This window comes from Macaca fascicularis, chromosome 1, assembly GCF_037993035.2.
Source record: "Macaca fascicularis isolate 582-1 chromosome 1, T2T-MFA8v1.1".
NCBI lineage: Eukaryota > Metazoa > Chordata > Mammalia > Primates > Cercopithecidae > Macaca > Macaca fascicularis.
The window spans coordinates 121,930,269-122,074,447 of NC_088375.1; the positions used below are offsets into that span (position 1 = coordinate 121,930,269).

At 41.8% G+C, this 144,179-nt stretch overlaps 1 protein-coding gene, 1 non-coding gene and 1 pseudogene across 3 annotated transcripts; all 3 read right to left on the bottom strand.

The window, feature by feature from the left end:
• Window positions 1-581: 581 nt before the first annotated feature.
• On the bottom strand, window positions 582-66,374 carry CTTNBP2NL (CTTNBP2 N-terminal like). Of its 2 annotated transcripts, none has more exons than XM_005542338.5 (6): window positions 66,317-66,374; window positions 50,674-50,799; window positions 46,765-46,872; window positions 12,628-12,858; window positions 7,169-7,276; window positions 582-5,803 (listed from the first exon to the last, which is right to left on the bottom strand). In XM_005542338.5, exons 3-6 carry the CDS (start codon window positions 46,861-46,863, stop codon window positions 4,322-4,324), a joined length of 1,920 nt encoding a protein of 639 aa, XP_005542395.3. In that variant the 5' UTR covers window positions 46,864-46,872; window positions 50,674-50,799; window positions 66,317-66,374; the 3' UTR covers window positions 582-4,321. The 2 variants fall into 2 exon arrangements, with proteins under 2 accessions (XP_005542395.3, XP_005542396.3); XM_005542339.5 differs by having other exon boundaries at window positions 66,004-66,374.
• Window positions 66,375-92,125: 25,751 nt separating this feature from the next.
• On the bottom strand, window positions 92,126-92,229 carry LOC123571195 (small nucleolar RNA U13). The gene has a single exon (XR_006695374.2). It is a non-coding gene; the product is annotated as a small nucleolar RNA U13 (small nucleolar RNA).
• Window positions 92,230-99,642: 7,413 nt separating this feature from the next.
• On the bottom strand, window positions 99,643-100,217 carry LOC141407407 (thioredoxin pseudogene; annotated as a pseudogene).
• Window positions 100,218-144,179: the final 43,962 nt, after the last annotated feature.

A 144,179-nucleotide genomic window follows, 5' to 3' on the forward strand; every position in this document is an offset into this window, starting at 1 on the left:
AGGATATTCTAAACTTGCTCTATCTGAAGAATCACCAAGGCATTTATCTAGAGCTCCACCTTAGCCTGCTGAAATCAGAATCGCCAGGGGAGGAGCCTGGGAATCTGTATGTTTAACAAGAGCTCCAGGAGACTCTCATTTGGGAAATACCGGTAGTGAAAGAACAAAGCACTAGGATTTAAATCCTGGCTGTCATATGCTGAGGGTGCTTGTACAGATCCCTACCCTCAACTACCTCATCACTACACTAGAGATAATAACACCACACAGCACCCGTGTGAGGATTAATAAGGTAATATGTATGTGAAATCATTAGCATGGTGCTTGGTACTCATATGTAGGCACCCTTGACTCTGAATATCACTGACATTCTGCCAAACCAGTTTCAGGAGCTTAAGACATTTCCTTGGGTCAGAGGCAAATAGCAAGTTGTTGTGAAAGAACAGGTAAGGGCTACGAAGGACTGTTGCTCAAAACAGACTAGCTGCATCAGCTAGTCAGAGGATCCAATCTCCAGAAATCTTTATTTTACCTGGCTTCCCAGGTTATAGTAACACACAGTAAAGTTTGAGAACCACTACTCCAGTCTCCTTTCTCCTCCTTTATTTTTACTAATGAATTGGCCATTGATATACAAATAGTGGGTAGACAGGCTCTCATTTCTCAACTAGTTTGATAGAAATTAAATTAAAAATTATTCCTGTGGAACAATGCTCACTGCCTACTTCTGATTCATTAGGAAAACACATCCTATTTTGAAGCCAGCGTTTCGAAAGACATTTGAAGTTCCATTTCAAGGACTACGCATCAGAAGCACTCCTTATGAATTCACACACACAGACACACACACACGCACACAAACTGACAAGGCAGCACTGCTGACAGGCTATTAAGGGAAACTGGCTATAGCTAGTATTTGTTGAAATGATCATTAATTGGCTTAAATGCTGGCAACATCAGATATGTAAACATCCACACTGTTTGAACATTTTTTGTACATCAAAGGATTTTCAAGTGCTTCTGTCTGGCTTGCATTTGCTAACATTGCAGCAGCAACAGCACTGGAGTAGTTGAAAAGGGTTGCATTAATCATTTGTAAAATGAGAGGGCAGAACAAGACTATGCTTTCTTAAGCAGGAATACATGAGCCATGGATGGCTTCAGGGTCTCTGGATCCTATGAAGCCATCAAACAAATTTTGCATATAGGCATATTCATTTTTCTAGGGATAAACTTTACATCTTTTCTAAGATTCTCAAAAAGGTCCAGAACCACCAAATGGTTTAAAAAATCACAGACTGGATTATTGTAAAGGCTTTTTCCAGCTCTAAGACTCTAAAGAAAATCAATGTTTTAGTTCCTTAGGGAGTCTAACCTGGATGGGTCATTGACTTCATTTGGTTTGTCAAAGCCACAGTCAAGTGCTCCCTCTATACCACCCCCTCTTCCCAACAAAATATGCCCAAATTGTGCCATTTTTCACTTTGTACAAACAAGACTATTTTCCCCCCAAACAGCATGATTTAACTTGTTTTAATGTAGTCTGTTATAAAAATGAAGACTTCTGCATGGTGTATTTGGCTTTACAAACGTTAATGCCTAGTTAATGCTTGTGTTATATGGTACACATCATTACAATCTGTTGGCCGGTAACAGCTTTTGCAACATGGGTTAATACTAAAATTGTGAATCATGGAACTTTTACTTAGCACACACACACAATCTACAGCAAACTTAAATACTAATCTATAATACCTAACTGGGTTATTGGATCCATTGCAAGATTGTGCTTATTTATCTCAGAAGATAGGCAACTAGCAAAAATACACATTTCTTTTGCATATCCCCACCCCCATATTACACTGTAAAAGAAATGCATTATTCAGTGCACTTCCTAAGAAATAAACTTCCTTATAGTATCTCTCTCTATATATATCTATCCCCAAACAAAGGAAGAGCACAATGCAACTTTTAAGATTACCATTTAAAGCAAAAGAGACAATAACTCTCTGGCACTGTAGCCTCCTCTCCAGTTTAGAAAGTTTAACTATTTTATCAACACTATTGGCTCTGCATAGGAATAAAGTTCAATGCATGATTGTTTTGGACAGTTTAAGATACCCCCTACATCATTTTGATAGACACCTTGGGGCATTAGTAGCATTTTCATTTTTCACGTATTTGCCTTTATCAAACTATAAGCTGTGGAGTCGCCAATATACTCCATTGTGATTTATACACTGATTTCCATCACCTGCCTTTTTACTATCAACTCTTATTAGACTAAAAGGAAATAGACTTAAATTATAGCAGGAGGTCAGGGCTGCTGGATAGATGTTGGCTAGGAGAATGTATGTGAGGACACCAAGGCCTCCCCTGTATGGACACAAAATCCATATAACTACTGTGTCTGAGCTGGGTTGTGGATAGTCTTATTTGGCAGAGGGGGATAGTCATTATATTCTATGAACCTTGCCAGCTGTACTGGCCTACACAGTTGGAAAATTTGGAGGCTTTTGTCCACATAGATTTGCTATGATGAAAATGACAGAAGTTTCTAGAATGAAAGAGGTTGCAACTTGGCAGCTTGCAACCTAAATCCAGCTGCAGAAGTGTTTGTTTAACCAGCACTATTTAAACATTTTAAAATCAGTTCTTGATATTTAAAAATGAGAATATTTCTCATGAAAATCTGGATTTCAAAAAATGTGAAGAACTGGTTATCCTGGTTTAGCATTCTTGCATGGCAGCAAGCAGATGGAGCTGAACAGATGCCTTTTTTAAATGGGGCTTGGGCACTTCAGTTTGCCACAGCTCCCACTACTCCCAGCTGTTTTACACCACTTGAGAGGCCTGTTTCACTCATTTATATGACCAGTTGAGTTTTGTGACACTGGGGCTAGTTTAGTTCTGCCTATTTATTTTTTTTAATAGAGATGGGGTCTCGCTATGTTGATGAGGCTGGTCTTGAACACCTGGTCTCAAGCGATCCTCCCATCTCAGCCTCCCAAAGTGATAGGATTACAGGCATGAGCCACTGTGCCTGGCCAGCTCTGCCTTTTTATGATACTGAAGATCTGGGCTTCATTTGGATTTTCCCCACCATCCTGTGGACAAAACTCCTCCTTTGATTGCGTCCCAGCCACATCTAGTTGCTTTGGTAGGTAATCTTAATGTGCAGTTCTACTTGTCCTTTATGCTATATTGCAAACTCCAAAGATATAATCACACTAATATTTATGTGTTTAAGTGTGTGTATGTTAAACATGTAAAGGGGTAATGTTTCTGTACAGATCTATGTATACTTCCCATTTAAGCAAAAGTTAATTTGGTTTTAGAGATACAGATACCAGGTTGTGGCAGCTTGGAGAATAAGTGTAACAATTTGGTAAAACTTGTATAATTCTGACTTATAATATTACAAAGAGTGAATTTCAAGTTATTGCTTTTTGATTACAGAATAAAAATTTCATTCTGTTGCAAAACTTTTATACAGAATGAGTAACCATTTCCTATTCAAGTAACAGCAATCAGAATCAGAAGTTCCTTACACAACAGTAGATGTCTGAGACATTTTTTGAATGGAGATGTGATTTCATTCTGTTCAAGAACTTATGCAAGAAACTGGGGGTGACTCAATTTTTCAAAAGTACAAGAAAATCAGCACCCCAACTGATTTTCTCAGGAGGGTTTCTCAAGGGCTCTATAAAGCTCAGCTTGTGGTGAGTTCACACCCACCTTTAGAAGGATTCCCATTCTACGTATGCAGCCTTGTTTCAGAACACAAAGCTTGTATTAAAACATTAAAAGAGAATCAAAAGCAGTGTTGGTTTTTAACATTCAAAATTCGCAGAGGATGTCATTTTCTGCAATTAAATGATCCATTTTGTGTTTTTTGCTGCAGAATCACATTCATATGGCAGTCATATTTCAGGCACTTTTAAAACATGTTCATCTGGAATAAAAATCTGCATGAACCACTTCTGCATAATTCAAAATGAGTGTTGAGTGATTTTAGTTCCCAAATAGATACCAAATCACCACCTGGTGATTTGCTTTCTTCATCACAACATGACGGTGACTGCTGAGCTTGAGACATCTTTGAGGTGCCTTTCTGGCTTCAGTAAAAAGATGTGAGCCATAAAAATCCAAACTACTCAGTTTCTACTTAAAAAATACAAAATGGTGAAATACACTAAATGTATTATACAGATGGTTTCAGTTACTATCAAAATAAATAACGTAATCTGACTCAAAAGTCTGACTGAGCTCTTGGACGAAATCTGATGGAATGTCAAACGTGGAGACTCCCTCCTAGGGACTAGCTGCTGGTAGGCAAAAGTAACTCAACATCCTTACCATTTGCTACAACAGTATTGGAAGAGCAGCTGCTGGCAAGGTCTTCTGTGGTGGTCAAAGAGGCTGCCTGGGAATGAGTTTTGGTCAGTGGAGTGGTAGCAGATGGAGAAGGGGTGAGGCCAGGTTTTTTGGGTGGGATGGGTGGAGGGTTTCCTCTCTCAGCTCTGGGGATGGTTGGGGACTTGATTCCTGGAGACAGGGGGCTCAGGGGACTGGACACTTTCCCTGGAGTAGGTGAATGGCTTGTGTCACCTCTTGCATTGGCAGTATTGGCCAGATTTCGATAGTCTGTGCCAAAGGGAGAGCTGTTGGGAGAGACTGGCTTGATTGGCCCTTGTTGGCTAGTGAATCTGGAGAGCACCTGAGTGACTGTGTTTCGGGCCAGCTGCTTGGCGGCAGAGTTGTCTATGAGGGTGGGGGATAAATCCCTGGACGGAGGGCTTTGTAGGCCACTGGCTTGTTGCTCCTGATCTGCTTGGGACTGAAATTTGTGCCGAGCTGCATGGAACCGTTGGTTGATCCCTACTTGGTAGGATGATTGGTAGCCAGGGCTGCTAGCTGATGACCCCAATAAACGCTTAGTGAGTACCGGTGAAGAGCAAGGAGAGGATGTTAGAGAGGAGGAGGCAGTGCTGCTGGGAGACAGTGAGCTCCCACTGGAAGGGAGTGGACTGGGTATTGGGACTGGAGTCTCAATCCCCACAGGACACCCACCATTCTCCACTGGTTTCTCTTGGGCCAGTGCCACAGATTTTTCCCGTGGAGGCACTTGGTTTTCTACATTGTTGCCTGTAGTCAGCTCCCTGGTAGTTTGTATCTCTGGGTCACAATGGCCATTGGTTTTTGCATATGAGTAAGCAGGAGTGGCAGGACCAGGCAGCCCAGTGTTTGTCATCTTGGCTATGTTGCTCCCATGGGTTCTTTCTGCTGGAAAACTCTCTGTTTGGCAAAACACAGACATTAGCATGAGAGGCTCAGTTGCTGTGCCTTTGGACACAGTTACTGGTTTCTTCAATTGCTCATTAGGGCTACTGTGCTGGTGGGAAGCCTCTAGGTCCTTCACTATCTTCTTTAAGCTTTCCATTTCTTCTTTCAGAGTTTTGGTCCGGTTCTCTTCTCGGTTCAGTTTTGCTCTCAGTTGTTCCCTTTCGATGTCAAACTCTGACAACTGCTTCTCTACCTGGGCCTCAGTCTGCAAGCCTCTCTTTCTCTCAGCTGCCAACTCTTCTTCCAGCTTACTCACCCGGCTCTTCTCCTTCTCCAATTTCAGGCTCAGCTCTCCTGCCTTCTGTCCTTCCTCGGCTGCCTTGTTGGTGGCTTTCTTGCACTCAAGCACAAGCATGGATGAGAGCTGCTTGTGGCGGGAGCGCTCCTCTTCCAGCTGACTAGAGAGCTTCTTCTGTTCTTTTTCAAACTTTTTCACTTGGGATTTTTCAAATTCCAACTAGAAAAAAAGAAAAGAGAGATATACTGAAAAACTATGATCAAGGAGAGTGTCTTTGTTAGCTGTTCTCTGGTATACAGGATTAACATGCATATCACAGTGCTTAGATCAAGTATTTCTGAAGTTTTAGAACACCTAACAAAAAATGCACACACTATGATTTAATCTTTCTTTGATGATTTGGGAGGCACTTCTAGTTCCTGTACTGTCTTGGAGTGATTAGTGGGAATATGATGTATCTTTGCGTTTCATGTATGTGCAGAGCATCAGAACCAATCAAAACAAGATAACAGAAAGCTGTATCAACCACATTTTGTGATGAATGTTGCTGAAAACAAACCTTTTAAAGTTTCAGCAATAATTTTCTTGGGTCTTAGAAACAAACAAACACAAACAGTTGCATTTGAATCATACTTTTTTTTTGAGACTGAGTTTTGCTCTTGTCTCCCAGGCTGGAGTGCAATGGCGCAATATTGACTCACCGCAACCTCCGCCCGTGGGTTCAAGCGATTCTCCTGCCTCAGCCTCCCAAGTAGCTGGGATCAGTCACGCGCCACCACACCCGGCTAATTTGGTATCTTTAGTAGAGATGGGGTTTTTCCATGTTGGTCAGGCTGGTCTCAAACTCCTGACCTCAGGTGATCCGCCCTCCTCGGCCTCCAAAAGTGCTGGGATTACAGGCGTGAACCACTGTGCCCAGCCTGAATCATATTTTTTACACAAATATAGTCTGTTTTAATTGTCTTCCCAACCCTATTTGAGGCAGAGATTCTCTGTGAGAAGGTAAGGGTTGAAGAAACTCAGTGTTTTTCAAACTCTGAGATCCATTAACAGATGGGGAAACAAATTGAGCCATGACTAGAATTTTAAAAAAATATATAAATAGAAAACATCAATGTGTACTGAAGCAGTAGGGGTTATATATCATTTCATGAGATTTTTGTTTCACGCATAACTGTGTGTGTCTATATATACTGGGTTGTGAATAAAATATCATTTCTTACTGGGGGTTTTAAGTCAAAAGATTGAGAGCTACAAGCCGTAAGTTACCATTCCCCAAAGAGTGTTCTATGGAACAATAGTCCCACAGTGAGGGATCTATGCCAATAAAAGATTTTCTAAAACCATGGATTTTCTAAACACAGAATACCCTATCTTGTTCTTCAAGACTCACAATGTGCTTCTGCATACTAAAGATCCTAACTAAGTTAGAAACCTGTTTAACTTTGGTTAATCCAGTAGTTCCTAAACTTATTTGACCACAAAGCCCCTTTTTTGAACAATACCAATTGGCATCCTGCAAAATAATCTTTGGGAAATGCGATTCCAGGCAAATGCTACTGTGAATCCCTCTACCTTAATTACCTGTTGAGTCAGCCTCTCTCTTTCCTTCTCTAGCATGTAGGTGACATCATCTCCTTCAGCTGTATCCTGTGCATGCCGCTGCCTTTCTTCCTCAAGGTCTAGGATCACCTTTAAAGAATTTTAAAAATTTCATTTCCAAATATCAAGGAGTCACATTTATTAATACAACCAATACTAAGTGCCAAATCAGGCACCTAAGATAGTTCCAGAGATCAAACAAATGAATAAATGAAACCCAGCAAGGGCTATCAAGGAGCACACTGACTTACAGTGAAAGACATGAAAGCTCTGCGTTTAACAGTAAGATATTTACTTTACTTGAAGTATGCAGAGAATGATATGCAAACAGAGAGAAGAGAGCAACTAATTAGCTAGAGGGGTTGAGGAGGTTTCGAGAAATAACGGCAATTCCAAGAAACTGCAGGCAGTTTGGTGTTACTGGGGGCCAGGTGCAGGTGATGGAGCAAGACAGGATCACAGAAACCTGAAAGCTGAGATTTTCCTCTCAATGCTCAAATCACCGGAGGCACCAAAGAAGGAGCCTGAAATTCAACATTTCAAATAGGTGACATTCTAAGTGTGCCTTGTTTAACTAATAATATACCTTTTTATATAGTTAGGTAAGAGGTGAAAAGACTCTCTTGACTTCCTACTGCATGAAAAAAGGCTCAATTATACAGATCTTAAATGGAGATTTTTCATAAGGCCTTTTATTTAACCTGCCTACCCCTATTCCACTTATCCTGGTGCCAAAGGATTAAGCCCAATTTTAAGGAGAAGACAAATATATTTATTTTTCGAGACAGGGTTTTTGCTCTGTCACCCAGGCTGGACTGCAGTCGTGCAATCACGGCTCACTGCTGCCTCAGCCTCCTAAGCTCAAGCAATTCTCTCACCTCTCAGCCTCCCGAGTAGCTGGGACTACAGGTGTGCACCACCACGCCCAGCTAATTTTAGTATTTTTTGTAGAGATGGGGTTTTCCCATCTTGCCCAGGCTGGTCTTGAACTCCCGGGCTCAAGTGATCCACCCGCCTCAGCCTCCCAAAATGCTGGGATTACAGGTGTGAGCCATCACACATGGCCGAGAATATCAATTTAAGGCGACATTTTTCACATAATCCCATCTACAACTGCAAATACTCTGATTGCTTAGTAGCTTCTGCTCATGCTTCAGAAGTGCCGTGGCCCAGACCTCCAGGGTAGAGCACTCTTGTCCCAAAGGCCATTTCTTAGTCTTCTCACTAAAAATTTTTATGAGTGAAGACAGAAAATTTTCTGGGACATGAAACCGCCCTATAAAAATACAAATGAGCTCATGCCTGTAATCCCAGTACTTTTGGGAGGCAGAGGTAGGAGGATCGCTTGAGCCCAGGAGTTGAAGACCAGCCATTTCTTTCTCCCCTTTCCCCTTTCTCTCTCCTTCCTTCTCTTCTCTTCTCTTTTCTTTTTGGGGAGACAGGGTCTTACTCTCACCGAAGCTGGAATGCATTGGCGTCATGTCGGCTCACTGCAACCTTTGCCTCCTAGGCTCAAGTGATCCTCCCACCTCAGCCTCCCGAGCAGCTGGGACTACAGGCATACACCACTATGGCCTGCTGATTTTTTGTAGATAGGGTGTCGCCATGTTGCCCAGGCTGGTCTCAAACACCTGGACTCAAGTGCTTCTTCTGCCTCAGCTTCCCAAAGTGATGGGATTACAGATGTGACCCACTGTGCCCAACCCAAAACCCTATTTCTACAAAAAAATAAAAAATTAGTTAGGCATGGTGAGGTGTGCATGTAGTCCCAGTTACTCAGGAGGCTGAGGTGGGAGGATCACCTCAGCCCAGGGAGGTCGAGGTTAGTAAGTTATGATTATGCCGTTGCACTCCAGCCCAGGCAACAGGGCAACAGAGTGAGACTTTGTCTCAAAAAAAAAAAAAAAAAAAAAAAAAAAAAAAAAAAAAAGGCTGGGCACAGTGGCTCATGCCTGTAATCCCAGCACTTTGGGAGGCCAAAGCGGGTGGATCACCTGAGGTTGGGAGTTTGGGACCAGCCTGACTAACATGGATAAACCCCATCTCTACTAAAAATATAAAATTAGCCAGGCGTGGTGGCACATGCCTGTAATCCCAGCTACTCAGGAGGCTGAGGCAGGAGAATCGCTTGAACCCAGTAGGCCGAGGTTGCGGTGAGCCAAGATTGTGCCATTGCACTCTAGCCTGGATAACAAGAGTGAAACTCTATCTCAAAAAAAAAAAAAAAAAAGAGTGACTGGTGCTGTGGTATGTGCTTGTAGTCCCAGATACTTGGGACCTGAGGTGGATCACTTGAGCCCAAGAGTTCCAGGATATAGGGTGCTATGATCGCACCTGTTAATAGCCACTGTACTCCAGCCCAAGCAAGATAGCAAGACCCTGTCTCTCAAAATAAAAGAAAGAAAAAAAATTTGGCACATTTCCTTTTTTAATCTAATTTTTCAATTTAATAGAAAGACATGCTTTTGGCCAAAAGTGGTAAGTCATATCTTCTCCCGTTTGAGAGTCCTCTAAAATTACAGAAATGGAATAAAAACACTAAAACCCCACAAAGACAAAGGAGAGAGCCTCTAGCAGAGAAGGAATTTTAATAATATTTTGAAGAAGAAAAGAGGCTGGAGGAGTGGTAACTACTTTAATTTGAAGGAGGGAAGCTGTTTTGCCTTGCAGAGCCCCAACGAGATGGAACCTGGAGGTGGCAGGTACTACAGAGGAGAAGTGAAATGTAGAACAGAAAACAGGAGAACTGGCTCAAAGCCTGTTTTTGTTTTGTTTTGTTTTTTGTTTTTGTTTTTGAGACAGAGTCTCGCTCTGTCACCCAAGCTGGATTACAGTGGTGTGATCTCAGCTCATTACAACCTCCACCTCCCGGGCTCAAGCTAATCTCCTGCCTCAGCCTCCCGAGTAGCTGGGATTACAGGCCCGCCACCATGCCTGGCTAATTTTTGTATTTTTAGCAGAGATAGGGTTTCACATGTTGGCTGGCCTGGCCTTGAACTCCTGACCTCAAGTGATCTGCCTGTCTTGGCCTCCCAAAGTGCTGGGATTACAGGCATGAGTCACCATGTCTGGCCTTTAAAGCCTGTATTTTCAGAATTATTTGTCCCTTCACACTGATTCCTGCACACAGACCATCAGCATCTGGCATCTGTCACATTTAGTATTCCCAAATCCTGAGCCTGTCACACTCAAGAAATAGTGTGACAGAGAATGGTGGTGGGAAAAGAGGATTAAATTTGTTCTGGGCAAGGGTTAAGGAAAGGGAGGTAGGGTGTTAAGATAACTAAATATGCACCTATACAAAAGAAAGTAATATAAAAGTCTAAAATTGATAAAGCAAGAGAGAACAGTGCAGTATTTAGAAATATGGAGGTTAGCTACCAAAGTGAATGGCTAAAAGAAAAAAGTGGTTGCCTGTGAATACTAGGGAGGATGGGGAATAAGAGGTGGAATAGGAAACACTGTTTTTCATTGTAAGCACAATGACCATGTAATTTATTATTCAAATCAGAACATTTCTGACAGTCAAAGGGAATATGGTTAATAACTAAGCCAAGGTGACAGGCATAAGCTGAGACTATGAGCACTCTAATTATAAGCCTCTAGGTACTCTTTGATTTCTAACAAAGTCAGCATTCTACTTTGATAAACCACTTAAACTTGAACTGGGAGGCAGAGGTTGCAGGGAGCCGAGACTGCACCACTGCATTCCAGCCTAGGTGACAGAGTAAGACTTCATCTCAAAAAAAGAAAAAAAAAACGTTGGTACTTCGTTTCAAAAATTTAGTACTTAAAACATTTAGCACTGCAATATAGTATTAAGAAATTTTGAATTATTTTTAACTTCTTCCTCTCTCCAATCACCTAGAGCCACAAACTGTCCATAGTACACCTTCCATGGGCATGAAAGCTAGCCCAACTAGCTTCAACACAACTCAGTCACCTCATGGATGAAGTGGAAATAAAGCCTGCCTATTAAACAAGAATGTTGTGAAGATTTTTTAGAGGATTATGTAAAAGCTGCCCCCCGCCCCAAATTTAGGCAACTAACTCCCACCCATTGATAACCTTTTAAATTGGAGTGTAAATGTTTTCAGATTACTTCATTCTAATCAGAGGTTAAAACTTTTTTGGGTCTTGGGTAACTGGTAACTTGGAGAATCTAATTAAAGCTATGGAAAAAATACATTTCCTACAAAAATACATAAACTCTGAACATTCTATTTTCTGGGGGATTGTGGAACATCTGAGGCCTATCCACATGGTTAAGAAGTTCCACTCTGGCCTTTCATTTGGCGTCTGTGAAGGGAAAGAAAAGATCACGTGCGAGACCCAGAGCCTAGAAAATTTATCAGATGCAATTTAAGCAGATGGCTCTAATACTGGTAACCAGAAAAGTAAGGTCCACCAAATTTTGCAGCTGCTAACCCAGTTTTTCAGATGAAAATGTTTCCTACCAAATGCACTGATAACTGCCTTGTTGGCATAAATCTAAACTGATAGTGTTTTAAAAATGAAGATTGTAGCCAAGCATCTTTTACAGGCCAAATTTGAGCAGTAAATGACAAGATGACAAGTTGGTGAATAAATTCACAAGCACTAGAATTCCAGTAAGATGAAGCAGAGGAAAGCACTGGTTTGCCTTCTTAGGGCTTGTAAGAAATGGAAACACACACACACACTCTTTACTGATAGGGTAGAACAGCTTTAAGGTAAGTAATGTAAATAACTGTAAGGTTTGTCTTCCTAATGTAGGGCTTGTTAAATATGGAAACACACACACTCTTTTCTAATAGGGTAGAACAGCTTTAAGGTAAATAAGGTAAATAACTGTAAGGTTTGTCTTCCTAATTTAGGGCTCGTTAAATATGGAAACACACACACAACACTTCACTAATAGAGTAGAACACCTTTAAGGTAAATAAACCTAGGGACTATTTATGGTTTCATGAGCAACAAAATGCAATGAAACTCAAAACTAGGAATAACAGGAATAAATGAAAATAATCTATTGGCTTCTGTGTTTATCCTCAGGTAAATTCTTTCTCTCCCTTGGATATAGCATGCCTCAAATACCTGTCAATCTTTTTATTTATCTCTTAAGTAAGCAAATAGAGAACACTCCCTTCAGCTACAAGCTTGGCCAAACCCCAAAGTTTGAATGATCAAGAACTGAAAAAACATACAAAGTGTTTTGGAGTGATATATCAAGAAGGAATGCCGTCTTAAATAATGTGTCTGGCACATTCTCTAAACTTAACACTTGGAATAAGCTGTGTTTTCTTTTCTATCTCCTGACTCTTACATAAACTAAGGGGTTTTTTGATACCCGCGAGATGCCCAATTGAATTACTGTGAAAAACTGGCAGCTGACAAGAAAGTATCAGGCATAATTTATCAAGACTTCACAAAGATTTACACATCAACTGAGGGGAACCTACCTTTCGGTGCCTGCTCTCAGCGGCAGCCAGCTGGGACAGCATGCGCTCCTGCATGTTCTTGCACTGCTTCATCACCACCTTAAGAATAGAGAGTGGGTTTGTGCAGACTGGCTGCTTTTCGCCATCATTTTTCTCCTTCAGTGTTTCAAAATCTCTCTGTAGAGCCATTAAAGGATCACTGATGTTATATTTTCCATAGCGTTCTTCAATGAAAGTATCTCTGTGTTGGGCCTGGGAAAGAGGAAAAAAAAAATAAGCATCTTGTTTTTTAAAACTACTGAGAAGGGGGTATTTGCTATCCAGTGGTTATACATTAAAGGTTGTGGTATTAGTATAAATGTAACCTGCTAATTACAAGTCAGATTGAGCCATCTAAAGAAACAGCATTAGAAAGGTGGCATGGTATATTAACAAGAACAAATACTTATAAAGCACTGGGTATTAGACATTGTTCTAAATATTTATAGTCATATTAACTCGTTTAAAATGTACAACCCTGTAAGGTAGTGCTATCATCTCGATTTTGCTGATGAGAAAACTATTCCTGGTTACTCATCTAGCAAGTTGTCTGAATTGGCATTTAAACCCAGGCAGCCCGGCTCCAAAATCTGTGTCCTTAACCTCTGTGCTTACTGCCTCTGCTTGTATCTGCTTATGAATGCTTATATTACCAGCAGATACATGTTATTTTTTTCCCATGTTATGGCACTAGCATTCCTAAAATATGTTAAGCACGACAATTTTATGAGTTTATATATTTAGAGACCTAACAAAATGCCAGCAGATATATAAAGTGTGCAAAATATAAGTAGGATCACATGACAATCTAGGATGACTTGTGATCTGTACATATGAACCATTACTCAGTTGTTGATGGGTCAAGGAGGATGGAGGCACCTCACAACCAGAAATGCACACAAAATCTCTTCCACCTGCTGCCAAATTCCACCCCCTCTTCTTGTCTCTGTTTGGTTGTTACTTTCCATTCTCTTTTCTGTCTCTTTCAAGGCTTGATGAGCCTTGGGGATGTGCATGTAAGAAGGGGATGCAAGGTGGTGCTTGGAGTCTGGTTAAGGGCTTTAGCCCTGGGTACCCAGTTGGAAGTATAAGGATCAGGAGGTGGGTGGAAAGATATTCCTAGGCTTCCTTCCCTCTTTCCTTATCTCTGTAGCAAGACCTTGAAGAACTTCATATGAGCATCACATATTACACGCACATTACTTTTTACTTATTACACAGATATTTAAAAGTTTCTTGAGATATTTTGCAATGAAAAATGAAGTGTTAACAGGGTTGAAGAAACTAAAAAATTACAGCAAAGTACTATGTAATTTAAGCTTTCAAATTAAATCTATTCATGAAAACTACTATTATTTATCCATTTTTAAAAACTGTTTAATCAGTAGTTATGTTAGCACCGCCATCCACAAATAGGAGCCTGTTTAAAAAGAAACGGAAGGTTGCAATTCAATGGCTATGCTTTAATTTAAAAGAATCTTTAAGAAAATAAAGCAAACATGGGGTTTCTTTAACACAGAAGTATTTCAGTGCTGAAAATCTGAAGACTTCTTCATTGACTGTTCAATTTAGGCCCCAGGAATCACTTAGCCTTATGGTAAAATTTTATGTTGTTATTAGCTGGCAAATATTCAAAGCAGTTAGAAGTTCGGGGTTTTACTTCTGGCTCGACTACAGCCATCTTACTTTATGACATTACTGGAGTATTTGGATGGTATTTGTATACTGGAAACATGAATAGAGAAATCCATTTCTTTAAGTTACTAATAACCATCTTTCTAGCCTTATTGTGTGTATATGTGTGTGTGTGTGAATTAAAGTGGGGGAGGTATAAAAAACAGAGTCTAAGACGAAACCTGACTTTTTTCAGCTCCAAGTTAAAAAGGAAATTCACAGTAAAATTTCAAAATAACCTCTAGTCCATTTAGGATGCAGAAAGAAAAGATCAACTCCTGAACCAGTCATTCTTTTTCTTATTTTAAAACATGGCGAATGGCCAGGTGCAGTGGCTCACATCTGTAATCCCAGCACTTTGGGAGGCAGAGGCAGGAGAATCACTTGAGCCCAGGAGTTTAAGACCAAACTTGGCAAAATAGGGAGACCTTGTCTCTACAAAAAACAAAAAATTAGCTGCGCATGATGGTATGTGCCTGTAGCCCCAGCTACTTGGGAGGCTGAGGCAGGAGGATTGGTTGAGCCCAGGATCTAGGCTGCTATGAGCTCTGATTATACCACTGCATTCCAGCCTGGTTAACAGAAGGAGAACCTGTTTCAATCAGTCAATCAATAAAACATAGTGAAAATAAAACGAAAAAGCTAGTTATATTTTAAAAGCAACAGTGCCAAACAACATGGGACTCATCAATGTTTCCCTTTTACCATGTTTCTTTTAATGTCTTTAAATTCAGATAAAAAACCTGAAATTGATTACCTATAACTCACTGAAAGCAAATTTTTTTTTTTTTTTTTTTTAAAGACAGGGTCTGGCTCTGTCAACCAGGCTGCAGTGTAGTGGTGCAAGCTCACTGCAGCCTTGACCTCCTGGGCTCAAGTGATCCTCCCAACTCAGCCTCTTGAGTAGCTGGGACTAAAGGCACATACCACCTCACCCAGCTATGTTTTTTTTTTTCCCCCCACTTTTTTATGCCATGTTTAGAAAAATAGAAAAGTTTAGAAAAAGAAGCAAAAGAAAAAATAATCTCTTTATGCAGCTGAAATACTACTTTTCTGTCACATTTCTTACTCATGATAGCCATTTCAGTATGGTTAGTGATGGTAAAGGAATAATTATTGGCATTGTTGGTTTAGTAGGGCAAAAAGGAAATAGAAAAAGCACACCCAAATATTTTTAATAACCTTTTCCTTTTCAGAGCACCATGAAGAAAGTGGGATGGAAGAGTAGGAGCTAGACTACAATTCATGACCTTGACATCAGATCTGCTGAGAAGCTGTCTCTCTGGTCTGAGTAGTATATAGTTAACTAATCCCCAAAATACGACTTTTAAAACCCACACTGTGATTACCCTGTATAATTAATAAGCACCACAGAGTTATGAGTAATAGACAAAGAGCTTCTTTGGTGAGGTCTCAGCCTGAGAACAGTTGTTTGGCTGTCTGCTTTCTCTTGCAGTACTTCATAGTAATTCCATAATCACTTACATAGTAATTACAAGTTGTATAATACAGACAGCTTTGCCTGTAAAGGAAAAGGATCTGTGGAATAACCTAAAAAAGACTCCTTGTCAGAGAGCGATTCTCTTAAGTACATTCTAATATGGGATCAAATATAGGAAAGGTGAATTCAAAGTCTATATTTATTATATCAAAACATGGAAGACAGAACATGGTATTTTTCAATCAACTTAATGATTCAATCAGGTGAACTATATGGATTACAGGTTTAATAGTATAAATAATAATAAAACCTCAAAACAGACATTAAGATTTGAAGAATGAAGAAATTTAATGGGGGTGTGTAATGATCTATTCCTGCATACCAATCACCCCCAAAGTAGGCAGCCTAAATAATAAACATAAAAAAAAAATCTCACAGTTTTGGAGGGTCAGGAATCTGGGAGGGGCTTAGCTGGGTGGTTCTGGTTCACGATCTCATGAGGTTGCAATCAAACTGTTGGTCAGGGCTGTAGTCATCTGAAACCATGACTGTGACTGGTGGACCCACTTCCATGCTTACTTACTCACATGACTGTTGGCATAGGCCTTGGCTCCTTACAAGTGCCAGCTTCCCACAGAGCAAGTGACCCCCAGACCCCTAAAAGAGACAGAGACCAAGATGCAAGTCCCAATGTCTTTTATAATCTAATCTTGGAAGTGACACACCATCATTTCTGATGTATTCTATCAGTCACACAGACCAACTCTGGTAAATTTAGGGGCAGACTACCCAAGGGTGTGAATATCAGGAGGTAGAGATCATCGGGAGCCATCTTGGAGGCTGGCTACAAGGTCAATGACTAGATGTGCTACTACTGTCATTTATATCTCATGTCAAAATTTGAAGACCAAACACCTATATTCAAAACTATCAAAGCTGGGTTTTAATATATTAATGATATTTCAGTTATTTTATAAGAAATTTTAAATGATCTTAGATTTATGTTTTGGGGGGGTTTAGTAATAAAGTAAATTCAATTTTATTATTTTTAATCCAGTAACAACATACACTTTAACTGAACAGAAATTCCTACATTGTCAGAAAACATGATGGTCTTTAATTGCAGACAACAGAAAAATAAATGGCTGGTTAGACAGATTCAATAACAGAGGGTATTATCACAGCAGCCAGAGCACACTAGTCATCTATTACTCATTCATTTTTACTGTCACAGGCTGAATGAAACACACCACTACTGAAAGCTTAAAATCAAATCACATAATATTCTTAGAGTCGGCCATACTTGCTCTCCAGAAGTTTCAGTTGTGTTATTCCTAACTTCAAAACGAAATACGAAGTAGTCATCTCCACCCCACTTCCCAGGATAGTGTGTGTGTATATTCCAATCTTAAAGTAGGAAATCAATTTCTTTTTATTCTTTGGCACCAACATGAAAAATGGTTCAAAATTCAATAGTGAAGAATTAAGGCCCATTTAATTGGAAGTTTATATTCGACTATAAGGTTTTATTTTCAAGACTAAGGCTGGTACCATAACTGGATTAGGATGCATTTTTGCCACTAATGAGACAATTCTGAAGTGATATTTTAAAAAGTAATCAGCAATATGAACATCATAGGTCTTCAAAGAAATCTGAATACTTCATGTCAGGGACCAGAACAAGAATATGATTCCAAGCATTTGGTTAATGCTACCAAAAGCACGTTAAAAGGAATCATTTTCACATGCACATTGAACCTATTTATTGTCAAGTAATTCACACTATAGATAAGCTATAAATAGTTTATAGCAACCTGAGCAACTGGAAATAAAGCAAACATTCTGGATAAAGATGATAACAATATTGTAAGAAAATCTGGTTCTGGAAATTCCTTTACAATTGCTGAACAAGAACTAGATTTTAATGTTTGATACCTATAAGAGAGCTGATTTAGCCTCATTTAAATTAAACTTTAATTTTTGGAAAATAGTATAAAAATTTAACATGACAGTAAAGGGAGAAAATTTTCATGATTTAAAAATATTTCAGGTCAGGTTCAGTGGCTCACACCTATAATACCAGCACTTTGGGAGGCCAAGGCAGGCAGATCACTTGAGGTCAGGAGTTCAAGAACAGCCTGGCCAATGTGGGGAAACCCCGTTGCTACTGAAAATACAAAAAATAGCCAGGTGTAGTGATTCACACCTGTAATCCCAGCACTTTGGGAGGCCAAGGTGGGCAGATCACTTGAGGTGAGGAGTTCAAGACCAGTCTGGCCAACATGGTGAAACCCCGTTTCTACTAAAAATACAAAAATTAGCTGGGCATGGTGGCGCACGCCTGTAATCCCAGCTACTTAGGAGGCTGAGGCATGAGAATCGCTTGAACCTGGGAGGGGAAGGTTGCAGTGAGCCAAGATCGCACCACTGCACTCCAGCCTGAGTGACAGAGTGAGACTCTGTCTCAAAAATATTTTAACTAACTGTGAAATAGAATGAACTTCAAATATTCCCTTTGGAGTCAACCTGCAACCATAAATATTTATAAGAGCAATTATTTACATAAGGACTGATGACCATTTATTATTATTTGACTGAAGTGTACTAAATTCAAGACTAAAAATAGTTTTGTATAAATAGGTACAAGTGTGGCACTTCTAGCCCCTAGGCTGCTTGTTGACAGCATGAGAATATGAGTAAACAGGCTGGGCACGATGGCTCACGCCTGTCTGTAATCCTAGCACTTTGGGAGGCCGAGGCAGGTGATCACCTGAGGTAAGAAGTTCGAGAGCAGCCTGGCCAACATGGCGAAACCCCGTCTCTACTAAAAATACAAAAATTAGCTGGGCGTCATGGCGGGTGCCTGTAATCCCAGCTACTTAGGAGGCTGAGGCAGGAGAATTGCTTGAACCTGGGAGGCGGAGGTTGCAGTGAGCTGAGACTGCTCCACTGCACTCTGACCTGGGTGACAGAGCGAGACTCTGTCTCTTAAAAAAAAAAAGAAAGAAAAAAAAAAAGGAATATGAGTAAACAGCATAATGTAGCTGCTTCAACATTCAATTTCCAGAGTCCTGTGAAATGTTCTAATGAAACTGAAATCAAACGTGTTGAGATTTTTTTTTTCTTTTTTGTCTTACTTGTTCAGTGTAGGTAGGTGGTTGAAAGAAATTATATGTACATTCTGAACTGAGTCCATAATAATAACCTTTTGAGGTGGGGAAGAAAATGAGTTTAGGAATTCAACAAGTACCGAACAGATTAATGAACTAATAAAGGGAGAATGCTCTGAATATAAATTAAGAATTTTGAAGTATAATTTAAAAATAATGTATTTTTCGCCGAGGTGGGCAGATCACCGGAAGTTAAGAGTTTGAGATCAGTCTCGCCAACATGGTGAAACTCTGTCTCTACTAAAAATATAAAAATTTGTATGGCAGCACATGCCTGTAGTCCCCACTCAGGAGGCTGAGGCAGGAGAACTGCTTGAACCTGGGAGGCAGAGGCTGCAGTGAGCTAAGATCACACCACTATACTCCAGCCTGGGCTACAGAGTGAGACACTATCTCAAAACAAAACAAAACAAAACAAAACAAAAACCAAACAACTTTATTTTTTAGAGCACTTTTGGGTTCACCGCACAATGCAGTAGAAGATACAGAGATCTCCCATATATCCTCTGCCCCACACAGGCACAGCCGCCCCCATTATCAGTATCATCACCAAAGTGGTACATTTGTTCCAACTGAAAAAAGTATTATTTCAAATGATACATTAGATCCTAATGTCTTTTTTCAGGAGACTGTACATTTCTGAAAATACAATGAGAAGATGCATACCTTACACCATATACAAAAATAGAAATGCATCACATACCTAAAGAGAAAATTGCAATAGGCAAAAGCATATGAAAAAGTGCTCAAGTCATTAGGGATCAGGGAGGTATAAGTTAAAAAATAAGAAGATACCACTATGCAGCCACTAGAATGGCTAATATTACAGACTGACAACATCAAATGTTGGAAAGAATATAGAGTAACTAGAACACTCACACATTGCTAGTGAGAGTATAAAATAGTACAGTTACTTTGGAAACTGATCTGGAAATGTCTCATAAAGTTAGACAAATCCTACCTGTAATTCTACTTCTAAGTATTAAATATTAATCCAAAAGATATAAAAAGACATATCTACAAAAGAGTTTTATACAATTACCTATAGCAGCTCTATTCATAACAGCCCCAAACTAGAAACAATCAGATATCAATCAACAGGAGAATAAACAGAATGTGGTGCATTCATAAAATGGAATACTAGACAGCAATAAAAAGGAACAAAGTGCCAGGCGCAGTGGCTCAAGCCTGTAATCCCAGCACTTTGGGAGGCTGAGACGGGCGGATCACGAGGTCAGGAGATTTAGACCATCCTGGCTAACACGGTAAAAACCCCGTCTCTACTAAAAAATACAAAAAACTAGCCAGGCGTGGTGGCAGGCGCCTGTAGTCCCAGCTACTTGGGAGGCTGAGGCAGGAGAATGGCGTAAACCCGAGAGGCAGAGCTTGCAGTGAGCTGAGATCCGACCACTGCACTCCAGCCTGGGCGACAGAGCGAGACTCCATTTCAAAAAAAAAAAAAAAAAAAAAAGGGAACAAAGTGCTGATACATACAGTGACACTGATGAACCTGAACATCATACTGAACAAAAAAAAAGAGGCCAGGCATAAAAGAGTATGTTCCACGTGACTCCGTTTAGATGAAGTTGTGGAATAAACAAAACTGAACTATGGTGAACAAAAAATCAGAACACTGGTTTCCTCTGGGGACAGGGGGATGACTGACTGGGAACGGGCACAAGCTCCTGGTGTGATAAGAATGTTCTGAGTGTTGATAGGAGTGTGGGTTATGTGGATGTGTGCATCTGTAAAAACACACTGAATTGAAATGTTTAAGATCTGTGCATTTCACTATATCCAAATTATACCTCCACCTAAACAATGTAAAATGTAAATATATGTAATAAAAGTTAAAAGGAAACAAGTTATATGTAGTATATGTTTTACATACAGTATTTCCAAAACAGATAGGAAGGTCAAATCAAAGTAATTTTAACAATAATGAGAGCAAAAACAACAGAGACGTTAACACTTGAGCGTTTATTGTGAGTGCTGAGTATTTTACATATCTAATCTATTCCTAACAACATTCCTTATGAAGTTAACATCACTATTATCTTCATTTTGTAGAAAAACTGAACATTAAACATGTGACTTTCCCAAGGTCACAAAACTAATTAAGTAGTGAAGAACAATAAGTGGTATATATAGTTAAGTGCTGACTATGTTAGCTGATTGAGTAATACAGAAACACATCCCCAGGACTTTGAAGGAATGAATTTCAACTTAGTAGGTCTTGATCAGTAACTTAAAAATGAAACAAAACAGAATAAAAAACACTGCAGAGCACTGAATGTTACAAGATGCATTTTGAGGAACTTTTCTTCTAGCATAAGAATACAGATGTGTGCCCTGTATTCTTATGCTAGAAGTACCCTGCAAAGTCTACTTTTTAATGTGTTACTGTCCAAAAACTTTGAGAAACACTAAAATGGAATGAAGAATGCAAGAAATCTGAATCCTGAATCTATCATTTTAAACAATTTAAGCTATGATAAACGTGGAAATTCTAACAGAAATGATAAGTAATCAGTATTATTGTTTTATTTTAAACTAACAAATGTTATAAAGTCTATAAACCAGGAGAGGTTTGGTCTAACATCAAATATACACAATGTAACAAAAAACAAACAACACAACACATTTCTGTGTTATCAGGGTTAAACAACCAAAATATTATTGGAGAAATCTGGGAAAGTTTTCTGGACTTGTGTGTGATTTGCAGAGCCTAGGCTTTGAATGGTTTGATTGAATACTTAATGTTTGCTGAGTACTGTGTATTATAAGTGACATGAGTAATGACATGGGAATAGAGAGGTGACTATGTAAGATGTAGTCCACTGCCCTCAAGGAGCTTAAAATTTGCTAGACAAGTATAAGGCCTAACATCAGCAATGAACAAATAGCCTCTCTGTTTAAATGTTTTCTAAACGGTATCATTAATGTTTAGAAGAACACCAAGTACAATTTATTTGAGATCGGAATTTTCTAAGACTTCGACTTTACATTCACAAGGAATAGGAAGGAAAAGGCCAACCCTGGAAGTGGGTGGGTTCTGGCAGATAAATGGAGCAATCGGCAATTTAATGAATTACAGGAAACACCATGAGGTTGGCGGGGTTCGGGTAGGGGGCCCACACAACCCAAAACTCTCTCTGAAGTATTACACAATGAAGCCCAGCCTACAGACTATAGCTGTGTGTGACACTTTAAATTAACCCTATGAACTTGAAAAACCTTTGTTGGAGATGTGCTGGGCTCTTTCATTCACTATTAACAGAGAGTGAAGAAAACTTCAAGGTTAATATATTTTAAAAGAGCTCAGTAAACAAGATGTTAAAGGATATCTTCATTTCCTCTCGTTACAAGTACTCTATGGGAGAGAGATCTGAAGCTGCATAACTGTGAGACGGGTCTTAACTCTAAAAATTTATTTGAAGCAAGTTTCTTAAATTATGAACAGACTGATATCACACAGAAACATGCCAAGAAACAAGCTGCTCAAAAATAAGGTCTGGGAAGAGGGCCTTATCGTGGTTAAGAAGTAGAAACTATTCATATTTAGAAGTAATCAAGTAACAGGAATAAGAAATTTGTGGGGGAAGTGGAGGTGGAGGTGTGAAAAGAGACAGGGCAGAATGAAAAAGGGGAGAGTAATACTTTAAGATCCCCAGCATGGTGAGAGCAGGATGCCAGGGCAGGCAAACAGAAGCAAGGACAGTGTATTCATACATCCTAATGACAGAAGACGGAATAGAGTATCCAAGTAACATATTAAGAGAAAGAACAAGCCCTATGTCACAAGTCAGCAGATGGAAAGGGAGCAATTTCGGCTGTCACTGTAGCCTTACGTAGAGAGAAGTAGCTAGCTAGCTATTTGGTTTCAACCAGCAGTCAAACAGATAGATTGGGACTCAAATTAAGGAAGGATCATTCTTCTTTAGAGAACAAAATGGGGAAAGAGTAAAAAGGTCAAAACTAAAAAGTAAAAGGTGGGCTATCATTGCATTGCAGGGTGTTTAGTGATAATTTTGAATATGACCTGGCAATGGTCATCACTGCAATAAGGTGAAATCGTGCATGCTAAAGTTGACCACTGCAACTATTAAGTTCAAGTAATCCCAACCTAAGACTGCCTTTATCTTCTGTTCATAACAGAAGTATACAACAAACCCACAACCAACATCATACTGAATATGCAAAAGTGGGAAGCATTCCCCTTGAAAGCTGGCAAAAGACAAGGATGCCCTCTCTCACCACTCCTATTGGAAGTCCTGGCCAGGGCAATCAGGCATGATAAATAAATAAAGGGCATCCAAATAAGAAGAGAGGAAGTCAAACTATTCCGGTTTGCAGATGACATGATTCTATATCTAGAATAGACACAGAAATATAGACTACAGAAAATCCCATAGTCTCAGTCCAAAAACTCCTTCAGCTGATAAACAACTTTAGCAAAGTCTAGGATACAAAATCAACATACAAAAATCACCAGCATTCCTACACACCAACAACAGCCAGGCTGAGAGCCAAATCAGGAACGTAATCCCATTCACAGTTGCCACACTCAGAATAAAATAGCTAGGAATACAACTAATCAGGGAGGTGAAAGAGCTCTACGATGAGAATTACAAAACAATGCTCAAAAAAATCAGAGACGACACAAACAAATGGAAAAACACTCCATGCTCATGAACTATAGAATCAATATCATTAAAATGGCCATAATGACCAAAGCAATTTACAGGTGCAATGTATTCCCATCAAACCACCAATGACATTCTTCACAGAACTAGAATAAACTATTTAAAAATTCATACAGAACCAAAAAAGAGCCTGAACAGCCAAGGCAATCCTAAGCAAAAGAACAAAGCTGGAGGTATCATGCTACCCAACTTTGGACTATACTACAGGGCTACAGTAACCAAAACAGCATGGTACTGGTACAAAAACAAACACATAGACCAATGCAACAGAATAGAGAGCCCAGAAATAAGGCAACACACCTACAACCAATTGCTCTTCAACAAAGCTGACAAAAACAATAGGGGAAAGGACTCCTTATTCAATAAGTGTTGCTGGGATAACTGGCTAACCATATGCAGAAAATTAAAACTGGACCCTTTCCTTACACCATATACAAAAATTAACTCAAGATGGATTACAGACTTAAATGTAAACCCAAAACTACAAAAACCCTGGAAGACAACCTAGACAATACCATTCTGGACATGGGAACTGGCAAAGATTTCACGACAAAGACAACAAATCCAATTGCAACGGAAGCAAAAATTGATAAATGGGATCTAATTACTTAAGTGCTTCTGCACAGCCAAAGAAACTATCAACAGAGTAAACAGACAACCTACAGAATGGGAGAAAATGTTTGCAAACTATGCATCTGACAAACGTCTAATATCCAGCATCTACAAGGAAGGAACTTGGCCAGGTGCGGTGGCTCACGCCTGTAATCCCAGTACTTTGGGAGGCTGAGGCAGGTGGATCACGAGTTCAGGAGATCGAGACCATCCTGGCTAACACGGTGAAACCCCGTCTCTACTAAAAATACAAAAAATTAGCTGTGTGTGGTGGCGCATGCCTGTAGTCCCAGCTACTTGGGAGGCTGGGGCAGGAGAATCGCTTGAACCCAGGCGGTGGAGGTTGCAGTGAGCCAAGATCACGCCACTGCACTCCAGCCTGGGCAACAGAGTGAGACTCCGTCTCACAACAAAAACAAACAAAGAAACCCTGAAGGAACTCAAACAACTTTACAAGAAAAAAAACCAAGCAATTCTATTAAAAAGTGGGCAAAGGACATGAATAGACACTGTTCAAAAGAAAACATACATGTGGCCAACAAGCATGTTTTAAAATGCTCAATATCACCGATCATTAGAGAAATGCAAATCAAAACCACAATGAGATACCATCTCATACCAGTCAGAATGGCTATTATTAAAAAGTCAAAAAATAACAAATGGTGAGGTTGCTATTAGTGGGAGTGTAAACTGGTTCAACCATTGTGGAAAGTAGTATGGCAATTCCTCAAAGACCTAAAAACAGAACTACCAGTACTCCCATTACTCAATATACACCCAAAGGAATATAAGTCATTCTACCACAAAGACATGCACATGAATGTTCACTGCAGACTATTCACAATAGCAAAGACACAGAATCAACCTAAGTGCCTATAGTGGTAGAATGAATAAAGAAAATGTGGTACATATACACCACGGAATACCACACAGCCATAAAAAAAAATGAGATCATGTCCTTTGCAGAAACATGGATGGAGCTAGAAGCCATCATCCTTACCAAACGCAGGAACCAAATACCACATGTTCTCACTTATAAGCGGGAGCTAAACGATGAGAACACATGGACATAAAGAGAGGAACAACAGACACTGGGGCCTACTTGACAGTGGAGGGTAGGATGAGGGAGAAGACCAGAAAAAATAACTACTGGGTACTAGGGGTGATAAAATAATCTGTACAACAACCTCCCATGACATTAGTTTACCTATATAATAAACCTGCATATGTACCCCTGAACTTAAAATAAAAGTTAAAAAAAAAAGTATACTAAAGGGAGCTAGGCACAGTGGCTCATGCCTATAATTCCAGCTACTTGGCAGGTTGAAGGAGGAAGATCACTTGAGGCCAGACATGTGAGACCAGCCTGGGCAACATAGTGAGATCTATCTCTAAGAAAAAAAAGAAGTGTGCTAAAGAGGATTGGGATACAGATGGATAAGAAGAACAGGAGTGACCTTTGGTGGCATGAGCTCTTCTTTTCATTCTGAAGGGTGGCAACACCATATGGAAACTTCAAATGTCACCAGATAAGAATAGAATAACCAAGACCCCCTTTTCCATTTTAATCCTATAATAGGAAAACTGGCTCTAGTCTAGGCCTCTTAGACTCTGTTTTGGCACCTTCTTCCTTTAATAATTTCTAGGTCTGTTGTGAAGATGTCAGTCATTTGTCCTATGACAGATATTCATAGAAAAGGATGGACAAGAGCCTGAAAAAGACATTTTAAAGGTTAAAGAACTAAAAGTTATCAATTTGGAAAGCAAACAGACAAAGGGGGATGATAAAGATTTTGTGAAAGCCAAAGAAACAAACAAACAACAACAGTAAAACGGGACAAAAAATAAATAAAAAAGCAAATCTCAAAAAAAAAAAAAAAAAAAAATCACAGCGAAATGGAGGATCAGTCGATACATTCTGAAAGATAGAGAACCTGCATAATTTAGACAGATGACCACAAAAGCCCTTAGCTAAAAAGTCTGGGAAATAATATTTTTGTATGTATCCAGATGAAGAAAGACAAGCAACACCGTACTCTTTTTTGTCATACTGAACTATTTTATCTGATAAAATAACCAGTCAGGGAATGCAGATGATCACATCGCAGTTTGATAGGAAAGGACACCAAGATTAAATGTCAGTTGAAAATTAACAAATAATAGGAAATAATTTCCAAACGATTTTTTCTTTAGATGAATACAAAATAGTGAGCAAAAGTACATATTCCAATTATGTGGTATCCTTCACTACCAATAAAGAAACAAACACAACGCAATGATTTCCTGTCTGAAGAACAAATTGTTCCTTCTTAGTACAGGGTAAGATGTAAATAATGTCACTAAATGGAAATTATCAACAACAGTAAAAGTTATAAAACTGTGTTACTAAAGTTAAGCTTCTTTTCTGAGAAATATGAATTAATAATTAGCAATCTATTTTGGGCCTTGAATACATTCAAAGTAGACTTACAGGGCCTGAACTCATTCTCTTGTATGACAAATACTTATGAAGTACTTACTTGGGTCGAGATACCTGGGATATAGTGGCAAATAAGATTAAGGACCTGCCCCCCCCCCCCAACAAGGAGCTTACATTTAGTGAAAAAAAAAAAAGTAAACATAAAGTAGACAAATCCCTATAATCTGTGATGCTTATCAGCACAAATATATAAATTTTCCTAATATCACTAATTCAGTGTAGACAACAGAAAAAGAGAGACCATGTTACGTATGATTCAATTTTATGAACATTTATTGGGTACACTTTTTTTTTTTTTTGAGACAGAATCTTCCTCTGTTGCCCAGGCTGGAGTGCAATGGCATGCATCTCGGTTCAGTGCAACCTCTGCCTCCCGGGTTCAAGTGATTCTCGTGCCTCAGCCTCCCGAGTAGCTGGGATTACAGGTGTGTGCCACCACGCGTGGCTAATTTTTATATTTTTAGTAGAGATGGGGTTTCACCATGTTGGCCAGGCTAGTCTTGAACTCCTGACCTCAGATGATCCACCTGCCTTGGCCTCCCAAAGTGCTGGGATTACCAGCGTGAGCCACCACACCCAGCTGGATACACTTTTTATATGAAAAGTTCTAGGTGTGAAGAAGAAGGAAAGGAAAATGGTATTCCAAGCAAGGGAACAGTTCAAGCAAGGTTATGGAAGAATGAAAATGCATAATTTGGCTACAGAGGTCAGATTTATAGCTAGTAGACTGGCAGGAAATGAGACTAGGTTCCAGCCAGTCTGTAAATATCTTGAATGTAATGTCTTTAAAGCTTAATTTTCTAGGCAGCAAGGAGTCACGAGAAGTTTTCAAAGAGAAAAATGACAAGATCAACTTGATACTAACGATGGTTAGGCTACAAATCTAGGATATAAGATGAGTAGCCAAGTGTCACATAGGAGGCTGGATCCAGACACCATTTGGATCTAAAGTCAAAATATAAGAGGGAAAGAGATACCACATTTAAGGGGTATTCTGGAGGAAGAGCCTACAGGTTTTGGCACCTGGTTAGACATGAAAAGGGAAGACACACAGATACTTTGAAGTATTTAGGTTGGGTGAGTAGATGGTTGGTGATACCCTTAACCAAAACAGAGAACAAAGGCAGAACACACAGGCTTTTAGGGAAGGATGCAGAGACTGTGATATGGGATATTTAGGTTCATATGTCAAAAAGGCACTTGGATATATAGGTCTAGGTATAAGAAAATAACAAATCTGGGTGTTAACAACCCATAGAAACCAATAAAACAGATGAAATCATCCACTGAGGAAAGGAGCAAATAGGTTACGATGTGACAGGGCTAAGAACAAAGTATCAGGAAATATCTGTTTATGTATTATTCATTCAGCTAACATATTCTACATACCACTGTGCTATGCTAGGTGTAGACCTGAAGTCACACAGGAGGCCAGGTATGGTGGCTCATGCCTGCAACACCAGCATTTTGGGGGGCCAAGACGGAAGGATTGCCTGAGCTCAGGAGTTCAGGACTAGCCTGGGCAACATGGCAAGACCCTGTCTCTTTAAAAAAAAAAAAAAAAAAGCCACATAGGAGACTCAGTAAAATAAGTGTATACTATGGAGTATGACACAGCAGATAGAAGCAACAGATCGTGTGAAGACATGGCAACATGATGGACTGCAAAGGCACAGTAATTATAAAAAGTAAGAAACAGAATGAGCTAGATAACACAATACCATTTATGCAAATTGATACACACAAGGCAATACATTTCACAAGAATATATACAAATAAAAAATGTATAAGAATAGTTGCTTATGGAGACCAAGAAGGGCATGGGAGTAGAAACTGAGGATACAGGGAATTTTATTATTATTATGTTTTCCTTTTTTGAGATGGAGTCTTGCTCTGTTCCCCGGGCTACAGTGCAGGGGCACAAATCTTGCCTCACTGCAACCTCTGCCTCCCGGGTTTAAGCCATTCTCCCGCCTCAGCCTCCTGAGTAGTGGGATTACAGGCATGCACCACTGTGCCTGGCTAATTTTTGTATTTTAGTAGAGACAGGGTTTTGCCATTTTGGCCAGGCTGGTTTCGAACTCCTGACCTCAAGTGATCCACCCGCCTTGGCCTCCCCAAGTGCTGGGATTACAGGTGTGAGCCACTGCGCCCAGCCATGGGGAATTTTAAAACAAAACAAACACACACTCAACCACAGAAAAATGAGTAACATTTCGGCTTCTACCCTTTAGGATCTTAAAAGTCTATAGGGCAAGAGACAATGCTATTTCAATATAGTTATGAAAAGTGCTATAGTAGATTTTGAACAGTATGCGATGAGAACTACAGGAAAGGACATTTTATCTAGTCACAGAAGATATCAAATTTAAGAGGAATATGGAAGAAAAAAACACAAAGGAGTCTGAGAAGGACCAAGACAAGAATATCACAGAAGCCAAGGAAAGAAGTTTAACAAGGAGAATGGTCAATGCCGTTGAATGCTGAGTTAGGTAACTGTAATCTAATTAAAAGAGGCCATCAGAGGTTACTTTTAACTTCAAAATGTAAAATTCATTAGAGTAGTAGAAACAAAAGGCAAATGAGTAATGAGGAATGAGAAACTAGAAGCAGGAGTACAAATTACATTTAAATATTTCAGTGTAAAGAGAGAAAGAGAAATAGGGTGATAACTCAGAAGGACGGCAAGATTGAGAAGGTGTCTTCTTTTTTTTTTTTTTAATATAGAATGGAAAGTTTCAAACAGGCTTTAGCCAAAGATAAGTAGTAGTATTAAAAGAAGAAACTGGGTCACTAAGCGAGAAGGCAAGGTGTAACTGATGGAGTAAGGTCATGAAGAAACAGGGTAAAGATAAGATCAAGAGGACAGGTGGCATTACTCTTAGAATAGGGTGGTGTAAGAAAAGAAGAATGTATTATTAAATGGATGAAAAAAATCTCTAGACATTTCCAATCAGTAAGAACAGAGACTTAAAAATAATACAATCATATACTCATTTCTACCAATGAATCCAGTCTCCTTGACATCCCATTGTGCATACTGTATTTCTTAAAAATTTTTATTTTAGGCCGGGCGCGGTGGCTCAAGCCTGTAATCCCAGCACTTTGGGAGGCTGAGGTGGGCGGATCACGAGGTCAGGAGATCAAGACCATCCTGGCTAACACGGTGAAACCCCATCTCTACAAAAAAATACAAAAAACCTAGCCGGGCGAGGTGGATGGCGCCTGTAGTCCCAGCTACTCAGGAGGCTGAGGCAGGAGAATGGCGTGAACCCGGGAGGCGGAGCTTGCAGTAAGCTGAGATCCGGCCACTGCACTCCAGCCTGGGTGACAGAGCCAGACTCTGTCTCACAAAAAAAAAAAAAAAAAATTTTTTGTAATTCCATCATCAGTAAATATTTTCTCATAAAAATTCAAACTATAGGCCAGGTGCGGTGGCTCACACCTGTAATCCCAGCACTTTGGGAGGCCAAGGTGGGCGGATCACGAGGTCAGGAGATCGAGACCATCCTGGCTAACATGGTGAAACCCCGTCTCTACTAAAAATACAAAACATTAGCCGGGCGTGGTGGCGGGCGCCTGTAGTCCCAGCTACTCGGGAGGCTGAGGCAGGAGAATGGTGTGAACCCGGGAGGCGGAGCTTGCAGTGAGCTGAGATCGTACCACTGCACTCCAGCCTGGGTGACAGAGTGAGACTCTGTCTCAAAAAAAAAAAAAAAAAAAAAAAAAAAAAAAAAATCAAACTATATAGATAAAGCTGAAGCTGTTCCTGACCATAACCCCCTTTCACTTTCCTCCCTAAAAGTTCTTAGTATGTTAGGTATCCTCCCAGACCATTTCTTTTTCTAATTTAAGTTTTTTAATTTAATTATTTGTAGAGACAGGGTCCTGCTTTGTTTCCCAGGCTGGTCTCAAACTTCTGGCTTCAAGTGATCCTCTGTGCCCAGCCTCCATTTCCAAGAATATATATACATTCACATGTGTGTGGTGTCTGTGTGTATAAAACCTAATTACATAGATATTATTGTGTAAAACCGTTCTGCAATTTGTTTTCACTGTCTGAAAGAGATCTTTTTAAGTCAGTACGTAGCTTTTTTCTCATTAAAAAAATTATATAATATTCCATACTAAGGATGCACCAGTTTTTGCAGCCATTGATGGAACTTAGTGATGAACATTTATGTTGTTTACAGTTTCCAATACTGTATTAAACAATGCTGCAATAAGCAAACTTGTGCATATGTGAGAGGACTGTTTTGTAGAAAAGTTATATTACTATGCTTTTCTAACAAAACAATTTTACATAATAAAACTCCCAGTTCATTCTATAAATGCCTCCTTTCCATAAAGATTTTCAGCAAACATACAAGATGGTTTTCTCCTATCTTCCAAATTATTCTTACAACTGGCTAACTGGAATACTAAATGATACACCATGGGTTTTAGTTTTAGAAGCAACCTCTTTGTCTTCCTTTGCTTCTCTTCTCTTTATGGGGACAACTAGAAATAACCCCTGATTAATCTCAAATCACAAGGCTAACACATGCAAGGAAGATACAATAAGAGGAAGTCAAAATAGGAATAAGTTATTTCCCTTTTTTATTTGTTTTAGTTACAGGCTGAATAAATGCAATGAAATTCCTCACTGCTGTAATCTTTCCTGAGCTCCTCCATAACTGCTGGAAAACTATATGTTCTCTAAATAGGTACTGTTTTATGAACTGAATTTCCCCTTTCTTCAAAAACATTAAAACAGCAACAACAACAACAAAACGAAACACAGAACCCACAGGAAGACATCAGTTAAACGAGAAATATGTTTACTCTTCTGGCATCTTCATTCTTGAACCCCTAAATGCCACAATTTGTAATATGAATGATGACATGATAAAAAGTTATACAGCGAACAGCTGATGCCAGACAATAATTTTTAAGAGCTAGATGGTCAGGCACACTGGCTCATGCCTGTAATCCCAGCACTTTGGGAGGCAGAGGCAGGCAGATCATAAGGTCAAGAGATGGAGACCATCCTGGCCAACATGGTGAAACATGTATTTTAGTCTCTACAAACATGTATTCTAGTCTCTACTAACATGTATTTCAGTCTCTACTAAAAATACAAAAAAATTAGTTGGACGTGGTGGCGTGCACCTGTAGTTCCTGCTATTTGGAAGGCTGAGGCAGGAGAACCGCTTGAACCTGGGAAGCAGGGGTTGCAGTGAGCCGAGATCATGCCACTGCACTCCAGCCTGGGCAACAGAGTGAGACTCTGTCTCAAAAAAAAAAAAAAAAGAGCTAGCTATGGCCTGGTGTGTTGGCTCGCGCCTGTAATCCCAGCACTCTGGAAGGCCGAGGTGGGTGGATCACTTGAGGTCAGGAGTTGGAGATCAGCCTGGGCAAAATGGAGAAACCCCATCTCTACAAAAAAGTACAACAACAACAACAAATTAGCCAGGTGGGTGTGGTGGTGCATGCCTATAGTCCCAGCTACTTAAGAGGCTGAGGTGGGAGGATCACTTGAGCCCAGAAGGCGGAGGTTGTAGTGAGCTGAGATCACACCACTGCACTCCAGCATGGGTGACAGAGTGAGACCCTGTCTCAAAAAAGGAAGAAAAGAAAAGAAAAGAGAAGAGAAGAGAAGAGAGGAGAAAAGAGAGAGAGAGAGAGAAAGAAAGAAGGAAAGAAAGAAGGAAAGAAAGAAAGAAAGAAAGAAAGAAAGAAAGAAAGAAAGAAAGAAAGAAAGAAAGAAAGAAAGAAAGAAAGAAAGAAACAAAAGAGCTAGCTGTTATACATGGGGTTTGATGTTTTTCTGAATGGAGCAAAGACATTTACTCGCTTAAGAATGCAGTCCTAGGCCGGGCGCGGTGGCTCACGCCTGTAATCCCAGCACTTTGGGAGGCCGAGGCGGGCGGATCACAAGGTCAGGAGATCGAGACCACGGTGAAACCCCGTCTCTACTAAAAATACAAAAAATTAGCCGGGCGCGGTTGTGGGCGCCTGTAGTCCCAGCTACTCGGGAGGCTGAGGCAGGAGAATGGCGTGAACCCGGGAGGCGGAGCTTGCAGTGAGCCGAGATCGCGCCACTGCACTCCAGCCTGGGCGACAGAGCGAGACTCCGTCTCAAAAAAAAAAAAAAAAAAAAAAAAAAGAATGCAGTCCTTTTTTTAATAAATAGCCAATTTATGAACAACCAACACATATGAATAGCCTGTCCTGTACCTTTTGGCTCTTTTCTGCTAGAGTACTCTACCATTGAATCTGGCACTTCCCTCTTACTAATTTCATGCTCTTCCTAGAACAGATCATTAGAGGAGTTCTTACCATTCTCAAGAGAACCAAGCTAAAAGGAAGGAAGGAAGGAAGAGGCTTTGTGAGATGTATTTCTGGCTTTACCAGTGGCAACTTAATACTGTCTTTTTTTAAGAATTTAGTACACAGCTCTGTGACTTTCTTTATTATATATAAAGATCTTTCATTTTAACAGTTTCACAGTATTTTATTCTACAATCATACCATAATTTACTGACCAGAACCCTAATAAGAGACACTAAATTGTTTCTAGCATTTTGTTTCTACGAATTATGCTGCAATGAGTATCTTTACACATATACTTTATTGTGTAAAGATGAGGTCTAAGAACATCTGTACTGTAAAGGCTTAAGAACATCTGTAGCAGAAATTCCTAGAAATGAAATTTCTTCTAGATACATGCATTTTTTTAAGAAAGAGGTAGGGTCTTGCTATGTTGCCCAGGCTGAAGTACAACAGCTATTCACAGGCAAAATCATTTTACACTATAGCCTGGAACTTCTGGCCTCAAATGATCCTCCCACCTCAGCCTCCCAAGTAGCTGGGACTATAGGCGAGTACCACCATGCCTGGCTCTGCATTTTTAAATTTGATAGATATTTCCAAACTCTCCTCAACCAGTTGAGGACAACAATATAGGAGAGTGCCAGTTGCTCCTCACCTTTACAGGTACAGTTTGTAATGAAATATATTTTATCTCTTATGGTCAGATTCTATAGTTCATTTAGCTGAGCACAGTTAATCTGAAAATAATATGTTAAATTACAAGAGATGAGCTCCAGGATCTGCATCTAGAATATCAACTTCACATGGGCATAGAGATTTCAGCAACATATCACACATAGAAACACTATGAAAACTATAGAGGACTATATACAATGCTAGTTCTTGTTAAAGGAATTAACTTTGGGAATAGCTTATGATTCCATAGCTTAGCAAAATTCTTTTAGAATTGTATAAGAAACATACCTAAATAAATCTTATTTCCAGTCTCAGGACCTGGCAAGATGAAACAAAGTACAATTTTGCCACTATAAAACAAATTAAGACATTACAAGAAGTGCTTTAGACTAATGTTTTTCAAACTTTGGATCACAGCTCATTAGTGGATCATAAAACTAGTCTAGTGGGGTCATAATCAGCATTTAAAGAAAAATGAAGTATAACAGAAAATATTACAGTACAGTATGGTATAGTGCAAATATTATAGTATAGTAAAACACAAAGTAAATTCTAGTGAAATTTTGGTTTTAGTTAATATAAGTATATGGGTGTGTATATATGTCCTGGATTATGGTGAAATGTGAAATGTATTTCAAAAATGTTTAAAAGACAACTCTTTAGACTGTGGTACAATAAAAGGTATCTTTATTCCAGTCTTCTTTTTTCTTCCCCCAAACTCTGCAATCTTTTTACTGGATAGTTTGGAAATTTAGGTTGGTTTTTTAGGCAGAGACAGGTGAGTTATTTCAGGTGGGTTGGAAAGAAATAACATTAACTTAATATCAGGAACAACAAAAAAAGAAAAATTTAACGGTAGGTCTGATTAGCTCTAACGTATTTTCCTACAAAGTGAATAATAGAAGGCTAAAGTATCTTCTTTGGGCAAGAATGTTAATAAACTGAGAGTTGAGGAAAAAAATGTGTTGTACAAGATTATTGTTACTTAACAAAATCAACATTTCTGAAATAAAAGTAATTAAGATATAAAGCAGAAGTTCTGAAGAAAAAATTGAAATATGCATGTGATTCTACTACCTAGGGCCAACCACTATTAACACTCAAACTACAAATTCCAATGTATTTGCTTGAGTCTTTTATGTGTGTGTATATGTGTGTTTGTGTGTGTGTATATATATATTATATATATATAAAATACTTATAATTGAGATTAAAGGATATATTTAATTTTGTCCTAGGAACACTACTATGTCATTAAAAATTCTTCATATGCATCTTATCATAAAATGGCTTCATAATGTTCTATCATGTGGATATACCACCCAATTCATGTAGCTATTAATAAAGGATTTACTTTTTTTTTTTTTTTTTTGAGACAGAGTCTTGCTGTGTTGCCCAGGCTGGGGTGCAGTGGTGTGATCTTGGCTCACTGCAACTTCCGCCTCCTGGGTTCAAGTGATTCTCCTGCCTCAGCCTCCCAACTAGCTGGGACTACAGGCGTGTGCCACCACGTCCAGCTAATTTTTTTGTAGTTTTAGTAGAGATGGGGTTTCACCATGTCAGCCAGGATGGTCTCGATCTCCTGACCTCGTGATCCGCCTGCCTCGGCCTCCCAAAGTGCTGGGATTACAGGCGTGAGCCACTGCACCCAGCAAGATTTACTTTTTCTGAAGACTTAATTGCCAGATCAATATAACTATGTTATCATGGGTTGTTTGAGGGGTAATTGGAAGTAACTTATACAAAATGTTGTTTCGTAAATGGATTTTTTAGTAAAATCATGTAGACTACAGCAACTCTCCTCAATAGGTGTCTTAAGATTAGTAAATTCAGTAAAAGAAACCAACCCTGAATTTTTTTACCCAAAAGTAAAACAGAGAAGCAATACTATGTTTACTTATTCTGCAACTACTGACTTTGGAGCAGCATTCGGATATAGAGGATGTCATCTATGAACACAATCCCCTTTAAAATGCATGTTCTTGTCCTCCCAGATTAACGATGACAAAAAATGCCTTCGGAAAAATACTAAAGGAATGGTACATTTTGATGTCTATTTCCTGACTGACCCACTAAAAATCAATTTAAATGGTTTACCATAAAAGGAGCCTTTAAGATTGTTTCAAATAGATTATTTCTGTTATTCTTGGGAAAGGGGTAATAATATTCTATCAGGTATAAAAATTCACACTTTGTATTTTTGTCTTTGGAAAAATGATCATAAACAGCCAATAAAATATTAAAACTAATAAAAGACAAAGGAAAGTTGCTTTAAAGGAGAGGAGTTCACAAAAGCAGTAGAGTTATTCTTTGTTTCTTCTGTTGAAATGTTTATGATTTTTAAATTATTAAGTTTTGCCATTGGGATGCCAGGTGTGGTGGCTCACTCTTGTAATCCCAGAACGCTGGGAGGTTGAGGTGGGCAGATCACTTGAGGTCAGGAGATTGAGACCAGTCTGGCCAATATGGTGAAACCTCGTCTCTCCTAAAAATACAAAATTAGCTGGATGTGGTGGTGGGCAACTGTAATCCCAGTTACTCAGGAGGCTGAGGCAGGAGAATTGTTTGAATCCAGGAGGCAGAGGCAGCAGTGAGCCAAGATCATGCCACTGCACTCCAACCTCAGTGAAGGGCAAGACTCTGTCTCAAAAACAAAACAAAACAAAAAAGTTTTGTGATAGGGAAAATGATTTAATTACTGGACTCTACTCAGCAAAATTTTACTTTCTTTTCTTTTTTCTTTTCTTTAGAGATGGGGTCTTGCTATATTGCCCAGGCTAGTCTTCAAGTCCTGGCTTCAAGTGATCCTCCTGCCTTGACCTCCTAAAGTTCTGGGATTACAGGTGTGAGCCAGTGTGCCCAGCACAGTAACATTTTAAAAATTAAATTACAGAATTTAGTTTCTAAAAAGCAGCAGAATAAATCTGAAAAAGCTACCCCACATCACTCTACTTGATCTCAGAGAAGGTCAATAAAAAAGGGGATGAAGCTCTCTTTCACACAATACTTCAGACACACAACAAGGACATAAAAATTTTTATGCTTTTAATAGGTACAGAAAAAGCAGGACAAAAATCCAGCATCCATTCCTGATAAAAATTCCCTGCAAATTAAAAATAGAAATTTCCTCCATCTGATAAAGAGCATTTGCGAAAAACCTACAGCTAACAACTTGACAGACTGAATGCTTTCTGGGAAGAAGACACAGATATCCCCATCATTTCTACCTGACATTGTACTAGAGGTTCTAGTCAATGTAGTAAGACAGACAGACAGACAGACAGACACACACACACACACACACACACACACACACACACACACACACACATAGAGCATCCAGATTAGAAAGAAATAAGTAAAACTGTCCTTATTTGCAGACATAATTGTCTGTAGAAAATCCAGTGAAAATGACTGACTGATTATTGATTCAGCCCGGGTCTTATGCTATCTCCCAAGCTGGAGTGCAGTGGTGCAATTATATATAACTCATTGCAGTCTCAATCTCACTGATTCAATCAAGTCTCCTACCTCAGCCTCCCTAGTAGCTGGGGCTACAGATGCAGGCTACCACCCCTAGCTGATTTTTTTTTTTTTTTTTTTGACAAGGGGTTTCACCATGTTGCCCATTCTGGTCTTGAACTCCTGGACTCGAATGATCCACTTACCTAGGCCCCAAAATACTGGGATTATAGGCATGAGCTACTGTGGCAGGCCCCCATGGAATTTATTTTAAAAGCTACTAGAATTAATAAGTGAGTTTATTGGCATGGTTGCAGGATATAAAATCAATGTATACAAAAATCAATTTTGTTTCTTTTTTGGAGGGGATGGAGTCTTGCTCTTCCATCCAGGCTGGAGTGTGGTGGCATGATCTCAGCTCACTGCAAGCTTTGCCTCCCAGGTTCAAATGATTCTCCTATCTCAGCCTCCTGAGTGGCTGGGACTATGTGCCACCTCGCCCGGCTAGTTTTTGTGCTTTTAGTAGAGATGGGGTTTCATCATGTTAACCAGGCTAGTCTTGAACTCCTGACCTCAGGTGATCTGCCTGCCTCAGCCTCCCAAAGTGCCGGGATTACAGGTGTAAGCCACCCCACCTGGCCAATTTTATTTCTGTAAAACAGCAATAAACAATCAGAAATGAACATTTAACAAACAATAGTGGCTGGGTGCAGTGGCTCATGCTTATAATCCCAGCACTTTGGGAGGCTGAGATGGGAAGATCACTTGGGTCCAGGAGTTCGAGACCAACTTGGGCAACATAGTGGGATCCTATCTCTCTAAAAAAAAAAAAAATTTACCTGGGCATGGTGGTGTGTGTCTGTAGTCCCAGCTACTTGGGAGGCTAAGGCAGGAGGATCACTTGAGCCTGGGGACTTGAGGCTGCAGTGAGCCATGATCATGCCACTGCACTCAGCCTGGGTGACAGTGAGACCCTGTCTCAAGAAAACAAACCAGGCCGGGTGCGGTGGCTCAAGCCTGTAATCCCAGCACTTTGGGAGGCCGAGACAGGTGGATCACGAGGTCAGGAGATCGAGACCATCCTGGTGAACACAGTGAAACCCCGTCTCTACTAAAACCACAAAAAACTAGCCGGGCGAGGTGGCGGGCGCCTGTAGTCCTAGCTACTCGGGAGGCTGAGGCAGGAGAATGGCGTGAACCTGGGAGGCGGAGCTTGCAGTGAGCTGAGATCCGGCCACTGCACTCCAGCCTGGGCGACAGAGCGAGACTCTGTCTCAAAAAAAAAAAAAAAAAGAAAAAAAAAAAGAAAACAAACCAAACCAAAACAACAAAAACAAAACCCAATACCATTTACAGTATCATCAAAAGCATGAAACACTTAAGGGTAAATCCGACAAAAAAATGTGAAAAAGTTATACACTAAAAGCTACAAAGCACTGCTGAGAGAAATTAAAGACAACCTAAATAAATGATGAGATATAGCATATTCATGGATCGAAAAACACAATGTTGTTGATATGAATTCTCTCCAAATTGATCTCTAGATTAAATACAATCCCAACAAGATTTTTAGAGAAATTGGCGAGCTGATTCTATTCATATGGAAATGCAAAGGACCATAAATAAGAAAAACAAGTTTCAAAAAGAATGTAAGTTGGAGGACTAACACTAACTGATTTTAAGTTACCACAAGGCCATGATAATCAAAACAGTGTGATATTGGCATCAAGGCAGACAAATAGATCAAAAGAACAGAACAGAGGGTCTAGAAATAAACACATGAATATAGGGATAACTGACTGACGAAGATGCAAAGACCATTCTAAAGAGGAAGGATAATCTCAGCAATTGGTGCTAGAATAACTGGAGAGCTATATGCAAAAAAAACCAAAAACCAAAAAACAAAAAACAAAAAAAGGGTCCACGCATTGTACTACATAACATTAAGTGAAGATATATCATAGACCTAAGTGTAAAACTTAAAACTATGAGACTTATAAGAAAAACAACAAAAACCAAAAAAAACAGGAGAAAACAGGAGACAAACAGGCAAAGATTTCCTAGATATAATATTAAAAACAAAATCCATAAAAGAAAAATTGATAGGCCGGGCGCAGGGGCTCACGCCTGTAATCCCAGTACTTTGGGAGGCTGAGGTGGGTGGATGACCTGAGGTCAGGAGTCCAAGACCAGCCTGACCAACATGGTGAAACCCTGTCTCTACTAGACACAAAAAATTAGCCGGGTATGATGGCATATGCCTGTAATCCCAGCTAGTTGGGAGGCTGAGGCAGGAGAATCACTTGAACCCAGGAGCCAAAGGTTGCAGTGAGCCAAGATTGCGTCATTGCACTACAGCCTTGGCGATACAGCGAGACTCCATCTCAAAAAACAAAACAAAACAAAAAACTGATAAATTGGACTTCATGGAAATGAAAAACTTTTGCTCTTCAAAAGATATAGTTGAGAATAAAATGAGACAAGGTTAAGTATCTTTTCTTAAGATACAGTTAAGAGAATGAAATGAGACACAGTTAGGTATCTTTTCTTTTTTCCTGTCTACAAAAGATGCACTTTTTTTTTCCTGGTCTAGATTATGGTTGGGTTTTTATTTATTTAAAATTTATTTTTTAATTGATAAAAAATTGTAAATATTTATAGTGCATCACATGATGTTTTGAAATATGTATACACTGTGGAACAGCAAAATGGAGCTAATTAACATGTATTATCTTACATACTTATCATTTTTGTGTAGTGAGAACATTTAAATCTACTCAGTGATTTTTCAAGTATACAATACATTGTTATTGACTATAACAGTTAAGTATCTTAACTGTAAAAAAACAGAGTTAAGAGAATGAAATAAGTCACAGACTGGGAGAAAATATTTGCAAGACATATATTTGATAAAGGACTTGCATCCAGATATATAAGAAACTCTCAAAACTAAATAACAAGAAAATAAATAACTTAAAAAAAATGGGCAAAAGATTTTAACAGACACTGTGCCAAAGAAAACAACACAGGCTGGGCTGGTGACTATCCCTACAAGCCCAACACTTTGGGAAGCCAAGGTGGGAAGATCACTTAGGGTGAGGAGTTTGAGACCAGCCTGAGCAACATAGTGAGACCTCATTTCTACTAAAAATTTTAAAACTTAGCCAGGCATGGTGGTGTGTGCCTGTAGTTCCAGCTACTGGGGAGGCTGAGGTTGGAGGATTGCTGGAGTCCAGGAGGTTGAGGCTGCAGTGAGCCATGACTGCACCACTGCACTCCAGCTTGGGCAACAAAGTGACATCCCATCTCTAAAACAAACAAACAAACAAACAAATAAAAAAAAAAAAAAAACAAAAAAACCCCCCCACAATACAGAGAACAAATTAGTAGGTACATGAAACGATACTCAACAACAGCCAACAATATGGAAATTATAACTATAATGAGATATCACACACCTATAAGCATGGCTAAAATGAAAAAGACTGGCTATACCAAGTTTTGGTGAGGATATGCAGCAACTGGATATACCTGTGGAATGTAAAATGGTACAATCGCTTTGAAAAACACTTGGGCAGATTCTTAAAATTAAATATACGTCTATCATATGATATAGCCATTCAATTTCTAGCTATTTATTCAAAAGAAATGAAAGCATATATCCACACAAAGTCTTGTACATGAATGTTCACAGCAACTTTAAAGTCCCAAATTAGAAACAATACAAATATTTATCGACAGATAAGTGGATAAAACCAACTGTGGTATATATATATAATGCCAACACTATTAAGTAACAAAGAAGAAATGAGCTATCAGTATACACAACAACATGAATAAATCTCAAAGTAATTATGTTGAGTGAAAGAAGCCAGGCAAAAACGGGGTATGTTCTGTATGATTCCACTTATATAAAATTTCCGAAAAAGCAAACTAATTTCTAATAACAGAAAGCAGATCAGTGGTTTGGGGTAAGGGGCAGGGAGTAGTGGGGAAAGTTGGGCAGGAGAGGTCACAAAGGGGCATAAAAATTTGGGGGAGCAATTTTGGATATGTTTGTTATCTTGATTGTGATAATGGTTTCATGGGGAAATACATATCAAAACATCAATTTGCACATATCAAAAAATACAGTTTATCATATGTCAATTATACTTCAATAAAGCTGTTTCAAAAAAACAAAATAAGCTGAATCAAACAATGGAAGAATAAACAAATCAACGAAAAAAAAGATCTGCTACAAAGCCTTCTGCATTATCCCTGTATTTCCTGTTTTCATCATAAAGAGAAGGAACTATAACATCTGCTCCATGCCCCAGAGTACGCCCTTAACCTTTGCTGTCTCAAAATACACGCTTTTCAGTGTGTGGATGGGAATGCGTCAACTCAAAACTGTCAAATACAATAAGAAAAACAAGATAATGGCCAAGCACCACTAATAACAACAAAGATTTAATTGAGAAGAACTGTCATTCTCCTTACGAAGGACAGCATATTATCAGTATTTCTTTCTTCTTCTTCTTCTCTCTCTCTCTGTTTGTTTGTTTTGTAGAAAAGGGGGTCTCATTATGTTGCCAAGGCTAGACTCAGACTCTCAGCACTTCAGGCTAGGAGTCTGAGTCTAGCCTTGCCAACATAATGCCTCCTGCCTCGGCCTCCTAAAGTGCTGGGATTATAGGCATAAGCAACAGTGCCTGGCCTTATTAGTATTTATTGCTTTATGGAATGTATCTTTGTCCCTAAATGGATGGCTGGACTTTGAACCTATGTTCTAATAATAATAACTAACAGTAAATGAGCACTGAGCACTTCAATTAGCATTTGCTATCTCATCTGGTCCTCATAATAACCATAACATTTTACAGATAAAACTTACAAGGTAAAATAATTTGTCTAAGATCACACTACAATTGAGTGGCAGAGCTCAAACCCTAAGTCCATCTCACTTGAAAGCTCACGTTCCTAACAGCTAAACTTAATTGAATATTCTGGTTGATAGTTTTGAAGAGTGCCTAGTAATTATCTTTATGTTTCTTTTTTGAAAAGCCAGGAATCCATGTATAACCTTTACTCAGACAGAGCAGGAACTGGCTGGCACGGTGGCTCATGCCTGTAATCCTAGCACTTTGGGAGGCTGGGACAGTAGAATTGCTTGAGGAGGAGTTTGAGACCAGCCTGGGTAACATGGCAAAACCCTATCTCTACAAAAAATACAAAACTTAGCCAGGTTTAGTGGCAAGCCCCTGTAGTCCCAGTTACTCAGGAGGCTGAGGTGGGAGGATTACTGAAGCCCAGCAGGTTGAGGCTGCACTGAGCTGTGCACTCCAGCCACTGTACTCTAGCCTAGACGACAGAGTAAGACTCTGTCTCCAGAAGAAGAGAGAGAGAGAGCATAGGAATAAAAATAGCCACTCCAGGCCGGGTGTGGTGGCTCACGCATGTAATCCCAGCACTTTGGGAGGCTGAGGCGGGTGGATCAGGAGTCAGGAGTTCAAGACCAGCCGGGCCAACACGGTGAAACCCCATCTCTACAAAAATATTTAAAAATTAGCTGGGCATGGTGGCGCATGCCTGTAATCCCAGCTACTTGGAGGCTGAGATAGGAGAATTGCTTGAACTCAGGAAGCGGAGACTGCAGTGAACTGAAATCATGCCATTGTACTCCAGCCTGGGCAACAGAGCGAGACTTCATCTCAAAAAAAAAAAGCCACTCCAACTCTAAAAAACACATTAAAACACGGCCACAAATGGTCACTGATTAATTCATTAACATGTTTTATAATAAAGGTCATGAATGTAAATATAAAAACCTTATAACTCAGTAACCTAAATAAAGTTCTGTTTTCACCCTATATCCCAGTTGGGAACTAGACAGAAATTGGACTTCTGTCAGTTATAGCCTATGTTCATGTGTTCAGGTGATCTTTCTCAATGATTGAAACCACCCATCCCAATCTTAAAAGCTCTTCCTAAAAACCATCTATTAAAATGGGATTATTTTTGGCCAAAGAATTGTTAGGTCCAGGCTTATGGGTGCCAAAGAATGTTTCAACTTGAGTCCATTTAAGACTTTCAAAGATCTGTTATCAAGCAAGCTAATATCTGATTTTTTAAAAAAATGCAAACTACCTTCATAGGCTTATTAGTATAGGACAATGTATGGTGATTGCTAAGTTCAATTTTACCTTTTTCCATTTCAGACCAGTCTTTATAATAATCTGCTTCCATAATAAGTACAAGGCCATGACCAAAAGCAGATGTTAGACTATGGACTTACAGTGAACTTGAGATGTTATCTTTTTTTAATTTTTGGTGCCACAATTTGGATCCAAACTGAGGTTGCTGCAGGCACAACACAGAGTACTAACCACTATATGATCATAGCTGTGATGTTCTTAAGCCACAGCACCTTCCATGGTAACTTTTATTTTGTTTTCTGTATCTGGCACTGTCATTAGATCCTTATGATTATTTTTTCAAGAATATTTTCAGTGAAAGTAAATTATTTCTTTCAACACAGACATAAAATTTAGATTTTTTCATTTTAACCTTTGTGGCTGAAAAAACTCACAGTTAAACCTATAGAATGATGTATTACATAATCTCGTACTCTAAATATCCTTCTAACTTTGTCATGTCTGCAACATTTTTGCCTGTAAATCTTCTTGCTTTGGGAATTTTGCAACAGCCTTTGGCCAAACACAACAAAGTTCTATCCTCAGTTTTAAAAGAGTTATACCTGTTTTATGATTGAGGCATCAGTGCAAAGGAATTCAAGACTCCTTAATTCCACATGAAAGCTGTAATATTTCACCATTTATCAATTGTATAGATGATTTAAAGAATGCTTTAAAATAAAGTGATACCAATAAATGCAAGGTGGATTCTATTTAGTCACAGAAGCCATTTAGTGCAGCTTTGCATCAGATCTAAGATGTGCAGATGTAATATACCTGATGTGGAATATTCAGAAATAAACTATTTAATCTAAATTTTATTAGCAGTCAAATCTATTTTTCAGGTTTTTAAAAATGATCACTGATTAACCTTCCTTTATTCTCCTCTGGAGCAATCACAGACTATGGTAGGAAGCCATTTACTAGATTTGCTTGGAATTAATGAACTGAGGCTTTCCTGCTGAACTGTGTGGTTCCACTCTCTGCTTCCCCCAGACAGTTCATGAGCAATGTAATTTTCTTTCTTTGTAGAGGGTATTCCTTTAGTGTTCTTATTCATGAAATTAAAGTAATAAAAGGGAAAGATGTTCATAAAGAAGGTTTTTTTTTCTGACATGATTCCTTTTAAATCAGAAAACCACTTTAAATAAAATTTAATTAGGACAAAATATAGTATAGGTCCCCTCTGTAACAATTAGATTTGAAATACACAAGACACTGAATAATTTGTTAAATTATTTTCTGTTGGCTTTCCCTGGTTCTATGCCAAACATGTCTTGGCTGCAACAGAGAGTGAGTGAGGAGGCTTCTGGGAAGAAAAAGAACATAATTATGGGGGCTCTAGAAGAGCATAGCTGCAATCTGGCACTTTGCAGAAATTTTGGAATAGGAATATAGCTCTTTTACAATTCTAACTCTACAGGTAAGGTCAACTCATAGCCTATGGGAGCTTTACAACATATCCCGAAAGAAACTCAAGCCTTGCCAGAGAAGTGACAGTAAGCCATATGGTTTTGTTTAGAGATATAAGGTTAAAGAATAGATTTTATGTACAGACAAAAATCTATTTTGAAGCTAGGGAGAAAATAAAAAGATTTTTTTTTTTTTTTACTGGAAGCAAAACAGAAAAGAAAAACAAATCATAGCTATTTAGAACAAAGACCAAAACCTTTTCAACCCACTAAGCATCATTTAGGAACCAATATTAAAAGGAAGAAAATTAGTAAGTTGCCATATTAGTTCATAAAGTCCAACAAGTGTTTATTGTTAAGCAAAAGCTATACAAATAATGCAGTAAAATCATGATATATTGGAGAACCAAAACAAATAACAATAAAAAAATCCCCAAAACTCCATAGATAAAATGACATTCAGTTTAAAGAATGCTATGGCAGTTACTTTTCTCAAAGGATTGAAACAATTTTAATCCCAGCTGCCCCCTATTTTATCTAACAATAGATTGTTTAAATATGTGTCACTTCTGGTGAAGCTATTCATTTCACCTAAACTGCACAGAGTTAAGCCTCAGAATAATTTTATCACCTACAGACTATATGCAGACTAAATACAACACTTGTGCCTGATTCTGAATGGTATCTTATATCAAAATGCTCCCTTAATTTTAGCTCTTGCTTCTCAGGCTTCTCTTTCAACTTATCAGAACTGCCTATAGTAACCAAAATTGGATTCATGCAGAAAAAAATATATTTTAGGAAAACATGTGCAAAAAGCATCTAAGCATCTGTTAACATTAAAACCAGAAGGCAGTGTATGCTGCAGAGCACATAAGAAGAGGCTTTAAAATTTAGTAATTCACAACATCCACTTAGAAGTATTATGGTAGTCATTTAAAGTAACACACCACAATGGTGCAATCATTTCATTTGTTCAACAAACATTTACTGAGCATCTACATGCCTGGCACTAAGCTGGGTACTGAGGATACAGTGATTAGTAAACAGAGATATAAACCACTACAGGTTTGTACAGTTTCTAAGGCTGAAAAGCAGAGACGTTATCTTGGTAAAACTATAAAAGAGAAAACAAGGTCATCCTCTGATTTTTCCATTAGAGGCAGCTGTCACCCCCACTCCTATCCTAATTATGAAGGGATTGAGACAGACGATAAATGGGGGAAAGAAGTGAGAATAACAATAGGCAATTAGTGGTGAGAATTAGAAATGGGCTAAAACTACCAAAAGTAAGAATTCTTAATCTGGGGTCCAAGGAATCCGTGGATGTTTTCATGGGATCCTTGATCTCTCAGATAACTATATTTCAAATTCTGATATATGGATGTATATACATTTATTAGGAAGTTGGTCTTACCAAATCTAAAAGGGGTAGCATTCAAAAACAGCTAAGGGCCACTAAACTAAAAGAATGAAGTTCTACCGGGCGCGGTGGCTCACGCCTGTAATCTCAGCACTTTGGGAGGCCGAGGGTGGGGGTGGATCACCAGGTCAAGATATCGAGACCATCCTAGCCAACATGGTGAAACCCTGTCTCTACTAAAAATACAAAAATTAGCTGGGCGTGGTGGTGTGTGCCTGTAGTCCCAGCCACTCGGGAGGCTGGCGCAGGCACTTGAACGCAGGAGGCAGAAGTTGCAGTGAGCCAAGACAGCACCACTGTACCTCAGCCTGGTGACAGAGTGACATTCGGTCTCAAAAAGAATGAAGTTCAAGGTCTAGACATTAGATCGAGAAACTAAGGCAACTATTTTGAAAACACAAAGGTTTCACCAGTGTCCCTAATATCACACCATGTAGGTGGCTACCTATCCAAGTATCTGTCCTCCATTCAACTTCAATGGAAACTACAGAAATACCTTATAAATAAATTACAACCAATGAATGACTTTCAAAATGTATGATGACCTCTCTCTTTTTTTTTTTTTTTAACATACCTTTAAGGCTTCTATAACAAGGTCCCTTGCTTCAAGCTCTCCTTCAAGAATACTAAATAGTGTCAGGAGTTCAGGCTTGCTGAGTTTTTCCAGATTCATCTTGAAAGCCTAAAACAAAGGTAACAATCAGACAATCTCCAAAGACATCGTTAATTTGATACAATTAAAGAAAAAATAAAGTGAGAGATAAGGGCAATTATAGTATCAAATGCCTTAATAAAGGAAATAGTTGCAATTAAATAGAAATATAAGTTTTCTGATGTTAATCACAAACTGAGCAGCAACAGAAAATAAAATTCACTTTAATTATTGATTTCACTACCACTCACAAAGATCAATTTTTCGTATTTCCTCCAGACATGTTTACAAACAAACATCCTAGAAAAATCTCAGAAAGAATTAGCCGCTAGGGCTGGTCGCGGTGGCGCACGCCTGTAATCCTAGCACTTTGGGAGGCTGAGGTGGGCGGATCACGAAGTCAGGAGATGGAGACCATCCTGGCCAACATGGTGAAACCCTGTCTCTACTGAAATACAAAACATTAGCTGGGCATGGTGGTGAGCGCCTGTAGCCCCAGTTACTCAGGAGGCTGAGGCAGGGGAATCACTTGAACCCAGGAGGCGAAGATTGGAGTGAGCCAAGACCACACCACTGTACTCCAGCCTGGGCAACAGAGTGAGACTCTGTCTCAAAAAAAAAAAAAAAAAAAAAAATTAGCCACTAATTTTTCAGGTAAAATTGTTATAATGAATACCATTTCTCTGAAAAATGGTTAGACCATCAAAAGATTTCCCAGTTTTAGATAATCAATTTCCAAAACTGTATATAAAACATTCTGATATCCCTATTCAATTGGTTAAAATAAAATTTGGGCAAAGAGATAATGTTGCTGGGAGTACGGGAGAAATTTTTCTTTTAAATTGTCTACCTTCACAGACAATAGCTATCACAATATTTATATTTTATATAGTAAAATAGACTTAATTCAACTATATGCAAACTTACTTTCAAATGAATTCTCAAAGTATAATGTTTAAACATTTTTTTTTTAAGACAGGGTCTTGCTCTGTCACCCAGGCTGGAGTGTAGTGGTGCAAACATGGCTCACTGTAGCCTCAACCTCCTGGGCTCAAGCGATTCTCCTGCCTCAGCTTCCCAAGCAGCTAGGATCACTGATACATGCCACCATGCCTGGTTAATTTATTTTTTATTGTTTGTAGAAATGGGGTCTTCCTGTGTTGCCCAGACTGGACTCAAACTCCTGGGCTCAAGCGGTCCTCCCACCTTATCCTCCCAAAGTGCAGGAATGACAGGCATAAGCCACTGTGTCAGGCCTATTTAAACATCTTAATTGGCTAGGCTACTACAAACTGAATTTATCTGACTTAATAAGTTCACATTTCTCTGAGAATCTGCATGTTCCAAAGTATGTTAAATGGCAAATTGCATGGCACAAGCTCAATCCTTTCTACAAGACTAATTCTCATAAAACACATAAAGATAGAAGTTAGACTGCTGTACAGTCTTGGAAGGGCCTTCTGACCAGTGTGTACGGTTAAGATATACTTTATAATTTCCAAAGTAGAACAAATATTTCTCTCTCCACTTTTTATTTCCAAATTGCCACTCTTAAGGAAAATGAATCACAACATGACCAGTTCACACATCCTCCAGTAATTTATCACTCTTACTAAATTTTAGGGGCCACACAAAAAAAGAAGTGATTCCTTCCAGAGCTACTGCTTTTAAGTGAACATGTATAAAATGCATACTTCACTTTGTTGTTAGATTGTGTTCCAAGACACGCTGCACAAGCCTTTTAAAGCGCAGTAAAACATCTTCAATGTAACCTCAGCTCTAATTGCTAATTTTCTTTTTTTGAAATGGAGTCTTAGTTGCCCAGGCTGGAATGCAGTGGGGTGATTTCGGCTCACTGCAACCACCGTCTCCCACGTTAAAGTAATTCTCCAGTCTCAGCCTCTGAGTAGCTGGGATTACAGGTACCCGCCATCATACATGGCTAATTTTTGTATTTTAGTAGAGACGGGGTTTCACCATGTTGGCAAGGCTCGTCTTGAACTCCTGATCTCAGGTGACCCATCCACCTCAGTCTCCCAAAGTGCTAGGATTACAGGCGTGAGCCACTACACCTGGCCTATTTATTTATTTATTTATTTATTTATTTATTTTGAGACAGAGTTTCGCTTTTGTTGCCCAGGCTGGAGAGCAACGGTGCAGTTTCGGCTCACTGCAACCTCTGCCTCCCGGGTTCAAGCGATTCTCCTGCCTCAGCCTCCGAAGTAGCTGGGATTACAGGCACATGCCACCACGCCCAGCTAATTTTTGTATTTTTAGTAGAGATGGGGTTTCACCATGTTGGCCAAGCTGGTCTCCAACTCCTGACCGCAGATGATCTGCCCACCTTGGCCTCCCAAAGCACTGAGATTAAAGGTGTGAGCCACCGCGCCGGCCTCTATTTTCTAACAAGTGAATTTTAGCAACTAGTAAATGATGTTCATTTTAGTATCAGGGATATATCTCATAACATTTATTTTAAAACTAAAAACTAAAAACTAAACAAAAAAATTCTAACAAACCTAATAAAGCTACACTTTATAAGAGGTTATATTGGAAAGAACATGTAGCTTGGTAGTCAGATGCCACATCTGCATCTTCCTAGTTGTGTGACTGGGCAAGTTATCTGACTCTGTTTTCTAATCTGTGAAAGGGGGATGATAATATTTAACTCACAGGGCAGCTATGAAGATTGAGTTAATAAATGTAGAACATCTTACCACATTGCTGATACCTGGTTTCATTATTAATGGTTTCATTATTAGTAACTATTACCCTGTCTCATTTTTCAAAAGAATTTAAGAAAGGCACTATCAAAAATTGCAGACAGCCAAGATCGATGACCTCAGAAATAACTTCAGCTCCCCTTTTGCAATTGGGAAGTCCTTCTTGGTTCCATTTTAAGCTTCTAAGTAAAAATCAAGTATTATTTGTTAGAGTCTAATTAAATAAAAATAAGAGGTACATATACAAAGAACTAAATTACATTGTACCTAAAGTCTTTGACATGTAAAATGAAAAAAGTCTTTAATCTGTTATGATAAATATACATCCTTGTAAAAGAGTAAAATTAAAACAATCTTCAGAGTCACTTTAATTACAAAACAGTTCAGCCCAGGCAAGAAAAAGTTCTATTCCTTGTCAGTGACAAAGAATTCTTTTATTATCTCTGTGTTTACAAATCACTTCTGCACACAAATGTTAATAACTGGAACATTTCACTAGTATGTCCCAACTCAGGTGGGCATGGTTACTCGTGCCTGTAATCCCATCCCAGCACTTTGGGAGGTGGAGGCAGGCAGATTACTTGAGGTCAGGAGTTTAAGATCAGCCTGGCCAACATGGTAAAACCCTGTCTCTACTTAAAATACAAAAAATTAGCTGGATGTGGTGGTGTACACCTGTAGTCCCAGCTACTCGAGAGGCTGAGGCAGGAGAATAGCTTGAACCTGGGAGGTGGAGATGGCAGTGAGCCGAAATTACGCTACTGCATTCTAGCCTGGTCAACAGAGTGAGACTCTGTCTCAAAAAAAAAAAAAAAAATACCAACTCAGCTTAGTGTCTACATGAATACAATACAAATATTACACAGAAGGAAAGAAAGGCCACTGCTGTGTAATGTAAGAACCAACAGATCTGTTTTTGCATATTCCAATAACCACTATTTATAAGTATTAAAATTTAACAATTCCTTCTGTTCTATGCATTTGAATGTAATCTCAATATATAGGACAATGCAATAAATTTTTGCCTGAAATATAAAAGAATGGATAGTAAAACTGCATTAGATTTTAGGAGAGCAGTGATATTCTTGGAGGTGGGGGTGATACTGACCTGACAATCAGCAGAATCACACTTCAGTCCTCAAGTATAAACTCTTCAAGTTTTCTTCAGTAAAAAATTGGGAAAATTGCCAAATACATTTAAAATGCCATTAGCATGGTGGAAATGTGTCCAATGCTGCAAAATAAGGAGAAATCTATTGTTCATGTGATTATACTATAAACAATTTGGTAAATCCCATTAATGTCAACTGTTATCACTGATGAGGTCTGACAGCTGTAGGTTGATAATGACAAGAAAGAAGAAAATAGCCAGTTCTTCAAGTTGAAGTTGAATAATATATGAAAAATACCAGGAATCTGACTTCCCTATGGTAACTAAAATAAGGAAAGGTAGAGGCTTTTGAGATCTTTCCTACTTTAAGATGTCCACTGCCATTTTAACTTCTGACTTTTCTCTTTCTGAAATGACAAAAACCTATTTGCTTGAATCACCACGACTTAAGCACAATGCACTTAGATTTAGCCGGGCATAATGGCGGGTGCCTGTGGTCCCAGCTACTCCTGAGGCTAAGGCAGGAGAATGGCGTGAACCTGGAAGGCAGAGCTTGCAGTGAGCTGAGATCATGCCACTGCACTCCAGCCTGGGCGACAGAGTGAGACTCCGTCTCAAAAAAAAAAAAAAAGAAAAGAAAAAAAAAAAAAGAAAAAAATAATAATTACAACGGAAATTTTTAAACTGCCAAATTCATATAAGGAAAATTCTCATCTCCTCACCTCCCAACAATCCATAAACAAACAAATCAGCCTCTTAGCATCTCGACTTTGTCTATAAGGTTGATTACACATCCTCAGCTTCTACTCTTTCACATTTATGATCAGATGTTAAATGTTAAATTATACGTAATTTTTTTGTTTATGATTTCCTAACAGTGTATTAGGCCCAAAAAATTTTATTAAAAATGATAGGCCTTCACTTTTATTTGATAAAATGTAATCTTTGTTTTGTGTTTTAAGGCACTAAGTCTGAAAGCCCATTTGAGTTGCTGAAACCTAACAGTCAAATGGGGACAGTGTCAAAGGAAGAAATAATGCTGCAATAAGTCCTTGGTTGCTTCATTAAAACAAGAATCAGTAATTAAACTAATTACAAATCTCTCAAGTTAGGACAGGAAGTATGAGTTTGTTAAACAGTCAAGAATATAGATAGACCCAACAACATATACACAAACCACTGAATAAGCTATTCCAGCAATTTCTGCCCAATATATGGGCAGAATTATGTGGCCAAGGATATTCAGAAAAAGCGTATTTCTAGCCCTATATTCATTATCAGAAATATGATTGACGGATATTTGGTATGCCACATTGTGTCTATAGACTCATTCCCTACTCGTGTTCTAAGTAAGCTGTCACTTGTCATTTTCATCATCAGTGACTGAGGGATAAGATCAGTTCAACTAGATGCTCAGCTCATTCCTTCCAAGACCCAAATTACCTTAGAGTTTAGACACAGATATTTCTATGAGTCTATGGACTCATTTCCTACTTATTTTCTAAGTAAGCTGTCACTTGTCATTTTCATCATCAGTGACTCTGAAGGACAAGATCATTTCAACTAAATGCTCAGCTCATTCCTTCCAAGACCCAACTTTCCTCAGAGTTTAGACAGATATTTCTAAGGAATGCTACAGTCTATAAATCTGAAATAAAAACCACCTGTAGACAAATTGTCTGGATACATTACCATACACTGTGGTATAGCCAGCTATAGCTATATTAAGCTTTATAGTTTTCTCAATAAAAAATACACATATAAATATATACAATAAAAAAGATAAAGATATTTATCTTTAAAAAAGATACTTTAATAGTCTGGAAAAATAAACCCATTTAAGGGCTAAGTATAACACTTTTTTTTTTTTGAGATGGAGTTTCGCTCTCGTTGCCCAGGCTGGAGTGCAATGGCACGATCTTGATCACCACAACCTCCGCCTCCCAGGTTCAAGTGATTCTCCTACCTCAGCCTTCTGAGTTGCTGAGATTATAGGCATGCGCCACCACGCCCAGCTAATTTTGCATTTTTAGTAGAGATGGGGTTTCTCCATGTTGGTCAGGCTGGTCTCAAACTCCTGACCTCAGGTGATCCACCTGCCTCGGCCGCCCAAAGTGCTCGGATTACAGGTGTGAGCCACTGTGCCCGGCCTACACTTATTTTTATGTTATCAATAAGTGATTTCAAATGAGCCTGCCCAGCATACCATTTGGTCTACTCACAGGTTTCATCCCACGATGAAACCTTAGGCCAATAGCCAGGAGAGCATGAGTCTTTTCTAGATGAACTTTATTGTGCCAATAGTCAGAAGTTATGGGTATTAAAAACTGCATCCCCCCGACTACCCCACTGTGCCTCCTTAATTGTAGTACTGATTTTGCCTAGAAGTATGTTGATAGGGCTTGGGCTCTGTTCATTTTATTCTGATATTTTCCCCTTTCTGGATATTATCCAAGCTCCACTCATTCTGGTTTCGGTTATGCTTTTTTTTTTTTTCCTTGAAGAAGTCCCAGTTTCTGCTCTGGAATTCTGACTTAATTCCATAAGATAACAAGCATTGCTGCCATTTTATCATATAGAGACTGAGTGGCAGAAAAAGAAACACCCCAAACAGCTTCTATAGCTATGTAAACAGTAGGACAGGGCAGGACAGGGCAGGGCAGGGTGGAGTACAAGCAAGATGTTTGTCTCTCTATTATCTGGGTGTGAGCATATCTACATAGAACTGAGGCTTTCTTTCTTTCCAGGTGGTAGGTTTTTCCACGTAAGGTAGGAAAACAACATTTTTAGATGAGGCTTTAGATAGTTCCTGACATAGAAATGCCTCAAAAAAATCTATATAGATCTATTTAAATAAATCAACTGGACTAATTTTTTTAATCAGTAATTTAACCTAGGAGATCATTCTTGCCACACTGGATAAAAATCACTTTTTAATTATATACTCAGATATCAAACTTAAGAAATTTATACTCAGCTATCAAATTTAAGAAATTTATATTTGGACTACAAATAACTCAGATTAAGGTAATTCAGTGAGTTTTTAGTATTGGTGAGCAAAGTGATTAGTGATCAGTGAGCAAAGATATAAAGGAGATTGACTCCAATTATGTAAAGATTCTTTTCTTTTCTTTTCTTTTGAGATACAGCCTCACTCGGTTGCCCAGGCTGGAGTGCAGTGGCGCAATCTTGGCTCACTGCAACCTCTGCCTCTGCAGTTTAAGTGATTCTCCTGCCTCAGCCTCCTAAGTAGCTGGGACTACAGGGCAATGCTATCATGCCTGGCTAACTTTTGTATTTTTAGTAGAGACGGTGTCTCAACATGTGGCCAGGCTGGTCTTGAACTCCTGACCTCAAGTGATTCGCCCGCCTCAGCCTCCCAAAGTGCTGGGATTATAGGTGTGACCACCACGCCCAGCCCGTAAAGACTCTTTCAATACATATAAGCCAAGCCAAAATACAGGGGGCCAGTAAATTCTTAAAACTCAAAGAGCCAAGATGGACAGGTGAAATGGGTGTTTTTGATAGTTTCCCACTAGATCATGCACTTTCTTAAAACCCAGTATACATGAAAGAATAATAAAAAAGAAACTTGCCACATTTACAAACACTAAATCTGAATATGAACAGAAATGCACTGCTATTTTAAAAAATGCATTCAAAGCTTCAGTTAATCGGGTTGCTCCTTAACAAAAAATTAAAATGTATTCAAAACAACCTCATATCGGGGGTAGAAGGTGTTGACACACTACCTTGACTATCTCAAAATATTTAAGATTCTAATTTTTCAGAAGGATTATTTATTCATTTGGAATAAAAGAGTGACAACATTCTAAATGGTCCCTTTCATTCCTCTTTGGCATTTAAAGGTTAGGCTAGGAAGCAAAACATATCAACGTGCTACTAGAAAATAATTTTCTGGCTGGGTGTGGTGGCTTATGCCTATAATCTCAGCATTTTGGGAGGCCAAAGCAGGAGGATCAATTGAGGCCAGGAGTTCAAGGCCAGCCTGGGCAATAGCAAGGCCTTGTCTCTACAAAAAATAATAAAAAAAATAAAAAATAAAAAAAGAATTTTCTGGTTAAGAAAAGCAGATCTTTTGTACATTTGTTAAAGAAAGCTGTTTTTGAAGGCCGTGGCTCACGCCTGTAATCCCAGCACTTTGGGAGGCTGAGGCTGGCAGATAACCTGAGCTCAGAAGTTTGAGACCAGCCTGGACAACATGGCAAAATCCCGTCCCTACAAAAAATACAAAAATTAGCCAGGCATGGTGGCGTGTTCCTGTAGTCCCAGCTACTTGGTAGGCTGAGGCAGGAGAATTGCGGCGAGCCCAGGTGGTGGAGGTTGCAGTGAAGCAAGATTACGCCACTGCACTCCAGCCTGGGCAGTACAACGAGACCCTGTCTCAAAAAAAAAAAAAAAAAAAAGAAAGAAAAAAGAAAAGAAAGCCGTTTTGTTACTATTTACAAAAGTTCTAAAATTAAGGTATGATAACTAATCTCATTTTATTCAATTCCAATATTAAACAGTATAAGATTTATTATATCTCAAATCAAGCTTCTCTCAGTTGAAGGTGAAAGATATTACTGGAATATTTGGATTACTACAATACATGTGTTAAATATACATAACACAGGCTGAATTGTACCTCCCAAAATTCGTATGTTGAAGTTCTAAGCCCAAGTACCTCAAAATGTGACTGAATTTGGAAACAGGATCTCTAAAGAGATAATTAAGTTAAAATGAGGTCATTAGGGTGGGCTCTAATCCAATATGACTGGTGTCTTATAAGAAGAGGAAACAGAGATATATGGGTCAGAGTGAAGACAATGTGAACACAGACATCTTTATAAGCCAAGAAGAGATGCCTCAGAAGAAACCAATCTTGCCCACACATTGATCTCAGACTTCTAGGCTCCAGAATTGTGAAAAAATAAATTTCTATTTTTTAAGCCACCCCATCTGTGATACTTTGTTATGGCAGCCCTAGCAAACTCACGCAACATGTTAACCACTAACTACTTTGACAGACTGTTAGAACAACTAGATCTAATCTAATTGTAAGTAAGGGGGATCTAAGCCTTCCTCTTATCATGACAGCACTACAACATAGTATTTCTCAGAATGCCTTATTTTGCCTTATCAGTCTGTTTTTTCCCAGCCACACTATAGATAGCATTATATAAAACAGAACGGTTTGGGAACATTTTTAGAGAAAATCAATTTCGGGATCCCACGAGGAAGGATGTTTTGAGCTATCCTGAAATATAATATGAATAGTGCACTTACAAAGAAATTACAATGGTGCCAAGGGATCAAGATGCTTGTTTATACAATACTGCCAACATAGACTTTGAAGTAGGCCTCAAGAGATCAGCTCTATAATTAAGCTAGTAATTTTTAGGGTCAACATTTATAACACTGTAGTACTCTATTCAAATACATAGTGCTCTATTTATATTAAAGCAAATTCCAGGTTACCAGATTATCTGGATCTATGCTTAATAGAGAAATTAATTATGATACACCATCAGCAATAATCATCACCACTTCAGAGTTCTATAGCATAGTTTTCTAAGAAGAATTTAAACAATAATAGTAATAATGAAAAAAAGATAAACATTTATTGAGCTAAACATTAATGTATGCCAGACAGTGTTCTAAGTACTTGACATGTACAGGTATTAACTAATTCAGTCTTCACAACAACCTTAGGTGATATGCTACAACCATCCCCAACAAATTCATCATTATCATCATCCTCCTCATTTAACAGATGAGAAACCTGAGGCACAGAGGCTAAAAAACTTGCTCAAAGCCTCACAGCTAGTATGTGGTAGAAATGGGATGTGAACCCAGGTAAACTGACTCCAGAGACTCCCTTGGTAACCACTGCTTACATCTGATCCTCTCATTTTATCAGCCTTAGGAATTGTATGGTGGAAAAACCTCAGCTAAAGAATGATCCACAAAGCTGGAAGGAGCCTCAGCAATAATCTAATTCAGCACTCTCATTTTACAGAGGCCAGAGTTGCTAATGTGAATACAGTTAAATAAAACTAGGTCTAACACACATGTCTTTTTAAGATCCAGTCTAATTTGCTTTCTGCGACAACATAATAGGTATCAGGTTTTTATTTTGCTTAGTTCTAAGACTCATGCAACTGTGCTGTATCTCTCTGCGAGTGTGAATGTGTAAGTGTGTGTGTGTACACATCTGTCTCTTTCTCTGTCTCTCATATATGGTATCAGCAAGATTTATATGTATACTGAAGAAAAGAAGGAAGTAGCCTTATGCCCATAAACAAACATTCAAATATCTTTTCCCTCAAATGAGAACATTAGCGCACAGTTATTAAAAACAGGTCTGGGCTGGGTGCAGTGGCTCACGCATGTAATCCCAGCACTTTGGAAGGCCGAGGCAGGCAGATCACCTGAGGTCAAGAGTTCAAGACCAGCCTGGCCAACATGGTGAAACCCCATCTCTACTAAAAATACAAAAATTAGCTGGGCGTGGTGGCACACACCTGTGATCCCAGATTCTCAGGTGGCTGAGGAAAGAGAATTGTTTGAACCCAGGAGGTGGAGATTGCAGTGAGCTGAGATTGCACCACTGCACCCCAGCCTGGGAGACACAGCAAGACTCCATCTTAAAACAAAAACAAAAACAAAAGGTCTGTCTACTTGGGTATCTGTTTACACCACCTCAAGTATTCTCATCTGAGACAAGGCCAAACTAGAACTACATTAGTTAAGCTACTGGAATGGATGTTAATGAAAATGAATAACAACTTTTATATTAATAAATATTTTATTATTGAACATTTTAAAAAAGAATGTCTTTTAACATCAGAATATTATTACCAGGAGACTGGTAATAATAATAAAATTTTTGTTTTTTTTGAGATGGAGTTTTGCTCTTGTTGCCCAGCCTGGAGTGCAATGGCACAATCTTGTCTCACCTCAACCTCCGCCTCCAGGGTTCAAGAGATTCTCCTGCCTCAGCCTCCCAAGTAGCTGGGATTACAGGCATGTGCCACCATGCCTGGCTAATTTTGTATTTTTAGTAGAGATGGGGTTTCTCCATTTTGGTCAGGCTGGTCTGGAACTCCTGACCTCAGGCGATCCGCCTGCCTCGGCCTCCCAAAGTGCTGGGATTACAGGCATGAGCCACTGCACCCGGCCGAATCATTTCTACATAATTTGTTAGATGGCTTTATTTCGTTTAAATGAAATTGTAACATGATTTCAATCAAATATGTATCTGACCGTCTCTACTGTCTGTCCATCAGTCCCCCAAATTTTTGCTTTTCTGAAATAATGTCACCATAACTTGTAAAATACCACAACAAGGGAACAATAACACGTAGATTGATTATTTTCAGTAAGATGATTCATGGGCCACAATTCTAGAGGCAGCCTGGATCGCAAACCCTTCAAATGCTAATGTAGGATGATGACGTCACTGATTCCACTAAGATTCCACACTGGGAAGAAACTCCACAGAGTATGGTATGAAGGATTAACCACCAAATAGTTAAGGAATCTGTGTTTTAGCTATGCACAGAACCTGACTTTATCTGAATTGCAAAAAAAAAACTACAAATAATCCTCTAACAGAAATATAACTGGTAATGTTGTTTTGTCTTCTAATCTTCTAAGTCAGATAACTGACTTAAAAAACTTTAACAATTTAGTATCAGTTGAATACTACCAACAACAAGCCTGTCAATTTTTGTTCTATGGTTCTTCAGGGACAGTAATTCTGCCGGGAGACAATGTGTTATAGTGGAAAGCACATGGATTTTGGAATCTGACAGAGCTGAGTTTGCATCCTGGCTCTGCCACTTGCTCTTTGATCAATTTAACCTTTGAACTTCAGTTCTTTATCTATAAAATGGACATAACAATACATACTGTAACAGGAGGCTGCATGGCTTAAATGAGTTAGTGACTGGTCAGTTTCTCATTTCTCATCCTTAAAGAGCATACTTTTGGTTTCATCTGCAAGGATAATGACCCTTTTCCAATGGGTCATCATTGTCTATCATTCATATGTCTAATTTACAAACCAAAACAAGTTTACTTCTGACTTCTGGCAGGTTGATCTGCTCCAAAAAGAAAGAGATGGCCTGGCCAGTTCCTGGCAAAGTCAGTTTAGGGACATGTTCAAACCAACTTTATCTGCACAATACTTGGGCAAAGAAAAGGCCATTCTTCTTAGTTTTTTGTGCCTTTAGCATACAGGTAAATGCATGCCTTTGTTTCTACTGAATTTTAACAGGTTTTAATCAAGTCACAACTTTAACTTGTGATGACTGAGAAATGGGTTTCCTAAAAATATCACAGCTCTTTTTTACATTTAATTAAATGCATAATGGACATGTATCTACATTCATAATTCAAGAGCAGTTACCACATTCTATTACATCAATTCATCTGTTTACATATCTGTCTTCTGTCTCACAAGACTCTGAACTCATCTGAACAACTACTCTGTCTGTTCAACTTGATCACACTTAGCACTAGGAGTCTCTGGTTCAAAGAGATACTAAAAAAATGCTGGTTGGAAAGAAATGTACAGCACTTTCAATCTCAGCCAACACAACTGGACTTTACCTTTTAGAAAATGAGAAGCCACTCAACATTTTTAACCTGGTGAAAATCATAACAAAAGCATAGTTTCAGGAAGGTTAATGCTTACAGTATAGAGCTGACTTGACTGAAAGAAAAGGGAAACAGAAAGAGTAGTCGGGAGAAAAATTTAACAGCATAGGTATGAGGCAAAAATGTATGAACTAGGATGGTGGCAATAAGAATGGAAGAGACTGACAAAAGAGACATTAAAAAGAATTTACTTCGTTATTTAAGAATTTACTTACTGTAAATGACTGATTTTCATTTAGGGAGGTAAGAGGGGAAATAATCCCAGATTAGTTGAAGTTTTGAGACTGGGTGACTAGAACGATGATACCAATAGCAAAAACAGGGATGTCAGAAACGGAACTGCGTTTACTGGGGAAATGATGACTGTGATATGAGACAGGCCGAATGAGAAGTAATTCAACCCCTAAGAGGAACGTGTTAAGAGTCTGTTAGTGTGGTGACAGCTAAGGGTTTAGAAGTGAAGAAGTCTTTGGGGATAGAGCCTTTTAAGGAAATTTATTCTGTGGCCTCAATTTAAGGACAAGAGGCAACAAGATGAAACTGATATATAGGGCTAGACCAGATCATTGTTATACCCTCAAACATTAAGTCAGTTAAGAACCAGATTGGTTCTGTTGTTAATTCTGTAGCACCTGCTACAACAGAAAGGACTATTTAGCAGAAACTAAGTAATGAGGGCCTCCCCCAAGCCCCCATTCTCCAACAAAAAAACCAGTTTGTGCTTCTTTCTTTTTCCTATAACCTACCTGTCAGTTATCCTTCATCCTTCTCTCCATTATCACTTACAATTCTTATCTCGTGTTAAAACAATTTATCCCCGCTTCTCCTTTCTGTTCTCCTTCCCTGACTCTCACCTTTCTTTTTTTTTGAGACGGAGTTTCACTCTTGTTGCCTAGCCTGGAGTGCAATGGCGCAATCTCAGCTCACTGCAACCTCCGCCTTCTGGATTCAAACGATACTCCTGTCTCAGCCTCCTGAGTAGCTGGGATTACAGGCATGTGCTACCATGCCTCGCTAATTTTGTATTTTTAGTAGAGATGGGGTTTCTCCATATTGGTCAGGCTGGTATTGAACTCCCAGCCTCAGGTGATCCACCTGTCTCGGCCTCCCAGTGCTGGGATTACAGGCGTGAGCCACCACGCCTGGCCTGGCTCTCACCTTTCTATGGTGGGTAGACCCAGAGTACACTTCAGCTTCAGCCTAGTCTTTCCCAGCAGTTTTGCACATAGAATCTATGCAGATGCTCCCAAAGCTCAGGGTCAGGAATCTTTGTCTGTAGACACCATCATCCTGTGCTTTCCTATTGTCCTTTCTTGTTTCTATTAAACTCAGTAACAATTAAGGGTTGCATTCTTTAAATTCAGTAACAATTGAGAACTATATTCTTCCTGGCTCCAGAAGTTGGAAAGGATTCATTAAACAGCAAATGACACATTTAGATTGGAAGTTCTGGCTCTGTACCTGAAATGTAGAGTTTGGAAATAATTGGCAAAGATGAGCCATATTACAGCATATTGCATTATGTAGTTCGATGCCTCCTTGTAGTCTTGTTTTCTCTAACCCACAAACTCCCACCCTTCACGTTCCCCCACCTCTTCTCAACTCCCCTATCCATGTTTTCTTCTCACTCCAGTTTTGGTTGTTCCTATCGTCGCTCCTTACTTTGGGGACAGTTGGGGAGGTTGTCTTCAAAAGTAAGGTAAAAACCACTTTTAATCAAAATTACCATTAAAAGTTCCTTAAATTTCACAGAAGGTATAACTCTGCACAGTAATCACAGTATCCACGAAACCATTTATATGACATTCAGGATGGTGCTACTTAAAGAGTAGAGCTTGGAGTGGAGCAACTGACAATTCAGAAAGAAGACATCAGCTAGCTGAATCCCTTGCTTTTCTTTTTTCCTTGGACCAAAAAACTCAAGAAAGATAATTTGCATAACAAAATTATTAAATACACACACTCCAAGACAGATATACACTCTCCTGAAACTCCTTGGCTCAGATGCTTGAGATCATGACATATGCAAGCAAGCTTTCTTTCCCTCTATTTAGGACTGTCATATGTTGAAAAATTTAAAACAAAACCAATCAATAACTAAAATCCAACACTAAGTCTTCACCTTTGCTAAAATGCTGAAGGAGTAAAATAATGTTTAATATTAAATTCCTTAACTCACATGCCAAGTGCTAATAATAATACCTGTCAATTACTAAGTGCTTCTTATATCCTGGGTACCTTGCTTTGTGATATGTGTGCGTGTGTATGTATATTCATGTAATCCTTTTTTTTTTTTTCTCTTGGAGAGAGTATTGCTGTCACTCAGGCCGTAGTGCAGCGACACAATCTCAGCTCACTACAACCTCCGCCTCCTGGGTTCAAGCAATTCTCATGCCTCAGCTTCCTGAGTAGCTAGGACTACAGGCATGTGCCACCATACCTGGTTAATTTTTGTATTTTTTTTTTTTCTTTGAGACGGAGTTTGGCTCTTGTTGCCCAGGCTGGAGTGCAATGGCGCGATCTTGGCTCACTGCAACCTCCGTCTCGGGGTTCAAGCCATTCTCCTGCCTCAGCCTCCGGAGTAGCTGGGATTACAGGCATGCGCCGGTTAATTTTGTATGTTAGTAGAGACAGGGTTTCTCCATGGTGGTCAGGCTGTCTCGAATGCCTGACCTCAGGTGATCTGCCCACCTTGGCCTCCCAAAGTGCTGGGATTACAGGCGTGAGTCACCGCGCCTGGCAATTCTTGTATTTTTAGTAGAGATGGGGTTTTGCCATGTTGGCCAGGCTGGTCTTGAGTTCCTGGCCTCAAGTGATCCACCTGCTTCGGCCTCCAAAACTGCTGCGATTACAGGTGTGATCCTCTGCACCTGGCCTATTTGTGTAATCCTTAAAGACACCTCTCCAAGTTATTTCTATCTCACAGCTGAGGAAACTGAGACTGAGCTATGGTGAAGACAGAAAATTTTTCTCTTGCCCTGGATCACACAGTGAACAGTAGCAGAGTTGGGATTTGAACCTAGGTTTGCCTTTAAAGTCTGTGTTGTAAATAACTACATTCTTGAGGCTCATAATAAATAAGCCATTTTCTCACTAAAATGCTTTAAATTGAACTTTGGAAGATTTAATTTTTAGTTAATAGCAGCAAATATTCAGAAATTTTAATTTTGTTAATTTTTTATTTTTTGAGATGAAGGTTCTCTCTTGTCGCCCAGGTTGGCGTGCAATGTTGTGATCTCGGCTCACTGCAACCTCCGCCTCCCAGATTTAAGCCATTCTCCTGCTTCAGCCTCCCTAGTAGCTGGGATTACAAGTGCCCACCATCACACCTGGCTAATTTTTGTATTTTTAGTACAGAAAGGGTTTCACCATGTTGGCCAGGCTGGTCTCGAACTCCTGACCTCAGGTGATCTGCCTGCCTGGACATCCCCACGTGCTGGAATTATACGTGTGAACCACCATGCTCAGCCAAATATTCAAAAATTTTAAAATGGCCTTTAGAAAACAGGCTAACAAGCCACTCCTGGGGCCAACCACCACAGACTGAACAAATTTCCTCTAGAAGCATATCTCTGCTTCCTGCTTCATGACGCCAAACACCAATTACATGGAAACCCCCAAGAAACACCATTCTACTCCACTCAGAAAAACCAAGAATTCAAATTCTGTTCTGCAAACTAACTGGTAGCACTGCAAATGTGATTTTGCCAAGATACAAATCCAGAGAAGACCGATTGTATTATGCCCACCATAATCAATAATCAGCCTGTATAATTACACTTAGGGACCCAACGCTGTTCTGTGCCCCGTTCCTATTTTTAATGTTACTTTAAAAACACAAAATCAACTAAAAATCCATTTTAAAAGTCCCAAAGTAGATCAGTAACTTGTTAAAACCAAACACTCAGGAACTATTCTTTTTTTTTTTTTTTTTTTTTTTTTTGAGACAGAGTCTCACTTTGTTTCCCAGGCTGGAGTGCAGTGATGCAATCTTAGCTCACTGCAAACTCTGTCTCCCGGGTTCAAGCAATTCTCCTGCCTCAGCCTCCCGAGTAGCTAGGATTGCAGGTACGTGTCACCACACCCAGCTAATTTTTTACATTTTTGGTAGAGATGTGGTTTCATCATGTTGGCCAGGCTGGTCTCGAACTCCTGACCTCGTGATCCACCCGCCTCGGCTTCCCAAAGTGCTGGGATTACAGGTGTGAGCCACGGAGCCTGGCCTCAGAAACTATTCTTGAGCAAAAATCAGTAAACAATCAGTCCCTAGTGAGCTCTTCTAAATTCACTTCATTCCTATCGGGTCAGATATTTAAAACAATAAAATCCTGAAATGATTAGCACTCATTATGTTCTTAAGTCTGGTGCAAATTTCATGACAGTAAAAATAGTATTTTCTAACCAGTAGATTTTATATATATATATATTTTTTTTAACTGCTTTTTTTTTTTTTAAGAGACAGGGTCTCTTTCTGCTGCCCAGGCTGGAGAGTGCAGTGGCATGATCATAGCTCACTGTAACCTCAAACACCCGGGCTCAAGCAATCCTCCTGCCTCAGCCTCCCAAGTAGCTAGGATTACAGGGATGAGCCACCACATCCTGCCTCACAGATATTTCTTTATAAGAAATTCAAAATTTTAGTCACTTAAGACACTGGAATTTCATAAGACAGCAGATGGGGAAAATCAAGTTAAATGAAGACAACAAGTAGACGGTTTATACTAACAAGTTGTGCCACATCTAATCAGTGCATTGCCTTTCAGTCTACCCTAAGGTGACAGCTTCAAACTAAGTTAAACAAACACTCATTAAGTCATACTATATACCAGGAACTGTGAAAGAGACAAAGACGAAAAACAAAAAATACTACTATCTGCCCTCAAAGAATTTATAATTCAAGGAGAGAGATCAGACATATATCCCCTGCATACTACGCTTTTCTTCATCTGGCATGACCAAACAGGTGTTGAAAAGGTTAAAGGAAAGATTTTCAAGACCCAAAAGTGTAACAAACAGATCTTGCTTACTGTGCTAAATAATAAAAGAACATTATTTGCTTTTTCCTATTAAAGCTCAGCAATCACCACAACTTTGGTTTGCTTAGTCTCTTACCTTAGTTTATTTTCTGTTCTCTGCTGATGTAATACAACTTATCTTTTTGGGATTTTCTGTTCTACTTTTAGCTTTTTCTGCTGTTATTGCAGGGAGCCCATGTTTTACCCTTCTATTGCAGCACACATTGTGTTTGCTAGAGACACCCTCCAGTTTCTTCTTTGTGCTTTCTTATTGGAGATTTGGAAACGCTCACTAAGAAGATCTGTGAGCACTCTGAAACCTTCAATTCTAACTATTCAAAAATAATTACCCTCAGGAAGTCTAATCAAGAAGGTAAAAGACAACAGTCATTACAATCACCCTCTGTGATTCCAACTCCTTGAACTTCATTGCCATCAGCTTTGGCTATAGTTGACAGCGGGGAGGTGGACTTGAGATTGAAAGCAAAAAAAAAACTATGCTAAAAATATGGTAAATTTTAATATATAAAAGTGCTAGCGATAGATGATTACTGGGGATTCAACGACATTAACTTGAGGTCAAAATCAACACTTTGCACCTGCTGAAATGAAGGCCACTTGACAAAACCTTTAGGAGCACACTAGAGGCACTTTTTGGTAAACATGAATAGCTAGAACACCTTGCCTTTATTTACTTTGATCTCTGAGATTAAAAAATTACTTTTCATCGTCTAAATTTTGATAGATGATCGTAAAACCAATCAAAATATACATGAATGTTTCCTGGGGGCGGGGGAGACACTATAAAAAAGGGGTTAGAGAGTAACCAAAGGACACAGGACTAGATTAATCATAAGCCTAGATGACTGACCCTGAATTTTCTTCAAACACTTCCTGCCTTTTGTTTCAAACTGCAGTATACCTTCAAGGTTAACTGCAGTCTCCCTGAGCAATGGACCAGCCCATCCTAGACTGGGATATACTCATTCCTAATCCACTGCTATTTATTTACTTACGTATACTGTTTCATTTGAAAACATGGTGTTATTCATTGACTGTCAAGCAACATACACTGCATTCCTGCCCACACAAAGCCAACTCTGCAGATATCCAACACACCCACCTCACTGTGAAATATAAGATGGCTTTTCATCAAGTTCTCAGAGAAGAAATAGGGTGGAAAAGGAAAAATGAAACGCAATTCAAACCTAAGAAACCCTTAGAGGCTGGGTTCTCCCAGAAGGAACAGAAAGTAGAAGAAAGGTACAAAGGGCGAGGGAGAGGAGGTCCTAGTTCTCCCTCTTTCAGAGTCCAAAGAAGTCCCAAAACAGGAGAGCTCTCGACTCCTCACAAGAGGCCAGAGGATGTGAGGGGCGGCGGGAGGAAGACTGAGCATCAGAGAATGGGGGATGGGAAGAACTTAAGTGGGAGAAGCCGTTTCCTCGGTAAAGCTGGCTGTCTAGGTCGGTCTTTGATTTTCGCTTCGCCCCATCCCTCTTTTTTGGGAAACACTAATTTTATCTTACGGAGGAAAGCAGCTCCAGTCCCACCCTGGAGAGCAGAGACAGGTGTAGGGAGGGATGTCTGGCCTTCCGGGGGTGCAAAACGGGGTTGGGGGCGGCAGCCTAGAGAATCGGTACGGTACCTGTGAGTCCTCTCCTCCAAGGCTGAGGTGCGGGGTGGGAAGAGCCTTTGAATGAGGGGTATCAGAGGGAAGCCCCTTCTGAGGAGCTGGGAATCGACGAGGGACAAAAAGTAGCTGTGAGGACCCTCAAAGGATGAGGAGCCGCCTCCTCGGGGAATACCGGGAGGTGGAGGAGATGGCCCCGCCCCCTCAGGGGATGGGCCCAGAGGCCGTTAGGACAGCGGCGAGAAGCTACCGGTGCCCCTATACTTGCTTTGCTCTTGAGAACCCGGCCTCTCAGCCATCATCAAGCCCCAGGGAGTGTGGTTCCTACCTTTCCACGACGCACCGGGCTCCGCTCCCCTCCGCCTCTACTCCCCATCCACAGCGGCAGAGGCCCCGCCCCCTCAGCCGCCCGGCGGGGGCATTGGCATTCACCAGCGCCAATCGCCTCCTTGCTTCTCCAGCATTGTCCCCAATCCGCGCCGGCTGGAGGCGGAGCTTCTCCAATGTCATTCAGGCTCCTCCCGGGGCCCCAAGATCCCTTTTGTTTGGGAAGAGCAAGGCTGGGATTGAGCTCGCGTCACTTCCGGGAGGAAGCGCCGTCCTCGGTCCCGGGCTTCAGGATGGGCTCGTGCCCCTCCCGGCCCTTGGTCTGCAACTTTCCACCTCTGCGTGGTTTCTGGGCAGGACCGTGGCTAGTGCTTAGTGCTTTTCCCTGACTGTACGGGGAGTTTAGGAAAGGAGGGCTCTGGTGGCCTGATCGATTGGGATTTTTTCCAGAATGTTAATAAATGAAGTGGGCTTTGATGTCTGCATTAGAATGAATTAGTTGTTGAAAACCTGGCTTCCTTGCTCCCCCCTTTTTTTCTTTTTTCTGGACGCAACTGTGGGCGTGGTGCTGCAAGCAAGGGTGCAAAGATGAAACACCTGGAGATCACCCTTCTCTCAACCACAGTTTGTACAGAAGAGAATACTAATTTTGGGGGACATAAATCCAGCCGACCTGCTTTCCAGGCAGAAATCGAATAATTGCAAATTTGTGTGGCAGGTTTTTCCACACTATGCTTGCCAGCTGAGGCGACTTTTTTCTGTCCTTGGCCTCATTATATTGCGGGGAATGGTGTTTGCCGTGAAGTTAAACAATGGAGAGTACAGAGGATGCAAGGAATGTCTGCCTTGTGAACACAGGAATGCAGATCTTGGTGGCAGCAAGTCTTAGGCAGGACCGAGTAACTCAGAAAGGGGAGTGGATGTATAACTAGTTGTATCCCTACCTGAAGTCAAAGTTTCTGAATTCCATTTCCACAGAATGGCTGTCAGCTCACAGATTGATTCAGCTGGTTACATTTACGATAACCACATTATTTTAAATACAATATAGTAAATATTTGAGACGAATATTTATAATGCACAAATAATGTAGTACACTTAATACATTATCCCTAAACTTAGCAATTATAATTCGCAAGACAGCATTAGGGACCTAGTACTTGCCTAGGCAAACAGTCCTCAAGGCAGATGCCGCCTGCCCCATGCAGTTTACAGTCTGACCGAGGGATGTGATCAGTCTGTGCGATTATAGTCTGAAAGAAGTAAACGAGTATTTATCATGTTATCACTGTGCCATGTACTTTCATTTAAATGGTATTTGATGTCATCTTCAGTACTGTATGAGAAATCTGTCGTACAGTGTAGGATAGACACCATTGTGTCCAATTTACAGATGAGAAGATAGAGATTCAGAGAAGTCAAATAAAGTCATAGAGCTAGTAAATAGTAAATAATTTCCAGTAAGGATGTATGACTCCAAACTTATGCCATATTCTGCTCACTTCACACTGGCTCTCACATGGTGGACTAAAAATGGGTGTGGATGATTGTAAAGCAAACATTAGAGCCAGAAGGAAAGCTCCATGCCTCCCCCTGTTGATTTTAGGCTTGGGAGGGTCATCTCTATACATGAAGGACAGCAAGACTATGTGTGGAGGTGCTCAATAGCAGCATAAGTGAATCTGGTGTAATGATGTAGGATATACCGAACTTCAGAAAGGCATCATGCCTTGTGTTCTGAACACTGACAATCTGAAAGGTAAGATGAAGGGCCCGGCACAGAGTAGGTACTCAATAAATACTGACTGGAAATAAAATGTCTGAAATGATTACAAATATGGAGTGTTAGGTGCTGGAACAGGCAAAGGAACTTGAAAAATCCCATTTCCTCCTCCTCCCCTTTGCTCTGCCTATGGGTATGCAATGAGGAAGTGCCTCATCGCCTGACAATGAAGCAGATGTGGGAGAACAGGCTATTTTCTGCTAGCTTCTGAGTCACTCTAAGAGTTGTTCTAGTGAATCAGCTCCTCCCTTGTTTTTTGTTTTTTGTTTTTTTTTCGAGACAGAGTCTCGCTTCTTTTCGCAGACTGGAGTGCAATGGCGCAATCTCTCACTACAACCTCCGCCTCCTGCCTCCCGAGAAGCTGGGATTACAGGCACCTGTCACTGTGCCCCGCTAATTTTTGTATTTTTAGTAGAGATGGGGTTTTGCCATGTTGGCCAGGCTGATCTCGAACTCCTGACCTCAGGTGATCCACCCGCTTTGGCCTCCCAAAATGGCTGGGATTACAGGCATGAGCCACCATGCCCGGCAGGTCCTCCCTAGTTTCCCTCATTCCCTTTGTAACTGTTAACCCACCACCACCCATTCTTTTCCCTGGCTGAGTGGGTGGGAGCAGTGCCCTGTGACCTACTTCCTTTAGAGCAATGGGCAGCTCCCCTGATTTCCTAGCTTCCCTTCTGCGTGTTCCTAAATGAGTGTAGATGGACTCAGCAAAAATGAAAACAACCCTTGTAGGATTCAGAGTCCTAAGGCTGTTCAGATTGCTTTCCTTTTAATTTTTCACCCCTAGAAGTAGGGAACAGGCAGGACTTGTGAACCTCGTGTATCTTTGAGACGGTAGCAGTGAGAGAGTTATGGAGCCTTGGGATTCTTCAATATACAAACCTTGTAAATAAATTTAGAGTCTGGTGCATAGGTGTATGCAGAGGTAAAAAATGGTTCATAACAATATCTTAGATTTGTATAACAAAATATAACATTTTAATGTCTATCATTTTATCAACTGGACAGTAAAATATTTATTAAATACCTATTGTGTGTCAGGCAACAACTTAAAGTGCTTAAAAATTATAGATTGTGTCGATTTTTTCCAAATAAGTAAACTTTCTAAGAAGGTATTCCATAAATGTTTGTTGCTGGCTTGGGGAGGCAGCAATGAAGTAAAAGAGGCCTAGACTAGAGGTTAAAAAATCTGGAGTCTAGTTCTCATTCTGTCATCAACTATAGTAGTTTTCAACTGGGTGGCTTAAAACAACAGAAATGTGTTCTGTCTCAGTTCTTGAGGCTAGAAGTACAAAATCAGGGTGTTGGCCAGGTGCAGTGGCTCAGCCCTGTAATGCCAGCACTTTGGGAGGCTGCGGTGGGCGGATCACCTGAAGTCAGGAGTTCCAGACCAGCCTGGCCAACATAGTGAAACTCCGTCTCTACTAAAAATACAAAAATTAGCTGGGCGTGGTGGCAGGAGCCTGTAATCCCAGTTACTTGGAAGGCTGAGGCAGGAAAATTGCTTGAACCCAGGAGGTGGAGGTTGCAGTGAGCCAAGATCGTACCACTGCACTTCAGCCTGGGCAACAAAGAGCGAAGCTCCGTCTCAAAAAAAAAAAAAAAACAACAACAAAAAAAAACAGGGTGTTGACAAGGTTGGTTCCTTCTGGGGGCTCTGAGAGATGCTCCATCCCATGTCTCTCTCACCTGGCTTCTGGTGGTTCCCGGTGATCACTGGCTTGTAACTACATCATCCCAATCTCTGCCTCTGTCTTCACATGGCCTTCTTCTCTCTATGTCTCAGCGTTTCTGTATGTCCTCTCCTCTTCTTATAAAGGACCCACTCACGTCGTACTTAGAGCCCACTCTAATCCACCATGATGTCATCTGAACTCATGACATCTGTGAAGACCCTATTTCCAAATAAATTCACAGTGTGAGATGGGTGCACATGAATTTTGGGGGGACACCATTCGACCTGATACACAAACTTACTTGGCAAAGTAGCCTTCTCACTTAACTCCATTTAAGTTCATTGATAAAAGGCATGAAAGAAGTGGACTAATTCCTAAAGATCATTTCAGCCTATGATTTAATATAATGATATATGCTAGATGCATTAATCAAGCTATTCAATTATGTGCTAAGCATTATGCAATTTTTTATATGACATCTCATTTCATCCTTAAAAGAATTCCACGAGATAGATGTTAACAGTCCCCTTTTGCAGGTGAGGAAATTGAGGCACACAGAGGTCAAAGGTCATGGAATTCGTAAGTGATGAACACAGAATATTTACTTAGATCTGATTCTAAAGTGCACCCTCAAAATTACTATGCTCTATCATCTCTCCATCATGCTAAGTGGGTTAGGAAGATGGGGAATGCAACAAATATTTTCAAATTTGATATAGAATATTTGGAGCTGAGTAGCAATTTCCTGGAATTATGTGTATAGTTTGGACTTTATTTATTTATTTATTTATTTATTTATTTATTTATTGAGACAGAGTCTCACTCTGTTGCCCAGACTGGAGCGCAGTGGCCCAGTCTCTGCATACCGTAAGCTATTCTCCGGCCTCAGCCTCCCAAATAGCTGGGATTACAGGCGCGCGCCTTACCGCCGTCTAATTTTTGTATTTTTAGTAGAGACAAGGTTTCACTATGTTGGCCAGGCTGGTCTCGAACTCCTGACCTCAAATGACACACCTGCCTCGGCCTCCCAAAGTGTTGAGATTACAGGTATGAGCCACCGCGTCCGGCCTGGACTGATTTTAAAACAAGGGAAAGCAAGAGAAGTGGGGATAGTGGGTGGCAATAAAGGCTTGATAGCTTGGAGGAGAGCTATGGGCACTTACCTGAACTTGTTTCCTTATTTGTTAAATGAGGTAATAGCCTCTGTCTACATGACCAGGTGGTTGTCAGTATCCAAGCGACCTGATGTACATGAAAGTATAAACTACCTGGGAGATCTTGCTCAATCCTCTTCTCTGAGTTCCAGCCTCCAACTAAACATCTGCGGCTCCATAAGGCTCTTTCTAGCTGTGGCCCACTGGACTGGGACGTATTAAGATGCTGAGTGCTGAGTGAGCTAGACGTAGAAGTTGAAATGAGTGGGAAAAGTGATGAAAAGAAATGCTTGCTTGCTTCTGGCTTGTCTTCATTATCTCCTTTTCCTCACACTTCCCGGCCCCGCCCCTTCTCCCCGGGGTTGATGAGGAGGTCAAAATCTGAAAGCCAGACAGGGCTCTCCAGCCCGGGACCAGGCTGAAGCCGAAGGGAAGGTGTGCCCTCCACTGCCGCCTGCATTTCTGCATTTTCTCCCATCATTTGTTCCCACAAAGGCTTTTCTGGGCAGTTCTTAAACGTTCTCTTCTTGCTTGGATCTGCCCTATCTGGGGAGACTCGGGCACCGGGAAACGAGATTGCTGGGTGTGGCCCTAAAGTGTTCCTGAGCTTATTGTGCCCCCTAGTGTCGAGTAGTGAATCCTGCAGCCGTCGGCTTCCTTTCTGACCGTCCCTCTGATGCCTCCCGCCAACACAGTTTTTCCTTTTATGGGTGTGAGCTCACAGCACAGCAGGTGGGGACTCCAAGGACTGGCAGCTCAAAAATCCACCTCAGGGACAGACAGATTCTTTGGTTTTTGGCAAAATGTAGGAGCCAGCTTGGCCATGATGGAAGCTTTAAACTCTCTATCTCTCTCTCCTTTTTTTTTTTTTTTGAGACGGAATCTCGCTCTGTTGCCCAGGCTGGAGTGGAGTGGTGTCAGTCTCGGCTCACTGCAACCTCCGCCTCCCGGGTTCAAGCGATTCTCCTGCCCCAGCCTCCCGAGTAGCTGGGATTACAGGCGCCTGCCACCAAGCCCCGCCAATTGTTTATTATTATTATTATTATTATTATTATTTTGTATTTTTAGTAGAGACAAGGTTTCACTATGTTGGCCAGGCTGGTCTCGAGCTCCTGATCAGAAGTGATCTGCCCACCTAGTCCTCCCAAAGCACTGGGATTGCCGGCGTGAGCCACTGTGCCCAGTCGGAAGCTTTAAACTCTTACGCTAGGTTGCATTAGGGGAAGTCCAGAAGTGAGAGGCATAGAAATCTAACTTGGGTGCTTACCAGGTATATATGTGACATAAATAATCCTTGTAACCTTTACATATATAATTATTGCTACAATCCTGAAAGGTAGTTTTTATTACTTCTAGGTTTTCAGAAGAGATCCCAAGTTCAGAGAGGTTAAGTGTCTTCCCCAAGGTCACACAATAGCAATAACAATATGAGAGCAACATTAGCCAATTATTTAGTGCCTACTCCACACCAGGCATACGATTTCTTTTACTCCCCACAGCAACACTTTAAAGTGGTGATCATAATCTTCATTTTAATGATGAGGTAACTGAGATTTGGACAGTGTAAGAAAGGAATAACTGAGAAGCTGCCTGAGGTCACACAGTGAGGTCCTCGTGTTTCCAGTCCCACACTGTTTCCATTCCGCCATGGCCTCATGGAGCTGGTGGGTGGTAGAGGTGGGACTTGAGCCCAGGCCTGTGTGACTCAGTGTTCTTTCCATTACTGCTGCTGCTTGGCAGTTCTTCCTGAGGACCAGGAAACCAGGAAACCAGGGTCATGTGGTCTTTTGGAGTTCTCCACCTGAGATGATGGCAATGAAAACACCAAGGCAGAAGTCCAAAGGATCCTGGGGAAAATTTGCTCAGGGAAGCACGTGACCAGAGCAGCACTATGGGAACTGCACAACGATATTGCTGTCAGAGGCCCCGGGGAGGGTGTCAGAGGAGCTGAGTCCTGTCTCCCTTCAGTAATTGTGTTTCCCTCACATGTTTCCCTGAAGCTGGTGGGCCAGGATGGGGAATGCAAAGCTCAAAGGGACCTAAAAGGAAAGGTAGATGGAATATTCCTGGCAGTAGATGAGAGAGAAAATTCCAGATAGAAAATTACCAGAAATAAGCAGGGCACAGTGGTGTGTGCTTGTAGTCCCAGCTACCTGAGAGGCTGGGACAGGAGGATTGTTTGAGTCCAGGGATCTAAGACCAGTCTGGGCACCATAGTGAGACTCCTTCTCAAAAAAAGAAAAATTTACTGTAAATATATAAGCTATACCACAGAGTTCCCAAATCATCCAGCAAAGTTCCCCTCACACCCAAAATATAGATTAGTCATAAGTGCCTGAAATAATGCTTTATGTCCCTTTGGGTGAGTCACAAATTTTCTTTTTCACTTTTCTTTTTTAAATTATTAAACAATTATTAAATTGTCACCATCACATATGCCAGGTGGTAAGTTCGCAAACTGGTTGACGTTATGTTTGTTATTTCGAGGTGTAAATTTCATATAAATAGTCTGGTGGGAAAAGATATCAGCTGAGAACTATTTTTTAAAAGCTAATTTGTAAGTCACCTTATTTCATTAAGGAGTAACTCTTTTCCTTTCTCCCCACCCCTCCCCTTACTGCCTCTCCTCTATTCCTCTGTCCCAGGTCCCTTCCTCTCCAAAAGTGTGGAGCCAGATTCCTTTTCTGTCCTTGTTGGCTGCTAAGACAAAGCTCTGAGCAGCCTTGCCGGAAGGGCTGAAGCTGACCCAAAGGCTGGTCCTCTTTCTTTTTCTCCTCTATTCCCCCTTCTTTCCCACACATAATCTCACATTAAGCAGAAAATAATTTCTGTGCTAGGGCCAGAGACAGAGCTTCAGCTTGGCTAGGCTGCCTTACAGTTTCAATTTGATGAAAGCCAATTACACATTTCCTCTGGTCTGTTATTTCAGCTGAAGCCCCACACAGTTGGCTGAATGGGTCCTTGTTGCACACAAAAGGGAGAAATATTTGTAGGGAAACTAATGACCCGGTTATGGCTGCACCGTCATTTCTAGGCAATTTCCTGGTAAATGGCTCTTTGGAACAGTCTGGTGCTGGAGGCTTCTGTGCCCTCATTTCCTGCTTCATGGTTCCTGCTGGGCTCCTGCAGGGTCAGTCTGCCCTGAACAAAGTGACCAGGTGACCCGCTTTCTTGGGAGGAGTTTATACATTTCCCATCCCCTTTTCTTTCTGCCACTTGCCTTTTTCTTGTCCTCCTTTTATTCCTAAAAATAACCATTAATGCCTGTTAACATTGCAGTGATAACTAACACAGGATTTGGACCTCAGGGCACTCAGTCTTGAATGGAGGTAGACTTGCGTAACTCCTTTCTGCAGCCGTACTTTCCAAATAAAATAACTCAAATCCCTATCTTACATCATCGTTGAGACTCCAGATGTAAGGGACAGAAATTGTTATCCAAAATGGAAAAAAGGATTTTTATTGGAGCACACAATAAGAAAGTCCAGGAGTAGTCTGACCTCAGATGAGGCTTGATCAGTTTTCTCAAAAATGTTACCAAGACCACCAGGTTTCTTTTTCTTTCTTTCTTTCTTTCTTTCTTTCTTTCTTTCTTTCTTTCTTTCTTTCTTTCTTTCTTTCTTTCTTTCTTTCTTTCTCTCTTTCTCTCTTTCTCTCTCTCTTTCTCTCTTTCTCTTTCTCTCTTCCTTCCTTCCTTCTCTTTCTTTCTTTCTTTCTTTCTTTCTTTCTTTCTTTCTTTCTTTCTTTCTTTCTTTCTTTCTTTCTTTCTTTCTTTCTCTTCCTTCCTTTCTTTCTCTCTCTTTCTTTCTCTTTCTTCTTTCCTTCTTCCCTTTCTTTCCCTTCCTTTCCCTTCCTCCCTCCTTCCCTCCTTCCCTCCCTCCCTCCCTCCCTCCCTCCCTCCCTCCCTTCCTTCCTTCCTTCCTTCCTTCCTTCCTTCCTTCCTTCCTTCCTTCCTTCCTTCCTTCCTTCCTTCCTTCCTCTCTCTTTCTCTCTTTCTGGTTTTGCTCTGTCACTCAGACTGGAGTGACAGAGCAAGTGGTGTGATCATAGTTCACTGCAGCCTTCAACTCCTGGGCTCAAGCAATCCTCCTGCCTCAGCCTCCCAGGTAGTGAGCCACCAGGCCTGGCTGATTTTTGAATTTTTTATAGAGATGGGGTTTTACTATGCTGCCCAGTTGGTCTTGAACTCCTGGCCCGAAGTGCTTCTTCCACCTCTACTTCCCAAAGTGCTGGGATAACAGGGGCAAGCCACTGTGTCCAGCCAGGACCAGGTTTCTGTCCCTGTGTCTCTCAACTTTGCTTCCTCTGTGTTGGTTCTGTTTTAGACATGCATTCTTCCTCAATTGGCAAAAGCACAGTAGCTCAGGCTTCATATTTTATCATATTCAATAGGAAGGAGCACCTGCTCTTTTCCAGAAGTGGGAGACATATCCCACTGTCTCCTTGGCTCTGCTTGGACCATGTGTTCATCCCTGAACCAGTCATTGTGGCCAGGGATAGGCTGCTTTTATTGGCTAGATCTAGGTCATGTGCCTGCAGACATGGATGAAGAGTAGGGGAAAGTTATAGCCAAATGTTATATCTATCTATCTATCTATCTATCTATCTATCTATCTATCTATCTATCTATCTATCTATCCATCCATCCATCCATCTATCTATCTCTATCTATTACCAGAAAAAGTGGGGATGGATGTTTGGGAAGAAAATAGTATCTGCTACATACTTGAGAGCTTGTTTCACATTTCCTCTCATTCACAGGTCAGCTCGAGCTGTCATCTCTCCAGCTCTGGCTAAGCCTGGGGCTTTTATGGGCCTCAGAGGGGACGAAGTGCATGTCAGTTGGTCCATGGGCAGCCCAGAAAAGGCACCACAAGTTCTCACTCGGGTCAGAGGGACTAGCAACCTGGCCTCCAGGCTTCAGGCCCTCCCTGGCGTGAAGGTGGGGCCTCATCAGAGACCTGCCCCCTTCTACCCAGAAGCCTGTCTGCCTCCTATTGCCATCCATGGTGCCCAGGCTGCTCCCACCAAGGGGTACCTGCAGGCCAGCTCCAACCTGCCCTCTGCCCCACCTCAGCTCCCCCAACCCCATTGCCCCTGCAATCTGCCCCAGTCCTGCTCTGAGATCAGAGCGGGCACCAGGAGTGGGGAGAGGCCAGGCAGTGGGAGCAGACACCCTTGAGCCTGTGGAGGCAGCAGGGACTTTCCTGGGCCCCTGAGGGTGCAGAGTACAGAGATGCCCAGGTCCTGTGCCTGGGAGGGTGGGGCTCTCACCCAGTCCCTGGATCATGCACGCAGCTCCGGTGGCATCTCCTTGCAGTCTGGAGTGGGGGGCTCCAGGTCCTCACTGGGCCCCTCTCTGCCCACCCCTGCATGCCCAACCACCCTCCTCCCCTGCTAGTGGGTGGCTCGGCTGGCCTCACTGTGGCAGCCCCCACACAGTGGGCTCTGGGGGGTTCCCACTTGTCCTTGGCTCCTGCTGGCTCCCTTGGAGCACAGCAGTGTCCCAGGCGCAGCTATCTCTCCTCCCCGTACCCTCCCTGCAGGGGCACCATGCAAGAGCTGTGATGCGGTGCCAGGGTCCAGAGTGGTAGAGGCTCCGGGCCTGGGAGTGGGTCCCACTTGGCCATGCAAGGGTGGGGGCGGTGCAGTCAGCTGTCTCCAGACATGGGGCACAGGGGACGCACCACCATTGCTGCTCACACAGCTACTTCTGCCACCACCACTTTCACCTCCCTGCTGCAGCTGGCGCAGTGGCAGCGGCTGCTCCGGATGGCCCACCACTGCCACCAATATCACCCATAAGAAAGAATTTGCCTTTAATGTGTATCAGACAACTGTATAAACATTTGACTAGAAATTTACATGATTTATGTAATGCAAAGTTCTATTTCAGTCCAGTTTTATAACAATTTTTCTTTTAAAACAGAAAATTTAAAATTTAGTATCAGTTAATACTGTTTCTAGAAGCCATGGACCATCCCATTTCAAGGAATTCCATTTGACTTCATCAGTCCTGTTTCTTTCTTTTTCTTTTTCTTTTCTTTTCTTTTCTTCTTCTTCTTCTTCTTCTTCTTCTTCTTCTTCTTCTTCTTCTTCTTCTTCTTCTTCTTCTTCTTCTTCTTCTTTTTTTTTTTTTTTTGAGATGGAGTCTCACTCTGTCACCCAGGCTGGAGTGCAGTGGCGTGATCTCGGCTCACTGCAACCTCTGCCTCCCGGGTTCAAGCAATTCTCCTGCCTCAGCCTCTCAAGTAGCTGGGACTACAGGCGTGGGCCACCACACCCAGCCAATTTTTGTATTTTTAGTAGAGACGGAGCTTTCACCATGTTGGCCAGTCTGGTCTGGATCTCTTGACCTCAGGATCTGCCTTCCTTGGCCTCCCAAAGTGCTGGGATTACAGGCGTGACCCACCGTGCCCAGTCACTCCTGTTTCTTCATTAATTTCCGTCCCTGCTTCTCTCCAGACCCTGCCTCCCATCTTCTCTTCCAGAGATAATCCCCTTCTTAAAGCAAATTCATTCAACAAAAATATGTTGAGTACCTGTGTGCTAGGCACTAGGGTTACAGTGACGAGCATGACGGTTGTAGTTGTCCATTTTGCATTGCCATAAAGGAATACCTGTGACTGGGTAATCTGCACTGTAAAGAGGTTTATTTGACTCATGGTTCTGCAAGCTGTACAAGCATGGCAGCGGCATCTGCTTAGCTTCTGGTGAGGCTTCAGGAAGCTTTTACTAACGGTGGAAGGCAAAGGGGGAGCAGACATGTCACATCGCAAGAGAGGGAGCAGGAGAGAAGTGCAGGAGGTCCAGGCTCTTTTTAGCAATCAGATCTCATGGTAACTAATAGAATGAAACTTCAGTCATGACTGTGGGGAGGGCACCAAGCCATTCATGAGGCATCCATCCTTATGGCTCGAATATCTCCCATTAGGCCCCACCTCCAACACTGGAGATCATGTTCCAGCCTGAGATTTGGAGGGGACAAACATCCAAACTATATTAATGGCTATGGTTCCTTCTTCAAAATTCCTGTAACTTTGTCATGCAGAGCAAGTTAACTTCTTTGCCCTAACCTTTCTTATCTCAGCTGTCTTCAGGGGCCTTCACTTTTTATAGCCAGATAAGCCCAAGAAGAAGTCACTTTCTTCAGCAAAGGAATTGATTTGTGCTGTCCTTGGAGATCAGCTGGCTTAAGCGGTGGCCGGCTTCTGTGAGAATATTCTTATTTATTTTCCTGTTTTACAGGCAAACAGATAATGAGAATATTGTAGGTGAAGTACCATGCTATTAGTAGAAGTATTGACTAGGTATAGCCTTCAGGGGTGCAAGAGGAAAGAGAGCATTCTTCAAGGAAGAACTGCTTGACTGCTGTATAACATAGTGGAGGGGGGCATCACTTTATAGCCAGACCTACCAGCTGTGTGATCCGGTCATGTCGCTCAAGTACTTTGAGTTTCAAATCCCTTATCCATAACATGGAGGACATAATAATGTGTTTCACAGGGTTGTAGTAAAGATTAAATGAGATACCAAGCCATTTATTAATACCTTTTTCTCCCTACCACCACTCTATCACCGAGTCCTGTCAGTGTCACCTTTTACATTTGTCAAATCCCTCTATGTCTGTTTCTACCACCACCATCACCTTGTTCTGCCTGTTTTCTTGTCTCTATCCATGACGATAGTACTGGCAATCTAACTGGTCTTCCAGCATTTCCTTCTCGCCCCCTCCAGCCCATTCTCCACACAGCAATCTGAGTAGATTTTGAGAAAACACAATCTGATGATGTCATATAACTTCCCTCCCAATTACAACTTCTCAGTGCTCTTAGGATAACTAGATGTGCAAAGCCTTGACTGCTGCTTGTCTCTCCAGGATAAGCCAGAGCAGATCTGCCTCCTCTCTCTCTGTGCCCCAGCCAACTGGTGACAAGGACTCTCTCCTTGACCAAACTTTAGACAGGCTGCTAAGTGAAATAAGCCAGTTATGGAAAGATAAATACTGCATGATTCCACCTGTATGAGGCACCTAAAATAGTCAAACTCTCCCAGGCTGTTGGAATGAAATAAAATAAAATAGTCAAACTCACAGAAGCAAAGAGTGGAATGCCAGGGGCTGAGAGGGGAGGCGGAGATGGGGAGTTACTAATCAATGTGCATGCATACAGTTTTGGTCCAGCAAGATGAATACGCTCTAGATATCTGCTGTATGATATCATACCTATAGTCAACAGTAATGTATCATATACTTAAACATTTATTTAGAGGGTAGATCTCATTTTAAGTGTTCTTGCCACACATACACAAAAGCAGGGTGCTGGATGCCTCTGTTCTGGGACATGACTTCTACTTCGACCTCCCCCACAGTTCTCCCTGAGACACTGCCTGCTCCCCATTCCCACCTTGCAGTTTCTCTTCTTCCCTTTGCAGTCTCACTCCTGCCTGCAAGTGAAACTGCACCATTAAGATTTGCAAACACCATCTTGTTGATAAACTGTGTGGATATGCCTGGGCCCAAACTTGTGTCCCTTGAAGCCTTAGACACTGGTTTCCTTTTCCTTTTCTCTTGGCGGCCATGACGACATCAAGCTTTCTTGCTCGGTCTCCCTCATCTCTCCTCCTTCCAACTCTTTGTGGCCAGTTTTCTTCTTTTTTCTTTTCTCTCTCTTTTTTTTTTTGAAACGGAGTCTCGCTGCTGCCCACGCTGGAGTGCAATGGCACAATCTCGGCTCACTGCAACCTCTGCCTCCTGGGTTCAAGCAATTCTCCTGCCTCAGCCTTCCGAGAGGCTGGGATTACAGGCATGCACCACCACTCCTGGCTAATTTATATATATATATAATATATTATTTATTTATTTATTTTTTCAGTAGAGATGGGGTTTCTCCATGTTGGTCAGGCTGGTCTTGAACTCCCAGCCTCAGGTGATGGACCCTCCTCGGCCTCCCAAAGTGCTGGGATTACAGGCATGAGCCACCCCAACTGGAGCATGGCCAGGTTTTTTCTTTGTATTTTCTTGTTAGGAGAGACACTGACACTGGATGATGTGGCCAGTTCTTTTTTTCTTTTCTTTTCTTTTTTCTATTTTTTTGCTTTGAGGCACGGTCTTGCTCTGTCACTCAGGCTGGAATGTAATGGTGGAATCATAGCTCACTGCAGCCTTGACCTTCTGGGCTCAAGTGATCTTCCCACTTCAGCCTCCTAGTAGCTGGGACCACAGACGCGTGCGACCTTGCCCAGGTAATTTTTTTTTTTTGAGACGGAATTTTGCTCTTGCTGCCCAGGCTAGAGTGCAATGGCGTGATCTCAGCTCACTGCAACATCTGCCTCCTGGGTTCAAGCAATTCTCCTGCCTCAGCCTCCTGAGTAGCTGGGATTACAGGCATGTGCCACCACACCCAGCTAATTTTGTATTTTTAGTAGAGATGGGGTTTCTCTATGTTGGTCAGGCTGGTCTTGAACTCCCGACCTCAGGTGATCCGCCTGCCTTCGTTTCCCAAAGTTCTGTCATTACAGGCATGAGCCACTGCATCCGGCCCAGGCCATCTAATTAAAAATATTTTTTTCTACAGATGGGATCTCCCTACATTGCCCAAGCTGGTCTCAAACTCAGATCTTCCCACCTTGGCCACCCAAAGTGCTGGGATTACAGGCATGAGCCACTGTGCCTGGTCTTGCAAATTCTTTCACTTCGCACTCTACACACTCTCCTGGATAAGCCGCCTAACCAGCTGGCTTAGTTACCATCTATATGTGGGTGATTCCCAAATGTGTGTCTCTTGCCCAGGTCTCTCTCCTGAGCTCCAGACTCAGATAGGACATCTCTCTGGCATCTGTAACCCTTCTTTCCCCTCACCCACCACATCTTCCCCATCACCAAATCCTGCCAGTTCTACCTCCTTGATCCACCAAGTCTTTCTGCATCTCTAGTCAACACCTTAGTTCAAGCCTGTTTCCTCCCTCTAATGGATCCTGGCAACAGCCTTCTGTCTGAGTTTCCTGTGTTTGCTCTGGCTCTTGCCTCTTCAAACCAGTTCTGCATGGCAGCACTAATGATTTTTGTAAAGTGAAAATTTGATCAGGTCACTTATCTGCTTAATTTCCTAGTAAGCCATGTGCTTCCCATTAACTTCAGGACAAAGTGCAAATGTGAGCATGTCAGCCACATCTCCTCTTGATCTAGCCTTTCTGTATATTTCTAGCTCCAACTTTTGCTCCTTCCCTGACCCCAGGCAACACTAACCCTCCTGAACTATGTGGATTCATTGTGATTTCTTTGGCTTTAGGACCATCTGATTTGCTGTTCTGCCTGAACCACATTTTCCTGGTCTTTCCAGTCTAGATAAAATGCTCTTTCTTCAGCACTCTCCTCAGATGTCACTTCCTCCAGGAAACTTTCCACCATCTCTTAATGCCTGATTAGATGCCACCCCCACCTCTATCCCGATTGTTCTCCATGCACCCTGTGCCTGTACCCCTTGTCCTTTTAGTTGTATCTGTGTTTCCCTCAGACTGAAAGTTTCCTCAGGGCACATCCTCGGCCTGTTTCATGACTGTATTCCTAGTTAGTAGCACGGTGCCTGGCATATAGTAAGCATTAATTATACTTATTAAATGAAAGAACACATGATTTCCTAAAGCTTTGTCATAGCTTACCACAATGGTTAAGGACAAGGACATTGAAGCCAGTTGCCTCTGTTGGCAAATCCTGGCTCAGATGCTGACTATATGTGTACTCTTGGGCAAGCTACTCAACCTCTCCATACTTTGGTTTGATTACTTTGAAAACGTTTCTTATCTCATGAGATTGCTTTGAGGATCAAATAGGTTAATGTTTATATGCCCAGCATAAAGTAAGTGCCATACAAATAGGATAACTTATTCTACTTTATGACCAAACATGATACTTTTGAGAGTGAAACAGATGCAATTAGTAATTATGCCAGGAAAATAGATGTTAATCGGGACCGTCTTGGGCTAACAGGGACATTTGGTTACCCTGTATATAAGAGCTCTTAGGTAAATAAACGTTTTCGTCTTTGTTGCTTTTGTTTTTCCGTGTCTATTTTCCTCTAGTGATTAGCAGTTAATTCTTCCGACCATAAAAGCTTGTGTGTTTGTCTTTAGAGACAACAGAGAAAAGGACTTGCGGGACAGCGTCCCAAGGTTCAGAGTTGGTAGGATACCATTAAAGAAATAGAAATGAAGTTGAATTTTTAGGCTCTGAGTATAGGAAAAAAGGGGAACTTTACATCCCACTGAAGCTGAGTAGGCTGTATGGGTTTGACAATAGGAGGCCACGTGGTTTCCTGATGGTAGTATGATTTCAAGGGGTCCAGCCTTTCCTGGAGCCTCATCTGGGGAAGATTTGTGAGTGAAGCAAACTGTGCCAATCTGCTTGACATGTTTTTGCTGTCTGGTCATTGAGTGTGATGTTTTCTTTCAAACTGTTTCAGAAACATGTAGTTCCATTTGCTTCCCCAACAGGGAGTTCTTTTCATTACTTCAAAACCGTTGTTTTTATGAACTGGGATAAACACCTAGTGCGCAGAAGTTTTGCTGCACGGTCATTCCAATTTGAATTCTATTATTTCTCCTGCTTACCTGGGGAGGAGAAAAATATACCTTCTAAACACAGTTTTCCTTTTTCTGGTTTTCCAGACAGATGCACTATCAGATAACACACCTTGCAGCTGGCTACATCTGCCCAGAATACCAATTGCAGGCAGTTCTGGTGGTGACCACAATGTTGGAAGGGGGAAAGAAGGGGAAGAGGAGAGCAGCTTTTCTTATTTTGAAATACTGAAGCCTGTCAATCTGAGGAGGTGCCATTCAGAGATGTGTACCAACTCCATTCTCACCCTCTCTCCATCTGGGGTGGGAGTGGAGGTAGTGGTGGGGAGGAGAAAGGAATAAGAGAATGAACTAACATTTGTGGAAATAATTTCCACAAAGCATGTTGGTCATGAGCTTAATAATATAGGTGCTCACCAGAGAACTGAAGGCATATTTGACTGTTAGTTATTTCACATTTCATTCATTCAACGAATAATATATAAAGTGTTTACTATGTGTCAGCCACAGCGCATCAATGCATATGAAGAATATTGTATAGGGCCAGGCGTGATGGCTAATGCCTGTAATCCCAGCACTTTGGGAGGATGAGGCAGGTGGATGACTTGAGGCCAGGAGTTTGAGACCAGCCTGGCCAATATGGCAACACCTTGTCTCTACTAAAAATGCAAAAATTAGCCAGGGATGGTGGTGCATGCCTGTAATCCCAGCTACTTGGGAGGCTGAGGCACAAGAGTCACTTGAACCTGGGAGGTGGAGGTTGCAGTGAGCCAAGGCTGCACCACTGCACTCTAGCCTGGGCAACAGAGTGTGACTCTGTCTCAAAAGAAAAATAAAAAAGAAAAGAAAAATAAAGAATATTGTATAAAAGGTAGGCTTAAAGTTGTGTGTGCTAATTTTTTTTTTTTAGAGATAGATAGACTCTTGATTTGTAACCCAGGCTGGAGTAGAGTGGCACAGTCATAGCGCACTGCAGCCTCGAGCTCCTGGGCTCAAGTAATCCTCCCACCTCAGCCTCCTGAGTAACTAAGACTACAGGCACATGCCACCATGCCTGGCTAATTAATTAATTAATTTTTTTTTTTTTGTAGAGATGGGGTCTTGCTATGTTTCCCAGGCTGGTCTTGAACTCCTGGGCTCAGGTTTTCTTCTTGCCTTGGCCTCCCAAAATGTTGGGATGACAGGCGTGAGCCACTGCTTCTGGCCTATGTATGGTAATTATCTTAGTTTTGGATATGTTGAGCTTGAGATACAGATTTTCCATTAAGCATTTGGATATAGCTCTCTGGGGCTAGTCTGTGCAAGGGAAAAGTCTGTGCAAGAAATATAGATTTGAAATGATCCTCAAATAGGTGGTAGTTGTAACACAAATACTGAGTGAAATAATTATGGTTATATGAGGGAGAAGCGCATCAAGAATGGAACATCAAGTAACCCCTGAGTTTCAAAGGGAAAAATGAAGAATTTATAAAGAAGATTAAGGAGGACTCTCCAGAGATATTGGTGGAGAATCAGGAGAGAGGGATTAATTTAATTAGATTTTTTCTATTTCCTTTTTAAAAATCAACTTTATTGAGATGTAATTTACACACAACCAATGCACCTATTTTGAATGTACAGTTCCCAGAGAGATGCCACCATCAGATGCTACCGCCTGAGCAGCCAACAGGCAGTTCTGGTGCAGTTTTGACAAGTATATACACTCATGTTGCCCCCGCTCAAGATGTAGAACATTTCCATTGTATTAAAAGCTCCCTCCAAAGTAACACCAATTATTTTCAGACTATTCAAAAAGGACAAATAGGAGAGAATTACTTCTAACTCATTCCATAAGATAAGCATTACTCTAATACCAAAACCAGATAAGGATACAACAACAACAAAAATAAAACTACAGGCCAATATTCCTGATGAACATGGATGCAAAAATTCTCAACAAAATACTAAAAAACATAATCCAACAATGCATTAAAAAGATAACACACCAGAATCAAGTGGGATTTATTCCAGGGATGCAAGGATGGTTCAACATACACAAATCAATAAATGTGATATACCACATTGTACAAAAGAATAAAGAGCAAAACTATATGATCATCTCAATAGATGCAGGAAACAGCATTTGATAAAATTCAACATCTCTTTATAATAAAAACTTACAACAAACTAGGTACAGAAGAAACATACTTCAAAACAATAAAGGCCATATATGGCAAACCCAAAGTTAACATCATGCTGAATTAAAAGCCGTTCCTCTAAGATCTGAAACAAGACAAAGATGCCCACTTTCACCATTTTTATTCAACACAGCACTGGAATTCTTAGCCAGAACAATTAGGCAGGAGAAAGAAATAAGGGGAACTCAAACTGGAAAGGAAGAAGTAAAATTGTCCCTGTTTACAGATGACATGATCTTATATTTAGAAAAGCCTAAAGACTCCACAAAAAAACTGTTAGAATATATGAATTCAGTAAAGTTGCAGGATACAAAATCAACACACAAAAATCAGCAGCATTTCTATATGCCAACAGCAAACAATCTAAAAAAGGATACATCAAGAAAGCAATCTCATTTACAATAGCTAAAAAATTAATAATAAAATACCTAGGAATAAATTTAACCAAAGAAGTGAAAGATCTCTACAATTAAAACTATAAAACTCTGATGAAAGACATTGAAGAGGAAACACACACAATGCAAAGATATCCCATGTTCATGGATTGGAAGAATTAGTATTGTTAAAATGCCCATACTACCCAAAGCAACCTATAGATTATATGCAGTTCCTACCAAAATGCCAATGACATTCTTTACAGAAATAGAAAAACAATCCTAAAATTTGGATGGACTCACAAAAGACATTGAATAGCCAAAGCAATCCTGAACAAAAATATCAAAGCTGGAGGCATCACATAACCTGACTTCAAATTACACCACAAAGCAATAGTAACCAAAACAGCATGGTACTGGCATAGAAACAGATACACACACCAGTGGAACAGAGTAGAGAACCCATAAATAAATCCATACATTTATAGCCAACTCATTTTTGACAAAGACACCAGGAACATACACTGGGGAAAGGACAATCTCTTCAATAAATAATGCTGGGGGCCAGGTGTAGTGGCTCAAACCTGTAATCCCAGCACTTTGGGAGGCCAAGGCAGGAGGAATGCCTGAGCCCAGGAGTTTGAGACCAGCCTTGGCAAGAAAGACTCTACAAAATAAAAAAAATTATCCACATGTGGTGGTGCATTCCCATGGTCCTAGCTACCCAGAAGGCTGAGATGGGAAGATCACTTGAGCCTGGGAGGTTGAGGCTGCTGTGAGCTGTGGTTGCACCACTGCATTTCAGCCTGGGTGACAAAGAGAGACCTCTCTGTCAGAAAAAAAAAAAAAAAAAAAAAAAAAAAAAAAAAAATTGGTGCTGGGAAAACTGAAGCTCCATATGCAGAAGAACGAAATTAGATCCAGGTAAAAACTGAGCAAATGTTCTGAATAGACACTTCCCAAAAGAAGAAATACAAATGGCCAACAGGTATATGAAAAAATGCTTGACATCACTAATCATCAGGGAAATACAAGTCAAAACCACAGTGAGATATTATCTCACCCCAATTAAAATAGTATTATCAAAAATATAAAAATAACATGCTGGTGAAGATGTGGAGAAAGGGGAATTATTGCACACATTTGGTGAGAATGTAAATTAGTACAGCCATTATGAAAAACAGTATGGAAATTCTTCAAAAAACTAAAAGTAAAAATACAACTACCATATGACTCAGCGATCCCACTGCTGGGTATAAGAAAGGAAATTTGTATATCAAAGAGATATCTGCATTGCCATGTTTATTACAGCACTATTTACAATAACCAAGATAAGGATTCAACTATTTTATACTGTCTTCAGTAATATATGAGATTTCTAGATGCGCTATTTTCTCACCAAACTTGGTATCATTACAATTTTTAATTTGTAGTCATTCTGGTAGGTGTGTGGTAGTACTTCATTGTGATTTTAATTTCTGTTTACCTGATGACTAATGATTAAACATCTTAGCATGTGCTTATTGGCCATGCATCAGGTCTATTTCTGGTCAATTTAGTTGTATTTGTGTATTTGTCTTTCCTTACCCTAATATTACATTGTATTATTTAGGGTCCTCTATCATAAGCCTTGAAGTGAGGTTATACAAGTCCTACAACTTTGTTAGTCTTTATTTCAAAACTGTGTTGGGTATTCTAGGTCATTTGAACTTCCATATAAATTTTAAAATCAGTTTATCAATTTATGTGAAATAAAGTCTGTAGGGTTTTTCACTGGAATTATATTGAATCTATCAATCATTTTGGTAAGAGTGGACAACAATATTGTGTCTTCCAATCCATGGACAAAATATATCTGTCAATTTATTTAGGTATTCTTTAATTTCTCTCAGCAATGTTTTCTAGTTTTTCATGTATGGATTTTGCACATATTTTGTTAAATTTATTCCTAAGCATATTATGTTTTTGGTGCAATTTTATGATGTGCTTTGGTTTTTCATGTTTCTCGTGCCTGGGGTTTATTAAGTTTCTTAGGTTTCTGGACATCACATTTTCATAACAAGTGGAAAATTTCAGTTATTATTTTTTAATATCTTTTTTCTGACTTCCCTTCTCACTCCCTCCGTCTCTTTCTTTTCCCCCCTTTGGAGTCTGATTGCCTCGTAGCTCACTAATGCTCTCGCCATTTTTTTTCAGTCTTTTTTCTTTCCATGTTTCATTTTGGATAGTTTCTATTGCTCTGTCTTAGACTTCACTAATTTTTTTCAATGTCTAATGTGTTGTTATTAATCTCAAATATTTTAATTTTTATCTTTACAGGTTCAATTTGGGCTTCTTATTTTTATTTATTTGTTTTTGAGACAGGGTATAACTTTGTCACCCAGGTTGGAGTGCAGTAGCCCAGTCTTGGCTCACTGCAGCCTTGACTTCCCAGGCTCAAGCGATTCTCCCACCTCATCCCCAAATAGCTGGGACTACGGGTGCATACCACCATGCCCAACTAATTTCTTATTTATTTATTTTTTTATTATACTTTATGTTCTAGCATACATGTGCACAATGTGCAGGTTTGTTACATATTTATACATGTGCCATGTTGGTGTGCTGCACCCATTAACTCATCATTTACATTAGGTATATCTCCTAATGCTATCCCTGCCCCCTTCTCCCCGCCCTCAACAGGCCCCAGTGTGTAATGTTCCCCTTCCTGTGTCCAAGTGATCTCATTGTTCAGTTCCCATCTATGAGTGAGAACATGCGGTGTTTGGTTTTCTGTTCTTGTGATAGTTTGCTGAGAATGATGGTTTCCAGCTGCATCCATGTCCCTACAAAGGACACGAGCTCATTCTTTTTAATGGCTGCATAGTATTCCATGGTGTATATGTGCCACATTTCTGTAAAAAATTCTTTTTGTACAGATGGGATCTTTTCTTATGGGATTTTTTCTGAAAAAATTTTTTTTGTACAGATGAGATCTTCCGATGTTCACGAGGCTGGTCTTGAACTCCTAAACTCAAGTGATCTACCCACCTCAGCCTCTCAAAGTGCTGGGATTAGAAGCATGAGCCACGACAGTCAGTCCATTTGGTAATTTAAAAATATCTTTGATGTTTTTACTTAACATGCCCAATCTTTCCTTTACCTTCTTGAACATATGAATATAGCTTTAATAACCACTTAAATGTCTTTGTCTACTAACTCTATCATCCATGTCATTTCTAGATTAGTTCTCATTGATTTTTCTCTTCATTATGAATTGTATTTTCTTGCTTATTTGTGTGTCTTATAATGTTTTATTGAATTCCAAATACTATGTATTTTACCTTGTTGGGTGCTGAATACTTCTGTATTCTTATTAATATTCTTGAGTGTTGTTCTGTGATGTAGTTAAGTTACTTGAAAACTGTTTGGTCCCTCTGAGGCTTGCTTTGTTCGGCATGACCAGAATTCTTTGGTGTATGGTTAATATTGCCCACTACTACAGCAACGTCTTTCTGAATATTCTACCTGATGACCTACCTGTTAATGATGAGGTTTTCTACTGTGGCTAGTAGGTGAACGCTGAAGATTTTTCCCTGTACTTTTTTCAGGTGTAATTTTTCTTAGCCTTTGGTAGTTTCCTCACGTGAATGTGCAGATCAGCCTTCAGCTGCAGACCTTCCGCAGATCCCTGGAGCTCTTTCTCTGTGCTGCTCTCTCAGCTCAGTTGCTCTCCCGGGTGAACTCTAGCTGACTTGGCCTCCTCAGATTCCCAGCATGATCTCCGGAACTGAGGGAGACTTTTGGGCTCTGCCTGCGTTCCTCCTTCCTGTGGCGAAGCCTGGAAACCCTTTCCTATCACAGACTGCGAAAATCATAGAACACACCTTGCTTGTTTCCTGAGTTCACTGCCTGTGCTGCCTGATGCCTGATGTCTGAAAGCTGTTGTTTCTTATGTTGTGTCTGGAGTTTTAATTGATCCCTGTTACTCTATGTTGATCAGAATTAGAAGTCCTGATGCTATTTTATTTAATTTTTTATTTTTATATATTTAGGGGGTAGAAGTACAGCTTTATTACATGCATATATTACATAAGTAAAAAAATCTGGGCTTTTAGTGTACCTATCACATTGTACCTAATAAAGAATTTTTCAGACCTCACCCTCTGATCTGGTTTGGCTCTGTGTCCCCACCCAAATCTCATCTTGAACTGTAATCCCCATGTATTCAGGGAGGAACCTGGTGGCAGGTGATTGGATCATGGGGGCAGTTTCCCCCATGCTGTTCTCATAGTAGTGAGTGAGTCCTCATGAGATCTGATAGTTTTATAAGTGTTTGGCAGGTTCCTTCTTCACTCACACACTCTCCCTCTCACCTGCCACCACGTAAGTCATGCCTACTTCCCCTTCCGTCATGATTGTAAGTATCCTGAGGCCTCCTCAGTCATGTGGAACTGTAAGTCAGTTAAATCTCTTTCCTTTATAAATTACTCAGTCTCAGGAAGTTCTTTATAGAAGTGTGAAAATGAACTAATACACCCACCTCCCACCCTCCCACCTTTTGTAGTCTCCAATGTCTGCTCTTCTACTCTGTATGTCCATGTGTACTCATTGTTTAGGTCCCACTTACAAGTGAGAACATGTGGTATTTGACTTCTTGTTTCTGAGTTATTTCGCTTAGGATAATGACCTCCAATTCCATCCATGTCGCTGCAAAAGACATGATTTCCTTCTTTTTATATGGTTGAGTAGTATTCCATGGTGCGTGTGTGTGTGTGTGTGTGTGTATGTGTGTATAACATTTTCCTTACTTGATGCTATTTTAAATGGTATTAAAGTTTTTTAAAAATTCCAATTATTTATTCATAGTCTATGGAGAAATATTTTATTTTTGATATTTGACCTTGTATTTGGTAACCTTGTTACATTCACATATTAGTTTTCACTTAAATTTTTTCTTTTGGGACAGGGTCTCACTCTGTTTCCTGGGCTGGAGTACAGTAACACAGCTTTGGCTCACTGCAGCCTCTGACCTCCAGGCTCAGATGATCCTCCCACCTTGGGCTCCCAAGTAACTGGGACAACAGGTGTGTGTCCCCATGCCCAGCTAATTTTTTTGTGTTCTTTTGTAAAGACAGGGTTTCACCATGTTGTCCAGACTGGTCTTGAATTCATGGGCTCAGGCAATCTGCCTGCCTTGACTTCCCAAAGTGCTGGAGTTACAGGTGTGGGCCACTGTGCCCGACCAAAAATATTCATTTTCTAAATTTATATTTAATTTTCTTTTTTTTTTCGAGATGGCGTCTTGCTCTGTCACCCAGGCTGGAGTGCAGTGGCATGATCATGGTTCACTGCAGCCTTAACTTCCTGGGCTCAAACAATCACCCTACCTCAGTCTCTCAAGTAGCTAGGAATACAGATGTGCACTACCATGACCAACTAATTTTTTATTTTTTATTTTTATTATTTTATTTTATTTTTTATTATTATTATTTTATTTTTATTATTATTATTTTTTAAGACAGAGTCTCACTCTGTCACCCAGGCTGGAGTGCAGTGGCGCAATCTCGGCTCACTGCAAGCTCTGCCTCCTGAGTTCACGCCATTCTCCTGCCTCAGCCTCCCGAGTAGCTGGGAGTGCCCACCACCGTGCCTGGCTAATTTTTTGTATTTTTGGTAGAGATGGGGTTTTGCCATGTTAGCCAGGATGGTCTCGATCTCCTGACCTCATGATCCACCCGCCTCGGCCTCCCAAAGTGCTGGGATTACAGGCGTGAGCCACCGTGCCCGGACTAATTTTTTATTTTTTGTAGAGACAGGGTCTCACTATGTTGCTCAGGCCAGTCTTGAACTTTTGGGCTAAAGTGATCCTCCCACCTCAGCCTCCTAACGTGCTGGGATTACAGGTGTGAGCCACCACGCCTGGCATTTTCACAATTTTTTGTGGTAGATTCCTTAGGAGTGTCCATGGGCACAATCACGCTATCTGTGACTACAGAACATTTTGCTTCTTCTTTTACAACTTGTATTATCTCCTTTACTCTCTTCTGTGCTGGAAATGCTATACATTGTTGAATAGAAGCTGAAAGAGCAGCTATCTTTTTGCCTTCTTGATCTTGGGAGGGAAAACATTCATTCTTTCACCATGAAGTATGATGTAAGCACTAAGTTGCTTTTTTTACCTTTTTCTGAGACAGAGCCTTGCTCTGTTACCCAGGCTGGAGTGCAGTGGCGTGAATGTGGCTCACTGCAGCCTCAACTTTCTGGGCTCAAGGGATCCTCTTGTCTCAGCTTCCTGAGAAGCTGGGCCTATAGGAGTGCATCACCAGGCCCAGCTAATTTTTTATTTTTTGTAGGGCTGGGGTGTCATTATGTTGCCCAGGCAAAGCACTGTAGATGTGATTTATTTATTTATTTATTTATTTATTTTTATAGAGACGGAGTCTCACTACGTTGCCCAGGCTGGTCTCGAACTCCTAGGCTCAAGTGGCCTCCCGAAGTGCAGGGATTACAGGCATGAGCCACTGTGCCCAGCCTGTAGATGTCTTTATTGGGTTCAAGAAGACTATGTGGTGGGTAATGCAAGTATATTTTTGAAAGAAGGGGATAAGTTGAGAGTTCTTGGACTTAATTTTCTCAGTGAAGCAGGAGGCCAGGCTATCTGATGAGGGGATGGGGAGAATGAGGTGGATTTCTAATAGTCCTTCATGAACCTCTGAAAACACAAATCTATGGCAGAGTGTACAGTTTTCTGTACCAGGACTCGGAGCTCCAGGTTTAGGACCAGGGTGGGCAGCTGTAGAACTGGGTTCTGTAGGGTTTTCCAGGACTTATGAGTGGAGGGAAAAGGGAGCATCGGTATTGAGGGAGCTGGCGGGAAATAATTCAAGTTGTTGGCCAGAGGTCTAGCTTGGGTTTTAAAAGACTGAAGTCTGGGGATTGAGGGGAAGGGAAAGATAAACTGTGAGGCCACAAGGGGTTAAAGGGCTGGAACTCAGTGAGGCCAAGGGGTGGTGAAGTGGGAGGAACAGAATAGAGTTGGGAGGATTGTGGTTCAAGTGGGATGTTGAAGTTTCATGCTTTTCCACATAACAAGGGTAATGTGCCAATGTTGTAACAAAGTTTGAGGGAGGCACATCTTACGCATGAAAGTGAAAACCCAGTCATCACGCTTATGAACTACGAAAGGATCCAAAGTTTTTTTTTGAGAGGCAGTGGAGCTATGGTAGTAATGGTCTAATTGTGGCCTTGAAAAGTATAAGTAGAGCAGAAGGTTATTTGAAATGATTAGGAAAGTTAGGGGAAGGTTAGGGTGTGGGATGGATTGGGTTCGGCAGTTTGTCTCAGGATGATGGTGGAGGTTAATGTGTAAGGTAAATGGGGGAGTCCTCAGCTGCTGTGAGCCAGGGTCAGTGACAGCCAGAAGAAGTACAGGGCAATGAACCATTTGGTATGAGGGGGACTTTGACAAAGGTAGAAAAGTCATCATGTAGAACTGGCAGGGGAAGCTGGGATACTGCTGACCCCAAGTGCCCCCTTCTTGGCTGGAAAATAGAACTCGCAGGAGGAAGAGCAGCTTTCCCTTAAGAGGGCTGCAAGGGAACCAGTGTTCTTGGGGCAAGGCCAGGCTTCCGTTACGGTAAGGAGGAGGAAGGTATAGTGAAAGTTCTTGCAGATTGTTATGGATATAGAAGAATTTGTTTTTAGTGGAATGAAGTTACCAAGAACACAGAAGGAAAACTGACAGGAAGATGGCTAGGAGAAAGGTGATGTCCGAGTGAAAGTGAAAGTTCCAGTGAAAAGACTTAAAGTGTGGAGACTGTTTCATCCATGTATCACAGTATCAGCCACATAGTAGGTGCTCATTTAATACAGCCAAGTGGAGGGCTGAATACAGTCCGTTTCTTGTGGCTTCTTACTTTGATTCTCTGAGACTTCATTTTTCCATGTTTCCTGGGGAATGCTGCTGCTTTTATCCCCCTAGTTCTGAAATTTATAGCAGTTTTCTCTCCAAAGTCCCAATTCTTTCCATCTGGCAGAGTCGATGCCTTATTATTCTATGGTGTAACACCCTAGGAGGGCCTGGAAAGCCAGAGGTGAAATCTCTCTCTGGTTACAACTTGGGAGAAGCTGAAGTTCAGAAAAAGCAAAGAGTTCGTTCAACAGAATAGATTAAGATTTACCATAGACTGTGAAAGAAATAAAGATGCTTCCCTCAGTCAAAGTTTGAGGCTACCAGCCTGTACTGTGGCCCCCAAACCAGCCCCAGCGGGGCGGCGTGTGGGACTCAGGGAGAGCAATAGTCCAGGGCGGGCTGTGGACAGTTAGGCTGTGTGCAAGGCAGCCTCCAGCAGGTGGGGCTGTGGAGTCGCAGAAGGCTGGCCGCCTTGAGCGGAATGCGGCGCTGCTGCCACCGTCTGATTTGGATGGAATCATCCTTGCGGTATGTGGAGTCAAGCTCGGGAGATTGCTACCTTCTCACGGAGAGCCAAGCTTGGGAGATTGACTTTGCTACTTCCTCATTCTCCACCATTACTGCAGAGCCCTATTGCCTCGGGGGAGGAGAAGGTCTTGATGGGGTATGTCATCTAATGGAACGTTCACAGGGTTTATGAGTTTTAAGTCCCAGAGCACTCACATTCTAGCTGTGGGCACACAGGCCACTTGCTGGACCTCTGAGACTGAGTGATAATGGAAATATATGTGAAAGCCTTGATAGAGTGAAGACTAAAAATATAAGGATTTATTATTAATGCTTAATGGGTAGTTAAGAGCAAAAATATGTTCCTTGATCTATTCTAGGGAAGATGAACTCTGGGGAAGCTATGGGCTGAAGATTTTCCTATTCGCAGAAGAATCGGTCCTTCTGACTATATGTTTTCACTTCTGTAAGGTCACATAGTGGGGTGAGGGGTAAGAATGCCAATTTGCCACAGAACATTCTAGGGAGGTTGTAAGCCCTCAGAAAACAGAATTCATAACACTAATAGTAATAAACTACCATCTATATGACTACTATATACCAGGCACATTACCTATGTTATTCAATTTAATCATCATAACAGTACAATAGGATAGATGTATTTATCTATTGTAACTAGAAATTGAACATCAGCATCTGAGAGATATGAATAGCAGAGGGTTACAGAGATAATAAGCAGTGATGGCAGGATGTGAACCCAGGCCTTTTTGGCTGTAATGGCTTATGTCTTTCCCACCATAACGTGTGAACTCATCCTTTATTAAATCTCTAAGCCATTTCCAAGGACCTGTCTTAAGCTGATTGCTTAAAAATCGCTCAAGGAACTTGTTAAAATGCATATTCTTGAACCCCACCCTGGGGGAGCCTCATGAATGATTTAGATTTTTCCTTTTCTCTCTCTCTTTTCATGCCATATTCCCTTCCATTACTTTAGTTGTTGAACAGTCACAGTAATCAGGACTTCCGTTTTTTGAACGCCTTGTGCCTTACGCCTTTCCTTGAAAACAATGGCAAATGCAAACTCATTTTGTCAAGCCAAGGATCCCTGAGTTTCCCCACCAGAGGATTATACAATCAGCAACTCCTTTTTGTTTCAATAACACATTTTTATCTCCCTTATTTTGCTGGGGGTGCAGGAGTTATGTTTGGACACAGATAGTTCACTACTAGGGAGAAGCTTCTACTTGGGGAGGACTTAGCCCTGGAAGGGAGATAGGAGCAGAAACCAAGTGGATTCCTGGGGTTTTATTCACCTAGATCAATCAACAAGTATTTATTGAATACTCTGTGCCAGACACTAGGCCAGGTATTGGTGCTGGAGCAATGCATACAATAAAGTCCCTACAGTCATGGAGTTTTAGGTAGGTAGAGTGGGTATTCGTTCAGAGATTCAAATGAAGTGGCAAAGCAAACCATGAACTTCTGGGGAGAAGCATACCTGGCAGAGGGAATAGCAAGTGCAAAGACTCCAAGCAGGAGTCTCCTGGGAGTGTCTGAGGAACAGCAAGAAGGCTAAGGTCCAGCAGAAAGGCAAGAGTGGAGCGTGCAAGGAGCAGCAAGGTAGGAGGTGGGAGGGGAGAGGCGCCACTGGTTGTATCAAGACCTTCCAGGCCACTGGGAGGATTTTGGGTTTTGTTCCAAGTGAGACAAGGAGCCACTGGAGGGTTTTCTATAGGAAAGTGACACGATCCAATTTACATTTTAGAAGGATGACACCAGGTGCTGGGTTGAACATAGACTTCAGGGGGCAAGGGTGCGTGCTACCTGAATACCAAGGCAGCTCTATCTTCTGCATCTCTTGAACAGTTTTGGCAGATTCTATTCCTCATCTCTCCACCATGGTCAACAGGCATTAGTCCATTTTGCATTGCTATAAAGGAATACCTGAGACTAGGTAATTTATAAAGAAAACAGGTTTATGTGGCTCGTGATTCTGCAGGCTGTACAAGCATGGTGCTGGCATCTGCTTGGCTTCTGGTGAGGCCTCAGGAAGCTTTTACTTGCGGCAGAAGGCATGTCACATGGTGAGAGAGGAAGCAAGAGAGAGACGCCATGCTCTTTTTAAACAACCAGCTCTCATGTGAACTAATAAAGTGAGAACTCACTTATTACCATGAGGACAGCATTAAGCCATTGGCCAGGGATCCACCCCCATGACCCAGACATCTCCACCATGCACCACCTCCAACATCGGGGACCACATTTCTACATGAGATTTGGAGGGGACACACATCCAAACCATGTCAGAGGTCAAGCGTTGCCCGTCCATCAGTCCTCTCTGCTCCTTTTATTCACTCTCAATCATAGCACCATGTTTCTCAAAAGTTGCAAATTGGTTGCAGTAGTGGATTTGATAATTGTGAGAATGTTGGCCAGAATTAGTTATGTCTGAATACCAGACCAGCCAAGCCAAAATGCCGCCATTATACTAGAATAAAGCAATTTCTACTTTACGGACAAAGTGGCAGAGCCATAACTCATTTACTCACTGACTCCTTCACTCTCTTTCAGCTCTCATTGAGCATGTACCATATGCACAAGGCACTGCATTAAGCCACTGGAGAACTAGATATTTTTGAAAAGCTCCCTAAGACATAAACTCTGCCCTTGAGCAAACTCTTAAACTAGTTACTAGCATTTATCAATCACTTTTGACGGGTCAGACACTGGTTTAAGTGCTTTTTATGTATTGCCATTTTTAATCCTCAAAATTAATGTGATTAGTTAGGTACTATTTTAGTATTTTTTTTTTTGAGACGGAGTCTTGCTCTGTTGCCCAGGCTGGAGTGCAGTGGTGCGATCTTGTCTCACTGCAAGCTCTGCCTCCCAGGTTCACACCATTCTCCTACCTCAGCCTCCCGAGTAGCTGGGACTACAGGCACCTGCCACCACGCCCAGCTAAGTTTTTGTATTTTTAGTAGAGATGGGGTTTCATTGTGTTAGCCAGGATGGTCTCGATCTCCTGACCTCATGATCCGCCTGCCTTGGCCTCCCAAAGTGCTGAGATTACAGGCGTGAGCCACTGTGCCTGGCCTATGTTACTATTTTAAAGATGAGGAAATCAAGGCACCCAGAGGTTAAGCAACCTGTTCAAGTTGGTTATTAGGTGAACTGAGATCTGAGCCCAGATGATGTAGCTCTCGGATGTAGATGACTGCTTCTTAGGCTGGAGGGATAGCTAAACACATGATTATAATGCAACGTGATGAGTACCCACTAGAGCTACTGGGAAATTTTAACATTATTGAGGGGCAAGGCCCAAAGCCTTTTCAAATTTCCAATCCTGTTAATTCCACTGTAGTATAGTATATAACTTCTCCCCATAAAATGCTGTGAAGTACAACTAAGATTTTTAAGTGATCCTTCCAGATTCTTAATAAAAGATTAAAGTAATTTATAAAGCTATTTTCTGGCTAAGGACCATTCCATTTTTGGACTGTTTCACTCACTCATCATTTCCATCACCAGATGATAGTTTTTTTGTTGTTGTTGGCAGAGAGGTGGGGGTGGGGGGGGCAGTCCATTCTTCATAAAAGAGAAAATAAAATTTGTTTTTGTTAAGTAGATGCCAACCAAGTTGGTTTGGGTTATGAAGTCTTGGGGGTGGGTTGGGGCTTGTCTTACTCACTATTTCATCTTCTCCTTCTCTGTAGGGACTTCATAGCTGGCTGGAATCAAATTTATGCCTCAGTAAAATGACAAATCAGTACAAGTTGGGGGACATTTATGGTCTTTTGGGAACTGCTGAAACCACAAATCTTACATCCTAGAATATCAAGGGGGATATATTACTGGATTCCCAGTTGCTGAGAGAGCACAGACTGAGCCACAAACTAACTCTGCCTGGAGAAGACAAGGAAAGCTTCAGGGAATAGTTTAGATTTGAGTTGGGCTTGAAAGATACATTGGTATTTAACAGCAATAAGGTGAGAGAAAGGTGTTCTAATAAAGGAAAAGTTTGTGTAAAAGATCTGGGGAAGCGTCAGCCAACTGGGCTTTCTGGGATTATTCAATCCTAAAACCCCAAGTCCTTTGGGTGGGACAGGATCTGAGTTACAGTCTCTGTCACATTGTTTCCATTTTGTAGGATGTTATTATGATTTTTTTTTTTTTTTTTGAGATGGCGTTTCGCTCTTTAGCCCAGGCTGAAGTGCAATGTCTCAATCTCGGCTCACTACAGCCTCCACCTCCCAGGATTCAAGCAATTCTCCTGTCTCAGCCTCTCGAGTAGCTGGAATTACAGGCACCTGCCATCATGCCCTGCTAATTTTTTTTTTGGTTATGTTAGTAGAGATGGGGTTTCACCATGTTGGCCACGATGGTCTTGAACTCCTGACCTCAGGTAATCTGCCCACCTCGGCTTCCCAAAGTGCTGGGATTACAGGTGTGAACCACTGTGCCCGGCCTAATGATACATTGTACATTTACTCATGAATTCTCTCTCTCTGTCTCTTTCTTTTTTTTTTTTTTTCTGTCTTTTTTTTTTTTTTTTTGCCTCTCTAGCTTTATTGAGGTATAACTGACATGCAATAAACTACATATAAAGTTTACAATTTCATGAGTTTTAAACACATCCACAGAATCGTCTCCAAAATCAAGACAGTGAACATACCCATCATCCTCTGGAGTTTCTTTGTATCCCTTTGCCGTCTGTCTTTCCCACCCACTTTTGCCCCTTTCCCCCAGCCTCGGGCAACCACTGATATGCTTTCAGTCACTATACATTTGTTTGCATTTCTAAAAATTTTATGTAAATGGAATCATATAATACGTACTTCTTTTTTCAAGAGTCTTTCACTTAGCATAATTATTTTGAGACTCATTCACATTGTCCTGCATAACAATAGTTCATGTTTTTTTAAATTGCTGAATAATACTCCATTGTATGGATACACCACAATTTGTTTCTCCATTTTACCCTGAATGAGCAAATGGGTTGTTTCTATTTTTTGGCTATTACAAATGAAGTTGCTATGATGAATCTTGTACAAGTCTTTTCTGAAATTATGCTATCTTTTCTTTCAGGTAACGATCTTGGGATATGTTTGGTATGTATTTAACTTTTAAAGAAACTACCAAACTGTCTTCCAAAGTGGTTGTATCATGAAAGTTCCACCGGTTCCACATTTTTGCCAATACTTGTATGGCCATTTAAAAAATTTTAGCCATTCCAATAGGTGTGTAGGGTGCCTCATTATGGTTTGAATTTGCATTTTCTTAATGACTGATTATATTGAGCATCTTTTCATGTTCTTACTTGCCATCTATCTTCTTTGTTGAAGTGTTGGTTCAAATCTTTAGCTCATTTGAGAAATCGGTTGCTTTCTTTTGTTGGATTTTTAGAGTTTGTTGTATTTTTCTGGACATAAGACTTTTATCAGAAACGTCTTGTGCAGAGTCTCTTGAAATGTGTGGCTTGTCTTTTCATTCTCTTAGCAGTGTCTTTCAATGGGTAAAATGTTTAGTTTTGATGAAGTCCAATTTTTTTTTTTTTCTTTTATGGATTGTATTTTTGGTGCCATAGCTGAGAAATTTTTACCTGAGACTCAAGTTAACACAAATTTTTCTTCTATTTTTTAAGAAGTTTTATAGTTTTAGGTTTTACATTTAGATCTATGATCTATTTTGAATTAATTTTTGTGTGTAGTAAAATGTGTGGATTGAAGTTTATTTTTATTTATTTTAAATTTAATTTAATCTTTTTATCTTTGGGCAGCCTCTCCAGCCAGAGCATGCTCAGAGGGACTCCTTATTTTTATTTTTGATATGATATCCAATAACTTCAGCACCATTTGTTGAAAAGTTATTGTTTCTCCACTGAGTTGCCTTTGCACTTTTGTCAAAAATCAGTTGTCCATATATGTGTGGGTCATTAGTTCTTTTTTTTTTTTTTTAAAAGAAGACATGACCATTTCATAAACTTAATGAGCCATATCAGTTGTTCATTATGAAGACGTAATGCTTCATAGCCTTGGATCCTTTCTTGAGGTTTGTGGTTGAATCTAGTTTCACAACTTGGTGTAGGCACTGGCCTCAGATTAGGACAGAATTATTCCTATAAGGCCAGATAACTTTTTTTTGTTTGTTTTAAAGGGTAGAATTAATATTTGTTTGTCATTTATAATCAGATGGCAGTTGGGTATATAGTCTCCATACTTCATTATTTTTGGTAAATAAAAAACTACAAGTTTTAAATAGTTAATGGCTCATTATGTTTTCAGAAAACATGATTAGACTAATTTATTAATGGTGGCTTCAAGTTTTCCCTTATTAGCTCCAAAAACTGGAGCCCACCCACCTTTCATTCCTTTTAAAAAAACTGGAAGATGGCATTCATTTCTTCATACTCTGAAGCGAACATCCCATCCTGACAGTTATCCACATCTGCTTTGAGGAACACCACGCTGGAATACTTTTCAGCAAGGGAATGAAAGAAGGGCTTGATCATTTTGCAAGGCCCACATCATGTGGCTGAGAAGTCAACTACAAGTTTATCCCCTGCAGCATCTGAGCCTTCCTGAAAAGCAAACTTGCTCTTCTGCTTCACCATTAAGACTGTTGGGGTCTGATGACTAACTGTAAGAACCGATGGAAATGGATTCAAAGTGCTGGACTGAGCTTTGGCCAGCGGACCTTTGTCTTTTGGATTGTCCTCTAAACCCTGATGTTGAACTCATTTTCTAACAGGAAGGACAGACTAGTATTTCTGTTTTCTGGTTGACTGATCAGTTTTCCTGATTGCCCCTAATGCCACATCTGGGTTTTCACCGGGTCCCAGCTAGCTCTCTTCTTTTCTCCCCTAAATGAAAACTTTAATGACTTTACTTAATCTAGTCTCTGCCCTTAAGTATCTGAAATATCAGCCTCTTAGACCAAAGATAGGCAGTTTAATTTTATCAAAGACCATGAGCCTGGGGGGAGGAAATCAGTCAAAGGTCACTTAATAAGCCAGCTTAATTGAAGTGGTTTGGTCTCCTTAGGGAAATGTAAAATATTCAACTCAGCAGCTTAAAAATGTTTTTATTGAGATATAACTCACATATCATAAAATTTACCCTTTAAAGTTGCACATTTCAGTGGTTTTTATTATATTCACGAAGTTGTGAACCATCATCACTATCTAACTCTACCCGAAAATAAACCTTATACCCATTAAGCAGTCACTTTTCATTTTTCCCTCCTCCCAGCCCCAGGCAACCACTAATCTACTTTCTGTCTCTATGAATTTGCCTATTCTGGATGTTTAACATAAGTGGCATCATACAATGTATGGGCTTTAATATCTGACTTCTTTATATAGCATAATGTTTTCAAGGTTCATCCATGTTGTGGCATGTATCAGTACTTCATTCTTTGTGGCTGAATAATATTTCATTGTGTGGATATACTTCATTTGGTTTATCCATTCATCAACTGATGGACATTTGGGTTCTTTCTACTTTTTGGAAATTACAAATGATGCTTCTATGAACATTTGAGTATGAGTTTTTATGTGGACACATGTTTTCAATTCTCTTGGATATATATCTAGGAGTTGAATTGTTGGGTCATATGGTAACTCTTTATTTAACTTTTTGAGGAATTGCCAAACTGTCTCCCAAGGCAGCCATACTATTTTACAGTTTTACCAACAATGCATGAGAGTTCCAATTTCTGCACATTCTTTTCAACAACTGTTATTATCCATTTTAAAAATTATAGCCATACTCGTGGATATGAAGTGATATGTCATTCTGGTTTTGATTTGCATTACCCCAATGACTAATGATGTTGAACATCTTTTCATGTGCATGTTGGCTATTTGTATATTTTATCTGAAAAAATGTTTATTCAAATTCTTTGCCCATTTTTAATTGGGTTGTCTTTTTACTTTCTTTGTTATTATTATTATTTTAGAGATGGGGTCTTCTGTGTTGCCCAGGCTGGCCTTGAGCTCCTGGGCTCAAGTGATCCTTCTCCCTCAGCCTCCTGAGTAGCTGGGATTATGGGTGCTGGCTTATTTTTGTACTTTCTTAATAGTGTGCTTTGAAGCACAAAATTTTTAGTTTTGATGAAGTCCAATTTATTTATTTTTTCTTTTGTTGCTATGACCATCTGTTTTTTAAATTAAACTCAGAAATCCTAAAGCTTTTCCATTAAGCACAACAAATAATAAAACTCCATATCTTAATTCCATGTTGTAGCAACTTAAGGGGGTGGAATTGATATCAGGGAAAGGGAGAAGATGGGGGTAGATTCTTTACTTGGACTTTAGACCTCAAAGTATGAATGTTAGCAACTGCTTTTGAGCATTGAGCACATAATCATCAAGGATAATTAACTCTTTGGGAACTGCCCTAATCATTAAACCTTTAGTAGCTTTCTTCTGGAAGGGGAGAAGCCCCTGCTACCAAGACGGAGCTCACTCTCTGCACTGCAGCAATGTTACCTAAGGACAAGTGAAAATGAAGATAAAGTGTCAGAAAAAGGGAGAGCTTTGCAGTTGGGCTGTTGGGAGTCTCCACTGGGTTCTCTGGAACTAGATGCTGCAACAGAGGTAGAAGTGCAACGGGGAGGACATCTGTGAATGGAAAAGGGAGGAAGTAGTTTGGCCAGGAAGAGCTCTTGGCCTCTGATGCAGACTTGACAAAGCCTCTGCCAGTCTAATGGGGTACTCCGAGCAAAAATCGCTTGTTAGAGGAGTTCCACATTGGTAGAAGAGGGATGGGCCATTGTGCTACCACCTTGCTCAGTCATTGGCTGGGAGCTGCCTTAAGAAGAGAGTGACTGTGGCTTAAAAACTGAGGTGGTCCTTGAAGGAACTAATTGCTGGGGGCAAATAAAACCAACATTATTGGTAGCAGGGGAGTGAGTCCTTTATTGAAGGGGCAATGTAAGCATGGAATCTCCATGTCTGCCATACAGACAAACATGAAGTTCAAATTCCAACAACATGTGACCTTAGGCAACCCCTCTTCTTCAGTTTTTCCATCTGTAAAATGGAGAAAATGCTTTCCTTACAGGGTTGTGAGAGGATTAAATAAGGCAAGAATGAACATAGTGTCTGATTCAGCACAGGCATTCGATAAGTATTAGTTCTTCCCTTTCCCCTAGATGAAAATAAGCCAAGGGAACATTCTGTTCTGCAAACCAGTTCCCACCCTGCTCTTTCTAAACTTCATTTTCTTTCAATTTCCAGGAGGGGACCAAGTCTCTGTGGCAGTTTCCTGATCTTCTGGATATGCTGCCATGCTGTCCCAAGGCTGGTGGTGTCCCCTGACTTGTTCCTCTCCTGACTTTCTCAGCCTGGAGACTGAAAGCTCTCTTTGACTGTTGGCCCTCCCAGGCAGAGTCCACCGGCTGTTAGGGTGAAATGGGGCTGATGCTTCCTGGAATCCACCAGAAGTATGCAAATTGCACCATCTCTTTCAGCTGCCTGCGCCTGCATTCCATCGAAGATTCCTGTAAGAAGAAACCATCCTGTTCCTCTTTGTAAGTGCCTCATTAAAGCTGGAGGACAAATTCCTCCTGCTTCACTTGCCCTGGGAGGTGAGATAGCACCTGAATGGGAAGAGGAGGATGTGCTCCGCATGATGTCATCCTTCTTGGGGTATTCTGACCACAGGGACACTGGTGTCCAAGGCCTGGGTACTTCCTGTGTGCCTGATTCACTGGGGAGTCTCACCTCGTTGGGGTATAAACATGAAATGATTTTATTTCTTCCAGTAACTGCCCTGGCTGTGCTGTGCCAGATCTCTCTTTCCTGCTGAGGAGCCCCTCCCTTAACGATGTCTTGGTCTGGCTCCATAACTTTTCAGCCACTTTCGGTTACTATAACAGTGTCATTCCAGTAATTAAGACTCAGCCTCTTATATTTTTAAAACTTTCATCGCAAACTCGATTCAGAGCTCTTCTCTCCCATTCCCTCCACCACAAGTGAGAGTTGGGTCCTGGCTGTTTGGAGCAGTGGAGGGGAAGTAGGGCCTGGCTTGAAGGTGCCTCACCTCCTCCCTCCTCGGGCTTCAGCGTCTGTATTTGAGCAGAGGGGAGGGGTGGAGAGTAAGAGACCTCGTTACAGGAGTGTCCTTTACCCTTTCCTGTTCTGTGTGGCTCTGTTAGATGCTGAAGATCTCACACCACCCTCCTCCATCACTGAAAACTACCCTTTCCCCCTCTTTCCCTTACACAGATGCACCTCCCTTTACCCTCAACAATAGTACAGGCGCCCAATGACCCTTTGTTGACTTGGCCATGGGTACCTGGGCAAACCCTCAGCTCCTGCCCTTCTACTGACTTTCGTGCATCTCCATGTAGAGCTGCCGGGCCTGTAGGGATCCTCTCCCATAATCCTTCAAGGGCCCCACAACCCTGGGAAGGGAGAGCTGCCCCCATCTTCTTCCCACTCATGCTGCCCCAGGATCCTTCGAGCCCTGCTAGAGAGGCTACTGTAGTGGGCCTCTTGCTTTCAGAATCTCCCGGACTCAGATGGGTACCAGTCTCTACATTCAAGTGCAGTCCCAAGCCCTCAAAGTAAGTTCATCAGGCATCCCGCTTTTCCTTCTCACAGCTGGGGAGGGGAACAACAAGGGCACTGGGCTGCAGTTCTAGGCTCCCAGGATGACAAGGACTCTGATAGCGGTCTGTGCCTCTGAGGCATCAGGGAGAGTCTGGATTCCCTCTCCCTTCACACTGGGGCAGGAAAACACCCCTATCATCTCCACAGGGGCGAGGAGGGTGACTCTCCCTTGTTCTCTCTCAGTTCTGCTCTTTTTTTTTTTTTTTTTTTTGAGACGGAGTCTTGCTCTGTCACCCAGGCTGGAGTGCAGTGGCCGGATCTCAGCTCACTGCAAGCTCCGCCTCCCGGGTTCACGCCCTTCTCCTGCCTCAGCCTCCCGAGTAGCTGGGACTACAGGCGCCCGCCACCTCGCCCGGCTATTTTTTTGTATTTTTTAGTAGAGACGGGGTTTCACCGTGTTAGCCGGGATCGTCTCTCGATTTCCTGACCTCGTGATCCGCCCGTCTCGGCCTCCCAAAGTGCTGGGATTACAGGCTTGAGCCACCGCGCCCGGCCTCAGTTCTGCTCTTGACTGGAGATGGGCTGGGTGCCGGTCCATTTAGAGGTTGCTGCTGCCTTGAGCAGCGGTGTGTGGAGGTGGCTGGCTCCATCTGCTGGTGACTTGCTGGTAATTCTGTGGGGTTACTTGGCTCCTCTTGGCTGCGGGTCTAGCATAATGGGGAAACACGCTAGGACATGTCCAGCTGCAGGCAGTGCTATCCTGTCTCTTCTCTTTTAACCTGTGTTGAAGTTGTCTTTCCTCCTGGAAGGATTTCTTGATTAATTCCTACCATTTGACATGCTCCTTCACTGCTCACCCTCAGCACTCAGACTCTCAATTGGTAGTAAGTTCATGTGCCCACAAATGAAACGTCTCTTGAGTAGTTTTCATGTGTTTTGAGGATAGCTAGTGTTTATTGAGCGCTTCCATGTGCCATCTACTGTCCCAAGCATGTCACATACTTCATCTCATCTCCTCACACCACAATCCAATGAGCCAGGTACTGTCACTGTCCCCATTTTACAAATGAGAAAACTGAGATAGAAATGTTAAATAGCATCCCTTAGGTTTACAGTCAGAAAGTGATGTAAAGAGGCACGCTGAACTCGGAGCTTCTACTGTCTACCGATATTCTGTTCTGCCTACTTGGTTTCATACTGTGATCCCTCTGCCTCCTCACCTCTCCTCATCCCTTACCCTGAAACCCTTAAATAAGTATATGTGGATCACAGTGAAGTACTCCCCATAATATTTTTTTTGTTTACACTAATGGAATCTTCCCAGTTGGGGCTTGTGCAAGAGCTGAACTAGCCCTGGTGAGACTGTGGTCAACAAATAAATGGGCCAAACTGTGTGGTCATGTTGAAATCATTAGCACAGAGCCTTTGGACACAAGGACAAATCCTGCTCTAATATCTTAGATTAATTTTTTCCCAGGGAGGCCTAGAATCCTGACTATATACTCCTGAGAAATACTTTTCATTTGAAAAATGAGAATCTCTATTGTTTGCATAGTGCATGTACTTTCATCGTCTCCTAGATATATTTGCAACCGCTCTGAGCAGAAGGTGTTAATATCGCTCTTGTTTCTTGGGTGAGGAAATGGAGGCATGGAGGTTAGCAACTTGTCTGAGGTTACACAGCTTGTATGTGCTGAAACTGGGATCCAGAGCCAAATATTCTGCCTCCACCCTGTCATGCCAAAGGGGTTATCCTTACTGCCATTTGCCAAGAGCCTCAGGCTCCTGACTCCTTTCTATGGTCTCTGTTTCTCCGTGGGCATTTCCTTCACTTTTAGCCATGCCCATGGCCCTTGATCCTGTCTCTTCTAGCCTCCCCACACTGGTTTGACCCACATCCTCTTCATCTTTCTCAAGGGCTGGTAGTACCCCTTGGAGTAGGGGGACCCGATCTTGAAGCCTTCTCACCACGGCCCCCAAGGCCCTGAAGGGGCTGTTCATTGCCTTTATCGGCTCTAGTCATGGCGGATGTTATTTATTGTCAGATAAATGTATTTCCAAATAAAACAGAAAACGAACAAATAAACACAGTGACAGAGCTGTAAAAAACCCTGCCGGCTCGCTCACTTGTAGAAAAGCCTGCACAACTAATTAACCCGAGTAGACCTCCGTGGTGTTTGGAAACAAGCTTGGAATTAATATTGCCATTCTCAGCTGCTGGAACCAGCCTCTAAATCTTTATTGGGTAGTAGCAAGAGAGAGACAGAGAGAGTTATAGAGACAGTAAGAGGCCAAGATGGAAGCAGATAGAGTGACAGAGGAAGATAAACGCAGCTAGCCATCTGCCTCCGTACCCATCCGTATCACCTTAGCTACACTCTGAATCCTAGACAGACAGACAGAGAGACAGACTGTGTTTCCTAAGAGCGAGAGATAGGAGAAAATAGAGGCTTTGTGAAGTTCAGAGTACATTTTGCTTCCATATCATTGAAGTCAGAGAATCAGAGGCTCCTGGACTGGAAGGGGCTTGTGAGAGGTCATCTAATTCAGTGGTTTAAGAATTATTTTTAGCAGCAAAACCTTTTCCTGAAATGAAATCATACACAGAAGGGCCATGTATAAAGCAGATGAAAGTGCACCTGCCCCATTTGGAGCTTGCTGCTCCTCCAAGCCCCTCCCCTCTTCCGCTACAGGGCAGGCCCTATGTCTTCTGGGTCTTCAGGGCTCAGGAGAGCACAGCTGGAAAATGAAAGCTGCTTGGCCTGTGGGTGGCAAGCCTTTGGGAGTGTTCCTGGTTCTTCTCTGGATTTAGGCTTAGCCCAATTTGAGAGTCCCCCAGAAAGGGGGTGTGGTAGAGTGGATACGCCAGTTGGTAAAAGAGGTGGGTTACCCAAGGGAACGCCTGCTCTCTTGGTCTGAACATGTTTGGTCCTTGAACTTTGATATTCACTTTCCCTGGAGATCTTTGTTGGCAGGAACTGAGGAACTGATTTGTTGACCTTGAGGTAAGGATGGCATCTCAGCTGGTAAGCTTCAAGAGCCAACCACCTGACCCAGACTTTGCCTGGAGGAGGCTTGTCATAGCTCCACATCAAGTTCAGGAGGGGAGGCCAGGAGTACAGGAAGAACATATCCCTGCTCTTTAAATGTGGAAGGTGGCCAGGGGGGACTTCCCTATAGACCATTCAGCTATGCTCTACAGGGATGACTGGTGAGCTACCGGGAAATTGTACTTTGTACCTTTTTTCTTGCAGAGGAAGGATGGGCAGTGGCCTGAGGCTGGGAAATCCCCCGGCTGAGTGGCACTGTGGGGATTAGTCTGGCCTCTGCTTCTGGAAGCCCCGTTCTCAGCCTCCAGAGTAGAGCCCTGAGGCTGGGTAGAAAGGCCTGTCTCTCGGAGTCAGCGGTGGATGGGGAAGGACAGGGGAGGAAGACCAGGCACTGTGTTAGGAGCCTTCCTGTCTCCTATTAACCCCGAGTGTCCTTGGCTCAGGCCTAGGCAACAAAGGGGGCACAGCAAGAGGAGAAACACAAATCAAGAAGTGATGCTTTTTTTGAAGGAGAAATTATAAATTGCAATTTAATCACATAATCACTTTGACACTCTCAAGCAAGCTAATTTCTTCCCTTGCCTCATTTCATCCACTCGGTGAGATGAATCTTAATGAATAATGTCCTATGAATATTTAATTTTTGATCAATTTGAATTTTCTCTGGCATACCTGCTGGAGACATAAATCAGCTCCTTTCTGCCCAACAGAGTGAATTTGGACAGCAGCCTGAGTAGATCTCTGCCCATGGCCACAGAAGATGCCAGCCTGAAGTTTTTGATGTCCTTGTTTGCCACCATCTCAACATTGTGACTTGGACCTCTGTCAGTACCATCCCTAAGCTGTGTTTTCTAATACTGCTCTATGAGCAGAAGTCTGAAGCCGTGGTTGTCTGGGCAGATAAGATGCATCTGAAACTGACTTTCCACAGGTGGCCCCTTTTCCTTCATCCTTTTTCTTCAATGACTTAAGTCTCCCTTCTGACACTAACTTTATCTTTCCTGGACTCTGGAGACAACTGTTGTGGTTCAAAAGATGAAAAGAACCATTCTCAGTTGCTTGAGAAGGCTTCTTTCATGAGATAATACTTGATATTTGTACAGTGTGTTACAGTTTGCAAAGTGACTTCACATACATGTTTTCTTTCCATGTTTTAAAACATCATTGTGTTTGATCTTCCTTTCCTGACTGTGAGATGAAGAAATAGGGCTGGGTAAGTTCTTTCTTACCCTGAGTCAAGAAGGGTTAGTACTGGAACTCACACGCTTGAAGAATGGCTAAGTTCAAAGCCGGGACAATGGGTCCAAACTGAGCTGTGTATAAAGAGGGATTTAGTAGCTGGGACTAGGGTCTGGAGGAAGAGGGAGGGTATCCTTAATAGGCGAGTTGGAGTTGACCTCAATGAAGAATTGATGACAATAATGGTACTTTTGGAGAAAATACTCCAATTGCTTAAGGCAATAGACAGAGATAGCATGTTTAAAATGTATTTTGGGTGTGTATCCATATCCTGTACATTTTGTTTTCCTGGGGTTCTCCACCTATGAAAGCAATAGGTTTTAGTGCTTTAGGAAGGGCAGGAACCACCTCAACACAAGGTTATTGTTCAGTTTAAATCTCAGAGCCAAGTTCTTGTTTTTGAGTCCATCAAGACAAAACAGTCTTGAAAGTAAGATTTTGTGTAGAAAGCAAATAAATTTCTAAATTCAGCAACCTCCCAATAATATGATCATAGAATTTCCCTGTAAACAATAGGGTAGAGATAATTCAGATTATGGTATGACGGAAGTCACTTGGGAAGCTCAACCCTTCTCACCTGAGGGGCATGGAGAAAGAAGGGAGAGGTGGAGGAAGGACAATGGAGTCAGAGTGCTGGGTCCTCATTTTTGTTCCTGTAGACCAAATCACTGAACACAGCGGAAACTTTCAGATAGAGGCCAGGCCCAGTGGCTCACACCTGTAATCCCAGAACTTTGGGAGGCTGAGGCGGGCAGATCACCTGAGGTCAGGAGTTCGAGACCAGCCTGACCAACATGGAGAAATTCCATCTCTACTAAAAATACAAAATTAGCCAGGCGTGGTGGTGCATGCCTGTAATCCCAGCTACTCAGGAGGCTGAGGCAGGAGAATCGCTTGAATCCACGAGGCAGAGGTTGCGGTGAGCCGAGATCATGCCATCACACTCCAGTGTGGGCAACAAGAGTGAAACTTCGTCTCAAAAAAAAAAAAAAAAAAAAAAGAAACATTCAGCTAGATATGAAGGAAGCTAAGAACATGGGGTTGCTGTCTCCAGCCTTACATTCCCCTCAACATGGTACAGGAGCTAAAGTGAAAGGACATGGGTAATTAGATGAGACTGAGGCAATGCTCCTGTTCTCCATGGCCTGGAAATGTTGTACACTGGAACTTAGGAGTCCTAATGTGCTCTGGTTGAGGTGCTGAGAGAGCTTGTAGTCCAGCAGAGGCTTGGGGATGGAACACAGTGTTCACTGAACAGGGGACTTCGCAACTGGAGAGAAAGGACCGAAACTGTGGCTTTTAGTGGTGGGAGCTCATGCATCATTCTGACAAGTCATGATTGGTTATGAAAGAGTCTAGGAAACAAACTAAACAAATAACCCAGGCAGAGGTCAGCTTAGACCAGAGGTTAGTTCTCTCCCATTACCACAAGGTGAAGTAGGATCCATGATGTGCCTGCTACCAATAAGGAAGAGTCAGGGTAGTGGTGGAGTGTCTAGGGAGGAAATTTAGAAGTCTGAACATTTACCCTAGAGAAACTGAACCATCTGAAAATATGTTTATGTCAGTGCTAGTAATTTTCAAGTTTAGCTTATTGTCTTAAACCAGGTTTTAAGAACACAGAATTTGAGATAAAGATTATATGCTAAAGTTTTACTGAATGGTGCAGGCCTAGGGCAGCAAAAATAAGGGAAAAAACAAAAGCCAGGCAGGGAAGGAGAGAAGTAAGCCATAGTCTCACAAAAAGCTCATTTGGTTTCAGACATATGTGACTTCATCCAGATGAGCAATGAGGACCATCATACCTCAGAATAGTCTGTGTGGGGAGGGGTGATTTGAATATATCTGTTGCATTCTCTTCTTTCTTGTCTTTCAATGACCACCATTTGCCCCATGGTATATTAACTCTACTACGCTATGAGGTTATATTACCTGTTCCCTATGGTAGGATGCTGAAGAAGTTAGAGTTCCAAGGCTCAAGCCATAGTCCTTTACGATAGTTTTAAAATATGTCCACAAATGCTTTCATAATTCTCTCTTTAAGAGGTGGAGCTTAATTCCCCTCTACTTGAGTGTGGGCTGGTCTTCGGGACTTGCTTATAACAAATAGAATAAAGTGAATGTGACATTGTGTGATTGCAGAGATTAGGTCATAAAAGGCGCTGTGTCTTCTTCCTTACTCTTAAACAACAGCTGACCCTTGAACAACATGGGGGTTAGGGGTGCCAACCCCTGCGTAGTCAAAAATGCATGTATAATTTTGATTCCCTCCAAAACTTGACTACTAATAGCCTATTATTAATCAGAAACCTTATAGCTAATATAAACAGTTAACACATATTTTATATGTTATATATAAGAAAATTGTAAGAAAGAGAAAATATATTTACTATTGATTAAGTGGAAGTATATCATTTTAAAGGTCTTCATCCTTGTAGTTTTCACCTTGAGTGGGCTGAGGAGGAGGAGGAAGAGGAGGGGTTGGTCTTGCTGTCTGAGGGGTGGCAGACATAGAAGAAAGTCCACATGTAAGTTTATCCTCTTGGTTCAAACCCATGCTGTTTAAAGGTAAACTGTCCTTGCTTTGGGAGAAGCCAGCTTCCATTGTGACGATACTAAAGCAGCCCATAGAGAGGCCTGCATGGTGAGGACCTAAAGCCTCCTGCCAACAGCCATGAGAGTCAGGCGTTTTGGCAGTAGATCTTTCAGGCTCTGTCAAACCTTCAGATGATTGCAGTTCTTGTCAACATCCTGACAGTCATTTCATGAGAGACCCTCAGCCAGAACCATCCTGTTAAGCCACTCCCAGATTCTTGACCCACTCAATCTGTGAGATAATGTTTATTGCTTAAGCCACAAGTTTTGAAGTAATTTGTTAAAAAGCAATAGGTAATAACATACCCTTTTTCTGAGTCTGGGAGTGGTGAGAGGAACTTGAACCTTCATAAGTCACGTTGAGTCAGACCTGAGCAATAGAGCCTTGTCTTCTGCCATGGGAGACACGAGAGTACCTGCTGAAGCCCTCACCACGGAGAAGGCTGAGATAGATATGATGTCAGTAGATGCGGCTGTGGTGGTAGTTGCTGGGACTATCCATTGAATATATGGTTGAGGGGAGAGGCAAGTGGAGCAAATCTGGTGAGACCCATACACTGTGTCTGGTACAGTAGACTCCTATTCCACAGTCCTGTACTTTTCACTAGGATGGAGACTCCAGAAGCACAAGTAAGCACGTTACAGAGAAACAAGCCATAAATGTTTTGTATATTTGCATAAAACATGAGTAGAATTGAGACAACGGGATTTGTTAAAATAATAAATTCCCATTACAAAAAAGTAAAACAATATGGAAAAATACAAAGACAAAGCAAGCATCACCTAACCCATAATACAAAGAGAACACTGTTGTATTACTTGATTTTTTTACATTCGCTCCTTATATTGACATCTTCCCTTGCCAATAAATATAATTAAATGTATCTTTCCATGAAATATAGTAGACTAGATGTTCTATGAAACTCCTCCAGGGACAGTATGCCTCCAAATGATGGTATGTTTGTGTACACATACATGTATGTATATATAGAAAGACTAATACATATGCACATACACACACACATATATATGTTCCTGCCCCACCTTTAAAAATACATGAATGCATGGTTGAGTTGGCACAAAATTTTATTTATTTATTTATTTTAGAGACAGGATCTTGCTCTGTCACCCAGGCTTATTTATTTTTTTTTAGAGACAGGGTCTAGCTCTGTCACCCAAGCTGGAGTGCGATCATAGCTCACTGCAGCCTCAAACTCCTGGATTCAAGTGAGCCTCCCACCTCAGCCTCCTGAGTAGCTAGGACTACAGGTGCATAACAAAGAGCAGCATACTCTCATGCCTGGCTGATGTTATTATTTTTGTAGAGTTGAGTTCTTGCAGTGTTTCCTGGGCTGATCTTGAACTCCTGGGCTCAAGCGTTCCTTCTTCCTGGTGTTGGGATTACAGGTGTGAGTCACCGCACCCAGCCAAAGGGAATAAGAAACAACAAAAAAACATTAAATGAAAAGAATAAGTGAGTTGTTGAGCTAGTCTTTGTCTTGGGGTCTAACTGGGTGTCAGTAGGTAATGTGGGTCATATACATGAGAGATGAGAGATATAGTCCAGGGATCAAGCAGATTGAATCTATATACAAAGCTGGGATCCCTGAGGGGTGAAATTCTCAGTAGATGAACTAGAAAAAACACACCCAGAGGGAGAAAGAGAGTTGGTGAAGATATTTGGTTGTCATCCTTGACTCTTGGTGGAATAGAAGAAAAAAACAAAGAAAAATCTTTCTTGGAGAATTTCTAATCTTAAACTTAGATATCTCTCAAAAATTTGAAGTTTTCTAGATTGGTACTATCCCTAGGGCTCAAATAACAGTAGCAACACATTTTTCCGGATAGAACATTATTTAAGCACTGGTCTCAGAGAATTCTCACAGATGAAGTTCCAGAGGACATGGACTTCACAATCAAAATTCAACAAACACATAAGAAAATAAATTACCCTGAGTGAGAACAGCATGTTTCTAGAAAATTGTAATGACCTTGATTTACTTATTTAATATCAAATACAAAAGAAATATATTTAATTTGTTTAGGAAATAAAAGAGAGTACTGGAAGTATAATGAGGAAACAAAAGACTGAGAGTAACCTAGTTAGATATAATAAAGAAATAAATAGAGCTTTTAGGAAAAAAATCATTGAAATTAGCAACTAAATAAATATGATGATAACTTAGGCACGGCTGAAAAGAGAATTGGCGATCTGGAAGCTGTTCTGAAGAATGACCTAGAATACAACAGAAAGACAAAGATATGAAAGATTTAGGAGATATAAAAGACAGAGTGGGGAGATACGATATACATATAATTGGAATTTCAAAGAATGACAGTGAGAGTGGGAGAGAAGTGTTTGAAAAGATAATGACTGGAAAATGTCCAGTCCTAATGAAAGAACAGTTCTCAGCTCTAACAAGCTCAGTGAATCCTAAGTGGGATAAAGGAAAAGAAACCCACATTTTATAGAAAAGCTGAAAACATGGATTATAAATCATTCTACTATAAAGACACATGCACATGTATGTTTATTGCAGCACTATTCCCAATAGCAAAGACTTGGAACCAACACAAATGCCCATCAATAATAGACTGGATAAAGAAAATGTGGCACATATACACCATGGAATACTAGGCAGCCATAAAAAAGAATGAGTTCATGTCCTTTGCAGGGACATGGATGAAGCTGGAAATCATCATTCTCGGTAAACTAACACAGAAACAGGAAACCAAACACTGCATGTTCTCACTCATAAGTGGGAGTTGAACAATGAAAACATATGGGCACAGGGAGGGGAACATCACACACTGGGGCCTGTTGTGGGGTGGGGGGCAAGGGGAGGGATAGCATTAGGAGAAGTACCTAATGTAGATGATGGGTTGATGGGTGCAGCAAACCACCATGACAAGTGTATACCTATGTGACAAACTTGCACGTTCTGCACATGTATCCCAGAACTTAAAGTATAATTAAAGAAAAAGATAAACTGAAAACACTAAAGATAAAGAGAGGGTCCTAAAAGGAGTCAGAGAGAAAAGATAGATTATCTACAAAGCTGTAAAAATTCAATCCACTGCTTATTTCTCAACAGCAGCAATGGAAGCCAGAAGACTATGGAATGGTAGCTTTGAAATGTTAAGTGAAAATACCTATTACGTTGGAATTCTACTCCCACCAAAATTATCTCTCAAACATGAGGGCAAAATAAGGACAGTTTAAAAATGTTTTTACAAACACAATTGGTACAATATACACTAAGAGACACTTACTAAAGAAATGTATAAGGATACACACCAGGTAGAAGAAACGTGCTCCCAGAAGGAGGTTTGAAATGCAAGAAGAAATGGTGAAGAAAATAGTAAATGTTTATATGTATAAATAAATATTGATTATGTAAAATAATAAAACCTAATTTATCATTATTAAACTGAAATTATAAAAGTAAAAATCAAGTTAGAACTAAAATCATGCACAAAAGTACACAAATTGACCATATTTGAATAGAGATCAAAACAGGAAAAATGAAACTTCTTTTTTAGATATATATAGATGTGTGATTAAACTATAGAGGAAAGAAAGGGAATGATTAGTATAAAATTCGGGGTAGTGGGCCAAGCGTGGTGGCTCATGCCTGTAATCCCAGCACTTTGGGAGGCCGAGGAAGGCGGATCACAAGGTCAGGAGATCAAGACCATCCTGGCCAACATGGTGAAACCCTGCCTCTACTAAAGTACAAAGAATTAGCCGGGTGTGGTGGTGCGTGCCTGTAGTCCCAGCTACTCGGGAGGCTGAGGGAGGGGAGTTTCTTGAACCCAGGAGGTGGAGGTGGCAGTGAGCTGAGATAGCGCCACTGCACTGCAGCCTGGCGACAGGGCAAGACGCCTTCTCAAAATAAATAAATAAGTAAGTAAGTAAGTAAATAAATAAATAAATTTGGGGTAGTGGGTGACTAGGTTGGGAAGGGAGGAGGAGGGAATAGGATGGGGCATGCAGAGGGCTTAGCTTTGAGGTATCTTAAACATTCTGTTTCTTAAGGTGGGTGCTGGGTACTGGCTGCTTATTTTTTTCATTATGGGTATTCTTTTTTTTTTTTGAGATGGAGTTTTGCTCTTGTTGCTCAGGCTGGAGTGCAATGGCACGGTTTTGGCTCACTGCTACCTCTTCCTCCTGGGTTCAAGAGATTCTCCTGCCTTAGCCTCGCAAATAGCTGGGATTACATGCATCCACCACCATGCCCAGCTAATTTTTGTATTTTTAGTAGAGATGGGTTTCACCATGTTGGCCAGGCTGGTCTCGAACTCCTGATTTCAGGTGATCTATCCGCTTCCGCCTCCCAAAGTGGTGGGATTATAGGTGTGAGCCAATGCGCCCAACCCATTAAGGCTATTTTATTTATTTATTTTTTTTTGAGATGGAATCTTGCTCTGTCACCCAGGCTGGAGTGCAGTGCAGTGATCTCAACTCACTGCAGCCTCTGCCTCCCGGGTTCAAGCGATTCTCCTTTCTCAGCCTCCCGAGTAGCTGGGAATACAGGCACACCACTACCCCCAGCTACTTTTTGTATTTTTAGTAGAGATGGGGTTTCACTATATTGGTCAGGCTGGTCTTGAACTCCTGACCTCGTGATCTGCCCGCCTCTGCCAAAGTGTTGGGATTACAGGCGTGAGCCACCACGCCCGGCCTATGGCTATTCTTTAAAATGTAAATATTGATTACATGTACTTTTTCTATGGTATAATAAAAACAGACAAATTACAAATGGTGTTGTGATGACCATTGTTGCAGCACGTATTATTTCACAGACAAAGTAAATTCCTAGAAAGATTTTGAGGAAAAGGGTGAGTACAGTAAGTTTACTTTGAAACTTTGTCACCTATCTTCCCAAAGGGTGCACCAACTTATACTTCCACTGACAATGCCTAACAAGGCCCATTTACCTACACCCTTTCTGTGCATGTTTTCTAAAATGTCCTCCAGTCATGTATGCCAGCATGGTGAGCTAGGCTTGTTTGAAGAGACTGGAATGGGATGAACAATTTATGAAACAGGAGTTATAATTAATCCCACTTTACCTATAAGGAAACTGAAAATCACTGAGATTGAGTGACTTGTCCAGGCTCACACTGTGGTCCAGGCTCACATTGTGGTCCAGGCTCTTGCCTCTACGTTCAGTGCATGGTCTTTTTGCTATATCCCACTGCTGGCCAAACTCCATTGAACCTGTGTGTTGCCACAGTCTGCTGCTGCACATAAAAATCTTTCCTAGTCTAGCCATGTCAGAAAAGAAGGCAAGAAGAATGTGCACACTGTGGGTTGCTGGAGGTGGTAGAGTGGGCTGGGGAAGAAAGGTTTTCAACATTTATATCCTCAAATCTGAGGACCATTCCCTTCCTTGGCCTTTGTTGCTTAAGCCCCTGATTATACACTTTGGAGACAGAATGTTGGAGGCCTATTTAATCAGCCTGGTGTCTGGCACGTGGCAAGTACTAAATATTTGCTGGCTGTTGAGTAAACTCTGGTTGATATTTTTGTCACCAAATATGGAGGGAAAACTGTCCCTTTGGCTCGGCCAGGCTTCTTTCGCTGCATGAAGTGAGTCTAGTCCAGGGCAGAAGAAGAGATGAATTGACCTTCCAAGGTCTCTTCCTGCTGAAAAGACAAGGATTTGTCAGCAGGCACTGCTGTGGAGAGCAGGCCCCCATTCCTGACTTCCTCAGAGGTACATTGGCTTTCTTTTCACCAAGTGATTAGCAGGGAGATTGGCAGGCAGTAGTGGCAATGGAAGTTTAATGTTCTGGAAACCCAGTCTTTTTCCCTTTTCTCCGAGGTTTTCCCTGGTGAGCCAGGGAAAGGTCTTGCAGCTTAACAGGCAGACAGGGATGGGGCCCTGGAGTTTTACCATCAGAGACTGAAATTTATCACTGTGACACCTACCCCAGGCATGACAGCATTTGTAGGGGAGAAGTGGCAGGTTAGGGGGAGGAAACTGCTGTCCTGCCCTGGGGATGCTGTCCCTGGCAGGGCACTGAGACCCTGTGGTGACCCTGAGATTTGACTGACCCATCCCTCCCTTGGGCCCGTTGTGCCCAAGGCAGGCCAGAATACTGTTGATTCATAGCCCCCCACACCCCCCACCCCGCCGCAGCTAAATAAATCAATGGATCCTAAAGTTCTGAGCTGGTACCCAACACTTGGTGGATCCTGAGTTCTTATGCCTGTCTAACAGAGGACTCGATGTAGTGGGAAGAGCTGATAGCCCTGTCGGCCTCCCTGCCTCTTTCGTCTGCTGGAGGCTGCAATACACAATGTCTTCCCTTTTCTACACTTGACCTTAATATATTTGAAGAAAGCTGTCATGTCCCTTTTTAGTTTTGTCATCTTCCAGCTAAATAGCCTCAACTGTTTGTTAAATCATATGACATTGTTTCCAGGCATCTCAACATGTTGGCCTCTCTTTTGCGTACGAACTGTTGGTTAATATCTCCCTGATGTGTTGCGTTCTGTATCTCAGGCTCAGTGCTTGGGATGTTATGAATCTCTTTTGGCGGTGTACTGCCATGATTTAAGAGCACAGGTTTTGCAGTTGGGCTGACCTGGGTTTAAATCCTGGCCCTGCCCAATTTAATAGCTGTGTGATTGTGGCAGACTGCATTTTCCAAAGATGGCTAGCACAATACATCCTATCCTGCATATTCTTCTTAAAGTGTGGCAACACGCATCCCATCAAGTGGTGGAGTCTATGTCCCTTCCACTTGAACCTGGGCTGACATTTGTGACTACATGGCCAGTAATTGATGGCAGAAGTGCTGCTGTGAGGCTAGGTCACAGAAGTGCCATGCACTTCCACCTCGTCCTCTTTGGTTGTGTACTCTTGGCACTCAGTCACCATGCTGCGAGGAAGCCCAAGCTGACCCAGGTGGAAAGAACCAATGGAGAGCCACATGTGGGTGTTTTGGCTAATAGGCCGAGCTGAATTCCTCATCTATAGCTAGTGTCAAGCACCGGACGTGTTGTGAGGAAGTCACTGAGATGGTTCCAGCCCTAGCTGCCATCTGACTGCAACATCATGAGTGAGCTCAGGTGAGAATCACCCAGCTAAGCCCAGTTAGCCCCAGAATAAAATAATCATTTTAAGTCATTAAGTTTAGGAGTGATTTATTATGTAGCAATAGATCATCAGAACAGTGATCTTAGGCTTTGCTGGAGCTCCCGAGCCTCAGTTTTCTTACCTGTGAAATGAGGACTATGAAGTCTACCTTAGAGGATTACTGTGAAAATTAAAAGACAATGCATAAAAAGTACTTAGCATGTGCTTGCCACACAATAATTAGGCAATAAATTATTAACTATGATTAATGACATCACGAGTGAGATAGGAGGGGTGATCTGGATTGAGACCTCAGGTCTAGGTAGTGACAGAAGGATGGGGAACTGAACTTGCAGTGGGACAGCCTCTGGGGAAATAAGCTGAGAGTCAAGCCACAGGTGCCAACTGTGCAGTGAGCTGCGACAAGATTCAGGCAGCATCCAGTGTGAGGAAGACCAGTCCAATCTGGGGAATCTTCTACTTCTTCGTCTGCATGAAGCATGCAAACTGTCGGTGTTAAAATGAGATGAAAGGCAAAACCTGGTAAATCCTGGAGGTGGCTGCTGGGAGAGTGTGGGCAGCACACAGGAAACCTATTGCTGAAAGATTAAGCAGTGTTGGGGACTTGGCCACTGGAGTGCGCCACAGAAAACTCTGGAGGTGAGAGGGGTTGTGTGAATATCCCAGGAATCTGAGGTCACAGCTGGCAGAGTTAACAAAGCAACAAGGTGGGGAACCAGGGAGGACGCCTGATTACATTCTTCTGCATGACGTTTTCTTGTGGTTTGGTTCCCTGCTTCAGAGGGTCTCAGGATGTGAAAGGTGTAGTTTGCTGAAGTAGGTGTCTGCACAATTCAGGCAGCCATGAGCCGTTAAATCTTACAAACCAAAACTAACCACATCTTCTGCAAGGAAATCTATCATCACAGAACCCTATATTCTACCTCCACAAACAATACATATGCTCATTTTAGAAAGATTAAATACTATGAGAAGGAAAAAGAGAAAAATAAAAATCTCCCAGATTCCTACAGCCCAGAGATATCCTGTTAATATTTTGGTATATATATATATATAGCCTTCCAAAATGTATACAAAAACAGAACCGTACTGTTTTGTAACCTGCTTTTATTGCTTAATGATATGCCTTGGACATCTTTCCATGTTATGAAATGTGCATCTGTAGTTCTGAGCTTTTCAAATGGGGACATGTAGCAGTGTGCTAGGGTTTCTATCAGCTGCAGGAAAATTGCGGTTCATCACACTACAGCATCAATTTTATTCAGTGCTAAGTTGCTTAAAATATTATTTTAATATTTAAACCAACCCAGCTATGGTATGGAGCAGAGTACAAAATTTACATGAATTTTTAGGAGACAATATGAGACTTCAAAGAAATATCCTTTGACTCATTCTTTTGTATCATCATTTTTAGGGCATGTAGCCATTAACTTATGGGGATCATTTGAATAGATTGTGTGTAAGGGGAGGTGGGAAGAGTTAAGTGACAATTTAGAGACAATAAGGGCGCCCAGAGTCCTTCCTTGAGGCACAGAGTCCCTTGCAGCGAGATGATATGGAGAGCAATGTGGGCATCTTGAAGTCTTGGCTTGGCCTTTAGAACCTGGGCCTGGGTGGGTGGCTTATTTACAAGCAGTGCCATCCCTAACATCCTCCTTAGCCTGTTGGCATAGAACAGTTGAAGGCAGGGGTGACACCAGGGTAGGGAAAGTATGGCTGTACCTGGCATGGTACTTAGAACTAACCCGGTAGCTCCACGTGAACGATGCACAGAGTGAAGTTATTCAGTCCTAGCTCTGCTATTCACGAACTCTGTGAATATAGGCAATTCACTTCTCTTTGCTTCAGTTTGGCACCTATAAACTGGTGATAAAAGCAGCATCTCATAGGATTGTTGGAGGTATTAAATGAGTCAAGTACAGTACTTAGAGTATCATTTGGGACATAGTATGTGTTCAACATATGTTAATTATTATTATGATGTAATATACGTTGCATAGCTTCTCATGGTAAATGTGTCCCATTCTTGTTCAAACTGAGCTTATGACTGATTGAAACTCTTGGGTCTTTTTCATTGGAATTGTTATCAAGCTTGCATTCTCGGTGCTATTACTAGTTTTTAACTGCATGGCTTATTAATGTTCATTGCTTTGATTCTGATCTAGTATTCTAGCCTGTGGTAGTTATCCAACAACTAAGTCTTCCTTCTGAGAGTCAGTTGGGTTTCAGATTCTAACAACATTTGTAATTTTGTTGCCCCCATTCTGCAGATGACAAAACTGAGGGAAGGAAACTATGACCTCTTGAGTGAGTCTTTTGTGCCAGATTTTGCTGAGGGCCTCTTGGTTAATCCTCAGAGCAAGCTAAAGAAGCAAGATTTATTATTTCCATTTTACATATGCAGAAACTGCAGCTCAGAGTGGTTCGGCAAATCACCCAAGGTTGCTTAGATGGCTCAGCACTTTCCCCCTACATTACACTACCTCCTAGTTTTGGGTTTTCCGTAAATCTAACTGTCATGGTTGAATTTAAGCTGCTGAAGTAGGTATTTCACAGGACAAAGCCAAGCACAGAGACAAACCACTGGAGAACCCCTTCTAGGTAGATCTATGGCTCTTATGTCTATCCCTAAATCAATGCTTTTGTAGGGGATCATTCAACCGCTGGAATTGGAATCAGATACTGCTATTGGAAATTGAGGTCTAGAGTGTGTTAAGAAGTTACAGAGAAATCTGCTTCCTTCATTTCTTTAAGAGAAGCACCTCCTTGCCCCAGCTCTTTCCTTCTCCCCTCTCAGCAGGACTCTGGATGCTTATAGAGTCACATGTCCTAAATCAATCCCAGAAAATGTTCCTTTTCAAGCTGTGTGTGAGAAGCTTTACAGAGTATCCTGGGAACAGGCAGCATCTGCCTGTATTTACTCTTGTTGTTGATTAAAGCTGACAGCTGGAGCACCAGGAGCCGAGGCTGTAGGCACACGACTGCTGACAAGAGGGGAAAGAGTCAATGGCAGTGGCTAGACCAAAGGAAACCCAGTCCCTTCTTTCCCATGATTACAACCCTAGACTTGACAGATGAGGAGTCAGGTCAAGGGAAGAGGAGGACGGTCATCTAAGGCAACTTTCTCCCAGGATGGAAACTTTCTCTGCCCCATTTTGAATGGAAAGAAGCAGTGGCATAGATTTCCATGGAGGCTGGTGCCAGTGGGCTTCACAGCTGTGGCCAGAGGCTGGTGGGAAGCAGCATGAATGGCATTTTCCCTAGAGGATGATGAAATAGTGGTGCCTGGAGCTTTGGATACTCTGATTAACTCTCTGACTCCCGCTGATTCAAGGATACCTCAAGCAGAATGAGAGAAGGGCAAGTTGAGAGAGAGTGCCCCGATCACTGCTTATGGAATGATGTACCTATTCGAGTTGGAAATCCTCAGTTCCCATCTCTGTGCTACATGATGGCAGGTGTAATGCAGTGGGATGCTTGGACGTGGAATAAGCTTGCACTTCCAACTCCTCCATATGGCCCTTCTGGAGGGGGATGATTAAAGTAGCAACCCTGTGTCTTCTGTTGCTGTCCTTCACAGAGCTGCTCAAACTCTTCCAGGCTCCCCATCCCACTGAGAATGAAATCCAAAGTGCTCACCATGGCCCATGTGACCCTGTGTGCTCCGGCCTCTGCCTCCCTCTCCAGCCTCCCCTCCTACCACATGCCCCACAGTAGCCTCCATGCTGTGCTTTGAATGTGCCACACATGTTCCTGCCTCAGAGTCTTCACACTTTCTGTTCCCTCTCTCCAACGGTTGCCAGATTTAGCAAATAAAAACACAGAATGCCCAGTCAAAATAGAATTTCAGAGAAACAATGAAGAATTCTTAATATAAGTATGCTCCATGCAATATTTGTTCACCTGAATTTTGTATGTAACTTGGCATCCCGTGCTTTGCCTGGCAACCTTGAGGGCTCTCTGGAATGCTGCTCCCTTGGGTACGCGTGTGGCTTGTTCCCTCTCCCCCTCCAAGTCTCTGCTCACCTCACCAGAGGACTCGCATTCCATCCCATCTACAATAGCAATCGACTCTCTTATCCTGCTTTTTCTCCTTTAGAGTTCTTACCACTACCTGATGTAATATGGTTTATTTATTCATTTATTTATTGACTTTATGTCTCCTTGGCAATTGTGAACTCTACCAGCATGGGATTTATCTTCACTGTGGTATCTTCAGTCTCTGGACTTGTTGGTGCTCAATAAATGTTTGCAGAGTGACCGAATGACCTTATCCGGGCTCTCCTTTTGTGATGTGGAGCCCTTGATCTCTCTGATCTCATCTCAGGCCACTCCCCTTCCCATAGGGCATGAGCTATGCTGGCCATCCAGCTGACTCTCAGATGTGCCATGCCCATTCCTGCTTCTAGGACTCAGGACTTGCTGCCTGGCACAAACCTCCCCCTGTGTTTGAATGGCTGCTCCTTCTCTTCTCCTGGGTCTCAGAGAGGGCTTTTCCAGCCTCTCTGCTGACATGAGCCCTCTGACCCTGGACCTTTCATTCACATGACAGTTTTATTTCCCTTAAATACCTTATTGCTGACCTGGCACAGTGGGTCACGCCTGTAATCCCTGCACTTTGGGAGGCCAAGGTGGGCGGATCACTTGAAGTCAAGAGTTGGAGACTAGCTTGGCCAACACAGTGAAACCCCATCTCTACCAAAAATACTAAAATTAGCTGGGTGTGGTAGCACACGCCTGTAATTCCAGCTACTTGGGAGGCTGAGGCATGAGAATCGCTTGAACTCGGGAGGGTTAAAAGAAATTATTGCTCTTGGAAATTATTTGTTTAATGACTTTTTTTTCTTTTCAAGACAGGATCTTGCTGTCGCCCAGGCTGCAGTGCAGTGGCTCGAATGAATGAGCCCCTCCGCATTCCCTTTCCCCTTCTGTGGCTTGCTGCAGATGATGACAAGGCCCAAAGGGCTGGTGATAGCCACAGTGACCTTGGAGGCTGCTGTGGAGGATTGTGGAGGATTTAACCATTCTCCCCAGGCTGTCACATGAAAAATAAACCAACTTCTTGTGTTTTTGGTCCCCAAACTTTTGGTGTTTGTTACCAAAGTTAAGCCTGCACTAATTAATACATGGTTGTATTCACTGTGTCTGATATATAGAAAGTGCTCTATAAATGCTTTGTTGAGTTCCCTGGTGAGGAAGATCTGTCTATTCCTGCAAATGGAACAGAATTGTATTAAATAACTAAAGGGAACCAACTGCTTTCCCTTATTTGCCCAGATAGCACTCATGTCCTCCTTAACTCCCTAAGGTCATCAAACTCACTGTGTGTGAGTCCCTCTTCTGGGTTTATCAGGGGTTGAACTTTCAAGGCACAAGCAAAGAAGACTCTGTGAGAGATCCCTATGGTCAGCAAAAGGCAGCCATGATGGTCTTCCACTTGATCTGTGTTGCCCCTAAGACACCCTGGAGATAGATGCTACAGCACAATTGGTAAAAGATTCCTGTGATGAATTTCTAGGGGCTCTTTTGATGGAAATTCATCTTAGCAGGTTGATGGCAGATATTCCTGGCCCAACTGTTTCATGCTCTCCTTTTTTTTTCTTTTTTGACGTATCTCCACTCTCAGACTGGTTTTCTGGCTCCTTAGTGTCGAATGACCCTTAAATTTTCTATAGCCTGGGGCTTAGTCGCACACTCCTTATTCTGTTTCTATTAAGAATTTTTGCATGAGACTTAACAGTTTTTTTCTTGTGGAGTCTTCATCTATCCTTAAAAGGAATCTTGATCTCACTTTCACTACGCGTAGGCACTGTACGTAGGTAGGCATGGACAAAATCCCTCTGTGATGCAACCAAGCCTCAGCTTCCCAAAGTGCTGGGATTACAGATGTCAGCCACTCTGCTGTGCCTGGCCTGGATTTTTTAAAAAAGAAATTTTACTTCGAAGTCAAGGAAACAAAACAAATTGAAAAGTTGAGATCTGAAAGAGTTTAGAGAGCATTAGTTCCTGGTTGGCATAGCTTACAGTCTACCAGTTCATACATGAATTGCTTAACAAGTGTTTACTGGGTTCCTTGTGAGGCACTGCACTAGGCACAGGGGATTCAAAGATGAACACAGTGACGACTTTGGCTTCAGAGCACTCCTAGTGTATACAAAAAACAAGTAGGAAAAGTTTTACAATGTAGTATGATAAATACAATCAGGGAGGCATGTAATGGTGGGATTTTTTTCAACACAGTTAAGAAGGTTCTAGATTCCTTCATCTCCTAGGTGCTATCTGAGGAGCCCTGCTCCAAAATCTCCTTATTCCGTTTTGAACACCACATTTCTCCTGTTTCTTTCTTTGTGAACCATTGCAGGGAAGAAAAGATTACAGAAAGGATTATGTTCTTTAGTACCCCTGGCAGCACTAAACACTGGATTTGGGGGGGAGTCCTACATCTATGTATAGCATTATTCTTTTGAGTAAGTGTGATTCAATTAACAGATAACTTCGTGTGTTTTAATTTGTGTACCTTTATAGGAATTTGCATATAAACAAATGTAAGTGAGAAAAAAATTCCCTTGAGTAGACTATATCCCTCTTTTTTGATTTGGAACATCTGGCTGCTCCTATATGTGAGCAAAGACAGAAAGTAGCCTCAGCTGGGCGTGGTGGCTCACGCCTGTAATCCCAGCATTTTGGGAGTCTGAGGCAGGTGGATCACCTGAGGTCAGGAGTTCGAGACCAGCCTGACCAACATGGTGAAACCCTGTCTCTACTAAAAATACAAAAATTAGCTGGACGTGGTGGTGCACGCCTGTAATCCCAGCTACTCGGGAGGCTGAGGCAGGATAATCGCTTGAACTTGGGAGGTGGAAGTTGCAGTGAGCCGAGATTGCACCACTGCACTCCAGCCTGGGCGACAGAGCGAGACTCTGTCTCAAAAAAAAAAAAAAAAAAAAGAAAAAAAAGAAAGTAGCCTCTACCATGGAACATTTGCTTACTCCTGGGAGAATCTGTGCCTCTAGCTGTATCCAGCAGTCCCCACCGCGCTCAGTCCTCAGGTTCTGTGGGAGGAGCACCAGGTTCTTGTGGCCACCAGTGTTTCCCCCCAGCTGCTGTTCTCTGGCAGAGGAAGACAGGAGCCCTGATCAACTTCAGAAGGGATACCTCCCTTCGGGTCACCTTCCAGAGAGGTCGGAGAACCTCATCAAAAACAGCATCATCAGTCTTTACTCTCTTGATCCAATTCTGATTTGAAAGAAAATAAAGAACAGCAGGATTAGGAGAAAGAGAAATGGAGGGGTCCTCGGCAGTGGGGTGGCAGAAGGTGGGGTTGACACTGCAGAGAAAGTTGTTTCTGCTCAGGTGCTTTTCTGTGGCGGTCACGAGGGGGCCTGTGGGGTTCACAGAGCATGGGGAAGATGACGCTGTCTTCTGTGTTGGGTTCTGCTTCTGTTCTTGTTCTTCTGTCTTCTGGTGGCTTTCTGGAAGGATGATCAGGATAAGGTAGAGGAACTGTAGATGACCTGGGAATGGGAAAGCTAGGGCTCTCCAGGATCAGAGGAGATCCGTTCATTCTTTAGGTTGGGGACATAGACGAGGAAATCTCTCTAGGAGCAGATTCTCAGGATCAGCTCTCAACTCTATGTGTGAGGAAGGAAGGAAAAAGAATTGAAATAAGCTATCCATTTTAGGAAGGACCCTGACGGGGACCCTGAAAAGTCCCCTGTGGTTTCCCTCATTATACTACCCCTTCCTGTCCTACGGACAAAAGTCCCAGTGGAAAATACCTGAGTTTTAGAGTCCAGGATCTGGGGTTGAGTTCTAGTCCTGTGGCCTGCTAGCCAAGTAACTTAACTTCTCTAAGATTTGCTTTCCTTATCTGCAAAAAAGGAATGAAATGAGATAATGTATAAAAGTGCCTCTAAATATTAGTGTTGTGTAAGTGACAGGCTAACTTTACTGCAGGTGTTGGGCCCCACGTGGAGATACCATCCTTTGTTTTTGTATCATAATACCTTGGGACTCTGTCCAGACTATGACCTTCTTCAAAGTCTCTCATCTTCCCAGGCTTCCAGAAGAACCAGGAGGTAAGAAGGGGGCCTTCTGGAGCCTTCTGGGATTCTCCTTGTCAAGGACTTGCCTGAGCATCTCCTTTCCCCTGTTTGTTTCTGTGCAAATGTTCTTCCCTGGGCTGTGGTGCCTCACCTGTCTTGTCGGTTAGGCTATTCCTGACTCATGGCCCAGGACAAACATTACCTGTTCTCTGTAACTTCCTCTGACTCTCTAAGAAAATCAATTTCTTGCTCATCGTGTTTCTGTACAACATTGTAGAGGCCTCTGTTATTGTCTAATCAAGGCTAGTTACAGCTTTTCTAACATTTCTGTCTATCTCATTAGACTGAGCTCTTCTAAGCCAAGGCCTCTGCTATTGTCTAATCAAGACTAGTTATAGCTTTTCTGACATTTCTGTCTATCTCATTAGACTGTGAGCTCTTCTAAGGCAAGGATGAGTGCAGGATCAAAGATGTAGATGTGCTCAAGCATCTTTATTTTCATGGCTATGCCAGTAGGAGAGGGCTGGATCCCACTCCTATAATGCAGGAGGAGGAAGGGTTGCTTGTGAGTGAGTGGAAGGGAGGTATTTAGTGATGTTTCTCTTTGGCTATTCAAATGCCTGGAGGTAAAGAGAAAAGGAGATGACATGGGCAGGGCCTAGTCATTCTTAAGACTCCATAACTTGCTCAGCAACATGTACCCACAGGAGGAAGAAATTCTGCATGAATTAAAGAATGGACTGGAGCTAGAAGATTTGGGTTCAAGACTTGGTTTGAAGCCCATTTACTAACAGTGGCGTCTTGGGTGTGTCAAACCATAGTTTCCTTCTCTGTGGAAAAATACTTGTCTAATGGTTTTATAGCAGAGACAGTGCAGTACTATCTGTTTACCAAATGTGGTCTCCTTTGTTCCAAGCACCCAGTCTCCCTTACGATTAGGTAAGCGTGTGACTAAGTTCTGGCAAATGAATGTGGGTGGAATTGATGTTCCCCATTTCCAGGCCTGGCTCATAGAAACATCCCCCAGGATCTTCTGCTCTCTCCTTCCTGGTCTGTGCACTGTGAAAAAAAGACTTAGAGGCTCTGACTTTAAGGAAGACTTAGTGGGATGGCAATGCTGCAGATGAAGGAGACTGGGTCCCTGATGTCTATGAGGGACAGAGTTTCCTCTCCTTTCTACCTCCCTATATTGAATTGTGATGAGAACCAGAAGTACTTTCACTATGTTAAGCCACTGAAATCTGGAGGTCATTCTTTGTGGCAGTTGGCCTACTCTGACAGAGTTTAAATGGATAAAATGTTTCAAATTTCAAAATGCTACTGGTTATTCAATATGATACTGGTTGTTATTATGGCTGTTTTTTGTTTTTTGTTTTTTTGAGATGGGGTCTTTCTCTGTTGCCCAGCTTGAAATACAGTGGTGTAATTATAGCTCACTGCAGCCTCAAACACCTAAGCTCAAGTGATCTTCTTGCCTCAGCTTCCCGAGTAGCTGGGACTACAGGCATGTACTATCATGCCCAGCTAATTTTTATTTTATTTTATTTTTATTTATTTTTAAATTTTGAGACAGGGTCTCACTCTGTCACCCAGACTGGAGTACTGTGGCATGATCATGGCTCATTGCAACCTCTTCCTCTCAGGCTCAAGCGTTCCTCCTGCCTCAGCCTCTCAAGTAGCTGGGTCTACAGGTGTGTGCCACCATGACTGGCCCAATTTCCCTATTTTTTGTAGCGATGGGGTTTTACCATGTTGCCCAGGCTGGTCTCGAACTCCTGGGCTCAAGTAATCCACCGGCCTTGGCCTCCCAAAGAGCTGGGATTGCAGGCGTGAAGCACCAAGCCTAGCCTAATGTGGTTTTTTTTTTTTTTTTTTTTTTTTAAATAGAAATGGAGTCTCACTATGTTGCTCAGGCTGGTCTCAAACTCCTGGGCACAAATGATTCTCCCACCATGGCCTCCCAACGGGTTGGGATTACAGCCATAAATGGCCACTGCACCATTTATGGCTTTCATTCTAGAAAACTTTTTGTGTGCACAGCTAGGGAGTGTTTTTGGGAGTGCTCCATATACTCCCTGCATTTTCTCAAGGATGGAGAGGAGAGGCCACTGGAAAATATGCAGTGGTCTGACTGCACAGAGGTGTGTGTGAGTCGGTGTCGGGGTAAGACTCCTGCCAGGAAGAAGAGCCCATTTGTGGAGGAGTAGGCCTATCTCAAAACAGACACTGGGTGGCGATATCCAGCACCTGGGTCCATCAGAAGAGCCCGGGGCTGGCTGTCTTAAAAGTGACTGCTTGAGGGCTGAGCTACACCAGGACTAAAAAAGGGAGGTGAAATTGGATCAATTGTTAACAGAACCTGAGAAGCCTTGTTGATCCTGTAAGCCACCCAGAGCTCTGTTCTCATCATAAGCGGCTGCTCCCAGTGTTTGATCACACTTGACTTTTAACCATAACCTTCTGGCCTGGCCTAACAGAAGCCTGGTAGAAGACACAGAACAGCCTGGAGATATTGACTTGTCCTGTGATGTGGGCGAGGAGTGGGGTGTGATATGGATGGATCCAAACACCAGTCTTCTGGGACATTTCTCCAAGGAAGTCATGAGTAATCAGGGGACCACACTTTTGAATCACAGAAAGAAGAGGGAAGGGAAAGGGCTGGGCTCACTTTATTGATCACCAGTCATGGGCCATAACACTTAATCTACATTAACTCTTTTAATCCTTATAACAACTCTGAGATAGGTATTATTCTCACTCTTACGGATAAAGAAACTGAGGCCAGGGAGGTAGCGTCACTTGCCCAGGACCACATAGTTTGTAAATATTAGAGCCAGGATTCAAGCCTCAGTATCTCTGTCTTAAAAGCCCGTGTCCTGACACCGTATCTTGCAGCCTTCCCAACAAGGTAGAGGTATAAAGAAGAGGTCAAGCTTGAGAAAGCGACCCCCTGATTCCGTCCTGGGCTTCCTCATGGTGTTGGCTGTTTTCGCTAGTAAGTCTGTCTACTGAGAAACACCTTTTTCTCCTGAGTTTGGGAGAAACTCCTGTCTGTGAGCATTTGAAGCCTCAGGTGAACAGGCAGAGGTCACCAGACAATGGGAATAGAGAGGGGGTCAGGGGGGTATTTAGGAGAAGGAAAGTGGAAGGAGTGAAGAGAAGAGGAAGAAAAGGAGAGAGAGGCAGCAGCTGAGATGGTGCAAAACACAGAAAGAAAGGGAAAAGCAAGGGGAGGGAGGAAGACACTTCCCCCCTTGAGGTTTTTATCTTGAGTTGGCTGTTTTCTCTGTGGGAAGGGAGGTGGTGGGCTGCCCCTGGGATGCTTGGGTGTCTTTTAGCGCCTGAGAATAGATGAGGATTTGATGCCTCTCTGGAACATAGCTGCTTCCCACTTTAGCCTCACCCAGAAACTGAGAACAGTTTCATCTGTTTTCACCTGAGCAATTGATTATTCAAAACCTAGCCCCGCTCTGAGTCTTTTCTTGGGCCATGCAAGCCACACCTTCAGCATGTCCCTGCTTTTTCTTGGAATGTGTGCAGGACGTATTCGGAAGAAGTCATTCATTCTAGTCTGGACACGCCTGGCCTGGGAGGCCACTGATGGATGCCACCACATGGTTTTCTGGTACACCTGCTATGGCCATCTAGCCAGCTCCCCCAAGAGATGCCTGGAATAATAACGTTATATTTGTCTTTCTCCAGCTGTCATTCCATTAATGTTTGTGTCTAACCCATAAAGCTTTCAGCAATAACCATCACCACTTCTCTGATCCTGTTTGAGGGGAGAAATATATTAAAAAGCAAATTACTTCTCCAGTCCCAGGTCTCTGGCTCAGGGAGGCTCCGGGCTAGGTCAGAGAACAGCAGGAGTCCTCCCAGGAGCCTCCCCATGCTCCAGCCTCCCTGCCAGTTTTCCCAGAGTCTTCTGTGGTGATGAGCTCCAGGGAAGGTAATGAGGATTCTGGCTCGTGGCTTGTGGAAAAGATGCACTTTGTGTATTTTTCTCAGAATTGGAATGAAGTAGGAAGAATGAGCAGCAGCTGGGCCTCTAGAAATACACCCTGGTGACCTAAAGATGTGCCGATGTGTTGGTGCTAGAAAGGGAAAATTCTTTAGGCAGAGTCTCATTAAACCTCCTTACATGAGAATTCCCCTGTCGTGGAAAATCGAGATTCTACATGGTGTTTTAAAGTTAATCTGTTGGAAACACTTGTTTATTTTACTTTCAAACTAACCCATTTTTAGGGAAGGAATGCCTTTAGTCATGCTCCTAATTTTAAGAGGCTCTACCGAGTTGTTTTCACTGGTTGAATTATAACAAGACCAGGGAGGTCGTATTCAGTGGATTAATGATGGCAAGGCTGGTGAGAAAATTCAACCTGTTTTGATAAACATAACTTAGCTACCTTAAGTGAACAATTTTCTACAGCAAATATTTTAACACACATTGTCTCCTACAGCAAACTTCAGTGGTCTACTAGTTAACAAGCCAACAGTTCTTAGAGCTCTTAAACCATTCAATACTGTAGAAAATTGTTTGCATTTTTAAAGAAGTAGACCTAGATGGAAACTCAACAATGACAAGATACAGAAAAAGTATGGATTTAACCTAAATTTTGTATCAGATATGTAAATACGTTCTCACCTTTTTCATCTAAGCAAAGTCCCATGCTAGCCTGAGGTTTGACATCTTCAAAGCACTTATGTCAACAGCTTCTTTACTTCATGTTTGTTCTGAATGTTTTTTTCATTAGCTGCCATTTAATCATGGTTGAATAAAATAATCTGGGGCTTATTGTATACTATATATTTGGAATATATATGTGGAAAAATATATATGGAAATATATATTTCCATATCTATTTGTAATATTTGCTGAGAGAGCTGCTCTGCAAACTAATGGGGTAGGTTTGGAAAGAGCTGGAAGCTTGCCTTGGAAGCGAGAAAAGTAGTGGGGCAGCTTTATTCAAATTTGATCCTCTCCTGCGTACCACCTGTGACCTAAATTTGGAGGCCTTCCTTGCAAATGCGCAAACCCTGGGAGAACATCAAAGCATAGCATCGAGAATTAGGAGGAACAGTATGGTGTTTTTTGTCTAATCCTTGTCCAGTGTGTGATTGTGTCTGAGCCATATCCGTAGCATGACTCCCTATGAGCACAGCACTCACTCTAGGCATGGCCCACAGTGAATACTTATTGAATGTTGAATGATAAGGTAGATCAATCAGCAACCCACTGGGTAGAGGCAGAGCTCACTATCTCCCAAGCTGCCTGCAGTGCCTGGGTCCCAGAGAATGTATTGATTCCCTCTTTTAGGTGGATCCTCTGACTGTAGCTATGGCTCTTGCCAGCCAGTGCCTGGTGTTTATCCCCTGGGCTTAGGCACTGAGTGATAGTGGGAACAGTTAGGAGTAGGCTGCTCCCAGCACATCCTGGCTGGCCATCCTGGGGGATGAATAGGCTGGGCATACTCTGCCTGTGCTTCACTGGGACTCCTTAGCCCAATGAGCTCGAAGTGTTGTCTCTATCATCACCTCACGTGTCCCCCTGATGTCCCAGGGAAGGGCAAGATGATTCTATTCCACTAGATCAGGAGTTGCAAAGTTTTTCTACAAAAGGCCATGTTGCAAATATTTTAAGATTTGTGGACCATACAGTTTTTGTCATAACCACTGAATTCTGCCATTGTGGTATGAAAGCAGACATAGATAATAGGTAAACAAACGAGCGTGGCTGTGTTCCAATAAAACTTTCTTTATAAAAACAGGCAGTGGACTCGATTTGGACCACGGGGCATACTTTGCACTAGTATGCCTTCTTTGCACTAGTACGCTTCTCTGGGGCTCCATGTCAAGTGATAACAAGGTCCCTGCTCTCTTTCCCATGTGAGAGCTGGACTGCCCTCACTTTCAAAGGTCACCAGAGGTGGTCTGGGAGCTGGTGAAATGCCAGAGAGTTTTGCTTTGAGGTGACTGTGGTTGGTACAAACCAACTCTATGAGGTCAATGAAACAGGGATTGTGTCTGTTTTTGTCTGAGAGGGAGTATACAATAGTGGTAAAGAGCAGGGTCTGAGATCAGACAACTTGGGTCCAAACCCTGTTCCACTACTTTCTAGCTGGGTGGCTATGGGCATCTTGCTTAATTTCTCTGTGCCTCAGGGTCCTCATCTGTAAAGTGTCTACCTCCTAGGGTTATTGTGAGAATTAAGTGAGATAGCATAAGCAAAGTGCTTAGAACACGTGGAACTTTTATGCCCATACATAAAAAGCATGTAGCTGTTATTAGCTTGATCTCCAATACTTAGCACAGTTCCTGTCACAATGAGGATGCTCATTAAATATTTATGTCATGAACCAGAGGTCCAGGAAGGCAAGATGTGCCATTAGATGTCTCCAAGTGAGGAGTGGCAGAGAATCATGAAGTCACATGGCTGACTTCGGGACTCCTGTCCTGTCTTCCTCAAGTCTTCCATGGCACAACAAGTCCTTGTTAGGAAGACTTTAAATTATTTATAGTCTCATCATTTTAGGACAACTTTTGTGTAGGTTCATTGCCTTCACTCTCCCATCCCTGAAAATTCTGAAAATCCTAAAAACCGCCTTCCCTAAGGGATGGGGTTTAGGAAAAAGCCCTTCAAGTTCCAGGTTACTCGTGTGTGTGTGTGTGTGTGTGTGTGTGTGTGTGTGTCGGGGGGCACATGTGTGCTCCCCCACCTCCTCCAGTGGTCTCAGCATCAGTCTTTTCCAAGGCCTGACATAACAGCAGTGACAGGGGAGTGGGATGAAGTTTGTGTAATGGGGCGAAGGTGAGGAGAACAAACAGGTGCGTGGTAGAGGAAGGGGAGTCTCCCTCTATGTGAGGATTTGCCGGCCTCACCTGTTCTGCCTCCTTGGCCATCTGGGCTGGGGCCCCCCAGCAAGTGAAGACTCCCACTTCTGAAAGACGTGGAAGGATGAATTTCACACCCCATTTAACTTTCCAGGGCTCACCAGCTTCACACCTGAGTAGCTGTTGATGATCCCTTCCCCTGCCATTCTCAGTTCCTGTCTGTTCTACAACACTTCCCTCCCCTATCCTCAGCCACCGCAGCCACAGGGTTGGGGCAGAAGGCGGGTGGGTGGGCTCTGCCCCTCCTCTGGTGGGCTGGTATTTCCTGGGCATGGGGAGACTGGAGAAGCCTCAGGCAGCTGACAGATGGGGAGAGGGGAGGGGAGGGAGGGAGCCCAGAGCTGAAGATTGTGGGGCAGTGGAATCTATTTCTAGAGGGAAAGGGGTGGTGTGGATGCCCAGGAGCCATGGGAAGGGTGAGCTCGTGGAGGCTGCATGTGAATGGCGCTGAAGAGAAAGAGGACTGTGTGCGAAGACCAGGCCCCAGCGTCCACACTCAGACCTCCTGGAGGTGGTCCCTTCATCTCACCACAGGGAAGGAGCCACTCCAGCAAGCGTGACTGCCACCACCCCAGGAGGGGGATGGAGAAAGACCCTCTCCTCAGGGCTCCCAGCCACGCTTCTCTGGGGCTCCGTGTCAAGTGATAACAAGGTCCCTGCTCTCTTTCCCATGTGACAGCTGGACTGCCCTCATTTCAAAAGTCACCAGAGGTGGTTTGGGAGCTGGTGAAATGCCAGAGAGCTTTGCTTTGAAGTGGCTGTGGTTGGTACAAACCAACTCTATCTTGGTTGGGCCAAAGTTTTCTACCCTCCTGGCAGCTGACTGTTTCCATAAATGGTGAAGGCTACTGGCCAAATGTCTCTTAGATGGACTTCTCTGCAGAGCCCAGAGAGGGAGTGTCCCCTTACATTTTGCACTGTGGTTTTTTACTCACCTTGCCCTAGCCCTAACCTGCCTCCTGTGTGAACCACGAAGGCCCCAGGCAGCAAACCCACTGATGGCCCACTAGGGGGGCCTTGAGGGGCAGAGGTGGGGGGTGGCGCTGCTGCGGTGGGAGGAGGACTGCATTTCTTTATTTCCTCCCCAGATCCCAAAAGAGCAAGGCGCTGACAAGAGAGTGGTCTCAGGGGCTTTGAAGATAGGAAATTGTGAATTTGGGTTTTTCTTTGAAAAGAAAATGCCTTTAACTTTGCTCCTTGGTGCCCTGCCTGATTGCCTGTTAGCAGCTCTGTTCTCTCTTTTATTCTTCTCCAGCAGGGCTCCTTAATTTGGTGGCACCAAATGTTGGATGGGCTTCTGGAAGCCTGTGAACACCCTGAGAGGGCATGTAAGAGTGTGGGCTTATGTGTCTATGCGCATTTTAATGGGGATGCGCCTGTAGCTTTGATTAGATTCTCAGAGAGGCCAGTGGGCCCAAAGGTGTTGAGAAATGCTAATCATTTGTCTATTGGAACAAAAAACTGTTCTGAGGAAGTTTGCCTGGGGAGTTCCTTATTTAAGGATGGAGCTTTTAATCAAAGGGTGGATGAATGGAAATGAAGGACAGGAGCTGGGGGACTTGTGAAAGCCATCTGTGCTCTGTCCCTAGATCTCAGGAGAACTTCCACTGTGAGGCCTTTTAGAGTGCTTATAACATTCACTTCTACTAAATAGTTCTTATTTTTACCCTTTGTCTCTTTGCTACTAAAACAAAACAGAAGAGAACAAAACAAAACATTAGAAATCAATGAACCTTAAGATAATGAGAAAACAAGTCATAGACTGAGAAATACTTGCAAAAGATATTTCTGATAAAAGACAGTGATCCAAAATATACAAAGAACTCAGATATACAAAGTTCAACAATCAGAAAGCAAATATGGGCAAAAGACCCACACAGGCACCTCAGCAAGGAAGATGTACAAATGGCAAGTAAGCATATGACAAGATGCTCAACAGCATATGTCATTAGGGAACTGCAAATTAAAATGATGAGCTGCACTACTGCGTATACCTAGTAGAATAGCCAAAATCCAGAACACTGACCACAGCATATACTGGTGAGGATGTGGAGCAACAGGAACTCTCATTCATTGCTAGTGGGAATGCAAAATGGTTCAGCCATTTTGGAAGACAGTTTGGTGACTTCTTAGAAAACTAAACATACTCTTAACCATATGATTCAGCAATTGTACTCCTTGGTATTTACCCAAACGAGTTCAAAATTTGTGTCCACCCAAAAGCATGCACACGAATGTTTATAGCAGTTTTATTCATAATTGCCAAAACTTAGAAGCAACCAAAATGTTCTTCATTAGGTGAATGAATACATGGGTACACTCAGACAATGGAATATATTCAGTGCTAAAAAGAAATGAGCTAGCAAGCCATAAAAAGATGTAAAGGAATCTAAATGTATATTACTAACTGAACAAAGCCATCTGAAAAAGTTACATACTGTGTGATTCCAACTGAATGACAGTCTGTAAAAGGCCAAACTACAGAGAGAGTAAAAGAATGGGTGGTTGCCAGGGTTTGGGGTAATAGAAGGATGAACAGGCAGAGCATGAGATTTTTAGGGTAGTGAAACTACTGTCTATGGTACTTTAATGGTGGATGCATGCCATTCTACATTTGTCAAAACCCACAGAATCTGCAACCCCAAGAAAGGACCCTAATATAAACTATGGACTCTGGGTGATAATGATGTGTCAATGTAGGTTTATTGATTAAAACAACAGTGAGGAAGACTGTGCTTGTGTGGAGACAAGGGAAAACATGAGAACTCTGTACTTTCTGCTTAATTTTGCAGTGAACCTAAAACTGCTCTAAAAAACAATCTATTAAAAAAACAACCAGGCTGGGCACGATGGCTCACACCTGTGATCTCAGTACTTTGGCAAGCCAAGGCAGATGGATTGCTTGAGCCCAGCAGTTCAAGACCAGCCTGGGCAACATGGTGAAACCCTATCTCTAAAAAAAAAATTAGCTGGGTGTGGTGGTGCGCACCTGTAGTTCCAGCTACCTAGGAGGCTGAGGTGGGAGCATCACCTGAGCCCGGAAGATGGAAATGGAGGCTGCAGGGAGCCATGACTGTGCCACTGTACTCCAGCCTAGGCAACAGAGTGAGACCCTATCTCAAAAAAAAAAAAAAAAAAAAATCAAAACCAAAAAACATTAACTTTTTGAGGTTGCATGTTTTCTTTTGGAATGCATGGTATAGGACGGGTGGGGTGGAACACAGAGGTGCTGTGATGTTCCTAGGTGGGTGAGGCCAAGGAGGCTCTGGTGACCACTGGAAGCCGGCAAGCAGGCTGGCTCTCTGCCGCAGAGGAAAGGAAGACAAGAAATGGGAAATTGGCCCAGGGCAGAACTGTGCACCCAGAGGTTGCAAAGAAAGTAAAGGACCCCCAAAATAACATCAAGGTATCTTCCACCAGTCCAGTGCTTTCTTTATGCCAGGTGTTCTGTTATGCACCCTACAGGCATTATTTATTTAATGCCCACAACAACCCCATAGGGTAGGCAGGCCTGATATGGTATAATAATGGGCACTGACCAAGCAGAATGGAGGCAGCTGGAGCAGGGTCCTGGAGGTTGCTCTCGTGCCAGGCGCTGACCTTTTTAGTTGCTAGATTGTCAGGAGGTCAGGGTAATTCTAGGGAGAGGCCAAGGTGGAGAAATGGGGAGACCACTGGGATGGGGTGGGGGAGGCTTGACCAGGTGTTCTCAAACTTTAGTGTGCATCGGAATCACCTGAAACATAGATTGTGGATGATGAGGAGGCTTGAGTCCACTCTCCCTGACTCTGAAGACCCAGCTGTTTCCCTGTTTCCAGTCTGCTGGCACCCTCAGGGTGCGTAGAGGTCTGGGCCAGGGCTGGAGGTGAAGCTAGCAGCACGTTGCAAGCTCTGCCCACTCCTGCTGGGGCTCACCTTCTCTCTGCTGGCCTAGGGAATGCTCCTGAGATTCCTGAGTGGCTTGGCGCTGGCTTCCTTGGCCCCCTCCCTCCCAAGTAGCAGCTGTGAAGTTGATGAATTACGCTAAACTGTGATGCCTCCTCGGGAGCCTGTTCCAGGACGTGCTGTGATGGCTTCCCAAGAAGGCGACAGGCACGTGCTCTGCAAACGAGCCCGCTTGCTCCTTCGCTCAGCACAGCAGCTGCTCAGAGGCAGCGTGGGCTCTGAAAGGCCCGCCAGGGGAGCCTATTAAGAGCCACAACACTGTGAAAAGAACAGCAGAAACGCTCCATTAAATCTGGTGGGGGGCCTGCTTAACAATGGGACCTGCCCCAGGAGTCATCGCTCCATTCAACCCTGCCTCAGTCTCCAGCCTGGCTCTCCTCTCTCTGCCCCTGCAGTCTCTTCCCAAAAGGGCTTCGGGCTTGAGAAACTCGAGTTCCTGGCTGGAGCTGGTAAAACTGTGGCTAAAAGGGTGTAGCAAGGGCCCAAGCAGGCAGCGAATCCAATGGTAATGTTCTCTACACTGCCTGGGATGGGAATGAGCATGCTATTGGGTGTAGGGCATGATGTTGATGAGGATGCTGACAGCAAGGATCTGGGCACAGGGACTTCTGCTCTGGATCTGCCTGCTCTGACCCCCTTCCAGCCATAGTCCTCCCCAAAGGGCACTAAATCCTTAAGGCCTGGAGGATACACCCACCCAAGGACAGTGACCCTCTTTCTACACCATACTTCAGGTACCTGAGAACCTGCAATTCCCTGCCAAATGGCTCCACACCTGCTGCTGAGTCTGTGTAAGCTTCTTCCCAGTACTTCCTTTAAAGAATGGATTGTCCCACTGGGGTTGTGGACAGAGCTTGGACATGCGGGCTGGGTGTCCGCATGTGTGTGAGGTCTCTCAAGGGCAAGACAGAGCCCAGTGTGGGAAGAGGTGGGGGCAGCCTGGGGGCGGGAAGTCATCTTTCCCCATAGCTCCATTTGCCAGTGTGAGCTCCCAGGAGCCGGGAAACTCTAAATTTAAACTTTCCAGGCTTATGAAGGTATATTTGTCAAGGTAGGAGGGTAGAGTATATTTTTGTTTAACAGTTTGTTAACTTGATTTATAATTTTAGCCATCGTGCTCCTGGGTAAGTGTTTGGGGTGGGCCCAAGTGCAGGTGGTGGCGAGAGCAGGCTCTATTTATCATCTAAGTGTCTCAAGGAGGCCAGGCCAAGGGCCATGCTTTCAGACTGGCAAGCCAAGGGCTCAGTGAGGAGGCGAACACTGCATGATTCTCCAGGCCCTGCAGAAAAGGCTCATTTGTCTTCTGGAATCTTCTGCTCTGGGAAGAGAATGATAAAGATGAGGGTGCTGGTGAGCTGGCAGGAGCCCTGTAAAGATGCACTTGGGTAAGCTGTGGTCTTGTGAGCAAAGGGCCCTCTTCCAGGTACATCCTCCTTGACCTTCGACCATGACCTCACCAGCCTGTGGGAGGAGAGACAGACTTGCTACTCTTGCCTTCGTATGCTGGTGCTCTTGAGATCGCATCTCTTCTTCTTCCTACTGCTTATCTCTATGTGTCCCCTACTCCCATCCCATCACAGATACATCATGAAGTAGTGCAATAACTCTTAGGAGGGAACAGACCACCAGGGGAGGAAGCCCCTTCCTTGAGGGTCCCCTACCCTGATAAAAACCTCTCTGTTGGACGTGGCATTGTTTGCCCATGAGCAGTGCTACTGGAGGGCTTGTTGGGGAAGGGACTTGGAAAGGGGAGTCGCCTTTGTGATTTCCAAGTGGCCTGGCTGCTACTGGCAGGAACGGGAGGAGAGGAAGAGAGTAGAAGACCCTTCTTACATTTATCAGAAACCAAAAATTTACTTGAAAGACTTTGCAGGATGTCCTTCATCTATGGGTCTGTCACCTACCTATCAGTCAGTCAACCTATCTATCTAATCTCTCACCCTTCCTCCATCTGTCTATCATCTATGTTTGTTGGTTTCTTTTTTCCAAACTTGAGTTTCTAACATACTGACCACGGGCCTCTATTTTCTAGGGTTACCTCATTTAATCTTTATGAGAACCCTGTGAAGGATTATCCTTATTCCATAAACGGGGAAACTGAGACTTTCAGAGGGGAAACAACCAGCCTGAGGCCACATAGGTCAGAAATGGCAGAGTTGGGACCTAAGTCCATGTCATCTGACATTGAGTTTTTTGCTGCTTGCACTGAGGGAAGATTATCTCTAGGCGAATTCTTTTTCTTTCTTTCTTTCTTTTTAATCTGGAAGAGAAATGCTGCCTTGAGTGTTTATCTCTCTCCGGCCAGTTCCCAGGGTCTTGGTTTCGGCTCTAGCCCTGAGGGGCCTGATGGGCATCAGCACTGACCTTTCTGAGTGGCTGCAGGCTTGGCCCATCTGCTCACCAGAGCGCCTTGCCACTAGCAGGCCGTCTGGGTGTGCCTGACAGTCAGACTCTGCAGGCTGGCTTTGACAAAGTGACAGAAGCTGTAAAAACAGCTGTTTGATATTCCCTGCTGCTTTTTAAAACAAAACAACCACAAAGAGGTTGAATGAAATGCAGAAAATACCCTTGTTTCATGTGTATAAGGATATTTTTACTTATAGAACATTTATTTTCTCCTTTGCTTTCTCTATTCCCTGTTAATCTACCCAATTATTTGCTTCCCTTCCTCCTTGCCTCCTTTCTACTTCATCCTCCTTCCTTCCTTCCTTCTTTCTTTCCAATTAAAAAAATCTTCCTGCCTCTGTTTCTGTCTTTTTTTCATCTAAATTTTCTTCTCTTGAAATAACTATTAGCTATGTCTCCTTGTTGCCCATTTTCTCATCATCCATGCCTTCGTATATTAATTTGGGTCTAGCTTTGGGTCCATACCATCCCAAATGTGTAGTATGATGAACTCCAGTATTAGTTATATGACAGCCCGGTGTCTTCAATTAAACCAAGGTGTGGACAGGAAACTCCAAAACAAAATGAAATAATCCCTCCCTGCCAAACCATCATTTAATTTAGATAACTAAAAGTATGCATAAAAGAACAGGACATCTGGCAGTAACTGGCAGCCCTAATGGCCACCTCCATCACCTCCAGCTACAGGAACTTGGAGAGTTATTGTCATTTTTAGCTTTAACTTTGAAATTGTGACTGAGCTCTGCACTGTGGTTTCATCCAGGTTCAAAAGCATGCTTCTGTTCAACCAGCTGTTCCTTGCACAAACTCCCTCCTTACAGTGAGAGGAGCTCCAGGTTTCAAGGTATACACAGATAGAAATAGGTATATGCATTCAACTTAGTCATTCATTAGATGCAGTTTGACCAAGCTTAACGTAGATGAACTTTTACATCCTGCAGTCATTCTTGGCCCTTAAGATCACTAGATTCTGGGCCTTTCCTCCTATGCACGTTATCTGCACTTTCCAGAGCCCTTTTAGGTTCTCTTGAACCTGAAAATCCTTTGCTTCATGGCCTACTTAAATTCCATTAATGCTTTGTCCCCTATCTTCTCTCTCCCTTTCAATCCCCTTTTCCTCTACTGTATCCAGACAAAGCTATTTCTTTCAACTGCCCTCAAATGCCCTTTACAGTTTGTTCCCCGTAGTTCCTCATCCCTTGTTCTAGTTATTTTTCCTCCTAAACGGATAAGACGTTTCCTGTCTCCTCCCCCTTCTCACTTCCTACTGTCTTATTCTCCATCAAGACCCTCATGGCTTATCTCAGACCTGGCATTGTGGAGCTGCTGGTCCATTTCCACACGCAGAAGATGACGTTGGGTCTGCAGCTGGAGACAGCTATGATTGCTGTCAGATCTGTGGCCAAATACAGGGTTTCTACTTCATCCTCCCTGAATTGGATCTACAAATATATCATTCACAGAATAGAAAATCTTTGAGCCTCCCTCTAATCCCCACATGGACCTAATCCTCACACGGAGGAGAAAAGGTGATGGCTACAGGCAGGTAGAGCCTATAAGAGAGCTCAGGAAGGGCTGAATTACGCATTTACAAACATTTCTCCAACCTCACCAATCAGATAGGTCACTTCTTCTCCTTTGGGGAGAACCAGAGGCAGTGGAGAGAGAATGGAGTTTTACTGTTCTTTCCCAGGGAATGAAGTGGCATGTCCTTTTCGCCATGAAAACATAAGATGTAGGGTATGGCCCCCTAATATTTGACTTTTGGACACAAAATAGAAAGGGGCTGTCACAAATCCCAACGGGTTGGGATTTTTGGTGACCTCCTTAATATTTTTACTATGGTCCAGGGAAGGGTAGAAATTGAGGCCCCTCAAGCCCATCTCCTAGCTCTTTCCTTGCTGACTTCAACTCTCACCCATCCATCCTTTAAGGCCTTTACCCACTTGTCCAAGCTCTGTTTGTACAAGTGGGTATGAGGGGTGCACACATTTGTGGCACTGACCACCCTTGGGAATATGGACCTGCAGAAGTGGCTTGTGAAGGGCAGGGAATTCCAGTGTCCCAAGTACCCAGAGTGTCATCTACAAGGGAGGTCATAGGCTCCTGGAGGGCATGTCTCTTCACCTGTGGACTCGTCACCCTTGAGAAGGGGATAAGAGGGAAGAGGGGTGGATCACAGAGGTCTCTAAACTGTGGAACCAAGGGCAGAGGCCCTGGTTACCCAGGTCCAGGGTGGTACTGTATATACACCCTATAGATTTACCCTATACCCATTAATGGGTTTTGTTGACTTCCTGTTCCTGGAGATGTTCCTATTAGAAGATGCCAAGGGCAAAAGTGCAAGCCCAAGTGGAACTGCAGACCTGGGACCTTCTCTTTAGTTTTCACACCTTTCTGATTCCAGCCAAGAATGTGTCGTGATTCCAAAACACACTCAACAATGATGTGTTAGGTCTATTCTGGCTTCTGCATTGATTCACAATGAATAAAAATTAAGTTGATACTAAATTTTATGGACTCATTTTTAAAAAATTCCTCCTTTTTGAGCATTAACTAGATAGTGCCTGTGGAAGCTGAAGGCAGTTTTAATTAGCATATTATCACAGCAAAGAGGAACCCTGATAATTGCTCGGCAACCTCAAGCTGCAGCCTTCTCTCACCTGGCAACACACCTCCAAGTACTTGTCTTTGTACACACTACCCATCCTTTAGAACTCCCAAAACTCATTTTTATTACAAAGTCATCTCCAGTCACAGTACCCCTATCTTTTGCTTGTCTAAACTTCTAGATATGTGCCAACAGGACACTCCCACCCTTACCTCATCCCAGGTTGCTTATATTAGTAATGACCTTCCGTGCCTATGCTTTGTCTTCCTACTAGGTTCTCCTGGTAAGTAACTGGGAGGTAGGGATAACATCTCAAGGAGGTTCTTCCTAATAACCAGGTGACTTTCCTTATATTCTAAGGAGTTCCTAAGTAGAAATGAAAGAGCGAAGTGAGAGAATAAAAGCACTAAGTAGCAATTACTCACGTAGCTCACGTGCTGTAGAGGAAGAGAGAGCTGTTTTGTAGAGTGATGGGTTTCAAGCGTTACTGGTCCTCAGACTCAACTGAGAAGTGTGTACAAAATGCAGATACCTGGCCCTCCTGCCTCAGAGACTCCCAGTAATTCTGATGCAGATAAAGATTTGAAAACAACTTCCCAGGGGCATGACTTGCAAAACCAACCCTACTGACAGGAAACATCACATGCATTTTTAAAATACTGTTTTTTTTTTTTAAAAGAATAAGAAGTTTCCTAATGAATATTGAAAAAGTACAAATAGAATAAGTTCTCTTTGCACACACACATATAAAACTGATACTAACAAATATACATGTCAAATGCAAAATTGGCTACTTCATTTGCGCTGGTAGGCTTAATTCACTTATAATTAATCCTAGGTTTATTTTCAGCTCTGACCAGTTTGCATTTGACCTTCTTACCTGTCCTCATGCTCTCTGTTGTTTCTGTAGTTTTACTCATTAACTGTTGGATTTGATAGCCCTAAGGCGGACTCCCAGGTCAGGCTTGCTCACTGACTTGCCTAGCACACAGTCCTACCTTCCGCCCACTGCCTGAGTGCTTGTCTTGACATGGAAGAACATTCTTTCACTCCATTGCTTTCATCAGGGTTTAAGACACAGAAGAAATGTTTTAAATTGTCATATTCTTTCCGCTTATTTAAAATCCAAAGTATAAAGTAAACAAATAAATGTATAGTTCATTTCATCTCTCAAACGACTCAAAATATCCTCAGACTTCAGACACACAGTTAGAAAACCATCCTTTGAAGTTGAAAAATGAGAACGAGGTTAGAATACACATAGCTAACCCACTGTGAGTTTGTAAATGTATTTTCAGTGAGTTTAGATTAATTTGCAAATCTCCTTAAGAAACAAAGACGTCTCCCACGTCTTTCCAAATTAAAATGTGATGTGAAGAAAAGTGGTATAATTAATTGTAACATGTTTGAGGTGATGTTGTCAAACAGAAGGTTGGGTACTGTCTTGAGTCCAGATAAAAAGGAACACCAATAAACATTTGCCAGCACACGCACCTGCGATTTCCATCTAGTTCGTCGGTATATTCTTAGAACAGAGAAGGGGTATGTTCAAACAGAACATATGTTCCAGAACAAGACAACATTTCTAATAGGAATACTCTCAAAATTTCAGTTCTATATTTGGCTTCTTAACCTGGCCTGATGGGCTTTCATTCACTTATATTTTGTCTCAGATTTCTTGTTTCTTACTTTTTTTTTTTTTGGTGGCACTTTTGTGATTATTCTGATGAACTGTTGCTTTAAACTTCTCTTCTAAGACTGGCTATTGAAACCAGTTTCACTTTCCACTAAGACCTTCAACTCCTTTTGCCCTGGTTCCACACTTGCCACTAGGGAGCTGCTGGCCTAGCCACGAAGTGGGGGCTCCTGGCAGTCTTTCAGGAAGAAGGCAGTGTGGGCAGTTTTACCTTCAGTTCCAGAAACGCAGACCTCTTGAGAGCTGAATGTGTTCTTGCATCCTCAAAGCCATGCCAGGAGAAGAGCCATATTCGGAGGCAGGTGTTGGGCGTACCCAGCCTGGGCAGCCACTTTCTGAGCCTCTCTCCAGTCACCAGGCAGTAAGTGGCTTACAGACACTGAGGGACTGCTATGTCTAATTAGAAGATAAGAAGCTAAGGGTACACTGCCAGCCAGACAGTGTGGCAAGCATTTTAATAATGATAACTAACAATGACTTTTTGTTAATTATGTTAATGATTCATTATTTAAGAATATCTAGGCATTATTTTATGCATTTTTACATCTAGAATTTTATTTCTCAAAATAACCCT

What these genes read in the sequence shown, in the direction of transcription:
- CTTNBP2NL (XM_005542338.5), bottom strand. Translation starts at nt 46,863, where the DNA reads ATGAATCTGGAAAAACTCAGCAAGCCTGAACTCCTGACACTATTTAGT. An exon ending in TTGTTATAGAAGCCTTAAAG is followed by an intron (nt 12,859 to 46,764) that starts GTATGTTAAAAA and finishes CCTCTTTCCCAG; the next exon opens with GCCCAACACAGAGATACTTT. An exon ending in CTGAGAGCAGGCACCGAAAG is followed by an intron (nt 7,277 to 12,627) that starts GTAGGTTCCCCT and finishes AATTCTTTAAAG; the next exon opens with GTGATCCTAGACCTTGAGGA.